The 144,179-nt window shown below is 37.4% G+C and overlaps 4 protein-coding genes and 1 long non-coding RNA gene across 7 annotated transcripts in view; 1 reads left to right on the forward strand and 4 right to left on the reverse strand.

The window, feature by feature from the left end:
* Positions 1-16,558: 16,558 nt before the first annotated feature.
* Positions 16,559-66,960, reverse strand: LOC113063498 (cyclin-dependent kinase 19-like). The gene is made up of 13 exons (XM_026233949.1): positions 66,626-66,960; positions 61,697-61,772; positions 54,931-55,041; positions 54,228-54,368; positions 45,962-46,019; positions 44,767-44,898; positions 44,543-44,686; positions 37,578-37,647; positions 37,283-37,355; positions 36,765-36,862; positions 36,068-36,146; positions 22,493-22,708; positions 16,559-19,440 (listed from the first exon to the last, which is right to left on the reverse strand). Exons 1-13 carry the CDS (start codon positions 66,751-66,753, stop codon positions 19,327-19,329), a joined length of 1,440 nt encoding a protein of 479 aa, XP_026089734.1. The 5' UTR covers positions 66,754-66,960; the 3' UTR covers positions 16,559-19,326.
* A 491-nt stretch (positions 66,961-67,451) lies between these two features.
* On the forward strand, positions 67,452-76,882 carry LOC113063500 (S-adenosylmethionine decarboxylase proenzyme-like). Its single transcript, XM_026233951.1, has 9 exons — positions 67,452-67,783; positions 70,048-70,134; positions 72,366-72,492; positions 72,724-72,826; positions 73,935-73,977; positions 74,214-74,358; positions 74,541-74,633; positions 74,717-74,872; positions 75,020-76,882. The coding sequence occupies exons 1-9, from the start codon at positions 67,674-67,676 to the stop codon at positions 75,158-75,160; spliced, it is 1,005 nt and encodes a 334-aa protein (XP_026089736.1). The 5' UTR covers positions 67,452-67,673; the 3' UTR covers positions 75,161-76,882.
* A 1,933-nt stretch (positions 76,883-78,815) lies between these two features.
* Positions 78,816-87,497, reverse strand: ppil4 (peptidylprolyl isomerase (cyclophilin)-like 4). Its single transcript, XM_026233950.1, has 13 exons — positions 87,386-87,497; positions 86,497-86,564; positions 86,164-86,228; positions 85,953-86,070; positions 85,717-85,859; positions 83,431-83,527; positions 82,382-82,498; positions 81,989-82,113; positions 81,323-81,389; positions 80,847-80,958; positions 80,531-80,627; positions 80,085-80,199; positions 78,816-79,094 (listed from the first exon to the last, which is right to left on the reverse strand). Exons 1-13 carry the CDS (start codon positions 87,453-87,455, stop codon positions 78,885-78,887), a joined length of 1,404 nt encoding a protein of 467 aa, XP_026089735.1. The 5' UTR covers positions 87,456-87,497; the 3' UTR covers positions 78,816-78,884.
* Positions 87,498-89,085: 1,588 nt separating this feature from the next.
* The window catches only part of LOC113063497 (mitogen-activated protein kinase kinase kinase 5-like), a 78,512-nt gene continuing 23,418 nt past the window's right edge, over positions 89,086-144,179 (reverse strand). The window contains exons 2-31 of one of the 3 annotated variants that reach the window (XR_003278695.1): positions 136,830-136,969; positions 128,759-128,782; positions 128,046-128,239; positions 117,119-117,287; positions 111,796-111,902; positions 109,103-109,273; positions 108,776-108,888; positions 106,982-107,141; positions 106,012-106,165; positions 105,627-105,734; positions 104,262-104,314; positions 103,797-103,892; positions 103,399-103,480; positions 103,173-103,306; positions 100,226-100,353; positions 99,972-100,108; positions 99,631-99,736; positions 99,259-99,416; positions 98,896-99,076; positions 98,286-98,303; positions 97,661-97,838; positions 97,360-97,528; positions 97,014-97,199; positions 93,966-94,071; positions 93,634-93,877; positions 92,858-92,970; positions 91,773-91,882; positions 91,603-91,679; positions 90,312-90,431; positions 89,086-89,857 (exon numbers count right to left, since the gene is read on the reverse strand). Coding sequence is in view for 2 of the 3 variants with exons in the window: in XM_026233947.1 (XP_026089732.1) it covers positions 90,371-90,431; positions 91,603-91,679; positions 91,773-91,882; positions 92,858-92,970; positions 93,634-93,877; positions 93,966-94,071; positions 97,014-97,199; positions 97,360-97,528; positions 97,661-97,838; positions 98,286-98,303; positions 98,896-99,076; positions 99,259-99,416; positions 99,631-99,736; positions 99,972-100,108; positions 100,226-100,353; positions 103,173-103,306; positions 103,399-103,480; positions 103,797-103,892; positions 104,262-104,314; positions 105,627-105,734; positions 106,012-106,165; positions 106,982-107,141; positions 108,776-108,888; positions 109,103-109,273; positions 111,796-111,902; positions 117,119-117,287; positions 128,046-128,239; positions 128,759-128,782; positions 136,830-136,969 (3,677 nt within the window). In the remaining variant the exon portion in view is untranslated. Of the gene's footprint in view, positions 89,858-90,138; positions 90,432-91,602; positions 91,680-91,772; positions 91,883-92,857; positions 92,971-93,633; positions 93,878-93,965; positions 94,072-97,013; positions 97,200-97,359; positions 97,529-97,660; positions 97,839-98,285; positions 98,304-98,895; positions 99,077-99,258; positions 99,417-99,630; positions 99,737-99,971; positions 100,109-100,225; positions 100,354-103,172; positions 103,307-103,398; positions 103,481-103,796; positions 103,893-104,261; positions 104,315-105,626; positions 105,735-106,011; positions 106,166-106,981; positions 107,142-108,775; positions 108,889-109,102; positions 109,274-111,795; positions 111,903-117,118; positions 117,288-125,352; positions 125,860-128,045; positions 128,240-128,758; positions 128,783-136,829; positions 136,970-144,179 lie in introns of those variants that run through there. The other 2 variants (XM_026233947.1, XM_026233948.1) reach the window with 2 other exon arrangements.
* LOC113063501 (uncharacterized) lies at positions 95,111-97,004 on the reverse strand. The gene is made up of 2 exons (XR_003278696.1): positions 96,757-97,004; positions 95,111-96,632 (listed from the first exon to the last, which is right to left on the reverse strand). It is a non-coding gene; the product is annotated as an uncharacterized LOC113063501 (long non-coding RNA).

Below are 144,179 nucleotides of genomic sequence, written 5' to 3' on the forward strand. Positions count from 1 at the left end.
TTCAGTAAAAAGAGGGCGGGGTGTATGGGTTTTAAATGTAGAGGTTTTGAAGAATGAGGAGTATGTTTTAAGTATTAAAGAAATTATTGAAAAAGAAAAGAGAATGAAATGTACAGTGAAGATAAAAGGATATGGTGGGAAAATGTTAAATATTTAGTTAAAAAAATTCACAATAAAGTATTGCAGATTAATACAGATATGTAAGAGGAAGAAGGAGAGAGAAATAAGAGAGAAATTGGAAAAGGAATTAAATGAGAATGGGAAAGATATACAAAAAAATTAAATAATTGGAGGGAATACTGAAAGAAATGGAAGAGAAAAAATATGAAGGTGCAAGACTAAGAAGTAAATCTAAATATACTGTGGAGGGAGAAAAATGTACAAAGTTTTTCTTTGATCTAGAAAAAATAAGGGGGGAAGCTGGAATGATTAAAGAAATAAGAGGAAAAAATGGTGTAGTGGTGGAAACATATGAGGAAATATTAAAAGAAGTAAAAGCATATTATGAAAACCTGTTTAGTACTGAGGGGTTGAGGGAAGAAGATAAACTGGAGTTACTAAATCAAATAAAAACAACAATAGGAGAAGTAGACAAAAAAGAGTGTGGTGAAGAGATAAGAGAAGAAGAGAGAAAAAGAGCAATAAGTGAATTAAACAAAAATAAAAGTCCAGGTATAGATGGTTTGGGGAGTGAATTTTATATAGTTTTTAAAGATTTTTTTAACCAGTATTTTAAAAGAAGTATATGAAGACATTTTTAAGAAAGAGGAAATGAATCAGAGAATATGGATGGGATTAATAAATTTGATATATAAAAGAAAAGGAGATAAAGTAGACTTAAAAAATTATAGACCAATTACAATGCTGAATACAGATCTGAAAATTTTAACAAAAGTTTTAGCCAACAGATTGAAAGAGGTAATGCCAACCATAATTGAAACAAATCACAAGTGTATGGAGTTAAAGGGAAAGATATAACAGACACAACTTTAAGTATAATAGATAGAATAAGATATATGAAAGAAAAAAAAGAAAAAAGGATATGTTATTAGTTTGGATTTCGAAAAGGCTTTTGATAGAGTGGAACATGAATATTTATTTGAAATTTTAAGAAGGTACGGGTTTGGGGAAAATTTTGTCAAGTGGATTACAATTTTATATAGCGGAGCAATAACAAGAATACAGTGTAATGGTTTTTTAACTGAATGTTTTAAAATTACTAGGTCAGTAAGACAAGGATGTCCATTATCAGCGCTTTTATATTCTTTAGTTGGGATTAGCTATTAAAATAGATGAAGACATAAGAGGTATAAACATTGAAGGAAGTATTTCAATATTTCAATATGCAGATGATACAACAATAATAGTTAAAGATATAGAGAGTGTTAATAAAGTAATGGAAGTATGTTTTGTAGGGGATCAGGAGGTAAGATAAATGAAGAAAAAAAAATATATATATATGAGATTTGGAGGATTATTTAAGGGATTATTTTCATTTTAAAGAAACAAAAGAAATAAGGATTTTAGGTGTTCTAATGGGAAAAGACGAAAAGAAAGTTAAAGACAAAATGTGGGAAGAAATAGCAGGAGGAATTGAAAGAAGGTTAAATTTTTGGAAATTGAGGACTTTAAGTTTAAAAGGGAAGGTTTTAATTTTAAATGTGTTAATGGTGTCAAAGTTGTGGTATGTTTTATATGTGACTGCTATGCCAGTGTGGGTGGAAAAAAGGTTGAAAAAATGTTTTTTAGATTTTTTATGGAATAGTAAACCTTCAAGGTGTCACAGCCACACCTTCTACACTCCCGGAATCGGACACTTACGCCACACCCACTCGTCCCCAATCACCCGAACTCTGAACTCCTGTGCATCATCACCAGAACCACATATAAAGCCATCAGTCACCATCACTCATCATCTGGTCTTGCACCGATCTCCTCACTTGCCTGAACGCCATTATTAAACCTACCTGAACTCTTGAACCCTCTTCATCCCCGTCAGTCTTCCTGTCCCCATCGTCTTCATCTGAGCACCATCTGGATCACCGTTCACCATAAGGGAAGTTGTGTTGTCACCGTTCTATCCACGTGTCAAGATTCACCTGTGTCTGAAACCTCTGATTCACATTAAACTACCTTATCACTGAATCCTTTGTGTCCTCGTCTGTGTCTGACAGAAGACCAGACCGCATGCAGAGCTCTTCGGACACGGGCGAGGACCGCACCGCAGATCCCTTCACGCAACTGGTTCACGCTGTACGGTCCTCACTGATGCAACAAACTCCCCCTTCTTCACCGGCTGTCAACAACTCAAACACCGCTACAACTCCGGTCACTTCTTCAGTTGCCCCTGCGAGTCCCATGGCCAAACCAGCGACATACAGCGGCACGGCGGAGGATTGCAGCGGGTTCCTGCTACATGGTGTTCCCTCTATATGGAATCCAACTCTCATTTATTCACCTCCGAACGCAGTCGAGTAGCCTTCATCATCAACCTACTCTCAGGTAAGGCCCTCCAATGGGCTGAATCAGAATCAGAATCAGAATCAGAATGAGCTTTATTGCAAGGTATGTTTACACATACGAGGAATTTGTTTTCGTGACAGAAGCTCCGCAGTACAACAGAATGACAGCGACAGAACATAAAACACATAATAAAAGAATAAAAAATACAAATATGTAGACAGTGAATGACAATATACAAATGACAATTGTAGGCAGGTATATTACAAAGTGAAGTTATGTATGTACATATATATTGTGTGCAAGATTTAAGTGTATACTAAGTATGTGTGTTAGATAAATAAAGTGTGTGTGTATATAAATATAAAGTGTAGTGTGTTCGCCATTATTGTCAGCTGTTCATAAGATGGATTGCCTGAGGGAAGAAACTGGTCCTGTGTCTGGTTGTTCTGGTGCTCAGTGCTCTGTAGCGTCGACCAGATGGCAACAGTTCAAAGAGGGAGTGTGCTGGATGTGAGGGGTCCAGAGTGATTTTGACAGCCCTTTTTCTCACTCTGGATAAGTACAGTTCTTGAATAGATGGGAGAGTTGAACCGATGATTCGCTCAGCAGTCCGGACTACTCTCTGTAGTCTTCTGAGGTCAGATTTAGAAGCTGAGCTGAACCAGACAGTTACTGAAGTGCAGAGGATGGATTCAATGATGGTGGAGTAGAACTGTTTCAGCAGCTCCTGTGGCAGGTTTAACTTCCTCAGCTGGCGGAGAAAGTACAACCTCTGCTGGGCCTTTTTTACGATGGAGTCAATGTGAATGTCCCACTTCAGGTCCTGAGAGATGGTTGTTCCCAGGAACCTGAATGACTCCACTGCAGTCACAGGGCTGTTCATGATGGTGAGTGGGGGGTGTGCAGGGGGGTTTCTCCTGAAGTCCACGATCATCTCCACTGTTTTGAGGGTGTTAAGCTCCAGGTTGTTGAGACTGCACCAGACAGCCAGCTCTTTTACCTCCTGTCTGTAAGCAGACTCGTCACCGTCCTGAATGAGGCCGATGAGTGTGGTGTCATCTGCAAACTTCAGGAGCTTGACAGAGGGGTCCTTAGATGTGCAATCGTTGGTGTACAGGGAGAAGAGCAGTGGTGAGAGTACACAGCCCTGGGGAGCTCCGGTGCTGATTGTACGGGTGCTGGATGTGTATTTTCCCAGCCTCACTAGCTGCTGCCTGTCTGTCAGGAAGCTGTTGATCCACTGACAGATGGAGGTGGGCACGGAGAGCTGATTTAGTTTGGGCAGGAGGAGGTTTGGGATGATCGTGTTGAAGGCCGAGCTGAAGTCCACAAACAGGATCCTCACATAAGTCCCCGGTCTGTCTAGGTGTTGCAGAACATAATGCAGTCCAATGTTTACTGCATCGTCCACAGACCTGTTTGCTCTGTAGGCAAACTGAAGAGGATCCAGCAAGGGCCCAGTGATGTCCTTCAGGTGGGCCAGCACCAGTTTTTCAAATGACTTCATGACTACAGACGTTAGAGCCACAGGCCTGTAGTCATTTAGTCCTGTAATTTTGGGTTTCTTAGGGATGGGGATGATGGTGGAACGTTTGAGGCATGAAGGGACTTCGCACAGCTCCAGCGATCTGTTGAAGATCTGTGTGAAGATGGGGGCCAGCTGGTCAGCACAGGATTTCAGACAGGCTGGTGTAACACAATCTGGGCCTGGTGCTTTTTTCCTTTTCTGATTCCGGAAGACCTGGCGCACCGCATCCTCGCTGATCTGAATTGCAGGTGGGGGGGAGAGGGGGGATGCAGGAGGTGAGAATGGTGAGAGTGCTTGATTGGAGAGGTGTTCAGGATGGGTTGCAGGAGCTGTTAATGGTGTCAACGGTAGTTTGGAGAGGCATTCAGGGCTGGTTGCAGGAGTTGTGAAGGGTGTGAATGTTTTTGTGGGGAGGCGTTCAGGGCAGGTGATGGGTGTTCTTTCAAACCTGCAGTAAAACTCGTTCAGATCGTCTGCCAGTCGTTGATTCTCTACGGTGCTGGGGGGTGGTGTCTTGTAATTGGTGATCTTCTTTAGACTTTTCCACACTGATTCGTTGGAAGTGAACTGAGTCCTTATTTTTTCAGAATAATTCCTCTTTGCCACTTTGATCTCCTTTTCCAATGTGTATTTAGCCTATACAAGACATTGTCCCCCTTCACGTAAGCATCTTCTTTGGCCTGACGGAGCTGTCTGAGTTTTGCAGTGAACCACGGTTTGTCATTATTGTAAATTAGTTGAGTCTTTGTAGGAATACACATATCCTCACAGAAACTGATATATGATGTTACGGTCTCTGTGAGTTCATCCAGATCGGTGGCAGCAGCTTCAAAAACACTCCAATCAGTGAGGTCAAAACAAGATTGTAAATCCTGCTCTGCTTCATTAGTCCATCTTTTTACAGTCCTTGATACAGGTTTAGCTGATTTTAGTTTCTGCCTGTAGGACGGTATAAGATGAACCAGAAGGTGATCAGAACGTCCCAAAGCTGCTCGTGGAACAGAGTGAAATGCATCCTTTATTGTGGTGTAACAGTGATCCAATATATTACTGTCTCTTGTGGGACATGTAACATGCTGTCTGTATTTTGGCAGTTCACGGGACAGATTGGCTTTATTAAAGTCCCCGAGAAGGATTAAAACAGAGTCAGGGTGTTGTTGTTCTGTCTCTGTAATCTGATCAGCGAGTTTCTGTAAAGCTGAGCTCACATGCGCTTGAGGATGGATGTAAACACTGACCAGAATGAACGAGTGAAACTCCCGCGGCGAATAGAACGGCTTGCAGTTAATGAAGAGTGTTTCGAGATTTGAGCAGCACGTCTTCTTTAACACAGTTACATCTGTACACCACCGTTCATTGATGTAAAAGCATGTCCCGCCGCCGCGCGATTTCCCAGTGGATTCTGATTCACGATCCGCTCTAAACAGCTGAAATCCCGGCAGATGGAGCGCGCTGTCCGGTATGGTGTCATTCAGCCAGGTTTCTGTGAAACACAGAGCAGCAGAGTGTGTGAAATCCTTATTAGTCCGAGAAAGCAGAAGGAGTTCGTCCGTTTTGTTGGGTAGAGAGCGGAGATTTGCCAGATGGATGCTAGGCAACGGCGTTCGAAATCCGCGCTTCCTGAGTCTGACGAGCGCTCCCGCTCGCTTCCCCCGTCTGCGCGTCCTGAAGCGCTTGATCAGCGCCGCCGCTCCTCCGATAACAACGTTCACTAAAACATCTGAATAATTGAAATCCGGAAAAACATCTTGTGGTGCGTTCTGCCGAATGTTCAGCAGTTCTTCCCTGGTGAAACTGATGGCAGGAATATAACTAAAGACAGGACAAACTAACAAAAACACAAAAACATATGCGGAGCTCGTCACGGAGGCAGCCATCCTGTATCGGCGCCAGCGATACGAATCTCTCTGGGACTCGAACTCACCTGCCCTTGGATCCGTCACTAACTTCTGTTCCCAGTTAAAATCCGTCTTTGGCCATCAAACTTCTGCATTGTCTGTCCATGACCAATTATTTACCATTCACCAACAGAGAGATGAATCTGTGAGTGATTATGCCATACGCTTCCGTACTCTCGCTTACATAAGCGGCTGGAATGAAACTGCCTTAATTACAGCATATCGCCACGGATTGAATGACAAGATACAAAGTTTGATAGTTGTGTACGAAGACTCACTAGGACTAGAGAATCTCATTCAGAAATCCATTTGAGTTGCCCAGAGACTCACTGCCTGTCATCCGCTCACTCCCGCTGTACTTCCTCCGCCCGCTATACCATCTGTCGCTCCTCCAGCACCTGAACCCATGCAAGTGGACTCTCACCATCTGTCCGCATCGGAACGTCAGCGGAGGATCAACGCCGGGCTATGTCTCTATTGTGGGGGAGATGGACACCTCTTACCATCCTGTCCAGTTCGACCTCCACGCCCAGCGGTGAGTACCATTCATATACCTCCTCAAACTGCTCATCTAACTAAGACCTGGGTTACTCTAAAACACCTTTGCTCTTCTGTTTCAGTACAAGCCCTCATCGACTCCGGTTCGGCGGGGAACTTCATCAACCGGCAAACCTTAACTCGTCTCAACGCCAAACATCACAGAAGCCCTGTCGAACTCAAAGTAACCACCATACAGGGAAAGCCGCTGGGCAAGGGTCGTGTCCACTATTTCTCCCCCACAATCATCCTCCACGTGGGACTCCTGCACGAAGAAGACATCACGTTCATGGTGCTGGAGGAATCCACCGCAGACATCATCCTGGGACGCCCCTGGCTTAACCTCCACCAACCTCACATCCATTGGCCCACTGGCGAGATCCTGAAATGGGGAATGTCCTGCCATCATACCTGCATCACTCCTCCAGCTAAAATCCCCAAGGTCAGTCCTCCCTTAAGGAAGTCTTCCCTACCTGTCCAGTCCACATCAGTGGAGAGCCTCGACACGAAGATGGATCATATCATCCCTCCTGAATATCGGGCGTTCCAGGATGTGTTCAGTAAGCGGTTGGCAACGAAGCTACCACCTCATAGGCCATGGGACTGGGCCATTGACCTCCTGCCTGGAGCAACCCTTCCTAAAAGACGAATCTATCCCCTGTCCATCCCGGAGCAGAAGGCCATGGAGGAGTATATACAGGAAGCCCTCGCTCAGGAGTTCATCCGACCATCTACTTCCCCTGCCGCTTCCAGCTTCTTCTTCGTGGCCAAGAAGGACGGAGGCTTGAGGCCGTGCATCGATTATCGCCACCTCAATTCACAAACCGTCAAATTCAGTTATCCTCTTCCCCTGGTCCCAGCGGCGTTGGAACAACTACGCAGATCCAGGATCTTCACGAAACTGGACTTGAGGAGCGCCTACAACCTAATCCGCATCCGGAAGGGGGACGAATGGAAGACCGCTTTCATCACTCCTTCCGGGCACTATGAATACCGGGTCATGCTGTATGGGTTATCCAACAGTCCATCCGTCTTCCAAAACTACATGAATGAAGTCTTCAGAGATTACCTTAACAAGTTCGTAATTGTCTACATCGACGACATCCTCATCTACTCCACATCCAAGCAAGAACATATCCATCATGTCATCCTCGTACTCCGAAAACTCCGGGAACACCACCTTTACCTCAAATCCGAAAAATGTGAGTTCCATACGCCCTCAGTCCAGTTCCTAGGTTACATCATCGACCCATGTGGCGTGAAGATGGACCAGGGGAAGGTGGACGCCATCACACACTGGCCTCAACCCGGCTCCATAAAAGAACTTCAACGCTTCCTGGGCTTTGCCAACTTTTATCGAAGATTCATCAAGGACTACAGTTTACTCAGCTCCCCTCTAACTTCTCTCCTCCGGAACCGGCCCAAGTCTCTGTCCTGGAACCCCAAGGCCACTGAAGCTTTCCACCTGCTCAAACAAGCCTTCAAGACCGCTCCAATCCTCATCCACCCTGATCCCAGCCACCAGTTCATCGTGGAAGTGGACGCCTCATCCACCGGGGTCGGAGCAGTCCTCTCCCAGCGGCAGGGGAATCCACCACGACTCCATCCATGTGCCTTCTTCTCGAAGAAGCTATCCCCGGCGGAGCAGAATTATGACATCGGTAGCCGTGAACTACTGGCCATTAAGCTGGCTCTGGAAGAATGGCGTCACTGGCTGGAGGGAGCCCAGTTCCCTTTCAAGGTGGTAACCGACCACCGGAACCTGGAATACCTCCGTGAAGCCAAAAGACTGAATCATCGCCAAGCTAGATGGGCCTTGTTCTTCACGAGATTCAACTTCAAGGTCACCTATCGCCCTGGCTCCCAGAACAATAGAGCCGACGCCCTCTCCCGTCTTCATCAAGCAGATCCCGAACCCGAATCTCCAGAATCAATCCTCCCTCCAGCCATGATAGTTAGTCCTATCAAGTGGAGTATTGATCATCTGATTGCACAGGAAAACCTTCAACACCCTGCTCCGCCGGGAGGTCCAGAAGGGAAACTCTTCGTCCCCCCTCAACATCGGATTACCCTCCTGGACTTAGCTCACACCTCTCCGGGCTCTGGACACCCAGGCAGGAGGCGGACCCTCTCGCTCCTACAACAGCGTTACTGGTGGCCATCGATGGCTCTGGATACGGTCCGCTACCTCAAAGGATGCTGCGTCTGCGCCATAGCAGACACCCCTTGAAGACTCCCGGAAGGTAAACTTGTGCCTCTGCCCATTCCTGAACGTCCATGGACCCATATCGGCATTGATTTCATGACTGACCTCCCTCTCTCTCAAGGCTACACCTGTGTACTGGTAGTGGTCGACAGGTTTTCAAAATCATGTAAACTCATCCCTCTCAAAGGACTCCCCACTGCGTTCGAAGCGGCAGAGGCACTATTCCACAACGTCTTCCGTCACTTTGGCATCCCAGAAGATATCGTCTCCGACAGAGGCCCCCAATTCATCTCTAGAGTCTGGTCAGCTTTCTTCCGTCTTCTAGGGGTGTCCGTCAGTCTCTCCTCGGGATACCATCCTCAGACCAACGGCCAGACGGAGCGTAAGATTCAGGAGCTGGGGAGGTTCCTGAGGATTTACTGCCACCGTAACCAGGACTGTTGGAGCCAGTACCTACCCTGGGCCGAATACGCTCAGAACTCCCTCCAGCAATCTACCACCGGGCTCACCCCCTTCCAATGTGTCCTTGGATACCAACCTCCGCTCTTCCCATGGTCAGGTGAGCCCTCGCAGGTCCCAGCGGTAGATCACTGGTTCCGACAGAGCGAGAGGGTCTGGGACTCGGCTCACGTGCATCTCCAGCGGGCAGTGCGGAGGCATAAGGAGCAAGCGGACGCTCGTCGAGGACCCACGCCGCAGTACCAACCTGGACAACAAGTCTGGCTCTCAACGAGGGACATCCGCCTCCGACTGCCCTGCCGTAAGCTGAGTCCCCGATACATCGGACAATCACTATTGAACGGCAACTGAACGAAGTGACCTATAGACTCCAACTCCCTGCACAGTACCGTATCTCACCTTCATTCCATGTCTCACTCCTCAAACCCTTCACTGAACCTTTGTCTCCTCCATCCACAGAACCTGGTGATGATGCCGTACCTCCTCCTCCGGCCATCGAAGACGACAACGACATCTTCCGGGTGAGAGCTATCCTCGACGACGGGGTCCTCAACTGGAGTACCTTGTGGACTGGGAAAACTACGGCCCGGAGGAGCGTTGCTGGGTTAATCGTAACGACATCCTGGACCCCAGCCTTCTCACTGACTTTCATCAAGACCATCCAGACCGCCCCGCTCCCCGTGGCCGAGGTAGACCCCGTCGTCGCACAAGATCCCAGCCGTCAGGAGCCGCCCGTAGAGGAGGGGGTACTGTCACAGCCACACCTTCTACACTCCCGGAATCGGACACTTACGCCACACCCACTCGTCCCCAATCACCCGAATTCTGAACTCCTGTGCATCATCACCAGAACCACATATAAAGCCATCAGTCACCATCACTCATCGTCTGGTCTTGCACCGATCTCCTCACTTGCCTGAACACCATTATTAAACCTACCTGAACTCTTGAACCCTCTTCATCCTCGTCAGTCTTCCTGTCCCCATCGTCTTCATCTGAGCACCATCTGGATCACCGTTCACCATAAGGGAAGTTGTGTTGTCACCGTTCTATCCACGTGTCAAGATTCACCTGTGTCTGAAACCTCTGATTCACATTAAACTACCTTATCACTGAATCCTCTGTGTCCTCGTCTGTGTCTGACAACAGCGAATATAACGGGTTGTAATAAAAGACGGCGCCGTCCACAGAGACATTTCTATGTGCACTATTTCATCCGTGAAAACCTTAGTCCCCTGGCTATCATGTCAGAATCTGCAATTCAAAATAAATTTTGCCTGCCACGGCAGCAAATTCAGCAGCTTTTAGATATTGATGTTGGTCCGACTTTGTCAAGACAAACCTGACGGAGCTCAGCCCCGAAATTCAACTGCTGTCGCTCTTCTCTTTCTTTTCTTTCCGCTGTAGCTGTTAGGTCTGTGTATATTTTGGTCATTCGATTTTCTATTTAAAAATAAATAAAGATAAATGAGAAACGGTTTGATTTTCGTTTTTTCGTTATGTTTAAGAAATGGAAAACGCAAATTTAGCTGGATTTTTCTTATTTTTGTTTGTGGGTAAAAAAATAGATTATGCTTTAATATTTGTTTGAATGTGTGGGCTGCGCTGAAACGCCCCTTTCATCCTTTCTGTACTGCACTGACAAGCGGCAACCGCAAGCTCAGTTCATTTTCACCAGGAGAGAAGCGGTAGACAGCAGAGTTTATTAATCCTGCGGATTCTTTGCTAGTGGTGCTTGCAAGCTTTATATATATATATATATATAATTTTTTTTTTTTTTTTTTTTTTTGACCAAACAGAAATTAATTTATTCAATGACATTTGAATTTTACTGTAGGATCTACAATGACATGAAATGTGCAGATTTTTAGCCTACTAATTTTATTCTATGCCTATTTAAGAAAAACCTCACAGCCTAACATGTTTTCATTTGCTATACAAACAACAGCAACTGAAGCTTTATCTTGTAGAGTGTAGTCTGCTGCACTTCTCCGATCGGCGGATCCTGATCCACACCTTCCATCCCGATAACAAGAGGAAAGAGCTTCAGCTCCTTCAGTTTGGGTCGTAAGACACCCTAAACAACACGAAAACCTTACAAAACTCAACAGGATGTGCTTTCTGCCATCTCGGTCTACATTAACTTCTTTCTGAAACGTCAGAAATGAACCAGGCTCATGCATCAGACAAACCATGTCTAGCTGGACATGTCTACTTTTAAAATAAGCCATTTAAATGGAATAATAATAATAATAATAATTTTATATTTAGGCCTATGTAATTCAAATGAAACCAACCAGAGGTGCAGTGTTTCCCGTCTGAACTCATTATCTGTAATGATGTCACACCATCACTATATTCATACGGTCATCTACAGAATTCTTGAATTCAGTTCATAATTATAAGTAGCCTATAGCCTATAATTAAAACATTATTAGTAAACTAATTATGGGGAAAACTTAACTTATTTTAATATAAATTTTATTATAAATGTGGGGTTGGATTTTTCCCATTTTATTTTTTTTATGAATGGCCTAGAATAAAATAAGTAGGCAAAAAATTAGTAGTAGGCCTATATTTTATTCCATGTCGTTGTAGTTCACAGGCTAAAGTAAAATTCAAATGGTGTTTTATGAATAAAGTTGTCAAGTCTGCTTTGTCAATAACATGCAGCAGCCGGAAAAATATAATATTATTTTTTTATTTTATTATTAATTTAATTAATTATTATTATTATTATTATTATTATTATTATTATTATTATTGTTGTTGTTGTTGTTGTTGTTATTATTATTATTATTATTATTTTATCTTGCAAGCACCACAAGCAAAGAATCCGCAGGATTAATAAACTCTGCTGTCTACCGCTTCTCTCCTGGTGAAAATGAACTGAGCTTGCGGTTGCCGCTTGTCAGTGCAGTACAGAAAGGATGAAAGGGGCGTTTCAGCGCTGCCCACACATTAAAACAAATATTAAAGCTTAATCTAATTTTTTACCCACAAACAAAAATATACGAAAAATTCAGCTAAATTTGCGTTTTCCGTTTCTTAAACAAAACGAAAAAAAAAAACAAAAAATCAAACCGTTTCTCATTTATCTTTATTTATTTTTAAATAGAAAATTGAATGACCAAAATATACACAGACCTAACAGCTACAGCGGAAAGAAAAGAAAGAGAAGAGCGACAGCAGTTGAATTTCGGGGCTGAGCTCCGTCGGTTTGTCTTGACAAAGTCGGACCAACATCAATATCTAAAAGCTGCTGAATTTGCTGCCGTGGCAGGCAAAATTTATTTTGAATTGCAGATTCTGACATGATAGCCAGGGGACTAAGGTTTTCACGGATGAAATAGTGCACATAAAAATGTCTCTGTGGACGGCTCCGTCTTTTATTACAACCCGTTATATTCGCTGTAGGCTATCACTGCAATAGTTTGACCAAACTCCCCACCACAATCATTCCCTTTAAATAGATTCCATAATGGTTTGCCAGCTGCTGCTGATGATGATAACAATAGCCTAATAATAATAATAATAAAAAGAAAGAAAGAATGATAATAACAATAATACAAATTAAAAAGTTATGTAGGCTACTAGCTATTTTTTGTTGTTTTTGGGCTACAGAAATTTTTACAAAATTTTACAATAGATAATTTGATTTGATCTTTGAAGTAGCCTATTAGATAGAGATAGCTTCGACATTTGATCACTGTGGTTGGTTACAAAGACGTTACTATTCTGAAAATAATAACGAGATACAAACCTGTAAATATTCAATCGACTTTTCTTAAATTCAAAACAAAATATTAATGCATTCGTAATTTCCATTTCTGAATAGTTGCTATATGGTCACGCAGGTTTGCGCATTAAACCCATGGCCCCGAAAAATATAGCCTATCAACAATTATGTTGTTTCCCCAAACATGACCCCTCTCTGCCAACTTTTTGAACATTTGGTCATTTATTTATTATTATTATTATTAGGCTATTATAATTATTTAGATAATGCATAGGCCTAAGTATAAATGATCAGAAACAAATCGCTTCAACACGTCAAGTTGTTCTTGATTCGGTGTATCAAACGAGTGGATTGAACTCACTCATTAAGACAGTGACTATCTGCCACCTGGTGTCTGTTTTAGATTCATATTAAACGTAGGCTATCACTTCATTGATTCCATCATGTCATATTTATGTCTTCAAAATGTAGGCCTAAGACACTTCATAATATTTGTGTGCACTTGTAGGCTAATTGCTGTGTTAATGCATTAAGATCTCTTCTGTATTGATGGCTCTCATGAAGCTCTGGTTGGATTTTAGTGGTAGGCTAACTGCCCTATGGGCTACAGTCTTATCCTCTAGCTGAATTTATCGATGTGGATTAATGTGACGTTCATACATTTAATAAGGCTGTTGCTGTCAGTATTGTTTTTGGAAATTAGGCTATTCAAATGCAATGGTCTCGTTTCAAAAGCATAGGTCAATATGCTTGCGTCGACTTCACTGTAGCCTATGTGCCCTGCTTCCTTTCCGTGAGATTTGACAGAAAAATTGAAAATATAACGGACTGTTTCAGAGTCCATGTTTCATGTTTGTTAGCCCAGGACATTTTACAAATCCAGACCAAACGATGTTCTACGGCCATGTCCGGAATAAAGACTAGTCTATCAATGTCACACAGTAAGATTTTAACCATATACCTCGCAGTCACAGACCGTATCAACGTCAGTGATACTTATTGTATTTCGCCACAGGGTGTCACTGTGGCCTCAACCCTTTGCCTTCGCTTACTCTGAGCTCGATTGCTATGTCTGAGGTAAACCACGCCCTCCTCATTACCCTACGCAGGAAGAAATGTAGGAAGAAATAAATAAATGTAGAAATACATAAATGTAGAAATACATAAATGTAGAAATAAATTAATGTAAAAATAAATTAATGTATAAATAAATAAATGTATAAATAAATAAAAGAAGAAATAAATGAATATGGGAAAAAATAAAAATATACATAAATAAGGAAATAAATGTATAAATAAGTATTTATTTTTTTTATTTTTTGCTTTTCTATGTATATTTATTTATATATATATTTATTATTTTTTTCTTTTTTACATTTATTTGTATATTTATTTATGTATTTATTTATTTTTTATTTTGGCAGACTTGGCATTCCATAGTTCACGTCATTTAAAATAAATGTAAAATCTCCCTGGTTTGCTAACCTTACGTAGAAATTCTGTTGATTTCTTTTGGGAAAAATGAGAATGAAATCAACATATTTTCTACTTGTTTTTAAGATTCAAAATAAGGAAAAATTTGTATGTAAATGTTAACATTCATTTGGCTAACTTAAATGCAAAGCACCTCAAGTTAGTTTACAAAATAGCCAAATACCACATTTTTCAACCTATATATATATAAATATTATTATTATTATTATTATTTTTTAATCTGCAGCTACTATGAACCAACCAACTCTTCCTAACACCTCTGGTCCAAGACAAGCCCATTATTATTAATTTTACATTAAAAAAAAATATATAAATAAAGACATTTTAATTCTGTTCTCAACTTGTTCTAAAAAAAAAACACACACATGGTTGTTCCTGAAGATTGTATTTTGCTTCCTCAATTAAAGAATTCAGAGACTCTTCTTCAGAATTTAGATGCTGTTTTCACATTTGACAGAGGTGCAAAACAAGGAGCTAACCCAATTGTATGGGCTTGTTCTCCGATGTACCTATTCGTACTACTCTGATCCAGCATTATGTTGATGTGGGAGACGCACAACCTATTCGTCAGCGTTTATAGGGCTCCAGTTAGTAAGAGGAAAGTATTGGAATCAGAGATTCAATATATGATTGAGAATGGAATAGCTGTTCCGTCATGTTCAATTTGGGCTTCACCTTGCTTGTTAGTGAGGAATTCAGAATGAACTTATATATTTTGCACTGATTATTATTAAGCCAGATGCTTTTCCACTTCCTCAAATGATTGTGTGGATCTGGTGGGTACAGCTAATTTTGTGAGCAAGCTCGATCATCTTAAAGGATATTGGCAAGTGCTGTTAACTCCTAGAGCAGTGATCCTCAAATCTGGCTCTCGAGATCCACTTTCCTGCGAAGTTTAGCTCTAACCCTAATCAAACACGCATGAGTTTGCTAATCAGTGTCTTCAGGGTCATTAGAAAATCACAGGCAGGTGTGTTTAACTGGAGTCGGAACTAAACTCTGCAGGAAACTGGATCTCGCGAGCCAGATTTGAGGATCACTGTCCTAGAGCTAGAGAAATAACCTAATTTATTACATCATCTGGATTATACTCATACTCTGTTAAGAGATTTGGTTTACAAAACACCTCTCACCTTCCAAAGATTGATGAATCGAGTGGTGTTTGTGCTGGAGGAGTGTGCAGTGTATTTGGATGATGTTATTGTTTTTAGTGAGACATGGGAACAACATTTAGTTAATCTACAAGCTCTCTTAACTCAGTTGGCTGAGGCATGTCTTATAGTTAACCTGGCCAAGTGTGAGTTTGCCAAGGCTATGGTAAGATATCGGTGAAAAGTGGGTGGCCAAGGCAAAGTACGGCTGGTTCAGGCCAAAGTTTGGCCATTCAGCAGTTTCAGCCTCTATCCACCAAAAGAGAATTTTTCGTGTTTTTTGGGCATGGTAGGTTATTGGGGATGGTAGGTTATTACCAGGTTTTCGGTTTTAATTTTTCAACTTCACTTTCACATTACAATGCAATATGATCAATCAATGCAAACATATTTGCCAATACAGAACATCTTGCAGAAAATCAATCTGGTTACCATAACTTGCACTCAGTGCAAAGACCTTCTCAAGTTCGCTCGAGGTAAGATAGAGAGATACCCATACAAAAAAAAATGTTTCAATGACAAAGAAAATATGTTTTGCTTTCACTTTAAATGAAAGATTTATACCATGATTATGTATTACATTGTTCTCAATTAGTTCTGAAAAAATAGGAAAATTATATTTGTAGGGATTTTTAGATTTATTTAGCACTCAATCCCATTCCATTCTTAAACAGGAAGATAACTTTTTTTATATATAAAGAAATTACAAAAAGCACTACAAAATGATTACAAATGACTCATGCTGCAGTTGAAGCTTTTGAACACGGTTACATCTTGAAAATAAATTAAGTTACAATCAGTCACGAGACTTATGAGAGCCAATGGCATTTCCCAAACATTCTTCAGGTCATTCATGTATGAATGTGTGGCGGGTTTGAGCGCTACATGGGGATGACTATCAGCTTTGGGGCTTTTTTTTTTTTTAGATGTAGAACTAGCGCCTGGTTAGGTGCTTAAATGTAACTAAAATTATGGTAGCTGGTTAAATTGAAAATCCTATCCCCTTCTTTGAATTCTAAAGAAAAAATATCAAATTTGTTGTTAAATCTTCCACTGTAAATGTCACGATCCACATAAACAATATGTTTGTCATTATTTATTTTGTTATTTGCATTCTCAGTTGATTCTGCTCAGAATTTTGGGAAAAATTAATAAAACAGGCGAGAAGTTAAAACACTATTACACTAAATATATGACATCAAATATGATATGCACCAACTTCTACATTGTACAACATTGTTCCTCTTATTATGATGAAATAAACAACATGATATGAAACAAATCATTATTTCAGTCAATGGTGGCTGGTAATACTCCTCAAAAATCCACCCCCTCTGTATCCTATAGTTCAAGATTATAAATATCAGAAATTTTGAACAGCAGTCCCCAAAAGTCTAAGAACAATATTGAAAATGCTTCTTTTTTTATTCTAAAAAAAAAAAAAAGAAAGACAAAAAAAACTTGTCATCATATATTAAATAACTGGCATAACAATTTACATTTAAAAATTAAACAAGAAAAAAAAGTACATTTCTTCTGCTACGCAACATAAAATCTACCCATGTTAAATGGCATGATTGAGAATGTTCTAAAAACAACATGTGTGCCTTTAAGAGAGCCACAAAAAAACTAATCTTTTCATTGGCAACCTAGAAAGTGCAGAATCTTATATATTTATACTTTGTCACAACCAATTTTTTCAATCATAAATCTTTATTCATATAATATCTAGGCTTTAAAAAAAAAAAAAAAAAAAAAAAGGTTCTCAGATTTGGTCTCAAATATTTTGTCCCACCCAGCTGTACACCTCACTTTGATGTGTGAAGAAACTCAGAACAGGGGGTAGAAAAATTGTGAAATAACACTAGCTTTTGATGACTTTTGCCAGAAATACAAAGCACAATACAGAAAAACATGGAATGTTAAGATAGGACAGAAGAGAAACCCATGAGTATGATGGCAGAAACTGACCATTAGCTACATTAGTTCTGCAGACATTTTGGTTAAAATCTTAAAAAAGCTGTCAGTCTCAACAATTCATGCTGGGTGACTGCAATACACTTGCATGTAACATTATCCTTCAGGGTATTTTAAACTGACTCACTTTCATAAAGTTTAAAGCAAGAGACATCGAAAGACTCAAGCTCCAAGATTTCCTTAGAAACCTGTTTGAGCTTCTAAATTCCACCAAGCTGCAACAGAAATGACTCGCAGATGTCTAACACACTGCAAAGTTTAAGTGTTTCAAACACCTGTAATAAACACAGCTGAAGTCTCCAGCTTTGCCTGATGAGATATCCAACTTTATGTCAGAGGAGTGCATCAGTTGTCCTTGTTTGATCCAGTGCTCTGAAAGAACTCTCACTTCCAGTCCACAAACCGAGCTCAAATCACACAAAGAAATAACTGCACTTCAAAACAATAACCAACAATAAACAAATTATAAAAGCCTATAAAACACAAAAAGGAGACAAGAAATAAAAGTCACAGAAGCAGTTCAACTGCTAGCTGCCCTGGATATTCACACACATGCAAGTATATCCACGCACGCGCACACCCAGATTTAGGGATTTTAGTCCTGACCAATATCCTAAAATATGTCCTTTATCAAAAAAGAAAAATAGTAAACCATGTCCTTGTTTTTGATAGCAGATGTTATTTTTATTGGTTGTTATTATAACTAATGCAAAAAAGAGATGAAAAGTGTATTGTGTGAGTGTATACTTTACTACAACAAAAACAAACAAACAAAAAAACTCTTACACAACTAAAGAAGATATGTGTAATAATGCAGTGGTGCATGATAGCTATGAGAGATGCTCTTTGTTCAGTTTTTAAAATATGCACACATATGTTACACAAATCCAGTCTCTGCTCGACTGTCCGTACATGCAGGCAGCTCCCTTTACTGGGAAAGAGGAGGAAAAAGATAAGAGCGGATTTCGGTTCCTATGTATAGTTGCTTATATACCGTAGATGTTTCTATTTGCTCTGCTTCAGGGTTGGCATAAGGTGAATCTCAGAAAGGGTTTAGGTGCAATCAGTGATGTACAATTTTGGATTGTTTTACTGTTACTGCATTAGTCTGCTGTCCCACTAGTCAATTTTCAGTTGTAGGCCCAAAAGGACAGATACAGCATTGCACATATCCATAATTATTCCATGAACTGGAACCTTGTGTCCTATCAATGCAACCTCACAACTCACTGGTCCAAAATCCTTTTCCTCATGACTGTACATCACATCTGTGTCACGTCATGCATCAGTTACTTGTCACTGGAAAACTGGAAGAGGGTGAGATTTGGTAGCTATGATGAAATGAAATATTTTTGGTGTCAGTCAGTGGGAAACAGCTTTATGAGCCATTGTAACAATCCTCATGTCACTTCTATCTGTAGCTATGACCTGAACAGCATTTGGCTGATCATTTTGAGACAGTTTTGGTCTAACAGTTGTCGAAATAAAAATGAGTAAGCTAGAGTAAGATGCTAAACAGACAGCAGACCTTTAGGTATTGTTGATTTTGGAGCTGGTGGATGTTTTAATGTATTGAAAAACTGTTGAGAGTTTGAGGAAAACAACATTTTGATTGATGATTTTGGCTCCTGTTCTTCAGAGGAGCTCTGATTGAAAGAAAGAGATTGTAAAGTTGTGCTTTGGTTGGAGTAGCATTTTCTGAGAATTGTGGGATGGCAGGAGGCTTTGTAAGGTAATAAACTTGGATTCTATGTTTATATTGGGGCAATATTACAGGACCGACCCAGAAATTTATTTGAATGACAACACTGACTTGCCTGGTTTTATGCTTGTGGTTAATATTTATTTTAAGTGCTTATGTATGTTTTTGAGTCTCAGTATCGATGAGACTGATGAGAGTGCTGAGATGAGGACGAGTATCCCATAGTGCTTTGCGACTGGGTGGAGCCTTGAACGTTGCTCTGGTATCCAAGCCGTGAGCTGGAGTGCTGCAATGAAGAAAGGAGAAAAAAGGTGTAATTTTTATTTATTATTATTACAAAATTAAGCATTTTGCACTCAAGCAGTGTACACACAAATCATTAACAAAATATTAATTTATATTCATAGTTAATTCATAGCTGATAAACTGTAGATAATACATTGTCACTGTAATTAACACATTTTTTTATATTTAATTAGCTCATAGTAAAGAAATTGTTATTTGGTAATAAGAAGTGAATAGCTCTCACTTTAAATTAGGTCATTGAAAAAGGGAAAATGTCAGTAATTGTGTTTTAAAAGTGCTTCAACTTTATTGAACAATAACTGCATTCATATTCACTGTCCCTTAAAATGTTTACAAATACATTAAAGGGGGGGTGAAATGCTCGTTTTCACTCAATATCCTGTTAATCTTGAGTACCTATAGAGTAGTACTGCATCCTTCATAACTCCAAAAAGTCTTTAGTTTTATTATATTCATAAGAGAAATATAGTCTGTACCGATTTTTCCAGGAAAAACACGACCGGCTGGAGGCGTGACGTGTGGGCGGAGCTAAAGAATCACGAGCGCCAGTAGGCTTTTGCGTTGAGAGCGTTTGGAAGCTGTGACATTACCGTGAGGAAAAAAACATCATCCAAAACAAACCATGATTTACAGTCAGATTCAGACGTTTATTTATGATCCAGAATCAGATCCAGAGGCTGAAACTGAACGAGAGCAGCAGCAGCAACGACTCGCTCCGAGCGGGGCTCAAACCCGTGTCTCCGGCATGGGAGGCGGACGCACTAACAAGGAGGCAGAGATATTTGAAGCAGTTTTACTCACCGCCTGCGATCATGAACCTTTTTCGTTGGCACTGCATCATCCTTAAGAAATAAACGATACGCAAATCCTTCGTCAAACTGGGCCTTGTTAGTAAAACAAGCATCTTCGAAACGCAGGGAACAAACACAAACACTTGCACAGCTCCGTTGATGCTCTGTAAAAATAAACTCCATCCACTGGTCCCTTAATGCTGTTTTCTTTTGGTAATCTGTGCAGGGTTGTCTTGCCCTGGCAACCAAAAACACACTCCTTTTGTGACATTTCGCGACGCTCTCGCTCTGATCAGTGAAGTCTGTTGTGCTCTCAGTGCTCTGCTATACGGGAGCGCACGCTCTTCCGGCAGAAGTGCCCTAGGACCCATATAAGGAAATTCCGCTCCATCTAACGTCACACAGAGCCATACTCGAAAAAAACTTTCCGAAACTTGTGACAAACCGGAAGGAGTATTTTGGGAACAAAAATACTCCTTCAAACGTACAACTTAATTTTTGAAACTTTGTCCACGTTAAGCATGGGAATCAAACTCTTTAACAGTGTAAAAAACTCAGTATGCATGAAATAGCATTTCACCCCCCCCCTTTAAGGACAAACACACACACACACACACACACACACACACACACACATATATATATATATATATATATATATATATTGGCATTTGTGGCACTTTACATATGAGCTAATTGAACAATAAAACATTTGTTAATTAAAGTGACAATGAATGAAGAACTCAATTGTATAGTCTATTAATGCAACTACAGTTTATAAAGTAATTTGGAATAAGTAGAAGTAATTTATTAGTGCATACTTATAAAACTTAATAATACTTTTAGTAGCACTGCATGGGACTTAATGGGGAAAGTAAAAATGTTGAAACTGTCATGTGTCTTGGTTAGGAGCTTGCGGGTTTGGTGCACAAGGGCTGAGCTTGTCTGAGAGTTTCCAATGAGAATGTTCCATTTGTGTTCGTCCCGCTTCTCAAAAGATGAGGGACAAGCATCTGCATCTCGTGATTCAGGTAACGCTGCTGCCGAGGCACTAGGATTAGGATTGCAGGGTTCACAGCTCGAGCTTGCAGACAATTTTAAGAAGGGTATAAACCTTTTGAAAGCTTCTGTTGCGAGCTCAAGCACTTTCAGTGCCATTTCAGAGATAATTTTTAGGACTATCAGATCCTGCAGATAGTAATGTATTGAGTCGAGCTGCCCCAATAGAATGTGTGCCTCCATTTTTGGATTCTAACACTCGTGGGCATATTCTGGTTTTGCGTTATTGTCTCATTGTTCAGTGATACAGCTCAATGTAATGAGTCACAATGTCTAGGCTCCGCTCGCATTAGTTTGTATTCCTGAGGGATACAGAGCAAAGCGTTTTTATCTTGTGGCCCAGTTCTGCCATTGCCGTGGCACATTTTATCTCAGCTTGCAGTGAACATTTTTCGAAATTCTGAGTTTTCTAGAGTATTATTTTGCAAGCCTTACTTTAATCTTTAAAGCATCGAGTCCATCTGATAAAGACAGGATGCTCATTTGTCCACAATGGCCCATTCCTAAATTCACTAGTCCATAAACAATGGGTACAGTAAAAAAAAAAAGGTCAAAATTTGCATTTCCATACGCAGTTAAACTGCTTATCAGTTATCTTATCACTGGTATTAACTATATATAACAAACCTTTAGGCTCTATTGTGTGTGAACTTGATTTAAACTAAACAACTCGTGAGGTTAACCTAAACACATTGGTCAATGATGAAAGGTATATGTGGGATATGTTTCTTTATATACGTCTGTTTTGTAAAAACTCAGTGACGACATGTAAACCCATGATCAAAAGTTTGGGGAAATTGTTTTTTTTTTTTTTTTTTTTAAAGAAATTAATACTTTTATTAAGCAAGGACACATTGATTCAAAACACATTTATACTTTTAGAAAATATTTAAATTTAAAATAAATTCTTGTTTTGAACTTTCTATTCCTCATAGAATTATCTTTCCACAAAAATATGTAGCACAATGATTTTCAACATTGACTATAAGAAACGTGTTTTGAGCATCAAATCAGTATATAAGAATGATTTCTGAAGGATGGTAAAATGTTAGGTTTGTTTAACATGCCATTTTTTTGTAAATTCAAATAAATCAATCAGTTATCATGAATTAATAAATAAGGTATTTTGAATGAATCCAATGAATATGAACAAGGAATGTCCCCTTGAGGTGCTTCTCTAACCTGGTAGTCTGTTTGAAGAACACTGGTTCCTGAGGTGCGAGGTTTTTTGTTGGGTGGCCCCTGTTCCTGTCCATGCTGTATGGAGGTGCCCGTGTTGGCCCCTGCAGTGCCTGATGTGCCATTTGTCTGCGCTGAGCTCTGCTGTGTTGGAGCCTGTTGTGTCTGCATTTGTGTCTGCGTCTGTGCAGCTGTCTGCTGATGCTGCTGCGTCTGATTCTAAAGACAATAAAAAACAACACTGTGCTTTAAATGCCATCTTTATTTTTTAAGCAATGAAAGCTTAATAGCCACTTCCACGGGCATTACTAATTTCATGATTTTATTATTTTACAATACAGTAAAACTGTTTTAAGACCACATTATACAAGAAGAATACAGTGGCAGAACACACAAAGTATTCAAAGATAACGGTTTTATTGTGCAATATATTGGTGAATATAATGATTTTCACCATACTCAGAATTTGTGCTCTGCATTTAACCCATCCGAAGTGCACACACACAGAGCAGTGAACACACACACACACTGTGAACACACACCCGGAGCAGTGGGCAGCCATTTATGCTGCGGCGCCCGGGGAGCAGTTGGGGGTTCAATGCCTTGCTCAAGGACACCTCAGTCGTGGTATTGAAGGTGGAAAGAGAACTGTACTTGCACTCCCCCCACCCACAATTCCTGCCAGCCCGGGACTCAAACTCACAACCTTTCGATTGGGAGTCCAACTCTCTAACCATTAGGCCACGACTTCGATCATTTGCCAGGTTAGGTGAAACAGAATGCGTTACATTACATGTTGTAATGTCACGTGTCTTTACAGAATGTGTGTGAAGGTTTGAACACACACACACAGATTCCAGAAAATCAATGGCAGTGTGAATGAACCACAATCAAACGATCCTGGGGAAAAATCCCGGGACACATTATCCGTGTATTTTCCAGAATTTCTGTGTGAAAGAGGCTTTAGTTATTGTCCTGTGCCAGCATATATGGAGTGAGAAAGGATTGGTTTAAGTGAATTGTCTCAAGATCGCTTAACTTCAGGATTAACTATACATTGAGAGAGAGAGAGAGAGAGAGAGAGATGATAAAAAGGTATTGTGACTTGCATGTATCTGTGACGTGCTGGGCAGGATCAAGCACACAATGCAGGAGAACAAACTAACAACAACAAACTAAAAAATATTTAGGAGAAACAAAATAATAACAACTGAAACATACAAACAATACCAGACATGGAACGAACTAAAACTGAGGGCTTAAATAGATGATTAACAGAATCAGAACAGGTAAGAACAATATGAGTAACAATGGAAACAAATGAGTGGGAGAGAAAATGGGAACAAATCAGAATTTCAACTAGTAAGAAAGCAATTATTAATATCAACAATTAAATTTGAATGGAAGCCTATGGTGACATTTAACTAGTGAAAATACAATTCCTGATATCAAGAATCAACTGAAAATCGAATTGTTGATATCAAGAATTAACAGTGTTACTAGTGACAATTAAATTGTTGATATCAACAGTTAAATTGTTGATATCAAGAATCGACATCTGTACTAGTAGCCACGTGATTACTGATATAAAAAATAAAGGAGATCATGAATATTAATGAGATTTTCTGACACCCCTGGTTCTAGAGTCAGCATTGGCCAAAGATGGCAGAGGAACCTCCATGTGCAGAAACGACTCCTCCTTTATTTATTTGTTTTGTCGTTGAAACTTGAAAATTATATTATGGCTGGATACATTTTTTAATTTTTTTGTTAATTGTAAAAAAGTTAATCGATGCTGTTTCTTTTTTTTTTTTTTTTTGGCCACCAAGTCCTTTGGATAATTAAAAGGAAAAATGAATAAGGCATTCATTTTGTTTTAAAAATAACTTCATGTCGTTTGTTCAGGGTTTTAATTTTGGTTTTATTACACTTTCTTCTAATAGCCTACATCAAATAAAAAAAAAAACAACCAAAAGGAAAAATATAACAGGTAATAATGCATCATACAAACATTTTACAGGACTTTATTATTATTATTATTATTATTTTTTGGAATATTGTTGGCTACATGAATGAGTCGTGTCCTAATAGGAATAATTTTTATATAACAGTTCTGTGAGATACTGTATATTTAATCAAGTTTGTTTTATAGGGGTAAATGATCTCCAAGCATTTCACATATTTCTATGCACACTAATAATATTAAACTACTGTCTCTACACTACGGTTATACACATGTATTGCATTTATTTTCAATTAAATAAATCCTTATAATCTGGCTCTCTCTAGTGGATAAACTTAATATCACAGCCTTAATCTTCCACTTGAAATTGGCTTATAGTTTAGAATTAGATTTTGGCAGGGGCTATTTGAATAAAATTAATTATATTTACACTAAGTGAAAATAGCATATTTTATTAGCAATAGATTGTATTTACACTATTTAATAATATGAGTATTTTCTTACAGTAATAGTAGTTTTATGCTGTTGGTGCTACTTAGTGCAAGTAGTGACCAATATGTGCACCTCATTATTATAGTAGGCCACATTATAAAACAGTATAGGCTGCAATAATAACATATTGAGTGTACATTATAATCTTATTTAAAAATTAATAAATGGATGCCGCCCCTAAACTATCCCTAACCTTATACAATATCCACATTATTTTTAACTTTTTCGATAATTTCATTATCGAGTTTTATAGAAAATATATGCCTTTCCGATGTGATACAGGACGTGAAAAGGGTGAAGATAGAGCTCGGCAGAAGGCAGAATCGAACCCGGGTCTGTCGCGTCAAAAAAAAAACATCTGCTTTGTGCTCTGTCATCTGCACCACAGAATACAACATAATACTCAGGTCTTTTTATATTATTGTTTAACACTACCAGACATTGGTAGGTGGAGTTAAATAGCCTGTGCCAAAATTTAAACAAAATAATTATTACAAATATTCTACAGAAGCGTTGGACTCTTTACCTTGTCGTCTATCCACCATAAACATTCATAAAGGGTTGCACTTGTCATTTAATTATGCACATATCCAAAAAGGAGTTCATTTATATGCACATATCCAAAAAGGAATTAATTATATTTTAAATTAGAATTTTTACTAGTGAAAATGCAATTTTAACATGTAAGAATTAAGTTACTGATATCAAGAATTATGTGTATTACTAGTTGTAATTTCATTTTTGATATGATAAACTTATTTCTACGACTGATGACGTCATTGTTGTCATTGTCGTTACTAGTGTAAATGTAATTGTTGATATCAAGAATTCAATTATTGATATCAAAAATTAATATGTTTAAATGTTAAATGTTACAGATATCAAAATGCATTTGTTACTAGTTACAATTCTAAATGCACATATCTATGGCAAGCCGAATTAACTTTTATTCATTTGAAGGATATGTATTCTTGATATCAACAATTCAATTTCCACTAGTAACAATGTTAATTCTTGATATCTGTAATTGTATTTTCACTAGTTAAATGTCACCATAGGCTTTCATTCAAATTTAATTGTTGATATCAAGAATTGCTTTCTTACTAGTTGAAATTCTGATTTCACATATCAGAAATACAATTCTTAATAGTAAAGACCTTTATTTTTGATATCAGTAATCACTAGGATATCAGAACGTTTTATTATACCTTTTCATGTGATAACACTGAAGAAATGACACTTTGCTACAATGTAAAGTAGTGAGTGTACAGCTTGTATAACAGTGTAAATTTACTGTCCCCCAAAATAACTCAACACATACACATTAATGTCTAAAGCGCTGGCCACTAAAGTGAGTACATCCCTAAGTGAAAATGTTCAAATTGGGCCCATTAGCGATTTTCTCTCCCTGGTGTCATGTGACTCATTAGTGTTTCAAGGTCTCAGGTGTGAATGGCGAGCAAGTGTGTTAAATTTGTTATTATCACTTTCACTCTCTCATACTGGTCACTGGTAGCTCTGGAAAGATACCCTTTGGATGCCATTTAATTTCAAATTAAATAGCATCAGTGTGCATTGCATACATTAGAAATATATCAATTAGAATAGCAACCAGACTGACGACGTTATATTATTTAAGACTTATTTAAGACACTCTTTTTAGTATATATCGAAAGCAATTTAAAGAGATATGGCTATGTGAAATATGTGGAATCTGTGTACTAGGAATACGTTACCATTCTAGTTCACCCAATAGACAATTGCAGGCGGTATGCTAAATAGAGTGTGGTGCTGATGTGCATGTTTCTAATCTTTTTCTGCTTTTATTTATACAGTTGTTTTTGTATTTATTATGGTTTTCAGCTGTTTGTCATGTTTGACTTATTCAGAACGATTCTTTTAAAAAACATTTTTTTTTCTCACCGTCATTGTGAATTGTACCATGTTTAATCGGGTCTGTGCATTGCTTCCACTTTAAAGTGATACTGGATTACCTGTAAACATTGTGGAAAACTGAAAAAAAAGTCCTTCTTTGTTTGTATGATCCTAAATTACTGCTTATGCCAACCGTTGGACTCTTCACCTTTTTGGCTATATTTTGTTTTACCATTTCATATGACGAAACTGAAGAAATGACTCTTTCCTACATTGTAAATTAGTAAGTATACAGCTTGTATAACAGTGTACATTTATTTACCATTCCTCTTGTCCACCGATGCTTCAAGAACCGGACAACATGTTATATAAAAATAATTCCTATTAGGACACGACTCATTCATGTAGCCAACGATATTCCAAAAAAAAAAATAATAATAAAAAAAAAATTCCTGGAGTTGTATGATGCATTATTATCTGTATTTTTTTATTTTAGTTGTATTTTTTTCTTTTATGTATTAGAAGAAAGTGTAATAAAACCAAAAATAAACACCTGAAAAAGTGATATTAAGTTATTTTTTGAACTAAATTAATGCCTTGTTGACTTTTCCTTTAATTATCCGAAGGACTTGGTGGCCAATAAAAAAAAAACAGCATAAATTTTATTTATTTATTTTTTACAATTAACAAAAATAAAAAAAAAATGAATCCAGCTATAATATATAATTTTCAAGTTTCACTGACAAAGCAAATAAATAAAAGAGGAGCCGTTTCTGCACATGGATGTTCTTCTGCCATCTTTGGCCAATGATGAAAAAGGAGGAGTGTCGAAAGTCTCATTAATATTCATGATCTCATTACCATAGCTATTCTTACTTGTAAATATGGCATTTCTACATATCTGTAAAAGTATTTTTACTAGTTAAAATGTTATTTCAGATATCAGTTATTCTATTTTCACTAGTTGCAAGGACAATTTCAGATATCAACTGCCTTTGTTGATATCAATAATTACTTTTTTACTAGTAAAAATGTGAATTCTTGATATCAACAATTTAGTTGTTACTAGTTGAAATGCTAATTCTTGATATCAAAAATGTAATTGTTACTAGTGAAAATGTATGAAAATGTAGAGTCACACTGAAGGCATCAAGGTCTATTTGAGCAAGAAGGAGAGTGATGGGGTGCTGCGCCAGATGACCTGGCCTCCACAGTCACCGGACCTGAACCCAATCCAGATGGTTTAGGGGTGAGCTGGACCGCAGACAGAAGGCAAAAGGGCCAACAAGTGCTAAGCATCTCTCGGGGAACCTAGAATATGCACTTTTAATGCTCTGATGCAAAGTAATTCTTTGGCACGAATGAACAGTCGCTTCCTTCTAACGAAGTATCACCTGCTACCACACAGGACAGCATCACTATTGAACAGTCCACCACTCGTCTCCCTTTTAAAAGAAAGTCTACTTTTATTCCACCTAAGAATAGGAATTCATCCCTTGATACCTATTGTAGACTTGTGGAATGTGATGTAAAGACTGCTCTTAAGAACAAAAGGCAGTATAAGGTTTACAACAACTTGTCGAAAAAGGAGAGGGATGCTTTACTTGATCTTGGCAAAGATAATACGGTGATAGTGCGTCCTGCAGATAAGGGTGGCGCGATTGTACTTCAAAGTGCTTCGGATTATGAACAAGAGATTCGTAGACAATTGAATGACCATACTTTTTATCAATCTTTACCTGCTGATCCTACCAATAAATTTAAAACCTGCATTGACTCCAAGTTGTTATCCCATTTTGAGAATGGGGAGTTTAGCAAAAATGAATATAATTTCCTTAAGGTAGACTTTCCAATAATACCCATTATATATACTCTGCCTAAGGTTCACAAAGGATTAGACACCCCTTTAAAAGGCCGTCCAATAGTGAGTGGCATTGGTAGTCTTACTGAAAGAACTTTTTTCGTTTTCAGGACGATTTTTATTTACAAATCAAAGGTACTGCAATGGGTAGTAAAATGGCACCAAACTATGCTTGCTTGTATATGGGAATTTTTGAAAATGATTTTATTTTGAATGAGTCAAATTTCTTTTTTCCTAAGATTTTGTTCTACAAACGGTATATTGATGACATTTTTATGATTACCAAGGCTACACCTGCAGAGATGATGTTATTTCTAAATTATCTTAATTCAAGGAATGAGCATGTGAATTTTACTATGGAATATGACTCTGTTAGCATCAGTTTTCTTGATGTTAGAGTATACAAATGTGACGGCAAACTTCATACCGATCTATATCGTAAACCTACGGATCGAAATACCATTTTGAGAGGGGATAGTTTCCATCCTAGACCTTTAGTTAAGAGTTTGCCTATCAGTCAGTTTAAACGTGTGCGTAGAGTGTGCAGCACGGATGAATCTTACACTTACCAATCTAATCAGTTAACTAAAAGATTTCTGAATCGTGGTTACCGTATGGAATGGATAGAAAATGCCAAACAGAAGTTGAATGATACATCTCAAATGCAGTGTTTACAAAACAAAAGTAACAACAAAACGCAGGACTTCAATGCTCCCATTTGCACAACGAAGTACTCATCTTTGGGTGCGGAGTTTCGTAGAATTTTAAAAAAACACTGGCATATTATTTCTAGTGATCCTAGTTTGTCTGGCGTTTTTAAAAACAGTCCTAAATTAGTTTTTAAACGTCAAAATAACCTCCGTGATTGGTTGGTAAAATCTGAATATCCTGCACGCATGAAAGGTATTCCATCTCTTCCTCCAGGTAACTACAGGTGTGGCAATTGTGCTCAGTGCGCTTTCACACACAAATGTAATTCTTTTAGTCATCCACGCACTGGTCGCGACATTCCGATACGAGGCACTATCACATGTGCTTCAACCCATGTTATTTATTTAATTCGCTGCCCGTGTGGTCTTGCCTACGTGGGTAAAACATCCAGACAATTACGTATTCGTATTTGTGAACATCGCAGCAACATTAGGACCGGTGATATGCGCAGTCCCATTGCGTCTCGTTTTAGGCAAATGGGTCATAATGTCAGTGTGTTAAAGTACATCGGTATAGAAAAGGTAACCAAACCATCAAGAGTTGGAGACTATGAGAAGAAATTATTACAGAGAGAATGTTTTTGGATTTATTCTCTAAATACTTTGTCACCATTAGGGTTGAATGAGGATTTTGATATCAAGCCATTTCTATAAATATTTTCATATGTTTGTCTTTTTCAAGTTATTTGATGCTGCATTTTGAGTGTTTGTTATATGATTTTCAAGTTATTTGATGTTGTTTTTTGAGTGTTTGTCATATGATTTGTTTCTGTCACATGATTTGTTTCTGTCACATGACTTCTAAGTGAGGAAGTCTAATTAAGGTGAGCACCTGTTATGTATTTAAAGGTGTTCCTCACTTATTGAGATTGTGCCTGATGAAGACCTGAGGGTCGAAACGTTGCCTTGTAAATAATTAAATACACTTTTGTATGGAGCAGTATTTTTCAGTGTGCAGACTGCATTTTTGTATTTATTGATTGCATATCCAGTTGTCTTGCACCTGGCCCAAATTTGGGTTCATGTGATGTGCACACCACTTCTGTGTGTTCTGATGCAAAGTAAACCACCATTTCTTTAGGATAGTATAACATATATTTCATATTATATAAATAATACTGCACACCTACTAAATGTTTCAAATCTAAAATATTTTGTAATACTGTGTACCTTAGAGAAAATTTAAGCAAAGGCTCATAGGCTTGACATTTATCCAGCTTGCACATAACTTTCATCTGTGAATATTCAATATGTTAAATACCCGAGGTCAGCTGTCAAATATAACACATCAGTGAGGCAAAGCTGACGGATATTTGCGGAAATGTGCTTTGATGCGCTTGCTTGATAACTTGTGGTTAAAGCGCCACTCAGTGGTCAAAAGCTACAAATGCACTTTGCAGCCGAGGCAGCAAAAGCTAATTTTGGTTGGCCAACTACTTTAACATCTATATTTTGCGTTCTGATAACTTTTAAGACCATACAGTGTAGCCTGCATAAAACGCATGTACTCTGTTTGATTATGGGAAGAAAGAAATATACTATAATTACAGAATTTTAAGTTGTTATCTAAAGAATAAATCAAATTCTTGCACCATTCATTTATTTTTTATTAAATGGATTTTTTCTAAAATGATTTTATTGTAGTAAATATTATGTAAAATAAATCTACATTTATGAAATTGTGAATGCTTCATTAACTAACTTTAAATAAAATAGTGTGGTATTATATATAATTCATCTTGAAGACAAAAAAATCTATATCAATCAACCACTAATTAAAAAAAGGCATATTTCTGACCTTAAAATCTAACTGAATCAGTTGCTGTAAAATATCCAAGAGTCCTGTGTAGGCTAGGAATATTTGTAAAAACCTCCTACAATCCCTGTTGACATGCTGAGCTGCAATAGTATGAGACAGTCAAAGCAGTCAAAACATTTTTTTAAATTAAATATAGATTTGAACAAAACAATTACTAGCATAAAATTATTTCGTACAGATTCTTGTGTTTTGTGTATAAATGGGGAAATGTCCCAAATTACACCAAAACCCAACTAAAATGACACAAGGGAATAAAGTATGCAATCTTAAGTAGAATTATTAGTATTATTAGATCAGCTTTTTGTGTGCTTTCAAGTTTTTGTACAAAAACCCTTTTGTAAACCAGGCTTTTTGTGTGGTAGGAACCCAATCGGGTCTGCAGGTCTTTGCATTAATGGATGCAAGCCTCATTCCTTCAAATACACTTACAGCCATCTTGAAATTGTGCTTCTCAGAAAAGCAGCAATTGCATGGTGTGGGCAAAACCACTAAATGTCAAAGTAAATATTGGCTCACTCCAGCATTGCAGACAGGAGATGGTTATTTTATGGTGTGTGTGTGTTTGTTTATTTGCATTTGTTTGCCTTTTGCCTGGATACATTTCATCCTTCAATGCCCAAGTGAACAGCTTAACAACACTGCTATCTGAGCTGTTGCTCTGCTGCTCCCTCTTTCCTACACCTACACTCTGCTTCCTTCTTAGTTCCACTGGAATGAGTAACATTAGAATTATCAGTAGAGACGATAAGAAAACAGTAATTTTAACAGATGCATTTATCAAGTAGTTTGCAGTACTCTTTACAGGGACAATCTCCCTGGAGCACCAAAGTGAATTGCTCAAGGTCACAATGTCCACTGCAGTGTTCAGACCTACAACTTTCCTAAAGTGAGCATTAAAACTACTTACAGTCTTGTTCAAAATAATAGCAGTACAATGTGACTAACCAGAATAATCAAGGTTTTTCATATATTTTTTATTGCTACGTGGCAAACAAGTTACCAGTAGGTTCAGTAGATTCTCAGAAAACAAATGAGACCCAGCATTCATGATATGCACGCTCTTAAGGCTGTGCAATTGGGCAATTAGTTGAATTAGTTGAAAGGGGTGTGTTCAAAAAAATAGCAGTGTGGCATTCAATCACTGAGGTCATCAATTTTGTGAAGAAACAGGTGTGAATCAGGTGGCCCCTATTTAAGGATGAAGCCAACACTTGTTGAACATGCATTTGAAAGCTGAGGAAAATGGGTCGTTCAAGACATTGTTCAGAAGAACAGCGTACTTTGATTAAAAAGTTGATTAGAGAGGGGAAAACCTATAAAGAGGTGCAAAAAATGATAGGCTGTTCAGCTAAAATGATCTCCAATGCCTTAAAATGGAGAGCAAAACCAGAGAGACTTGGAAGAAAACGGAAGACAACCATCAAAATGGATAGAAGAATAACCAGAATGGCAAAGGCTCAGCCAATGATCACCTCCAGGATGATCAAAGACAGTCTGGAGTTACCTGTAAGTACTGTGACAGTTAGAAGACGTCTGTGTGAAGCTAATCTATTTTCAAGAATCCCCCGCAAAGTCCCTCTGTTAAAAAAAAGGCATGTGCAGAAGAGGTTACAATTTGCCAAAGAACACATCAACTGGCCTAAAGAGAAATGGAGGAACATTTTGTGGACTGATGAGAGTAAAATTGTTCTTTTTGGGTCCAAGGGCCACAGGCAGTTTGTGAGACGACCCCCAAACTCTGAATTCAAGCCACAGTACACAGTGAAGACAGTGAAGCATGGAGGTGCAAGCATCATGATATGGGCATGTTTCTCCTACTATGGTGTTGGGCCTATTTATCGCATACCAGGGATCATGGATCAGTTTGCATATGTTAAAATACTTGAAGAGGTCATGTTGCCCTATGCTGAAGAGGACATGCCCTTGAAATGGTTGTTTCAACAAGACAATGACCCAAAACACACTAGTAAACGGGCAAAGTCTTGGTTCCAAACCAACAAAATTAATGTTATGGAGTGGCCAGCCCAATCTCCAGACCTTAATCCAATTGAGAACTTGTGGGGTGATATCAAAAATGCTGTTTCTGAAGCAAAACCAAGAAATGTGAATGAATTGTGGAATGTTGTTAAAGAATCATGGAGTGGAATAACAGCTGAGAGGTGCCACAAGTTGGTTGACTCCATGCCACACAGATGTCAAGCAGTTTTAAAAAACTGTGGTCATACAACTAAATATTAGTTTAGTGATTCACAGGATTGCTAAATCCCAGAAAAAAAAATGTTTGTACAAAATAGTTTTGAGTTTGTACAGTCAAAAGGTAGACACTGCTATTTTTTTGAACACACCCCTTTCAACTAATTGCCCAATTGCACAGCCTTAAGAGCGTGCATATCATGAATGCTGGGTCTTGTTTGTTTTCTGACAATCTACTGAACCTACTGGTAACTTGTTTGCCACGTAGCAATAAAAAATATACTAAAAACCTTGATTATTCTGGTTAGTCACATTGTACTGCTATTATTTTGAAAAAGACTGTATATTTATAACCCACTATATTAATAAACCCATCTGTAAGTCGCTTTGGATAAAAGCGTCTGTTAAATCAATAAATGTAAATGTAAATGTAAATGTAAATGTAAATGTAAATGTATTAACTAATCACCTACAGCAGGCAGCAGACAGAATGCTGTTTTTTTTTTCACATGTGACTCAGATGAGTTCAGTGGTTGGTAGGTATTATTTAGACCATTTTAAAGCGGAATAAATAAGCTTTCCACTCATGTATGATACGTTAGTATAGAACAATATTTGTCCGAGATACAACTACTGTATTTAACAATCTGGGATCTAAATATTGATGAAATCGCCTTCTTAATGCATATTATTAATCAAAATTTTCGTTTTTATATATTTACAGTAGGAAATTTGCTAAATATCTTTATCTATATATTTACTTAATGTCCTAATGATTTTTGGCATAAAACAAAAATCATTAATTTTGAAACATAAAATGTTTTTTTGGCTATTGGTACAAATATACCTCAGCAACTTAAAGGAACACTCCCCTTTTTTTAAATTAGGCAAATTTTCCAACTCCCCTAGAGTTAAACATTTGAGTTTTACAGTTTTAGAATCCGTTTGGCCAATATCCTGGTCTGGCGCTAGCACTGTAGCTCTAGCTTGGTATAGATCATTGAATCTGTTAAGACCAATACCATCTCGCTCAAAAATGAACAAAAAGTTTATATATATATATATATATATTTTTAAACTTGACTCTTCTGTAGTTACATTGTGTACTAATACCGATGGAAAATGAAAATTCTAGGCCAATATGGCTAGGAACTATACTCTCATTCCGCCATGATAACCAAGGAATCAGAACTTTACATTTTTCGTCGGTCTTAGTACACAATGTAACTAAAGTAAGCAAAATTAAACATAAGACAAACTACAATAAAAAAATAAAAAAAAACATCACTGCAAAATCTATTTACGTTTGAAAGCAGAACTGTAGGTGCATTAAAGGCATTAAATTATATTGAAGCCTGCACAGCTCTCTGTCAAACTCTCCCTCAAAACTTGAACTATTGTAAACTTGACATACCGTAATTCTTCAAATTAAAGCCGGGACTTTATTTACCTGAACTGCAGAAGGTAACAGACTTTTATTAGAGGAAGGCCTTTATTTTTAATTCCATCTGTCTGATAAGTTTTAAATAACCCGTTTTAAATTAAAAGCGATAGCGTTCCAGTGGACAGAGATCATAACATTGCACAGAATCAGTTCAGAATCAGTCATCAAAAGAATCAGTTCGGTTCAGACGCTGTGTGAGTCAGTCTGCTTCACGCTGAATCATGCATGCGCAGATTCATCAGCTCCTCGGATCTCGAATCAGACACATCCGCCAGAAACGGTTCTCAGTTCAGAGTACTGATGATCCATAAACCGATGCAACCGGTTCTTGACTCAAGATGGAGAAACGCTCCAGCAGTGGCCGTGTACATTCGTTATCTGGCTCTGCTGCACAGATTTCCCCCCAGCCTTTATTTAAGATCGGCCTTTATTTGTCTGTGTTGACCACGCCCCCAGCCACTATAAGAGGCCGGCGTTTATTTGACTACCGGTTTTTATTTGAGGAATTACGGTATGTCTTGATTGGCTACAATGATCATCGCTTCACGCTCTTCAACAAGCACTTACACATATACACATGGGAGCATCTGAAATCTGTGTCTATCAGAGGATGATTATGAGGACGATATATTAAAAGGTATACGGTACGGTTCACAGGGCTGAACTGAACTCTGATGTCAAGTCTACTTCTCATTTGTTTCTTGTCATTGCTCTGATGCTTAAGGCATAATTGAAAAAACAATGTAGGCAGGATGCTGTGACGAGTGGGGCGGGGCCGAGAGCTGTGGGAACGGATCGAGGCCGGTGGAGTGATTGGAAATGAGCGACACCTGCGCCACTCACGGGTCTTGGGTTCCACGGAGGAGATCCGGAAGGATAAAGGAGGGGTTACGACAGTGAAGGACGAGAGAGGACCAGGCCTGGGTTTTATTTTGTCTTTTGTTTTTTGTTTGTGTGCAGCAGTCATCCGCAAGGGGCTGTCGCGCTGTTTTGTGTTTATTTAACACATTATTTTATTTATCAAAGTTTTATTTAAATGTCCGCCAGTTGCCGCCTCCTTCTTCCCATGACTATGAAGGTTTTTATACATTGTTACAGATACCAACTACAATTTCCAAACAAAAGGATCTGATTTCATTCTTTACAAAATTACGGTGTGAAAAGTCAGTGCTAAAGACCACATCTGAAAAAAAAAACGAATTCTAAATCAGCCATTGTTACCTTCTCCGTTTTCTCCTCTGGTTCATCCTCACTTAGAAACTCTCGTTTGGGGTAGGGAATCTGACATCCTGCAAATACACTAAAAGCACCACACATGCACATAAAGAAAACATTAAAGCAGTTTTTATAGGAACTACAATTGTTTCACATACAATAACAGGTGAACGACTATGGTTCATGTTTTAGCTGCTATAAAAGCTGTCCGAAAGAGGGAAAAGAAGGAAATATTTGAAATATTTGTGGTATGCTACAGAATGAAAAGCAAGCAGACACCTTCTTCTAATTAAAGGGTTTGGCTAAGTTCCAGTGAAGTCAAATATAATTGCAATGTCCAAGAATGACAATGGTACTTTTTTCTCTTAAAAATGATCCAATGAGTCTGGTATAGAACTCTAAATCAAAGCTCAGACTTAAACCCGGCTAAATATGAATTAGATGAACACTGAATGAAAGTCAGACTCCATCAGCCTATGTCTGAGCTTACTGATGATGTTGAATTGGAGCAACTTCCCAAAGCCTTGTCTCAACAGTGAGCTGCCATTTGAGAGGATCAACTCCCTATTAATGCTAAATGTTGAACAAGCACATATGGGTCTGGTGTTTGGGTGTCCACATACTTTTGATTGTTAAGATTTCTCCTCTGAGATTACTCGGCATGAATCTAAATGTGTGTGTGTGTGTGTGGAATGAGTCTTACTCAGATGTAGGTAAGGGGTCCTCCAGGAAATATGGGTCCTGCAGTGACTGCTCAGAAGTGATTCTTTTGGTGGGGTCCATAGTCAGCAATTTCTGGAGCTAGATTAGATTATATTAATTACTGTGGGAAAGAGGTGCAGGAAGCCACGATCAGGCAACGGATGTATGGACACACAGCTGTTCAATAGTGTAACTAACAGATATTAAACAAACAGATTGATGAAATAACTATTTAAAAAAAAAACTTTTTTTATGTAAGAAACACTGCAAAACAGTGCAGGAAAACAACAAGCATATATACCTTCAAGTAATTCAAGAATGACTCTTCTTGGATTTTTGAAATATTTGAAAGAGAAAAGTCTAAAATTTAAATTTCCTACTGCAATACTGAAGCAAATTATTTAAATAAGTAATCATCTTAAAACTAATGTTTTGTGAAGCATATGTGTCTGCACAGTACTGTATGCCTTTAATATAAGTCAAATTGATTGTATATACACGCATGTACAATAGACTTACCAATAGAAACACTTTGCTGTCTGGTTTGACTTTATGTTTCTCCATATATTTGATAAGACTGCTGTTGGCATATCTGTAAAACACATTTAAAAAAAATCATTATAAACACATGCACATTTAAATCTCTACACAAAATATAATACCATGTTCAAACAGTACAGAGCTGTCTTGCTGTTCTTCTGTATACTGAGCTAGACAAAACACATGAAGAAAATATAAACCATGACATAAAATCAACATTCATATTGTTTTTGCTGTTGAGAATACATTTGGTGTTACTCTGGAACAGACTCACGTGGTTCTTCTGAAATCTTTCTGTAGGGTCGGATATTCTGGCATTTTCCGGATATCTTCCCAGTCTTTATCTAGGAATTACACAAAAACATGATATAATAGTGCACAGTGACATTTAACAAGGCTACGAGTCCAAATAAGGACTAATAATAGCACATGGACTCATTCGTCAGGTGTCTCTAACTACTATGTACTTACAATGAAAATTATGCATTTTATTAAAGGGGGGGTGAAATGCTCGTTTTCACTCAATATCCTGTTAATCTTGAGTACCTATAGAGTAGTACTGCATCCTTCATAACTCCAAAAAGTCTTTAGTTTTATTATATTCATAAGAGAAAGATAGTCTGTACCGATTTTTCCAGGAAAAACACGACCGGCTGGAGGCGTGACGTGTGGGCGGAGCTAAAGAATCACGAGCGCCAGTAGGCTTTTGTGTTGAGAGCGTTTGGAAGCTGTGACATTACCGTGAGGAAAAAAACATCATCCAAAACAAACCATGGCTAACAGTCAGATTCAGTCGTTTATTTATGATCCAGAATCAGATCCCGAGGCTGAAACTGAACGAGAGCAGCAGCAGCAACGACTCGCTCCGAGCGGGGCTCAAACCCGGGTCTCCGGCATGGGAGGCAGACGCACTAACAAGGAGGCAGAGATATTTGAAGCAGTTTTACTCACCGCCTGCAGTTCCAACACACGACCGTGACCCTTTTTCGTTGGGACTGCATCATCCTTAAGAAATAAACGATACGCAAATCCGTCGTCAAACTGGGCCTTGTTTGTAAAACAAGCATCTTCGAAATGCAGGGAACAAACACAAACACTTGCACAACTCCGTTGATGCTCTGTAAAAATAAACTCCATCCACTGGTCCCTTAATGCTGTTTTTTCTTTGGTAATCTGTGCAGGGTTGTCTTGCCCTGGCAACCAAAAACACACTTCTTTTGTGACATTTGGCGACGCTCTCGCTCTGATCAGTGAAGTGTGTTGTGCTCTAAGTGCTGTGCTATACGGGAGCGCGCTCTCTTCCGGCAGAAGTGCCTCAGGACCCATATAAGGAAATTCCACTCCATCTAACGTCACACAGAGCCATACTCGAAAAAAACTTTCTGAAACTTGTGACAAACCGGAAGGAGTATTTTGGGAACAGAAATACTCCTTCAAACGTATAACTTAATATTTGAAACTTTGTCCATGTTTAGCATGGGAATCCAACTCTTTAACAGTGTAAAAAACTCAGTATGCATGAAATAGCATTTCACCCCCCCTTTAAATTCTTGGGTGTATTTGTTACATTGTACTTAAAATTAAAGCATCTGGATTAACATTGTTCATGGTGACACTGTTAGCTCTTATTATAGTCTTGCATGTGCATGTATTTATTAATTACAATAATGGGTTTATAATTAAATACTACCCATCAACCGCCCACTAAACCTAACCTTAACTCATGTAGATCCCTTATATAACCCAGAAATTTCTACGTTTCTGTGTAATACTGTATGTACAACTTAGAGCATGTACTATAAAATAAAGTGCAGCCATTGCATCTGTAATTACACTGTTGACCCTACTCTAACCAGTACCCTACCTGGATCCAATGAGAGTATTCTTAATTTTAAATTCAAGTGCGTAATGGTGCGAAAATACACCTTGACCTAACTTACTTCTAAGCATTAATCATACAGAAAAAAAGTTAATAGATTAACATAAAAAGAATAGTGAGTATAAGGCTTGTATCATTCAGAACAAATCAACGGAGAGACGCACATTTATGTATACATATTCATAATTCTGTTCAGCTGAAAATATAGGATTTTGTTTGATATGTTTCCACACTTTTTCATGAAAACTACTCTGTTTGTTATGATACATTTAAAAAACAGAATAGGGGCCACAGTCTGAACACACAAACATATTTCCAAACCCTTTTTTGTTTTCTTTTACATTTAGATTAGATTTAGACATTTTGCAGACGCTTTTATTCAAAGCAACTTAACAAAGGTTTTTTTTTTTTTTTTTCAGACTTGGAAAATACTCAAATCAAATTCTATAGTTTTCCATATGGCGTAGGAGCCTGCCTGCCTCATACATACATACATACATATATATAGTATATATTCAAGAAAAACAAGAAAAAAAAGAAAAAAAAAAACAGGCCAGATAACATAATGGCCAGATTAGTACCAGTGCGAAACCCTCTCTTGTCAGGATTTACAAAAGACAAACAGTGACAAATAAGACATGAAAGGGCAGGGATAGTTTTTTTTTTTTTTTTTTCTTTAAAGTGACAGTAAAAGTGAAGTGACATACAGCTGAGTATGGTGACCTATACTCGGAATTTGTGCTCTGCATTTAACCCGTCCAAAGTGCACACACACCTGGAGCAGTGGGCAGCCATTTATGCTGCGGCACCCAGGAATCAGTAGAGGGTTCAGTGACTTGCTCAAGAGCGAGTCAGTCATGGTATTGAAGGTGGCGAGAGTGCTGTACATCACCCCACCTAAAATTCCTGCTGGTGCGAGACTCAAACTCACAACCTTTGGATTACAAATCCGAATCTCTAACCATTAGGCTACGACTTCCACAATTTAAAATAATAATTCAGTAAATGATTAATGTAATATGATTTACTAATGTTTGTGCTAGTCAGTTTTTCTGGTTTATAAGCCACTATTGATTGCCCTTCCAAAAGCAGGTCTTAAAGGTTTAGTTCACCCAAAAATGAAAATTAGGCCATAAATTACTCGGCCTCAAGTCATCCTTGGTGTATATTACTTTCTTCTTTCAGACAAATCCAGTCGGAGTTATATTCAAAATTGTCTTTGATCTTTCAAGCTGTTTAATGTCACTCAGCGGGTGTTTTCAGTGCTTCAGCCCAAAATAAGTTATTTAAAAAGCGGCCATCCATAAAAAAAAAAAAAAGTGTCTCACACGGCTCTGGGATGTGAAAAAAAAAATGCCTTCTGTAGCGAATAGATGTGTTGTTTGTAAGAAATATATCCATATTTAAATCGTAATAATCACTTTAATCTCACTTGTTGTACAAAGAAGCAGTTCCGGACGGATGCCGTATACAGGTCAGCATTGCGTATGCGCCAACATTTGTTTACAGGATCAAAGTTTCCTTACTTTAGCTAAGGAAAGACAGTCTCCTCTTGGCTTATATAGAAATCCTCTGACATTCTTCTTTACAAATCCTCGTTTTGTACTTTAAATTAGTGACTTTTGTTTTGTTTTGATCTCTCCCCTGTATTACACCCGGAACTGCTTCCGTGTACAACAGTGAGCACAAGCTATATTAAAATTCCATCACGCACCCTAAGGTCACAAAACGCCGGACTTTTCGTCGTTCCTAGGATAGCAATGTCCACTAAAGGAGGTAGAGCTTTCTCACATTTGGCTCCCAAACTCTGGAATAGCCTTCCTGATTACGTTCGGGGTTCAGACACACTCTCTCTGTTTAAATCTGGATTAAAAACACATCTCTTTCGCCAAACATACGAATAATGTATCTTTTAAATTGTGAGTGTAGTTGCATCTGATCAAATGTGTATTTTTATTCATTAGCTTGGGTTAAACTAATTTTACTTTGTTGGATCAGCAGCTATGCTAATGATGTCTCTATTTGTTTCTATGTTTTGCCACGGGATTTACATCCCGTGGTAACTAGGATTTACACAAGCTCCAGTCTGGATCCAGAACACCTGAGAAGAGATGATGCTGACCCTCAGAGGACCTCAGATGATGCTAACCCTGAATCAACAAACAGAACTAACTATTATTGCTACATGTGTGACTGCATCATATAATAACTATTAATTAATAATATTGATAGTTCATCGTCTAGCTGACTACGGCTTGTATTATTATTATTATTTATTTTTTTCTAACATCCTGTCAAACGTGCACAAACTATTAGCTACTACTAAATATAGTAGAAACATAATTTTCTGTAAAGTTGCTTTGTAACGATTTTTATTGTAAAAAGCGCTATACAAATAAACTTGAATTGAATTGAAAATATTGTTATTTTTCTTACAAAAATGCCTCCATTTGCTACAGAAGGGCTTTGTTCAGCCCCTGGAACCATGTGAGACACATTTTATTAAGGATATTTAACTTATTTTGGACTGATGCACTGCAACACCCCCTGAGTGGCATTAAACAGCTTAAAAGATCAAAGACAATGTTTATATATAACTCTGACTGGATTCATCTGAAAGAAGAAAGTCGTATACACCTAAATTCACTTGAGGGTGAATAATTTATGGCCTAATTTTAATTTTGGGGTGAACTAGCAGATTACACACACCTGATTATCATTGGTTCTGCTTGTTTGTGATCTTACGCAAATATGCGCAGTTCTTGTTAGATTGTGTTGATCATTGTGAAAATTATCTGTGGCTGTATTCTTTAATTTGCTCATTGTCAGTAGATCAGCCATAGATCTTTACTCTCCTATTGGTGCATTTATGGGATTGCACTTTTCCAGCACTTTTGGATGGGCAGAAAGCACAGAGTCTATATATACTGCCAGCTACTTTTCTTGTGTTCAACTGCTGCACCATTATTGTGGTATAATCATCCCACACTCAGATAAACCCCCAAAATAATATAATTTATTCAACAAATCAATGACATGTTTTTTAACGACTTCACATTATGTAACGAGTAATGTGATTAAGTTAAAAAAGCGACTCAAAACAATAACAATAATATATAAATATATAAATGTAGGAGCTAAGCACGGCATGGAGCATCACACCAAATGCATTAATGAGCAATAACAGCAATTTTAGGATTATTGTAATTAAAATGGCTAAAAAATTACTTGGCCTATCAAGTTTTACCAATAAGTGGCACTGTTAAAAAAATGAATTTGGTGTACTCTGTGTGACTTTTCAATAACACACACAAAGTTTGGTGTTAATATGCCAAAGCATTCCAGAGATACAGCCTCAAGTGTCATTTTGTCATTGTGCCTCAAATTCGTCGCTGTGGTATGCGAAAACGGTTTTGTCTATCGACACAAAATCCATAACTTTGTGTCAGCATAGTCTGAAGATCATCTGATTCGAATTTGGTGAAAATCGGACCTACGGTTGATGAGGAGTTCGAAAAAGTAGGTTTTCAACATAAATCAAAATGGCTCAATTACTCTGGCATATTTGGTATCTATGTTATCGGCATAAGCCAGGGAATATTTTGAGCCCAGTTTCATTTAAATAGGCTAATGCAATAAAAAGTTATTAGCATTTTTAAAAGTGTAATTATTCATGGTTATTTAATGGTTAATTACTCTTGACCAATAGGTGGCGCTGTTACCAAATTTATGTGGCATGGTCAGTGTGAGGTGACAATGACACATATAAAGTTTGGTGCAAATATGTTGAAGCTTTCTTGAGATACAGCCTCAAATGCATTTTGGCATCCTTCCAGCAAATTTGTTGATGCGCTAAATGAGAACCGTTTCGTATATCGACACGAAATCCATAACTTTTGGTCAGTGGGGTCTGAAGATGATCCACGTCAAATATGGTGAAAATCTAGGTATATCTAACGGTCTAGGAGGAGTTCGGAAAAGTAGATTTTCAACATTATTCAAAATGGTGGACAGGAAGTATTAGATTCTATGTTCTCGGCAGGTCACAAAGAATATAGGGATACCATTGTCATTTCAATAGTCTAATTTATTCAAAAGTTATTAGCATTTTTTTGATATTTCATTATAACACTTGACCACAAGGTGGCGCTGTTTTTGAGTACCTTCAGGGCATGGAGCTGAATATTTTTGTAATTATTTTCGTAATGATACGGTAATGCGTTTAAAAAATACAGCATTTTAAAACATAATTCAAAATGGCCTACGCCTAAAATGGCTGACACGGGAAAATTGGATATCATTCGACTCGACATGACCCACCGAATCTAAAGAGACCAGTTTTGTGATTTTTGGCCAAACCATTCTGAAGTTATAAGCAAAAATATACATTTTTCATATCTCCTGACCACTAGGTGGCACTGCGTCAAAACACTCCAGGTACGCTCAGGTCATGCTTGTTATAAAACACACCAAGTTTGGTCTCAATACATCAAACCGTTGCCGAGATATAGCCTCACATGCATATTTGCGTGTTTTTCATCAAATTTGTTCACGTGTTATTCGAGAATGGTTCGACGAATCAACTTGAATTCCATAACTTTTAGACAGCATTCTCTGAAGATGGTCTGAGCCAATTTTCGTCAAATTCGGACTAACCGTCTAGGACGAGTTCGAAAAAGTAGGTTTTCCGAACAATCGAAAATAGCGAAAATGTTGGGGTTCATTCAACTTGGCATGAGCCAAGGATTCAGAGGAAAAAAGAATTTCAATTTTCTGGCTTATGGTTCAAAAGATATTAGCATAAAAATATTGAAATTTTGGACAAGTGGTGGCACTAGAGAGTTGGAGTTAGGGACTTCAAATTTGCTGTAGTTAATGATGGGAATGTCCTCTATCAGTGTGCCAAATTATACAACTTACCCGCAATCGGTTTTATGGGCTGCCATAGACTTGTGGCGTAAGAAAAAAATGACGCTAATGAATACTATAGGTGCCTTGCACCTTCGGTGCTTGGCCCCTAAATATATGCAGTTAATATATCAAACTTGCAACTCAAATACGTGTGGGAAGTGAACCCAAATAAGGACAGAACAAATCAGGCTTAGAAGAAAGTGAAATTTTTTTAGAATATTTAAACTTAAGGGAAATGCAAGAAGCAAGTCAAGAACAGCACTAAAAGAAAAAGAAATGTAGAACTTTAAATAGTTTTTCTATTCTAAAAGAAAATAAATTTCAGGTCTTCCAGTGATGTAAAAAATGTTTATATTTAATTAAAATAGAATTCAAATGAATTAATGAGAGTAGAATACTGTACTGAATACAGAGTACAGGTGGCCATATGATAAGTTAAGGTTAGTCACCTGCTGGGAAGCCCATGACACTGAATATGCGATCTAACTGGTCGTGATGGAAAGGATTGCTGGTCTTTATGTCCTCTTGACGGCAATGAAAAATTGGTTCTGACGTCAACAGCTCTGCAAAGATACAGCCTATTGCCCAAATATCTAAAAAGTAAAAGAATATTTAGTACAGATAACAAAGAATGCAGACAGACAGCCTGAAATGCACATATCACATAACTTACCAATTGCTTTGGTGTAATGTCTCGCCCCGAGCAGTAGTTCGGGTGCTCGGTACCAGAATGTGACAACCACTGGGTCCAGATCAGCCAAAGGCTTCAGTGGAGAGTTAAACAGTCGGGCAAAACCCATATCAGCTAAGACACACAAAGATATAAACCCATCAATACTCCACTCTGATAACAGTGACTTACTTGTTTTTAGATAATTTCAGCTTAAGGTGATCTATAATTTTTTTTTTTTTTTAATACATTTTTATAAAGTTTTTCATGAACATCGGAAGAGAAGACTTTCTACAAAGTAATGAACAGCCATTGGTATGCATTTTAATCAATATGAAACACTGGTGGGTTTTAGAGGTCATGAAGTGACATGAGATGTGGCATCATAATTGTAAAAATAATTGTATTATTGAAATAGTATTTTAATAATAAATTATTTAATATTTGTGTTATACCATTTGATCAGTGTTGCCACGTCTGTGGTTTTCCTGTTGAATGTTGCCGTGGTTATTTTTAAGTCTGCTCATTGAAGCAAAACTCCCCGTACCCCCAGAACACGATTTCAACAGAGACGGAACCCCCCTGAAAGTACCCCCTCCCCACGGAATGCGATTTTGGAGTGGATTTTATGCAATTTTATAGATATTTTTATCCTTAACCTGATAGTGCTGGTTTTGTTGTGCAGACCTGGAAACCCTGCATCTGACCTATATAAAAGTGTATATTTTGCTATTTTCAAAACTTAATGGAAATTGTTGGCCATGTTTTGTCCCATGTGTCATATAACCCATGAGAAATTAAATAAATAGTTGTGCTGCTTACGTGAAGTGGCTCCAATACTCAAGTGAGTCAAGATAACATTGAAAGCCACAGTGTAACCAAACACAATAACAAATTCCACAGGCTGGTAAAAATAGTGCCCACAGCCCTCACAACCCCTATAGTCCTCACCCAGAATAGTATCTTATGTAAGACAATGGCTTTACATTTGCTCTGACTGACCCTACAGCCACATAAGCTCTCTAAACCTTGGCATTATCACCTAAAAAACAATCGTTTGACCAAAAAATGATTCAGCAGAATTACTCAAAATCTGATTTTCTTCTCTAATAATTTGCAACTTCAATAAAATAGATTTTCCACTGAGGAAATCTTGATAATTATATTGAAATCCACTGTAGTTAGTATGGCATTTTACCAATTTTGACTCTTCCTCGTTCTAGGCCTTCCCCCATGACCAGGATATTGGCAGGTTTCTGAAACACAAAGACCACAAATTATATTGTAATTAAGGTTCAGAGGCATGCGGCACCATTTGCAGCTTTAATAACGTTATAACTAGGGATGCACCGAAATTTCGGCCACCGAAAATTTTCGGCCGAAAATGGCCTTTTCGGTTTTCGGCCGATAGACTTTTATCACCGAAACAACACGGCCGAAATGTTGTGATGACGCAAACAGAAACCGCGACCTGCACGTGCACATGCATAGCGCAGACCACGAGCTCCACGCGACATTCACTTAACACCAGTGAGAACATTCTCTCTCTTCGTATTCCTTTATTCGCAGCACTAAAGCGTCTAGTAACAAAGAGATTAAAATGGACCACGAAGTAAAAACAAAGAAAAGTACAGTCTTATAGAGTCTGTTAGTACACGTCTCTCTGAGATCTTTTCGGATCCTCTGCACTTCATCGCGAATGTGCTTGATCAGCGTTATAAAGACCATTACTTGGATGCGGAAATAAGGCAGCGCGCACAAGAAATTATCCAGGCCGCGCTGGATGCGAAAAAAAAAGCTTGAAAAAGCTCAACTGCTCAACAGCTAGATGGTTATCTGTCTGAAGTCCCCATCCCCAGAAGTGATAACAGTCTTGCCAACTGGAGAAGTAATGCACTTTCTAGTCCTACATAGAAAATTTCAAATGCACTTCACCTAAATGCACTTTGTTTTTATGAGAGAACAGTTCATTTTAAAACCTTTCTGTAGGCCATAGGCCTGTACATTATTATTAAATATACACATGAGTGGGATAAATAATTTGTTTGAATTTTATTTTATACTGTGCATTGTTGCAATGTGCTTAATAAATATTTGCATCATTTGTAATTATGTTTTTTTTATGGTTTTTGTTTTTTTAAATAAGTTATGTGATTGTAATTATCTTTGAAACTTTAATATTAATTTATGCAATTGCAATGTCTTAATTTTAGTAAAGTTAGTACACGGTCATAGCAATAAATGCAATGGTACTAATAATTGGCATAATTTCTTTCGGTGTTTCGGTTTCGGTTTTCTGCCTTGGATTTCTCTTTTTCGGTTTTCGGTTTCGGCCAAGAATTTTCATTTCGGTGCATCCCTAGTTATAACTGAATCAAACAGGCAGTAATCAATCACCATCATCAGTAACAACAGAGACAATCTAGAAGAGCAAACTGTAACAGAGTGAGGGTCGAGGCAAGCGGCAGACAGGGAATAGTGAATAGAGTCCAACAGTATGGTCACAAGGGCAGGCAGCAGAGAATCACACGATGTCAAACAGTCCAGGGTCATACACAAGAGGTCAAACTAACAGGAAGAAACGCTCAGAAAAGTAGCTGGGACAATACAAGACTTAGCAATGGGTAAGAGTCCGGAAGCAGTTTAAATAGGGGAGCTAAGGGGAAACACCTGTGCTTGCAATTAATCCTAGGCACAGGGATTATAGGACGTCATGAAGTCCATGAACATTAGTACTCAGGAGAGGATTCCCTCCAGTGGCAATCGGAGAGAGCCACAGAGGCCTGATTTGTAACAGAGCCCCCTCCCTGAGAGCGGGTCCTGAAGCGAAGAGGTATTCAACACCAAGGTCAACTCTGTAGGGCTGCTCTGCAGAGTTGAGTTCATGAGAATAGAAGAAACAAGGGTTGAGTTTGAGAGGATTACATTGTCTCTCAGCGAGTATGGGACGAGTCCATGGTGAATGCCATGGTAGCAGACAAAGACCAGAGCAGACAATGTCTGTTTCCTTTTATCATGGAGGTGAGAGGGGATGCAATGATGCTGTAGTCACTAATGAACTGTCTGTAGAAATTCGCAAAGCCCAAGAAGCATTGTAGTTCCTTTATGGTCATGGGTTGAGGCCAGTTGAGCACAAACTGTACCATTTTATCATCCATTGCTACCCCATCTGCACTGATTATGTAACCAAGGAAGAATGTTACTGTCTGGTGGAACTCACATTTCTCAGTCTTGAGATTATCAAAGCTGATTATCAAAGAGTCTCTGAAGTACTGCCTGTGCATGTTGCACATAGGAGTCCAGGGTATCCAAATAAATTAAGAAATATTTTATGTAGACAATGATCCATAGGTTAAGCATGTCACGGAACACAGCATTAATGAAGGCCTGGAAGACTGAAGGACTGTTGACCAATCCGAATGGCATAACAAGATATTCACAGTGCCCGGAAGTTGTTGAGAATGCAGTTTTCCATGCTAATTAGGTTGCACTGCGAAGTTCGAGCTTGGTGAAGTATTTAGCTGTGCAAAGTTGTTCTAGAGCTACAGGAACTAGAGGCAGGAGAAGACTGTGGTAATCAATGCATGGTCGGAGGCCTCAATCCTTTTTCTTTATGAAGAAGAAGCCTGCTGAGGCTGGTGAGGTGGATGGTATAATGAACCCTTTAGATGAACCTCTTCTATGTATGTCTTAATTGCTTCAGATTCTGGTTTGTGAGGGAAACCCCCTCTAGATGGGGTTCCTCCTGGAATCATGTTGATGGCACAGTCACTGGATCAGTGTGGAGGCAGTTGTGAGGCTTTTGTCTTACTGAAAGATTTGATAAGGTTGTTATATTCAGGGGGTAACCTCGGAACAGGTGAGTTCACTATAGATTGGACTGCTCATGAATAAGGATGAGATGAAGTGGTAAGTAGACAGTTATGCTGGCAGGAATCAGACCACTGAACAATTTGTCTGGTTGTCCATGAAATCTGAGGATTGTGTCTCTCTAGCAAGGGCAGACCCAGGATGATGGGATTTTGGGGAGATACGATGACGAATGGTTTCAGTATGAAGTATGCCAGTTTAAAGACAATGATCCTCGGTGATGAATTTGACTTGGCCTGAGCCCAAAAGACGTCCATCTAAGGCTGCCACTGCCACAGGTGATTCACATGGAAGAAGAGGAAGATTATGAATATTGGCATACTTTATGTAGATAAAATTTCCTGCAGCCCCTGAATTTATCAGTGCTATGGTATTAGTACATATTTCATTACATTTAAGGGTTACTGGAACTTCTAGGCAATTTGTGGATTTGAGATTGGAACTCACTGCAGGGAAGCCTTGAGAGGTAGGACGAGTAGGGCAGGAAGCTTTCAGATGGCCGGACAAGCCACAGTAGAGGCAAAGATGATGGTGAATACTCCTCTCTCTTTCTTAATCAGTGAGGTGAGTGAAACCAATCTGCATGGGTACGGACTCGGCGGAAAATGTGGTTGTTTGAGGGTTCACAGGAAGGTTGCAAGGGCGGTGCTCGCATCAGATTGTCAATGCTGATGAGGAGATAAATAAACTGTTTAAGGGTTCTCCCCTTGTCACGACAGGCGAGCTCAGACTGCAGTTCAACTGTGAATGGTTCATCCTCCCAAGTAATTGCTCTCCAGGTTCCTCTCCACCTGCTGAATGCTCAAACACCTTGCGGAAATGTTTCAGGAAGCAATCAAATGATGGAAAAGACAGCCGTTTCCCCTCCCAAGCGGTGGTGGCCCAATCCAAAGCTTGTCCAGTCAATAGTGAGCACACAAATGAAATCTTCTGAGGGGTATAATTGAGGTTGTTGATAAAGAAGCATGGAACATTGTAATAGAAAGACCTTACATTTTACTGGTGAGACGTCACATTTCCAGGGAAATGCCAGACGATTCATTTATTTTAAAACACACACCCAAACATTAGGATAATGGCAGAATAAGATGGTGTCTGCAAAAATATGAAGCAGTGCAACTGTTTTCAACATTGATAATAATCAGAAATGTTTCTTGAGCAGCAAATTAGCATATTAGAATGATTTCTGAAGGATCATGTGACACTGAAGACTAGAGTAATGATGCAGAAAATTGTGACACTAAAGACTAGAGTAATGATGCAGAAAATTCAGCTTTGATCACAGGAATAAATTTAATGTTACAACATATTCACTTAAAACATTTTAATACATTTAATTTTGACAAGTACTGTATCTGTTCACGCCTGCATGAACCAAATAGCCATGACACCCATTTTGTTTAGGGAAATATTCTATTTCACAGTGAAGCTGTGGCAGGTGCTGATCTATCTATCGCTCTTCTAAATGAAACAGATGAAATCTTCATGAAAATAAGTAATATTAATTGTATGAAACCTAACAAAAACCTTTTAGAATTCTAATAAAGCACACTATCTTTCAAAGATACTCATAACGACACATGTTTTTTATTTTAACTTTTATTTAGTTTTAGCAGCATCAAACATTATTACAAAAATAATTCCAAACGTCCAAACTGCACAGACTAATTTTTCTGTCTTGCTTTCTCAAGATTACAAAGATTACAAATACTGTATGTTTGGAAACTAATTTAATTCCACTAATATAGACATTACCACAAAATGGAATGAACAGATAGAAAAACACAGATACATCATGCATCTATATGCAGTTGTCGGTGACTGGCTGTTGCATCATTAAGTAATGATGTCTTAAAATGATTCCGAAATGCTTGAGATTCTATAAACCTTAATGAGGGTGTGTGTGCTATGGGAAGATTTCTGTAATTTACACAACCAACACTGCCATCTCAAAATTGCTGTAATCTTACACTGAAATTCACTTTAAGGAATGTGACGTCTTTTTATGATAAAACTAGCCTGGTAATAATACCAGACTCTGCTACTTCGCTTTGCTTCGTAGACAGAGTCTGGAAAGGCATAATTGATAAGCATTTACTTTCTCTTGGGGGGGGGGGGGGCGCTTGTCTGAAGTTTAAAATAATTGGTTACCCGTAAGCCAATCACATAACGTTTGGTTATGACGTGTGTTATTCGCTTGTTCAGCCACCTCAAACTTCCGCTGTAAACACAGGTATGCAAAAACAGATCCCATCTACGGAGAGCCTTCCCACTCCCTATTAAGACCTATTGTACCGAATTTTGGTTGCAGTACCACTAGAGTTCGACTGGGGGCAATCGCCATGAGTGTAAAATGAATGGTAGTCTATGGGGCTAGACGGCTAAATTTGTCCCTTTCACCCAATTGCCGTTGAGAAATCTCAGATCTGATTGTAGGTTTTGCAAGTTCAACTTGGGTTATAGGTCAAAAGTTTGATGAACGAGTACTTATGTCCTTTCGCTTTCTTACAGGTTGAGTTGTTGTTGCCCGTGACATGCTAGCATTCTGCTAATGAATGTGAATGTGTATGACGTCATTGACATTTTAAAAGACTTTTTAAAGCAAATAAGTGACTAAAAAATCTAACACCCAGCAATGTGTAATTTCTTTGTATCTCCTTTCGAATACAACATTCAATTTACTAGACAAAAAATTCTATCTTGAGAAAAATGGATTTTGTGATTCACCATTTTTCAGAATGGTGAATCACATTTGATCAGAAGCATGGTTTGATGCAGACAATAGCCAGTTTTCAATCCAGCTCATTTGCATTTAGAGATGTCAATATTCGTTCATTTCCATGGTCGATCTTCATTTAAATTAACAATCAATTAATAACCTTAATACTGCAAAATGTGTCTGCAGCGGTATTATTATTATGTGCAAAAGCCACTTGGAAATTAAATTAAAGGGGTTTTAGTCTGAATAAAATGCTAGTAGCAGGACTGTAAAATGAATAGATGTGATTATGATCATTTGATAAAATGAAGAGAGCGCGCCATACACTGGAGATCATTTTACTTTGTTGACTGTTTCCCGTCAAGGAGACCGCTGAATGCGCCTCTTTAAATGGTTTCGTGGTGCACGTTGTTGTATTTTAAAACGCAATTGCAATGTTTTCAAATGACACTACAGTATTAAAAATAAAATGATCCCAAACGTCACTGTGGCGCTTGTGGCTGTGCTGCGCAGTAAGTGAACCGCTTTATTCACATCAAACATTTTATGCAAGTATTATGACCAGTACTTTATTTGATCCTGTTCTGCAAAATGATTGATTTAGAATTTTTGCGTTCCGGTAGGCCTATTTTTTATTTTTTTATTTTTCTGGCATTTACAGTGCATTAGATCGTGACAGTTCATGCGTGGCTGGCTTAAGAGGACGAGCGAGCGCGGGTTTGACTTGATGTATTTGGAGGTTATTGCTCATGCCTTGTTCTGCACATATCCAAATATTTCCATATTCTAAATGTATCTGAATGTTAAACTATAATATTTTTAAATTTTTTTTTAATGTAAACTAGACGGAAAAGATCATCCTCTTCACATGAGCAAAAACGTCCTTGGCATAACAGCAGAGTGGACCGGTACACTACGGTCTATTTAAACTGACAAGTGTAACCTTTTATATGTTTTGCTGACTGTACTTTAGTTTAATAATGAACAGACTGCGATATAAGTTTGAAATTAGAATGTACTTTAGATGTTCTGTGTCATTTATACCAAACACAAATGTTTCTGTTTGCTAGTGTTTGCAGCACTACTATTATCTATTTTTTATAAATTATTTTTTAGTATTTTTTAGTTTAATTTATTTTTATTTATACAATTTTAATTATTTTATTTAAATGTATATTTAAGTTTACATTTATGTTTCAACAAACTTGAAAAATTCTGCTTGATAAATACTTTGGATATATTTTTATTTTAATACCGTGCAGTGCACAAAATTAAGATTCGAGAGATGGTTCAAGTCAGTGCTCAATAAATGATGATAAGTTTAGAAATGTTGTGCATCCACTTATTATTAGTGTGACATTTTAGCATGCAAATGAAGGGGAAAACTTCAAGATATCGGCCCTAAAAATCAGCAGCACATATCGGCTGACTCTGACCTCTAAACATTGGCATCAACTATAGAAAAACCCATTTCGGTCGATCTCTAGTGCCTATCCCATACCTTTGAGGAAATATTGAATAAAGTCATTATTATTGTTTTCTTTGTGCACAAAAAAAAATAAAAAATTATAGCTTCATAAAATTAAAGTTGTCACCTGGATTATTTTAACAAAGTCCTTCCTACATTTCTTCCTACATTGCCTTCAATGTGGTAATTTCCTTGCTGTCTATGCAGGGTCATGTTATTGATCGACACACCAGAGATTGAGGTGATTACATCACAGTGACACTTTCCACTGGATTCAATCCATATCAGTCCCAGTCTGTGCGCTGATGCTTTTGACAAATGTTAAAATCAGCTGTACATTGCACACATATTTTAGTTTAGTTAAGATAAGACTGGATAATCCAGTGATGGATTGGGTTTGTAAACACAACTGAGTTACCGGAAAAACACCTGAAAAAATAGAGCCTAATACAGTCAAAATACAACTTTATTTACTTCTTACTTTGACTGTCAAATAGTTCCTTGCCTAAACTATTTGCATACATGGTTGGAACATGTAGTCAATGTTTTAAATAAACCAAAGAGCACCTTTGCTCACAAAATGCAGACATAAAATGTAGAAAGATACTTTTATCAGACTTTTCTGTGTAGTGCATAATATTGCATGCCCATAAATCACCTGTATTGCGAGTTTTCAATTTCAAATGAGCAAATCATTTTACTTTTCTTGAATAAAAATAATCACTGACAAATACTACTGACAACCTCTCTCCCCCAAAACATTTATTAATAATTATTTATACATTTTTGCCTTTTGTTTCATCATTTCATTGCTGAAAAATGGATTTAAATTCTGCCCAGAGACACACTCCACAGAAAAGTAACATTTCGTTTTATGTTTACTGTATGTCTCCATCAAAGAAACAGACTGACTGCTCTCTGGTTGCAGTTGCAGTTGCACACTTGATAATCCACCACAATAACGTAACACGTTACTTTTAAAAGTAATGTTCACACAGAACAAGATGATATTGAAGTGTAGGTACCTTTTTCACAGACTGATGACAACACCGTGCCATAACAGTAAATCTAGCAAATTTCACTTACATAAAAAAGTGCATTTAAGTGATTTAAGTGACAAAAAGTAAGTAAAACTTCTGCTAAGGCAGTGACTTTCTCTATTCTAATTGACATCACTGATTCTCTTTTGGAAAATAAGATATAAGTTATATTCTGAGGACAGTGGAAACAGTCCTTCCAAAATACAAAAGCATTGAATATCCTGCTGTTCCTGTTACATAACATTTATGATTCATGTAGCCAAGGCTTAAGTGAATGTAAACAAACGGGACAAACACACACACACACACACACACACACACACACAAAGCAACAATGGCTTCATATCAGGTTTATGTTTGTACTCACCAGATCTCTGTGCAAGACCCAGTTGGCATGCAGGTAATGGATGCCGTCTAAGATCTGGTAAAGCAGAGACTTCACCATTCCCCTCGGTAGCTGCATGGGTTTCTTGTTGGCCTTTGATGCTCGATGAAATTTTATGATGTGCTACAACATATTAAAGTTGTGTGTTCAAATTAGCTGATATATATTATCATAATAAATCTTTTCCCTCTAGTTGTTTTGCTGCTAAGGTCATGCACGACCAAATTAAGATCAGTAATATTCCATCTCTCCTGATCACTTTGCACATTTTTTCACTGATGAGGCGGCATCAATCAATTTTCACAAACAATATTAATCAATTAGAGGACCCCTGCAGATCCTGTATGTCAAGGTCAATAAGGGCCAGATTTACTAGACAGGGCGAATTAGTGTGAGAACGCAATCACATAAAAGCACAGATGGGAGTGGAAAGTTCTGCATTGATTTACTGACAATGTGTGAAACAGAGCAAACCGTAGTAAATCCTGTTGCACCAAAGAGGGTTTGCACTGGTGAAGCTGTTAATAAATCTTAAAATACTAGATTTCAGAAAATATCAGTCTCTTAAAATACTCTGAAAAAATATTACATTACATGTGCAATGTTTGTTCCGGTTGTGAAATGTGATGCACCTCACCAAAAACAGATTATAAAATGATAATAGCTTGAGTGCATGTGTACTCACCCACAGGTCATGCTCTGCATAGTCAAAGAGGAGCCAGACTTTGCGGTCACTGTGAGAGAGAAATACTTTCTGCAGGGCGATGACATTTGGATGTTTTAACTCTCTCAGCAACTGCAGAAAAACAGAGAGACATATTCTTCTGTTCATTTTCCAATTGTCTTTAATACACATACAAGTAAAGGCATTTAAACGTGAAACTTTCTATCACAAACATTGACCCTGTTTACACCTGGTGTTAACTTCCATCTCGAGCAATCCCGTCACAATTGGATAGCCCTAATAAATACACGAACAAATGATGTTCAGCATCCTGAAAGTGGTCCAAACTGAAGTCAGGATTTATCTCCGTTCTGCATAAATATACTTATGTGGCCAAGTGTAAATGAAACCCGCAAACTCATCCAATCTAATCAATCAAAATGCATGTAGCATGCAATCGAAAAGGCAACATTTGCAGTGTTAACACTAAGGGCACAAACATGCTAGTATTTAGACTTCTTCAGAATCCCTCCCATTTTAACATTTCCTTAATCGTACATTAAATAAAATCCCCATTAATTTGTAAGTAAAGCAAAACCTCTGCCTGAAGCATGTACCTTTGACAGTAGTCTTTTTTGACCTTGTAAATACACCAAGAGGTGACAGTGCTTGACTTGGGGTTGTGCTTATAGGACTTGACTAGTTAACCCATTAAAACACGTCATAAGAAAAATTTTTGTCTAAGGATCTTCTCTCTGCTAGTTCTGGTCTGATCACAGAGAGCATTTGAATGAGATTATAGAAAATAAAGGAGGTTTCACTTCTTACTACTGTATACACAACTGCTCACACTCACAAATCCCTTTGACAAAAATGTAAAAAAAAAAAAAATCATTATGAAATAAAGGGTCTCTCCGGTACAAATTGGCCCCCTTTTATTCATTACTTTATACAACCTCTATTTCCCTAGATAACAACTCTGAGTTTTCTCCTATAGTGTCTGATGAGTTTGGAGAACGTTGAAAATATAATAACAAACAACAACATGCAATTCAATATTTCGGTTAAAAAAGGTCCTAATGAAGAAACCTAAGTCCATATAACAATTCCCAACTGATATTAGCCATCCTCAACACCTTTTACCCCGCTCTGGAACAGCATGAATACTGCTTTTACTTTTCAGCAAAGTCAGAGAGGTCAGATATTCAGATATGTTTGATGGTAACAACACAAGTCCAGGCAGGTAGTCAGACAGTGCGTGACATGTATATCAGCAATACACTTCTCAAAGAATCGCTTTGACTTAAACAATTAAAACTCTTTTCAATGGACAACATGTCTGCAAGCAGCAGAACAATAATGCTCCGTGCCGTGACTCATAATGTGGCCTTCTGAGACCTCTACACCCATGGCATTTCAGGCTCAACAACAATGTTGTTATGCAGGTGTTTTCAATCTCAGGAAAGACCTGCAGCAATTGTGCTGCTACTGAATCAGCTCTATGTTAAGATACTTTGATAATCCTGGCATGCAGAGCTGTAGTAAAGTGCATAAACAAGTTTTCGGTATAGTTCTTGTGTTGGAGGCTCAGACCTGGCACATTGTTTTGGAGTGTAACAATAACAATGAAGGACACAACCAAGTCATATCTCAATACCAGAATATCAAAGACTTGACAGTGGCTTCTTATTTTTTACTTAAGTCAGAAATTAACCACCAATAACATCCCACAGCTTCTAAACACCTAAGCAATGTGGTCACATTTCAATCAGAAAATGTAAGAATGTTATTTCAGACTGTTGCAGCAGAACTGAACTATCAAACTATAATAGGGCTCTGAACCGGCTCAAGGAACGAAAACCAAAACTAAATTTTTTTGACATGATCAGAATCAGAAACAGAAACAGAAACGAAATCATATGTTATAGTTCTGAACAGTATCGAAATTTTGAAATGGCCATTATGGAGAAATTGTTAACGTAAACGGGCTAATGTTAGATCTCTATTCTTTCCTTTTCTTTTTGAGTAAAGAAAATGCTGTATTTTATTATTATTATCATTATTATTATTATTAGGCAATTTATAGGCAAAGTATAAGATATTGTTATTAACTGGCACTTCTTCCATCCGAACCAGTTTCGGAAAGGTAATAATGTCAGAGGAACACAGGAACAGAAATGTTAAAATATTGATTCTACTCGGAGTGAACAGATTGAACTTTTTTTTTTTTTTTGTAAGCCCTGCATGTAACTAATAATCATAATTAAAAATAATAAACATGTTGCAAGAAAAATGCTAATAAATACTTGAGATTGAATTCAAATGTAAATTACAGAGATCAAAAATGTGTGCTTTATAGGCACAAAAAGGGAGAACTAATGCACGGGTATAATGTTAAGAAGAAGAAAAGCCTGTAGCTTTAAGATTTGCCCTTAAGGGACAGATGGTTAAGCAAAGGAAATGTTGACATTTAATGAAAAAAAAAAGTGTATATATATATATATATTTACAGCAGTGCAAAAGAACGTGGGTTTGATTCCCAGGAACAAACATACTGTAAAAAAAATAAATAAATGTATATCACTTTGGATAAAAAGCATCAGTTAAATGTAGTGCATTAATATTTAAAATCTTGTCATGCGAAGAAGTGACATTGCAGTCACCATTAAAAGTATAAACTTTGAAGAAAATGAACAAATCTTTATTCTAGAACATATGATATATGTTCGACATCTTCAAATGTTCAGGTAATCAAAAGCTCTTGCAAACAGAGAATCCATCATACAGATGATGTTTTGCTGTGTTTGTCTTTGGTCTGTAAAACTGCCGTGGCTCTTCAACAGGAAGCCGCTGAACCTGTTTCGTGATCAGTCTGTTCAAATATGGTCACACCTTAAAAGGCTTGTGATCACAATTCAGTCTTTCCAGAACAAACTGATTCGGACCAAGAGAAAGACAACAGTAGTGCTGACGTACATCGCATTTCAGAGAGCAGCTCAGAGGAGAAAATATCAAGCCCTGTACATGAATTCACCGAGCACCGAATCCCATCCTTTAATCCACAAGTCTCTTTGCAAATTAAGCTGCATTACATTATGACAAATCCACAATTAAATGAATGCCTTTTACTCTTGATTAGGTCTTCTGTTTAGCAATAGTAGTGTTTATCCTGCGTCCTCATGTTTACAACAAAACTGTTACATAATCTCCACTCAGTTTCCTCAATGTATCATTATGCCCATAAAGAAAAAAAAAAGCAGCATCAACTATGACTTAAGACCCAGAAAATTAGCATAATACCAGAAAAAAAAATTCTATATTTTAAATTTGAGAAAATCGAGCAAAAGTTTCCATTTATCAAAAGTTCTTTATCGAGCGTTTGAGTGTTTTAGATCACATCTGTGTTGGGATCGGTCTTGCTCCGTCTGCATCAATGAATGTTTCACTCGTTTTGCACATTTAATAACTAATATATTATTCTTAGGCTTGGTTTCAGAGACGGATCTTAGACTTAACCAGGATTAGGCCATAGTTTAATTAGGACAGTTAAGTAATTTGTATTAACATGCTTAAAAAACAAAACAAAGGCACTGATATATTTTAACATCAGTGAGTGCAAATTTCTTTCAGTTGAAACAGCTTAGAATTACCTTTTAGTCTGGGACTAGGCTTAAGACTTGTCTGTGAAACCAGGGGTTAGAGTTTTGTGATTTAATCACAATAAAGACACACTTCTTGATTGATGCATCTGAATCAACAGGATCTCGGTGTCTCCCTGCCAAACTCATTATTGTTCCCGTGAGAGCGGGTGCAGACATTTCTGTATTTAATGTGTCGGATTCAAGTCTCATCCGCTTCTAGCTATTTTTAGCTGAACAAAAAAGCTTGTTTTGCTGCTTTGCAAACTGGTGTGTTTTAACATGTTATTTTAATGTATTATATTAATTATGAACACACTGGTTTGTAGTGCACATAGTTTGACCATTTACTGCTCTTTGTTATTATTCCTGTTCTTCCACTACAGCGGATAATGAAGTCTCGCACATTCACAGAAAATGGCTTACTTCCGCATTGAAAAACAAGGTGGATATAATATGACAACAACTGATGCCCTGGATGACCTAATGCAGATTATGTAAAATATTTGGGAATGTATTCATACCACGTACCTGGATACTCAGAGAACATATTTCATACACACTCAAGAAGTCAGTTCTTCATTAAAGTCAACACAATTCAATACTCTGAAAGTTTCCCTTTTTTACTTACATTAACTATACTTTTCATTAAACATTCCAGCTTCCAGTATCTCATTAGATTATCATCTGAACATTGCCCACATATTTATCAATTTATTGTACTAACTTGATACACACCCTCAGTAATTTCAGACGCATCTTCAGTGATTTGACTTGGGAACCGGCTCTGTCTCAACATGATGAGTGATTCTTTAACGTCTTCATTTTTCATTTTTAAATGCTTTTATGTGTTCTACTCTTCTTTCTACAGGCCAACGAGGATTCAGAAAGAAAACGCACAGGGTTTGTTATAGCAACAACAACTTTCACTTGTATCTCGTAACAGATAAATGACAGATAAACTGCAAGCTCTCGTTTGTGTTGTTAATGTGCTTTTTTGTGAATATTTTGCTTTGTATATGCAGTTCAACAGCATTATGTTTAAGGATAAACTTTATTACTTAACTGAGCCCATGCATTTTAAACACTAGGTGTTCTTGCTCCATCCAAGCAGGAAACGCACGTCCTTGAATGAGTGCTATACCATATTTACTTCAACCGCTTAGGTGATGTCATCATGACCCATTTCAGGGGCAGCTAAAATTACTATTTAAAATCAGTCAGAGCACATAATTCTTCTTCATATTAACAAGTTAAGCTTCATTAATGCATAGGCTCCTCACTACCGATCCCCCCACATGTAGTTTTAATGCGCCCCCAAACCCTAACCCCATGTTGAGTTCCACAAGTCTCTGTACTGGGACCGAAGGTATTTTTCCAGTTACACCAGACTAGTTGCTTCTGTTGTCACTTCACTACACTGCTCATACTACACTCCTGTATCTAGCTCTGTGATCATAGTATCAGACATCTCAAACAAGCCCTAGGCAATGAATGTTTGCATGTTTGTCGTAGATCAGATTCATTGCATTCCACTGCGAACCAAGTTCAGGATTTTACTGCATCAAGTTAATTCTTACAAACCAACAGAACGGTTGAGTCACCAGCCACATTCACAAAACACCTCTTCGAAGAACTCACTGTTACAAGTCTTTAACAAGCATTTCAGTCATTTTTGGTACGAAGACATAGGCAAAGAAGATAATAAATTGTAACAAGTTTTGAAGAAATGACAGAAAGTTTAGTTTAACACAAAGTTAACACACAAAACTATGAAAGTTTATCATGAATTCAGTCATGCCGGCTTCACACTTTCAGATAGAAAGAAAATATGTTCAGGAAAAACATGACAACACAGTTTTAATTTTGTGTCAGTCATATGATAATAAATGCACTTTTGTCGTGTGATTGTGGGAGAGTAAAGCTGATTTGTGTGACCCAAGGAACGTCTTTAAAGGCTGCTGCAGAAATTAGAAAAACAACGTTTTCCATTTTTATGCTTACAGCTGTGGTCAGGATTTTTGGCACCCTTAGTAAATATGAACAAAGAAGCCTGTGAAAATAAATCTGCTTTGTTAATCCTTTTGATCTTTTATTTAAATAAATAAATAAATAAAAATCACAGAAATCTAACCTTTCATTGAATTAAAACAACTGAAAATAGTGGGAAATCTCATTATTATTAATATATATATTAATTATATAATTTATATATATTGTCTGTTACACACCGGCCACAATTAATGGCACACTTTTATTCAATACTTTTTGTAAGGCAAAAGGTAATTTTCATGTTCGTGTTCCCCCTGGTGTGATAAACATTGTAAATATGAATGGGAATACACTTCAGATATATTTGAATATAATTGATTATAATTTCTAGGGGTATCAAAAATTGATAATAACATTTACTTAATAATGTGACCCCCCTCCCCACACACACATTCATTTCTCTTAATTGTTGAAAGGTTAGATTTATTTCATTTTTATGAAAGATCAAAAAGGAAGGATAAACAGTACAGATTTATTATCACAGGCTTCTTTGTTCATTTTTACCAATGTGCCAAAAATTCTGACACCAGATTGTATCTGCATCAGTTTAAAGGGAAACTCAACTACTATCTGCCAAAGTCAACTTAATCGAACTCTACTTCATCCCTACATTGCTTTCCACCACACAGAGAGCAAATCAGCTTTAACAGCCAGGGGTCAAATCTGGATTTCTGAAGTGGGGGAGTCCAAAGATCATGAGTTTAATCAAGTGCCCTTGACAAAACTAAATACGACCCTCTTAACCTTAAAGGAAGATTCAAAGCTATTTTTGCAAGTACCAAGTAAAAGTGTAAGGCTTTAGTTGATCTCAGTTACACACAGAGCGGTGGGTAAAGTATTCTATCATTCTAATGTCGAGATAACACACACACACACACACACACACACATATATATATATATATAGTAGCCATATAAGAATTATATTTTTGAAACAGTGTTAAAGTTGCATTAATTCATTGCAGTTATAGAACACAGAGCTGCAAACTTGCTGGATTCCTCTGTTAATAAATTACTGTATACATATTTTTAGTTAAAAAAAATTTTTTCAAAAGATAAAATTAGTTAAAAATAATGTGTTGCTTTTCAGTAACTCACAGCGATTTCCCTGCAGGCAGACATGGAAATACCAGTGCCTTCTATCTGTTTCAGTGCATACTCCTTCTCATCCTTCCTGTAGAAACACAAACACAACATTACTGAAGGGAGGAAAAACATCCACGCACAGACAGTTAATACACATTTACTATATTAAATAACCCATAACTCTATTAACATGAGAAACTCTAATAAACAACTATCTATTGTATTTCAGTATATTATATTTAAGACATAAGAACATATTAATTATTTATTTTTTAAATGATAAGGTAATGAAAGTATTTACCATTAACAATAATTAATTTACACAATCATGTTCTTTCATTTTTGCTAATATCAAAAATTTATTTTGCAAGCAATAATATTTAATTACAATAAATGACGGTGGCGTGACATTGATATTACAGAATTAAATAATAACCAAGCTATGCGAAATTTACAAACAATGTGATGTGAAAAGTTATTTACTTACTGCAGTAAAACAAACACAAATAAAATATAATCACAACTAATCTCAATACACTGTTCACAGTCAGCAAGTCAAAGAAAATGTATTAATTTAGAAAATACACATGCATACATTTTGCCTTTCAAAATGTCAAACTAATCGATATAAACACTTTTAAATAGGCTTTATCAGAGTTGATGATTCTACCAAAATACTGACCTGTGAACCAATTTCTATCTTGTAATACTGATGTCTGAAGCAATATTTGTTCATATTTCTCCTCTACTCGTGGCTATTTATTTATTGCTAATCAGGCAACTAGAATTAACTAAATATTAAATATCCATTTTCTCCAAACTAACAATGATTTTAAACCAATTGACAAAAAGATCATTTCAGTAGATGTACAAAGCCCACCTCAAGTTGACACAGGTGTAGTTCATTAATGAAAGATAAGTCTCACACTGTAAAGAATAAGTGTAATTTAACTGTAAAATATGTAAAAGCATTAGGAAAAAACTGTAAATATGTTAACAGTAACTGTAAAAGGTCTAACCACACATTTCATGTAATTTTACAGTAAAATGCTGTGAATCTTCATGTTAATCTTAATGAGGTGCTTGTTACCTCATTTAACTAATTCTTTAATCAGTTTAAATAAAGAACTGCTCTCTGAGCTGTTTGTCACTTTAATTAGACTGAATAAGCTCTTTTGCACCACAATCATTTTATCTGCACTGTTTTACATTTTTTTTTTAGTTGTATATTATTTTTAATCTGTATTTATCTGTATTTTCATGCTCTACTTTGTGTTATCTGTGTGTATCTGCTGTACATGTGGAAGAATTGACAATAAAGCAGACTTTGACTTAATTGTACAGTTTTTAGAAAAAAAAATCAATGTATAATTTAGTTTACAGTCAAAAACGGTAACACTTTAGAATAAGGTTCCATTAGTTAATGTATTAATTAACATGAACAAACAATGAATAATACATTTATTACTGTATTTATTCATCTTTGTTAATGTTAGTTAATGAAAATACAGTAATTCATTGTTAGTTAATGGTAATTCACAGTGCATTAACTAATGATAACAAGCACAACGTTTGATTTAAATAATGCATTAGTAAATGTTGAAATTAACATGAACTAAGACTTATAAATGCTGTAGAAGGATTGTTCTTGCTTAGTTCATGTTAACGAAAGTAGTTAACTAACATTAACTAATGGAACCTTATTCTAAAGTGTTACCTCAAAAACTGTAATCTGATATTCCCAGAATTCCCTGCATGACACTCCACATTTGAAATTATTTTTTGTTTAAATAGGCAAAGCTACTTGTGATAAACTTTGATTCTTCATCTGGCTTTCTCTTTCACCACCTGCATTATTATGATGAGTTCAGTATGTTATAGGAACAAAACAGAGTTTAACAGCATTGTGCGTTGTTCAACTTACTGCTTTACATTGAATTGTTCTTGTTTGTTAATTACAGTTTTTGGCCGTAAATGTGTTTACAGTTTTTCTGTATTTGTTTATAAAATTATTCTGGCAACCACAGAATGTTTCAATTTGGCATAATTTCCAAAACAATATCTATACATTTAAAAATAAGCACAATGAAACATTTAAAATGCAAAGCGTTCTTGAGTTAACGTTCTAAAAAATAAACAACATGGAATTATTCAGATGCAGTGGTTCTGGATTGTTTCTAAATTATAATAAAACTTTATTATAATATCACCAGTGGTTGTCTGCCCATCTGGTGGTCAGTTAAACAAATGGTGTTGTGTCAGACTTTATTCTGGCTTTACACGGTTTACCCATCTTTATACATCCTTCTGATAGAAATATGCATTTAGCAACCTATCATCAAACATCTTTCTAGAAAACAAACCAACAAAAAAGTTCCAAGCGATAAAAGCTTTAAAAAGAAGTTAAAGCAACATGTTAAAGTGTTTGTTACCAAATAAAATGCATTACGTTAATAATTAGAAGCATACTTTTATTTCTTTAAGCACAAGATTGTATCAATATAATATAAACTGAAGGTGTGGGGGTCACATTTACTCTTGTTTTGAGACTTTTCACAGATTAATTAACAAACAATCAGTAATTTGAGTTGAGGGCAACATATTTCCTCAAGCAGATCTCACAACGGTTTCACACTGTTCCCCTCGCTGACGAACTGAAAACTGCTTGCTTTGTGACGTTAGCGTGAATTGTGATTCTAAAATCACAGCACTACTGACAACAGAATAATAGACAGTTCTCCAAAAACACCGTTATATAAAATGTTCACCATTAAATAAATGCTGATGCAACACTGTCCAATCAAGCGCAGCTCATTACCTACAGCTGGTGTAAGCTTCACTCCTGCAGCACTAACCACTGGCCCAATCAAGCCTAATAACTAAATCTGTTATACTCTCCTGTATCATCTCATTATTTTCCTCCTGCAGTTCAGATATTGCCATTTAGACAACTTACACATGACCAATTGGAGCAATATGCACACACACAAAAAAAAAAACCTGACAATGTGCAATGAGCGGCACTGATCATCCGAACAAATAGATAAAACACACGTACATCACCAGCATATCTTTCATCTGAGTGAGCCGTTTCCAAACCGCATAATATAATGTCAAAGTTCCTCTAGAGCGGTTAAACCCAAAAAAGTAAAGAGATAGACCTGCTGATGTTTAAGTGTTTCTGTAATGTTGAAGAGGCTACGTGAATGAGGTCTATAGTGGATGTTTCTCGGCTCAATGCACAATAACGGAGCTTAAGTCAGTGCAGTGAAATGCAACTCATTACACGTTCACTGCATGAAAACGCAGTGAGAACCTCTTTTAAATGTATGCCATAATTCAATATTAAACACTGGTCTTAACTCACAAATACAGACTGGAATGTACACATATCTAGCTTAAAACAAACAAACAAACAAACAAAGGGCAGTCATGGTGTCAAATAAGTGTCATACAGAAAACCCCGGCCTCAGAAACGCTCCTTTTAACCATTTCCTGGACAGCTAACAAGCAATGAAGATAAACTGATTTATTAACTTTACATTAAATCATTTAGCAGACGCTTTTATCTAAAGCGACTTTGATACAAATGAGGACAATTGAAGCAATCAAAAAACAACAAAAGAGCAATGATATATAAGTGCTATAACAAGTCTCGGTTATTATATTAAGATTCTTCCATGAGTGGTTATACATGCTTTTGAAATAAAAAATGCAACTAGAAAAAAAAAAAAAAAAAAAAAAAAAACAACTTTGAGAGATACACCAAAAACTGACCTTCTTCAACTTACTGAAACAATCTGCAGATTAAACAGCAGCTCTGGTGTCCCACAGAATCAAAAGACATGCAGTGTAGACGTGCATACATATGAGTGCATAGTCTTGAATGTATAAGATGAACTACTAGTCGAGGGAAGTCAACTTAAACTTCCTGTTGTGAACCAGCATTCAATGTAAGCAAAGGGGCAGATACTGTGATCATGTTCTTGGTTGATGGAGATTTGAAATACTGCTGCATTCACTTCAACATTAAAGACAATTGTCATCAAGTTGTTTAAAACCTGTATAAGCTTCTTTCTTCTACTCAACACGAAAGAAGAAAACTCTGAAGAATGTGAGTAACTAAACAGCTGATAGTTTTTGCTGATTCCTCTGTACTTTCCTTACTACTGGAAATCAATGTTGACCATTAACTGTCCAGTTATGCACACTGAACAAAACATTTTCTTTTGTTCATATTACTTCTGAGTGAGTGATGTGTAGCTGAGTATGGTGGTGACCCACACCCATCCAAGTGCACACACACACACACACACACGAGACTCAAACCTGTGACCTTTGGGTAACAAACGTGACACTGACCATTAGGCCACGACTGTCCTGCCCTGCCCCTGATGTGATTTCTGTAATAGGATTGATTCAATATTCTATTACATAACAATTCTGTGATAGTCTATGAACATTAAGCTGTGCACCACGAAATCATTTCCCATGAGGCTTGCAGATGAAGGAGAGTAACTGAAGCATGCAATCACCTCACAGTTACTACAGTATTTATGTCAGCGTGACAGCATTTTCATGATCAGAGATTATTGGGTCTGTGGAACCTGCTCATAAATGCATAAATGAACACATGAACTCCTGTACAACTGAATATATGAAGACGCACACTGCTTGACAACATAAGCATATGAACTCCTCTACAAGTGAGCATGCTGTGTAGACTCCAGCACACATGAACACATGAACAGGTAAACACGTGAACAGGTAAACACGCATCACGCTGGTTTGGGGGTGGACCGTTTGAAGTGCGTCCATGAAAACAAAAACAATAACACAGAGCTGAGATAACGCCACGATTCAACTGATGCATCTGAACATCCAGCACACACACGCACACATTAGAGTGAGTGAAACGCGTCCATCAAACGCGTGTCTTACCCGTCTTTACGCTTCGCTTTATAAACATGCCCGTATGTGCCGCGACCCACTTTACAACCTTCATATTCAAACAGATCTTCCACTCTCTCCCTCTCGGCGGCGAGCTTCGTTTTGAAGTCGTGGTCCATTTTAACCCATAAATATTTCTTAATTTACAATAAAATAAAATATTAATTATTACATGCATTAATTAAATGATCCGATCGTTTTATTACCCCACCATTTCCTTGTTTGGGATTTTGGTCGGCTCCGCTTAATGGTCACGTGTTCGATGACGTATTTTATTGTGGCAGATTGCCTTATGGGACATGTAGTGTGCTTCGATCAACCCAACGGTTTGAATTAACGACGATAGAACGTTTGTGAACTACAACGCGCAAATCGGGACGTTCGACGTCGTTCTTTCGTCGTTCCACTCCCTTTCAAATTGTTGTGACAGTTGGAATATACATTGGCATTAGCTGTTATTTAAATAGAAGTACAATAATAACTTGTGTCCTCAAAACGTTTAAAGTACTATAACACAGTGAATTAAAGGTGTAAAATACCCGAGCAAACCATATTTTTTCTTCAACAGACTAGTAAATAAACTGGCACCAGTTCCCTGTGCACTGACGCAGCGTTATAGCAAACACAAATGTTTATTCGTCTAACCGAGCACAACAAGCTGATCTACTGCAGTGTGAACTCATACCTTTACGCAACCGCCAATTTTTATTGACAACAGTTACAGCCAATCGTTGCTTGACATGAGGGCGGCGTCTTAGCCGTGATTGGCAACGACGAGGATGACGTCAGCGGGTATGTTATAAAAGCTCCGCGCAGGCTGCCATTCTGCGCTTACACAGTATGGCCGGCGATATTAGCTAACATTTGCCCACGGTATTCTCTGTAAAAGGGAAGACGGTTAAAAAACCAAGGCAACTACATCTGGACTGCTCAAGGACTTTAACTAAGCTAATAAATTATAACAACCAACAAATAACACATTTAACTGAAATTCCACCCGACGGTTTAATTTCTGTTGTTGGAGTCTGTTTGTCTCGCGATGGAAGAGAGCAGTGCACACTTCTTCGAGGGGACCGAGAAGCTCCTGGAGGTGTGGTTCTCCCGAGAAGACGAAGGCAAAGGGACCGGGGATCTGCGCACTATCCCCAGGTGGGTGACTCCGATCGACCCGCAGCTGGGACTGGATTAAAACGAGGCAGATTTAGTAATTCACGACAATCAGTCGCTTTAATCGTGCTGTACACCTGTCCGAACCGTGGCGTGGCGTTAGTAATGTCCTCCTGGTAGTTCTGAGGGGACGAGTCTGACACCCGAGGCGTGAGCAGCACTTCTGGCCTTTTTGACACCATCCCCCTTTACTCTCATTCATTTGAGCTGTCAGGACACGAGCTCAAGCTCGATCTCTAGAGGCTTTATTTATTGCTTGCTTAAACTATTCCGAGTCGTTATGAACAACGTTAACAACTCTTAATATCGCTCTGCAATTATCACTCGTCATTCGAGTCGTGGCTCTGTGTTTCGCCTTATTTGGACGAGCGCTGATTGTGTCTGAATCCGTTATTGGTGAGCTGTGAGTGCTGATGGATTGATTAGCCGGCGGCTACAGCTAGCTGATACGGCGCCACTGCAACCAACCACACATTTATCCATCAGTGCTGGAGTGCGTCTGTCCACATCAACGCATTCCGGACGAAAACATTCGCAATTGCTGTTGAGCGCACTGCAAGCGCGCTCTATTTTTGGTTAGTGTCATGGCGGTTGATCTGCACTGCAGGCTCCATGTGAAAGTCACGAGGCTGCGTCACACGTCGTAAGTTCCGCCCTTGGTCGTTAGCTCCGGTCGCTCATTGGTGGGTATTAAATGTGCGCACTGCGCGGACAGAGCTGGTTAGATGACAACAGCAGAAACTACTGCGCATGCGCACATCAATAATAGCGTAGTTTTTCTCACACTGTGCCTCAATAATTACTATTTTTGCTTTAGGGGTAGGTGTAGACGTTTGTTAAACACAATCTAAGAGGTAGAAAATCCGATTTATTATTGATATGAAACTTCTTAAAATAATAAACACTCACTAATATTTGTGCATTATCATAACTGCTTGTTAGATATCTTATTAATGTAATAATTGATTGCTAGCAACTTCTTCAGTTTTATATAATAAAATATTATTAGACAAATAGCATCATGGTGATTCCACTGCAGTTTCCAAAACAAGACATTAACGTCCCCCCCCCCCCCCCCATAAAATGTTATGGATCTTGTACTTTATTTTTATAAGGTACAATATTGTGTAGTGTATTAATAATCTGAAGTTAGTTAAAGTCATCTTCCAGCTCCTATAGAAGATAACCTTACATTACAGTTCTGATGTATCTATAGTGTCCTGCGGGAACTGAAAGCTGATCTCTGTGGTTCCTCTGAATGAATGATGAGGGCTATTAGTTTACTCCAGGAAAGCGCTAACACTAGTAGAAAGAGAGTCGTTTCCAAATCCGTCCCTTACAGCATGAGCAAGCACTTTATCATATCAGCTAGCATTCTGTGTCCTTGATACACACAATCTAATCATAGTTTCACAGTTTGAGTGAAAAAAACAAACAAAATATTTTGCTCACCTTTATTTCGAGACGTTGCTCAGTGTTTCTCTTGTTCGTCAGATCGGGTTCATCTGGCTCTAAACTACTTTAAATCATTTGTTCAAGCGCTTCACACTGGATCTCACAGCTCTGTGTTTTCAGCACTTTACCAACTAATACTAGCACTTACCTTTTCTATTCTTAAAAAAAAAGATCAAAACAGCCATGTGTTCTGCACTAGACTTACTGAGACGTGTATTATACTGTTGTATTTCTCTCCTTGGTGTGATTGTTTCTATTGTACACATTTGTAAGTTGCTCTGGATAAAAGCGTCTGCTAAATGACTAAATGTAATGATTAAATGTTGAGTGGTGTGTGACTGAGACGAGTGGATAAATGCTCCGCTGCGCCGATTGTTCATATAACGAACATTAAACCTTATCGTTTTAATCGCCCAGCATTTGTTGTAATAGGGAGAATCATGTAAAATCTGATCATTATTGCAAAGTAAACCCTGGTTTTATTTATGGTCTTGAATGCCATCTCCTTGCAATAAACTGGATCCAAATGTGAAATCTGAGCTCTACGACACGAGTTCAACACAGCCGATGATCTCAGAGACGCAACATGAAATCCATCCAATCAGAGTTTTTTAATATAATTAATCAGTTATTCATGCTTTCCAGAAAATGTGACCGATTCTAAATTTTTTGGAAAAAAAATTTGTGTTTAGTTGTTTTTCACATATAAAAAGTTCCCTATTCAGAGTCGTGTTAAAAATGTTTCCTAATAACAAAGGGATCTAATCAATTCTCTCTCTGTGCGTTTTCAGATTTGAGTGGGACAAACTCCTGGAGAATGTGCATTGTTTGATTATAAGTGTGACAAAGACTGACAAGCAGGAAGCTTATATACTCAGGTGAGCTGTTGACCCGTGTGTGCATCTGTCCTCCGAGCCAGTAATCAAACCAGCAACAACACAGCCCACGCTGATTTACAGATCCGCTGTGAATATTGTGCTTTTCAGAAGTTAGATAAGTTGCAAGTATTGTTTGATGTTGTTTTACAGGTCTAAAAGCTCAAATGACCTAGTGGGCTTAAAGCCTGTGTACTGTTTGCACACTGACCTTACACTCACAACTGATCAGCACACAGTAGCATTACAGCTCAGAGATGCTCGAAAGATGATCCGATTAATATGAACTTTCACAGTCGTGGGGGTTAATGATTCAGTGCTGAGTAAACCTAAGAGTAAAGGGGGAATTCAGAGCTATTCTGGGCTGTCTGGAGAGAAAAAAGCTGGATGGATTTGTACTTTCTTAAATGTTGTTGAAATGGCTTTAAAGTTCCTGAGAGTAAAAGGTCAAACAAGGAAGAATACCTAATAATTAGCACCATTTTATTCACTATTATAGTAGGGCTGCAACTAACGATTATTTTGATAATCGATTAATCTGTCGATTATTTTTACGATTAATCGATTAATCGGTTTATGTACTTATATTTTAGTTTTTTCCATTTTTTCCCCAAGTAAATTATTAATAAAGGGTCTTTATCATTCAGCATAGATCTTGAAGAGATTTTAACCATTTTGCATTGTCATATCCTCATCAAAAATATACCTGGAGTTGTTTTATTATGTTAGTAATCCTTTGTCGAACTCTTCTGCAATCAAAACACTGACCCATACTCTAGCAAAATTCACAAGGAGATTTCAAATATTGTTTTCACCATGGCAGTCCTTAGAGCTCCTAAAGTAGTTTAACATCCCAAACAAAGCTTAAGGAATCTTTGAGAACATATTTTCAAGAAGTATAAGGATAAAACAGAATAAAATTGCAGTGCATTGTATTTTATTATTTACTGGGAAAAAGCTTTATAGCTTATGCTGTGAAATTGTAAACAATCCTTTTGAAAAAAAAGTGCCAATGGCATGAAACCTGAATGGAACTCCCAATTTAAAGTAAAATCCATCAGAAGGTTGTCCAGAAAAAAAAATTGGGACACACACAAAAAAACCTGCTGTGTGAAAAAGAGCAGTGAATACTTAGAAAAGAAGTGCATTTTAAAGATACTCAAACATTTACCTCTCTCATTCAGTCATAATTAGGCTGCAAGTCTGAATTATGAACTGGTAAACGACAAACTGATCACATAACATGTTTGTAAAGCTTTAAATGTTAACTGTTAAAAAGCAATGTTATCAGCTTTTACGACTAAACATTTGCAAACAACCTTGTACTGGAGAATCTGCACAAATAAAATTCTTAGGGGCCGTTCACATATCGCACCTAAAAACGCGTGGAAAACGCTAGTCGCGCCGCTTTCTCCTTCTTTCCAAAGCGCTCGGGCAGAAGCGCCCCTGAGGCGTCTGCCTTTGCTAAGCAACCATGACGTGCTCTCTCCATGACGTGCCCTCTCCATGAAGACCCGGAAATTTCAGCAAAGGATAAATGGATGCGGTGTGGACGCGCCTGGAAAAACGGGCGCATCGCACCGCGTGCGTGTCGCGACCGCGTCGCTTCCATTATGAGAGTGCATACTGCGCGCCTACATAGGAAATACGAACTTGAGCACGGAAAAGACACGATATGTGAACGGCCCCTTAAACAGTTCAGTAGTGCAGAGTTTACAGGTTACTCTTCATTTTGAAGGCTCAAAGTAAAGTACTCCCACTTCCCGCTGAATGCTGCAGAGACGCTGTTCGGGAAGCACGTGACATAAAACGAGGCCAGCTATTGGCTATTCGCTACTTCACCTGCTGTACTGGCTGAGTAAAACCTCCGGTGGCTCATTACTGCCACACTTTGGTCACCGCAGATTTGAAATATGCACCGCTTATGGCAAATAAAATTTATTTAGCGACGAATCGATTACTAAATTAGTTGACAACTATTTTAATAATCGATTTTAATCGATTAAATCGATTCGTTGTTTCAGCTCTATATTATAGCCACCAGAGACACTTCTGAATGTCAAAAATGCAACGGTTTTGAGCCCATTCATTGAAATTAAGTTCAAGTGAACGTGTTCCTAAATCATCTTAACTCTATAAGCATTTTTCTTACTGGAAACTGAGCAATGGTTTAAAGTGTTAACCACTGACTCCTACATGATTCTCTCTCTCTCTCTCTCTCTCTCTCTCTCTAGTGAGAGTAGCATGTTTGTCTCCAAGAGACGTTTCATTTTGAAGACATGCGGAACCACCCTCTTACTGCAGGCACTGGTGCCACTGCTGGAGCTGGCTCGTGAGTACTGCGGCTTTGATGCCATCGAGGTACGACACACACACACACACACTCAGGTGCATGGTCAGGGAAGGATTTATGATACATCATCTGAAGCCGCTGTAGATATAAAAACATTAAAAGCTCTGTCTACAACACATCAGTTTTAGGAGTACACATTAGTGTTTACACATGATGTCATAGATTAATCATTGGCTGTATTCCGCACAAAGTATCGTTATGAAAATGTCACGTGATCTTCTCATTCTGTTTCCTTTCAGAATTTCTTTTATTCTCGTAAAAATTTTATGAAGCCCACCCATCAAGAGTTCCCTCACCGCAACTTCCAGGAGGAAGTCGAGTTCCTCAGCCAGATTTTTCCAAGTACGGTTTCACACCATTACATTTTTTTACAAAAATTATGCATACGTTATGAATTAAATGTTAATAAATTAGTATTGTCTGCAGGGGCTGATTTAGTGATTTGAGGACCCCAGGCACAGTTTAGGAATCGGGCCCTATATGTTTGCACACATTTATGTAGATCATCCTCGAGGTTCCTTCTGTGTTGTGATGCTTGCTGCTGCACAATGATGCCCCACAGTTGGTCCAATGCTTCTACATTTTTCATCTGCGTGTTATAATGGCTTTTTAATACTGAAGACCACCAAATGGCAATTGATGTACAGTTGAGACTTGAAACATTTTTTTTAAGAAAAGATACGAGTGGGAAGTATAAATTATGATATTAACTTAAAACGGGGTTATGTGGGTGGATTTTCGCGTTGGTCTGAACAAAAACTGCAGACGGGATTATTGAAAATGCACATTGATTCTCTGCCAGCAGGAGGCGCTTCTGGAACATCAGAAATACAGCGGTTTCCCCGGCAACGGCTGTAAACAAAGCAGCGCTGCTCATAAACGCTACTTTATCAGATAAAATTAAAATGCCACCTAAACTTTTCTGAAGACAGTCGGTACCCTTCAGAGAGTGCTTCATATAAAAACTTAAATTACTGAGAATGAGAAAAACATATAGCCTGTACTGAGAAGAAAAGTCCAGTAAGGAGTTACCAGAGTAAGCCTGTGTGCCAAAGACTGTCTAATTCTAAACTTCAAAATACAACTTTTTTTTTTTTTTTTTTTTGATTTTTAAATACAAATTTAAATGAAAAAAAATAATGAAATGGAATTTATACATTTACCCACCTAAGGATTACATCAGCCAGATAAGTCACCACCTACTCTGGTCCTTTAGCTTCAGATGCATGATATTTTAATTTGCTACAAGCAGGATACACGAGAAGTGTTCAACTCGAACACGCAGACAGCTGTGGTGATAAACACTGTTAAAACCAACCATTCTCAGGTCATCTCGTATATGAAAAGCATTTTAGAGGGTTTTTGGGGGCCCAAGGCGGTCGCCTGACTTTGCATAATAGGTAAGTCTGCGTCTGATTTTAAAGTTAGATGTATTTTTGTTTTTGTGCAGATGGAGCAGCCTACTGTATGGGACGTCTGAACTCAGACTGCTGGTGAGCTTCCTACAATCTACATCTGACCGCACAGTAATGATCATTAGTAAATGTTTTTTTCACTGTCAGGAAGGCCACATTTTAGCATTGATAAGTGTGGTTTGTTTTATGAAATCGTCTCATAAATGATTAAATACTGCTGTTCCAATCAAACAGTTTGATTAATTTGTTGTTTGGGGGAAAAAGCCTGATTTAGATGCCATCTCCATGTTGTTGTTCTCCGTTCTGTCCTGAAGGTATCTGTTCACGCTGGAGCTGCCAGAGTTTTGGGAGAACAAGCAGGCGGACCAGACCCTAGAAGTTCTGATGAGTGACCTCGACCCGGCGGTGATGGACCAGTTCTTCATGAAAGACGGTGTTTCTGCTAATGATGTCACTCGTGTACGAATCCTGCTCAAAACTTCTGCTCTAGAGTCTCGTTTGTGTGCTTATATTTCTGAAATGACCACTGACTGCCAGCTTAAACTACTACTAACATTTCAGAAAGCACTGACTGTGTCATTGTTGAAGCAGTAGTGTTTTTTGTGAGCGTGTCTTCAGTGTTGTCGGTGTTGTCTTCACAGATGAGTGGAATTTGTGACCTGGTTCCAGGTTCAGTGATCGACGCCACACTGTTCAACCCTTGTGGATACTCCATGAATGGAATGAAAACGGATGTGAGGAGACATTTAATGCTGGTTGTTTCTTAGTGAGAAAGTCTTTCTGTTCTGCAGCATGACTGAGATTGGTGTCTTTCTAGGGAACTTACTGGACGATTCACATCACCCCCGAACCGGAGTTCTCCTATGTCAGCTTTGAAACCAACCTCTCCCAGACGTCTTATGACGAGCTAATCCGCAAAGTCGTGAATGTCTTCAAACCAGGGAAATTTGTGACCACGCTTTTCGTCAATCAGGTACATTGTTACACAACTAATCAACAACTAATCCGTTTCTTCGTTGCTCTGATTGGCAGCTTCAACACTTGACTTACCCGTCAATGGCTTCCAGTGTAAACCTTGTGATGTGGAGGATTCACACTCTTCTCATTTAATTCCCAACAGAGCTCCAAATGCCGCAGCGTTTTCACTTCGGCTCAGAGGCTGGAGGGTTACCGTCTGCTGGACCGTCAGCTGGCCAGCTTCAACGACTACAACTTCGTCTTCACCAGTTACGGCAAGAGCCGCCAGCAGAAGCAGAGCTGAACCTCCCAAATGAAGAAGCGTAGAAAGAAACCCTGCCGCTGCTGGCGTGGTCTCGTAGCGGAGAGACGGCGTCTGTGTGTGGTGTCTTCTGGCTGCCGATCTTCCCTGAGTTTATCATTTATGCATACTTGTACCTGTGACGTAGATATCGTGCATGAAAGCTCCTCTCGTGTCTCTGTAGATATTCTAGCCCATTCTTGCTGTGATCTTGAAGTGCATGTAGAGCTCTTGAACATGGTCACACCATCCCAGAACATGCAACGCTCCCTTCCCTTCCTGCAGGTGTCCCCTCGCATCCCCCACAGACAGGGTTTCCGACCTCACTAGACGAGGACCCTGACGTGCTCAGATCTCGTCTTTTACTGATACTCACCTGCGTTTTATAGAAGGTTTGCGAGAAAGTAGTTTCAGTTTATATTTAATTTCCTTTGATTTGATTTAAATACACGTTATGATGATTATTTAAAATTGAATTGCAACTCATTTTTTAAGTATGCGTTCATCTCAGCGGTGTACAGCTGTCTAAATTACTGTGACTGAAGATATCCTGAAGACAAACTTAAAGTATTCCCGCTCCATCTTTTCTTTAACCCTGCAGACAGCGGTCTTTATTCGGCGTGCTAGAGAAGCCAATGTGAACGTGAAGTTGAGTAACTTGAAGCCTGCTCTGCTTTTAGAAACTCTTTTGGAAAACGCATCTCTTTGAATAAACTGATCCATTCTGTTTGAAGAGACTAAAAATACTCGTTCTGATTTTCTTCCTCCGCTTCGCAAGTACCAGAGAAGTGAATGTTTCACAAGATGAGTTACTTCACTGTTGCCTTACGTCTCAACTACATATAGTCTGCAATATATAGCCATTATGGTGAAAGTCAACTGTTGTCTTCCTTTCCTCAAATAAAATGGCCTTTAACATGAATGTGAACATTAGTTAGTTGAAAGGTGTTCAATAAAAGAATAAATGAATGTTTCTGAATAATGTAGTAAGAGTAGAAGAAGCCATGAAGTGTGTGTGTGGGAGAAAGAGGGAATGGTGTTTCCGTCCATCGTTTCGGTCATTGTGAAGGACCCTGGGGCTGTCCAGCGCAGAGCCTGCTCAATGCACGCCTTTGAATTGAAACAGTTGGACAGACACTTTGCTTTCGTGTGCCGATCGCACAGCAAAGCAGTTTTCTTGTTCTAAACCAAACGAGTTCTCTCTCTGACTCTACAGTAAGCACACAATAGGCGCGCACTGATCTGAGCTCGTCAGGGCTGACCCGGATCATTCCACACCTGACTAAAGTGCAGTTTTAATGATTTTTTTTTTTTTTTACATTAGATTTGTACACCTCTCCAGATCATGCCCTCTTTGTGTTTTTTTTTTTCCACATGTGCTATTGCACGCAGCAGGATGACCGTGCAGTCTTTCTGCTTCAGCCATTTGTAAAGTCCAGGTTTCATTTCTGTTCGTACGATGTAACCAGCTTTGCTCATTGGTCCTGAGTGTGATGAGCAGTGGGTGTGGTCTTTAATCCCGCCCCCCACCACCCTCATGCTGGTGTAGTTGTGAGGAGGAGGATGTTTTTGTTACGTCTTGATCTGTTTGTGAAATCTTTTCTTCTAGAAGGTCATGCCCAAAACGGCAGGTCTCCCTACAGAATGCCTATTAATGAATGTCTCTGTAAATGCGGCTCAAGGTCAAGGGTCAGCTGGATGTTTACAATTGTAGTTATATATATATATATATATATATATATATATATATATATATATATATATATATATATAAAAAATTAAATTTGATTTAACAGACCGTATAGGTGTCAGATGTGGACCACTGCTTGTCCATCATCACATATCACACCTAGTCCTTTTTTTTTAGGTGAAAGGGTGTTAGTTTCAAACCTTTTTCTGGTCTTTATTTGTGGGATTTATACATTATAAACGAGTAGAGGGGGGAGACATTGATGTTGCGGACCAACTATATATATATATAAATTTTATTTTTATCTTTTTCTGACCCTGTTCTAACCTGAGGAGTGACCTATTCCGATAATTTGGACCTTTTTTCCTCTTTCTACTAGTTCTTCACAGCCTGTGTGGGTTTGGAAGAACACTATAGAAAATGTTCTGTCGTGGGATTTTCACAGGAAGTTAAGGGCAAACTTTGCTGTTCCAATTCACTTGCTATTTCCTTGGTTGTTCAAGATGTGCTAAATATATCTGTACTAAGAGCTTGATCCTTTCAATAAAGATAACTATAAGCTGAGTACTTTCTCATTTTATTGATTACATTTTTGTTAATTGCCTAGAATACGCTGCTGTATATCAATATGATATTTGTGACCCTGTAGCACAAAACCAGTCTCTGGGGATATTTGTAGCAGTAGCCAAAAATACATTGAGTCAAAATTATCGATTTTTCTTTTATGCCAAAAATCATTAGGATATTAAATAAAGATCATGTTCCATGAAGATATTTTGTAAATTTCCTACCATAAATGTCTTTAAACGTACTTTTTGTTTTGTTATATGCTTAGCTATTAATTTGGACAACTCTAAAGGTGCGTTTCTCAATATTAAGCTCCAGGGTCACATTTGGCTGGGTTAAGCAAATTTAAAATGTACTTTTTTTTTTTGTTTTGTTTTTTTTTTATTACTCACTTTACACAAGTTTTTTTTTTAACCCACTGGCAGAGATTTGTTCAGTTCAATTGTAAAATTTACACCTTCAGAGCATAACAATGATCTTAGATTTAAGGGACACGCTTTCTTTAAATGATAAAGTAGTTTTGGCCATATGACCCTGTAATTGTAGTTTTCTTGTAAGATGGTTGAATGTTGTGCTCACTTTTATTAAATAATCTGATATCCATTTATTATTCTATAATTGGATTGTATAATTAACACTTTAAAAACAAAGGAAATTTGAGTCCGATAAGGAAGAAAGGAAAGAGCAGAAGTGCAAAGGTGATGCATGAAGTTGAACCTGGAGTTAAAAAAGGAGAAAAGAAGTGAAATACAGCTTTACAAGGTTTGACCATATTACATTTTAAATGTTCCTCTTATTAGTTTTGTTAGCCTATTAGTTGTGTGCGTTTCAGTCACGTTTTTAATTAGTTCACTTCCATCAAAATGCTGTGAATTGAGATGAAAATATTACAGCTGAAGATAAATAAAATGAAAGAAACATCTGAGTTAATTACAAATTTAATAAAAAGTGGCCCCCTTTACAAGAACTCACCCAAATTAACATTTTTGAGCTAAACCTTCACCGCAGTTTGTACAGAGCCAGACAGCTCACCACTGAAGTTCAGTTATAAATGCTGAAATATTTCTGTCGAAACCTCTTAACTGACAAGAAATGAGTTCACTTGTAACGACTGGTCATGCAATTAAGCTCTACTCTTGCACCGATTTTATTCCATTTTCACCTCCTAACCTGTTAAATACAGTGCCAGAGTAAGGCTCTCAAAACCACAAGCGAACACAGGATTTTGCACAGAAATTAAAAGCCCCAGAGCACACTTCATAAACACAAAGGGCTGATGTCGACCCTGTCAATCCATATTTATGCATCAACAACTTTACAAACCTTTTAGAACATCACAAACATTGCCTACATTTGCAAACTAACTGCAAGATTTTACTTTACATGTAAAAAATGAATTGGTGTTTTTTTTTAACTGAAATCAGTAAGTTTTAGGAAACCTGCTCTGTTGACACACAGTGACAGTGATGGTTAATACTTTGATCTCTTAGGGCTACGACTGCGGCTGCGATCTCGTCTGTAGCGTTTGTGATCGCTGTCTCTCTCTTTGCCTCGGTCTCTCTGTTTCTCCTTTTCTCTTCCCTTGTCCCAGCCCCTCTCGCGCTCCTTGTATCTCTCTCGGTCTCTTGAACGTGAACGCTGTCTGCCTTTATCCTTTTCTCTCCGACTCTCATCACGATCCTATAAAAGCAGGAGAAAAACAAACAAGTAAGGGGAGGGATCCAAAGCACATCAACTTGTCACTGGGGTTCCTCAGGGTTCAGTTCTTGGACCGCTCCTCTTCTCCATATACACACCATCACCGAGACTCATCATACAGGCGCATGGCTTCTTCTACCATTGCTATGCTTATGACACACAGCTCTATCTTTCATTTCAACCAGATGATCTCAGGCTGCATGGCAAACATATCGGCATGGATGAAACAATATCACCTACAGCTCAACCTGGCAAAGACTGAGCTTCTTGTCTTCCCTGCCTCTCCAACCCTACACTATGATTTCTCCATCGAGCTAGGTTCTTCTACAAGTACCCCATCAGAAAGATCAGACCCTTTCTAACGGAGCATGCTGCACAACTTCTTGTCCAGGCCCTTGTCATTTCTAGGCTGGACTACTGCAATGCTTTTCTGTTGGACTTCCATCAAGCACAATCAAACCTCTACAAATGATTCAGGAAGCAGTGGCACGACTGGTATTCAATGAACCCAAAAGAGCCCATGTTACACCTCTCTTTATGTCCTTGCACTGGCTACCAGTTACGGGTCGCATTAAGTTCAAGACATTGATGCTGCATATAGGACAGCCACAGACTCAGCACTTTCTCTTTGTCTATTCATTTTTCTAGCATGTATTTATTTGAACAATGTCTAAAACGTGGTATTATAAGCATTTCCTGTGTCTGTTTGCCTCTTTAAGAAGAATTGCTTTATGTATCCCCCAATTGTGTCTTCAAAGTGATTAAATGTAAATGTACAAAAGTACATTTTTTGGTTCTTGAATCACCATTAGAGTATGCCATTAGATCCTATTCATTTTCTTTAACTCTCTGGTGGGCAGATGTGGACCAGAGGGAGTCACAGGTCCCATCATTTGCCACTACTTGATGTCCAAAAGTAAAATCTGGCTCCTGAAGCAAAACCAGTCATTATTCAAATCCACAGCATTGTACCTTTGACTTTTTGTCCTTGGGCCTCTCGTCTGAATGTCGTTTCCGGTCACTTTTCTCTCTGTCGTCCCTCCTTCTCTCATCCTCATCTTCATCTAAGAGAAGCTCGTAACGGGAGCTTCAGAAGACAGTCAAGAAATACTGACTTGTGAGAAGACTGAACTTTTTTTGAGTGCATGTTGTTATTCCAGAGGAAAACTATTTGTGATGCATTTCATCAAAATTAAGTACATAGCATGTTGCATTTTTAACAAAAAATAAAGCAACACATTAATGGGTAACGGTTACAACAACCACAGCAAACAACGAAATACTAAACCTGTGATTTAAGCCAAACCATCTCTGCAAAGTATCACATATACTTTTTGGAGACTTCTTTAAATTAGGTGCGTGCAGATCCTACAAAGTGACACATAATCGTCCAAGTATGATTTAACTGTAAAGGATACTCCTGCTTGGCTTTGACATTGTCTTTCAAAGCCAGCTTGGATTTGTTGTCCAGGTCTTTCTCGTAGGCCTTAAAATCTTCCTTAGTGTACTTCCCACCTAAAAAAAGAAGCATACTGCCAATAAAACCACTCTTTGTCCAGTTTATCAACTACTGCATACATTACCTTTAGTTGCATTAAAACTTTGTATTTAATTTTGATTCACTATCGCTGACATTTACATGCAGATAAACAACAAAGACAGAGCGGTGGAGTATAATTCTGCAGAAATGTATTATATTTTCATTAATTCACAGGAAATACTTTTATATAATACCTTTGCCTTTCCATTTGATCTTGGACACTGACTGGCTGAAGTCCACATGAATGCGACGGTCATCTATCAGGACATTGTCCATTTTGAAGAATGCTTTTTCACAATCCTCCACCTCAACAAAAAATACATTCTTTATTTCAAAATGACTGACCACTAGAAGATGAACTAGACATTGCACACTTCTAGTATTTATAATCAAGAACTTATTAACATTTGAAGGGATGCGTGGACCTGATGAAGCATCATTACACACAGCCCTTAACACTTGTATTCTGATCAGGATCCATCAAGGATATTTATCTATGGACTACAACTGCTCAAAACTTAGAAATATCTATATTTAGTATTAAAAAAGTGTCCATGTGGATTTGGATGTATAACTTCTGCGTAACCGTTCTGGTCTACTTTTCAAAACATGGCTCAGTAACTTTGCACTTTTCTCCAAAGATGGCAGATACACAGAAGACTTTACAAACCTTTTCAAACTCAATGAATGCATAGCACAAAGATTCTCCTGTTTTCCAGTCTCTGATGATCTCACAACTGCAAATGAACATGAACATGTCAGATCAAAGTCATATACACACACACACACACACACACACACACTAGTATTAAGGCACAAGCTATGGTCAGAATTATACATAAATAAAACCTACTGCTAAAACTATACCAGTGTATACCATGTATTGCAGGATTAACCTCTCTATCTACAAATAAAATAAACAAATACATAAAAAAAAAAAAAAAAAGTATATATGTCACACTTGAGTTTGGGGTCCAGTTCTCACTCTTAACTAAGATTTTGCCTCAGTAAACGACTAATCTGATGCTTATTAAAAGTTAGGTAATTGTTAAATTTAGATATTAGATCAGATTAAGGCATCTAAAATATGCTCGTGCAGATTAAGGCATTAATATGTGCTTTATAAGTACTAATAATCAGCTAATATGCTAGTAATATGCAGGCTAAGAAGCAATTAGTTAATAGTGAGAACTGGTCCCTAAACTAAAGTGCTACCATGTATATTACCGTATTTTTATTTATTATTTACAGAAATGATTGTGAAATTGAGTCTGTGCATATGTGAAAGGGGAAAAGTCCACACGTAACACAGCGGGAACATCTTCTATTATCTCACCATTTAATGGGTCCGAAGCGTGAGAAGATGATCTCTAGATCTTCATCGGTGGTCACTGGGTTCAGTTTACACACAAACAGCACGTCCTCTGGAGGTTTAATATCTGCATCTGGAAGATCACCCACCTTTCAACAAGAAACAGGCGTTCACATCAGGAAAGAGATGTCTGTCTCACTCACTGCAGACATACTCCGTCTTTATTCACCGCTGAAGACACATTTTCAGTCTGGTTTTGAAGTGGGAACCCTTACAATTGTCTGTTTTATCTGTGTGTGTGTGTGTGTGATTTTAATTCTTAACATCTGTGAAGCACTTGGGGAAACAGAGTTGAATTTAAATGCCCTATATAAATAAATCAAAGTTGAAGTTATGTTTGCACGTGATGAAATTTACCATCTCCAGTAAAATGGCTTGTGTCTTCGCTTCCTTGTCCTTTATCAGTTCATCCAGCTCCTCAGCATCTCTCGCCCCTTCATCGTTTATCACCTCATCTGCTCCAATACGACCACTCTGAAATATGCACAAGCATGGACTATTCACTTTAGAAAGAGGAACACAGCACTTTAACATTTACATCTAATCATTTAGCAGACACTTTTATCCAGAGCGACTTACAGATGAGAGCAATAGAAGCAGTCAGACCGACAAGAGAACAACAACAGTGTGCAAGTGCCATGACAAGTCTCAGTTACTCTAGCACAGAACACAGAGCCAGGTTTGTGTTTTTAAGAATATGATAGACAGGAAAAGAGAAGGTAAGTGCTAGTGTTAGTCGGTTAAGTGCTGGCGAAAAAGAGGAGTCTTAAGATGTTTTCTGAAAATGAGTAAAGACTCAGCTGTACGAATTGAACTTTTTTGAATGAATTAAAAAACAAAAACAAAATTTCTTAACATTTTTTTTCTTCTAAATATTAAGCCACTCAAGGCTATGTTACACTGATTTAGCGATGTTTAAAGGATCCTAAAGTGAATGCATAACGTGATACGTTTACTAAAACTGATGTTAAACGTTATACACACATTAATGGATTTTCCTAGGAACTGAACTGATGTCCTTGGTAATGCTTTCTGATAACAACACTAATAAAAGATCACGCACACACAACCCTCCGCTTTTAGGGTCACTCAAACCTAAGCTAAACACATTTTAATTATTTATAAATGAAGATCAACAAGACAGACAGACAATCAAGTAAACCATGACTATGTTACAGTCACCATTCACATCATTCACTGTAGCCATCACACAGTGCTGAATCAAATCAAGTGAAGAGATTGCGAATTAAAATTTCATTTAATCAGGAAATCATTGGCTATCCCCAGCCCAACAAATCAACCTACCAATGGCTTATAGTTAATCCTGCAAGTATTGCACATATCATCTCTAAGCTGCTGTAGTAATGTAGTACAGGACTGGGGTTATGCCCTGAATAAAGACTCACATCCAGCTGCTCTTTAGTGGGTTCAGGCGATCGGTCTGGGATCGGGAGGCCCGAGGGATCATCAAACGGGTCGTCCAGAATCACCGTGTGGTTAATCCTGCAAACACAGCACTGATCTTTAGGATATAGCCCTTATGAAACTCATCTATGAATGTGAACCAACCCCAAACCTCACAACTGAGAGCTGATATAAGGACTCTTCACTGCGGTCAGTCTGTGCATTAGAGGAGGCGATGTTTGGTTAGTGATGATAAATCTTTGAGAGTCACTAAATCATTCATTTGTTTAAAACACTGATTCGTTCTGGAAAGACACCACTGTGAGTCGTTTGAAGGCATGCAACTGTTCATTCTGATGTGGCTTTGTTTGGTGCAAAAACAGAGAAAACGGCAAAACTGTGTTTATAATGTACCTGCTTCAATATTAATGCATAATTTCTATTAACTGCACGCTTAAAAGTGATATTAATATATGTTATATAAGTAATATATATATGTTATTAACTCAAACACTATTACATTAACTCAAGTTTAAAGCAGAAATCATGTACAAATTGTATTTGTAATTTTATTCTGTTCAAGACAACCTCAGACAGAAGGAGACCGGCTCGCTGACATGAAAATCAATTAAGCAGCTTTGGTTTGGTTTTTGTGTCATGGAAATGGATTAGACCAAAATAATTGAAAAAAGTTTATGAATTATTTCATAGGTATTTGATCAGTTCATCTTGTGGATATCTAGTAAGTTCCTTCTGCTAAATGACTCTAACAAAACTATCATTTCCTCGCTCCACCAGCCCATAACCGGGATACTGATCAAATTCAGTCTTGAAAGACACACACAGGACACACAATCTTGAAGAAGGACATCTCAGTCGCGAGGAGTGAGGAACCTTTTGAAGGACAACCCTACATTTGTGTTGTGTTTTACGTTCTTCCTCATTTTTTCATTCATTAATCATTTTAATTATACCATTTAGTCATATAACCATTTACAATACCCATTTTAACCATTTATATACTAATTTCATTGATTAATTAATTGAGTAGTTATTTATATTATTTGATATATTATTGTTTTGTTTTCATATTTTTTCATTGTTGTTTAGTCTTATGACTGCATGTTTGTCTTCATGAATAAGAGATAAGAGTGAATGTGAAAGGAAAGTCAAGGTTTATTGGATGATGCTGTCAAGCAGTTTGGTATACCTCCAATTTATTGGATTTGTGTTCGTCAGAAGTCGTCTTGAGCATTGAAACATACACAACTAAGATTATTCAATAAACTCTGCTCCCATAGGCAGTTCTGGGTAGTTTTTGGGTTCCAGACAAGATTTCCTATTAACAGGTTTTGGCTATGAGACAAATTTGCTGACTAGTGGTTCTGTTACCAGACAGAAGGGATATTTTCTGATATTATATATATATATATCTCAGTAAAGACGCTCCTGTAATATCTGCAGCATGTGCGTTCAGATCAGGGTTGCCAGGTTTTCACAACAAATCCTGCCCAGTTGCTTCTTAAAACTAGTCCAAAAGTAGCCCAATCGCATTTCCGGGAGGTTCCCCGATAATAATTGCTTCCCGGTGTTAAAATAGAAATTTTTTTGGAAGCTTTGCCCTGATAAAATTAGCATTTTAAGGGCTTAATATCACGTTATGGGTATTGGGGTTGCTTCAAACCGCGGACATGAAAAACAACCGCAGACTTGGCAACACTGGTTCAGGTGGAGCGGCAGTAACTGCACAGAGCCGTAGTCTACCGACAACTAACACAAAATCACTTTCAAAATCGACAAAGAATCGCCTGCGATTTTAACATCGATTTTGTGTAGATTGTCAGTGAATTACGGCTCGGTGTAGTAAATGCCAACCAGTGTTGCCAAGTCTGTGATTGTTTTTCATATCCGCGGGTCATAGCTATATATATATATATATATATGCCTTGAGCACAGCTGATGATGCTTCAAACTGATGTTTGAGTTAATTTTTTTTTTTTTACATCCTTCCCTCACATCCTAAGCTAAATGGAGCTAAATGTGAGGAAAGGAGGCAAGAAAAGGCAACAAAAGACACACAAATAAAAAATGAGAAGAACCCAAAGATCTGAAGCCAGTAACCTGGCATTTTCCAACAGGAAAACATTAACTTTCTCTACTTGGAAGCAAAAACATAACTTGCTCTGATCAGCTGTACACTGCGCTTAAATATCGAATCTGCGTACCAGTTATCATATCATATAATAAATGGTTTGGGTCAGTCTTTAACTCTCTAAAAACTGTCCTACCTGATGTCCTGGTAAGGGATGAAGTTGTTGTCGACGAAGGTCTCATTGATTTTAGAAAGCACGTCCAAACCCTCCGTGACTTCTCCAAACACTGTGTGAACACCATCCAGATAATCCAGATTCTCTGCTGTGGTGATCAGAAACTGGGAACAAAATGAAAAAGAAAAAAAGAAGTAAAGCACTCATACTGTCAAGTCATACTTGACACTTGTTTATAAGATGTGTTCAGAGTTCACCTGAGATCCATGCTGGTCACTGCCGTTGTTCACCATAGACACTGTCCCTTTCTTTCTATGCTTGATCCTAGGCATCTTCTCCCGTTCAAAATAGTTTGCCTGATCGCCATACAGTTTACTACAAACACAATCACCATCAGCACACAATACATACATGTGCTTTCAGTTAGCACAGATATTTTAAATGAATGAATGAATGAGTAATTCCCACCCGAACACAGACTCTCCTCCTCGTCCCGTGCCGGTGGGGTCACCCGTCTGAACAATGAAATCTTTCTGCAGTAGAGGATGCAACAGATCTTAATATGGAAACCTCACTGGCAGCCATGATGCACAGCCTCAATTTGCAGCCATATGTGCAATAACTTTGCATTAAATTTACCATGAGCTTTCAGAATAATTGAAATGAGAGCATTTTGTGAATTACCTAATGATGGTTTTAAAGGAAATATTTCACAAATATATTTGAAAACACACATATGTATAACGACATCTGTATTGCTTACAGAATCAAAGAGATACATATACATAAATAGCATATTACCTGAACATTGTGAATCAGACAGTAGTTGTAATATTTGATTTTGCACAGTTTCAGGAAGTTCAGAGATGCTGTAAATTAGAAAGACACGTATGATTATCATTCAGTACCATGCTTCATGTAAAACTGAGCACCCGTACCCAGCAGTGAGGTCCAGACCTCGGTATTGTTCCAATAACAAAAGTTGTAAAATAATTACCTTATATTAATTCTGCTTTAAGTAGAAGATGTAAGAAGCTCAACCAAATATTACCTATTTGACTGCTGTTTTACGATAGAAAGATTAAACGACCAACAGAAATATTCAGTGATGTAAACTAATAAACTGATGTCTAATTTCAATATTTATAATTATGTTCATGATTTAGGCTAATTAACTATTTAGTAATTGTCAGTGTGAGGATACACGAGTCTGTTTTCATCATATTAGGATTACTAAAGTGGGTCACATATTGTGAATCAATGTAATAAACTCATTTATCCTGGTAGCCTTCAGTAAAATCACTTGTCTTAAATGATTCGACATAACTAAACCTTCCTTTGTACAAAAATGTTGACTAATTTAAGAGGAAATAACTGTTTATGCTACTATAGCCCACGGACTTGTTTTTAAACCTATATTGTTATCCCATTTATGAGCCTTAAAATATCTTAAAGTTGGTTTCTACTCTTAAAATACAATGAACCACTAAGTAACATAACGGCGAAAACAATCACATTATCGTTATACAGCACAATTATCAGGATTTTACCAAATATACAAAGTTCCTACGGAGATGTCTTATATTGATCACATGTAACTTTAGCGGTGTTGACGGTCTCAAATGATCATGCGTGTAACAAAACAGGTTTGTTTAAACTCTTCGTGTGTCATTAATGTCACTATTACTACCTTTCGGTCTCTCTTCTGTGTATAAATCGATCACGATGTCTCCTAACGTTGTTTCCAGCAACACCGCCATGTCTCGCCTGCGTCATCAACATGCGCCGGCCAGCGCAAAGAGTCGCACACATGACGTCACAGCTTGCCTTAAGGGGCCTGTTTTTACTGTCTATGGTTTTGGTGCCTTAATGCTTTTTTAAGGGTGAAATGGTTATTAGACACTTTGTAGCAATGCAAAACAGCACCTTAGGGAACACTTGAGCTATTAGGACGACACATTTAATGATGGGTTTACCATTAATCATTAATCATCATGAGGGAATTGGAGGGTGTTGAGGCATTTTACTTGATTACTTTACTGAAGTATTATTTTGGGGGATTTGCACATTACATTCTACATCTTACAATTTTATTTAATCTTAAAAAGTAAATTCTATTTTATCTTATTCACAATAAACGTGGTTAACAGAAGTTTAAACGTGCATGCTTGATGTGAGATCCAATGATCATTGTTTTCATGCACCAAGCACATATTTCTACTTCTATTTCTACAGTTGTGACTTTCATCAGGTCAATGTCTGGCTTCAAAAGTTTACTATCAAATCTGAGGAATCATATTCAGGTAGTAGCAAAGTGACGTTCAATAAAATTTTTTTGAATGGACAACACACAAAAGTGGCTTTCAGAATGTGTTTTAATTCTGTGAGTCTGGAATATTGGCCTCTGCATTACATCTTGCTATTCAAAGGAATAGTTCACCTAAAAATGCAAGATTTCTCATCATCTCATCAATTACTCACCCCCATCTCATCCCAGATGTTTATGACTTTCTTTCTTCAGATGAACACAGGAAAATATTTTTAGTCTGGATAAGACACGGGGACATGATCACTTGAGAAACCACATGAAGTGAACACGACGGTCAAGTTTTAATACTGGTATTTCATTTTTTTATCCTTTCACTTAAGAATACACTGATTCATTGACTGCGGTTGTATGAGTTACTGTCTGTCATATTCATTTTTGGACATCCCATTCAATTGCATTAAACTAAGGGATTATTTTTTGTCCCCTAAACTCTTAAGTTTGTGTTCATTTGATAAATAAAAATAATTTATATTTTGGATGGCATGAGGGTGGATAGTTTTTTTCCTTTGAATCCCTTTCCCTGTATTTGTGTGTGTGTGTGTGTGTGTGTGTCACTGAGCTGCATTTTAAATGTTGTTGCACTAGTATGCGTATGTGTTTGACCTGTGCATTTTTTTAGTTAGAAAATAACAAATAAAAAAAGTACTTCTGCTTTTTCGATACTTGAGTACAATTTAAAGTTACATTTTTTCTTTTACTTTTGCTCAAGTTTGTTTTTGGCCAGATACTTGTACTTTTAATTGAGAAAAATTCCCACTAAGTATCTTTAATTTCACTTGAGTAAAAGTTTTGAGTACGTTTTACACCTGAAAAGCTGAAAAGCTTCAATTGCAACGAGATTGTATGGGGTCTTATGTTGTTTGAACACCAGAGTTCTTCAAACTGTCTGTTGTTCCACTAAAGAAGGAAAAGGGGGGCGAGACAGTCATGAGATGGCCATGAATGCCTCACAAACAACAGGTTCATATGTGGCAACCAGAAACATATTAACGTACCTTTACACAACAAGTGTAAATGTAATAACCCCAATGTTACATTAGCTGGAATTATAGAAGGAAACATTTCTTCAAAGTTTTTATTTACTTCAAAAGTGAAATTTTAACGTGCACAAAAGAGTCAGAATGAAAAGACGGATCATGCAAACATTTATCACAGATATCCAACTTATCGTTACATGATTGTCACATTATATAGCCCTGTATATGCATATATAAATACATAAACTATGTTTATTTTTCTCCAATGACCTAGCTCTGACTGTAAAAATACTCACTGCAATTAAATGTCGAGATTAAGTCATTACATGTGTATATATGTTGTTTTATCATTTAACTAGAAACTTGCAGTGCCATCAATTTCAACAACAATCATAGCTTTCCAAAATAAAAAGGTCTTGGAGGTTTGTGCAGAATAAATAAACATAAGCACAAAATTTACCGTATATATATATTTTCTCTGCGATTCTAGATAGTGAAACATTGTGCACTTTACATATTATCTCAGGAATATACCTCTGAGGGAGTTTATATACAACTTCAGAGGCGGTTTCTTCATTTATCATCCCAAATATGTGGGAACACAGTGCAGTTTGATGGGTTATTGTGTTTCTTCATAGCTGTAATTCAGAATATAAGCAAATATAACTAGCTGATTAAAATATATATATCGTAAATTACTTGAAAATAATATACCGTATAAATAAAAAGATACATATAAGATATAAAGTCTATAAAACACGCACACACAGACACATATGTGTTTGGTTCCAGTGTCGGTTCTGGAAGGAGAAGGGATTTGGGCTGGACAAGGTTCTCAGGCAGTCGAGACATGTTTCTGTAAACACATATAAAGATCCCGTAACGTATTAAATGTGTGCATCTTCAACAATTAACATACAGTTACTTGTATAACTGCAGATAAAAAAACACAGTAGTGCTATCAAACAATTAAATCGCATCCAAAATAGAGGTGTTTGTTTACATAATATATGTGTGTGTGTACTGTGTATATTTATAATGTATAAATACACACACATGTATATATTAAAGAAAAATATGTTTTGTTTATATATAAAATATTGATTATATACAAATAGAAATATATATTTTTAAATATAAGCATGTTTGTGTATTTCTATACATAGTATATGTGTGTGAACTATTATGTAAACAAACACTTTTATGTTGAATGCGATTAATCGCGATTAATGATTTGACAGCACTAATAAAGTGAAAACACATGAACATGTGATATGTATTATCATCACAGAGACTTGAACTGATCCCACTAGATATTTGGTTAAGACTCAAACGTGAGCAGGCTCTGGATGGCACATGGCTCTGGTCTTCAGCCTGGCTTCTCTCTGTGCTCAGTGATAGCGCTCCAGAGTTTACACAGGACTCCACCTCTGGAAACACAACACCAGGAAAAACACAATCAATGCTTAATGTGCATAACAGACAACCTTTATAAGCCTAAAGCTAAAGCAGCTTCAAACGTACTAGGAAACTGCACTTAATACGTCTTTGGTAGCACTTTATTTTACAGTCCTGTTCCTCATGTACATACTATGTACTTATTATAGTAATTACAATAACTATGTAATAACTAGGTACTAACTGTGAACCTACCCCTAAACCTAACCCTGCCCCATGTAGTTACCTTGTGTTACCAGAACTTTCTTAGATAAATACACTGTAAGTACACTATAAGTACATGTAAGTACACGTACTGTAAAATAAAGTGCAACCAGTTCTTTTTATAATGACCATATATTCTAAATTATTTATTAGGGGAATATTTACTAACTTTATTGTAAAATACATACACATATACATATATTTTTTGCATCTAAAAAGATGTTCATGTACACAGAAGTGGAATCCAATCCAGTCTTATTTATCTTATATCTTATTTGTCTGGGTTCAGTCAGATTTACTCAGTAGAAAGTATTCATGTGCAACAAGCCCAAACACAATGTCTTTTTTTCTTCCTAAATAATGAATGATTATAATAATAATGCGTTTATAAAACAAATGTAATGCTGCATTAGATAAGCATATACCTATTCTAATATATAAGGTAACATTTTTATATTGTTTCATGAAGTTCAGCAGACACCAAACTGCAAAAATAATGCAGAAAATACACACTACTATATGAATAGTTGTCATTTAGATTTCAAATAAATGCTGTCAGAACTTTCATCAAACAATCCTGAAATTCACAATTCATTAAGCAACACAACCAATTGTGTCGCACAGAAATGATTCTTGAGCAGCGAATCAGCTTATTAGAATGATTTCTGAAGGATCACGTGACACTGGAGGCTTTGCCATCATAAGAATAAATTACATTTCTAAACATATTAAAATAGAAAACTGTTATTGTAAATTGTTACATTCCACAATATAACTTTTTTTTTTTTTATCAAATAAATCCATCATAGTTATGCATCGTTATTTATTTATATATATATAAAAACACGTTCCTATATACGTTCTGGGCTGTTTTGGGGGAGTAAAAAAAAACAAACAAAAAAAAGAAAATATTAGAGATTATCATAAATGTTCACGCACCGTAATCTCAAAGTCTTTAAATCGTCACGTGTGACATAATGAAGGATGTCATCAAGACTGTAATCTTCAGCTACAATCTGTGATTTGGACAGAAAATATTCCATTATTTGTTCATACATACAGGACAACTTGAATTTACAGTGTTTGGCGACCAAATAGAATAAAATGACCTTCTCGATGGAATCTGCATCTGCCCCGTGTTCTTTAAGCCATTCCAGAAGTTCCTGGTCTCCTTCTCGATCTGATGAACTGCTGATGCTCACCAGGTGTCCCGAAACATCTGCCATAAACACAATAATGAGACACAGGGCTGGACTGTGGTGTAGAGTTTGAGGTGATACTGAAAATATTTCCTTGCATAATGAATTAATAGACTGCAAAATTCAAAATACAGGAATGAAAGCAATAAGATTTTAGTTCTTAGATTTTTAGTGAATGTATAGATGTCTGCTTGCTTATGATCACTCAGACCACCGCATCACAGCTGTGACAGAGACTAATGATCTTCTGAAGAACTGACAAGCCACCCTCCTACATCTGATTCAAACACTGTTCTCTGCAAATGCAAGGTGACATCCCTAATATATATAACTGTTGTCCATGATGATCATGTACAATGTTTTTTCTTATTAACTTGTCAAATCAAATGAGTTAAGACAGTGGAGACAGGCAGTCTATGTTCTCTTTTTCATGATAGCTGCTCATGTGTAAATGTATATGTATATGTATATTTCTACAGCTAAGTCCCAGTTTTACAAGTAGTAACAAGTTTTTAAGGCTTTACAAGTAATTTCTATTCAAGATTTTTCGTATCTTCAATTTTAGATGCAGTCTAGAGCTCTGAATAGTGTGTGTGTGGGTGTGTGTGTGTGTGAGAGTCTATGTGTGTGTGTTCTTGTTTTTGTGTCATATCAGGACACATCTCTGTATAATGACATGGGTATGACACAGGTATTACAAGGAGAGGGTGACTTATGAGGACATAACCCATGTCCCCATTTTTCAAAACACTTATAAATCATACAGAATGAGTTTTTTTGAGAAAGTAAAAATGCACAAAGTTTCCTGTGAGGGTTAGGGTTAGGTGTAGGGTTGGTGAAGGGAGATAGAATATACAGTTTCTACAGTATAAAACCTATGGGATGAACACACTTTACACAAAAACAAACGTGTGTGAGTGTATGTGTGCAAATTAGAGTGTGTGTGTGAGTGTGTGTGTGTGTGTAGTGTGTGTGCGCGTGCACATTAGACTGACCTGCGGCCGTGGATCGACGCTTCAGTAGCTTGATCTCCTGTTTTCTCTCCTCCAGCACTTGCTGTAAGATAAACTGATACTCTCTCTCCTTCTCTATTAATTCATCCAACAACCTACAGCAAACAAACAAACAAACAAACAAACACAGTCATGCAGATGTTTACAACTTTAGATCATGACAGAAACTGTCCAGAGTAGTTAAATATATGACTTTCAATATAATAAAAGTGAATGGGGATTGAAACGGTCAAAAAACACTTTAATAGCACCACAGAAAGGCTCTTCCTACTTGATTCTTCTTTACTATTGTTATGTTTAGGAAAAAAGTACAACTGCCAATTCCAATAATATGAATACTCATATCTGGTTAGAAACACTTACCAGGTTTAATTTACATGAATTAATTTTTTATTTATTTAATTAAATTAAATTGTATTTTTCCAGTTGCCAAGTCCAAATGTGACAGGCACTGTGGTTACAAGTAATGTTTTGTCATAGAAGTGTGACACAATGGTTGACATGTACCAATTAAGCAGGAAAATACTGTATGAAACAAGTTTTTTACAGTGTTTTTATGCTTTTAAATTTTTGAGATTTGACAGGCCCATTAACCATTCACTTTAATTACATGCAAAAAGCCCAAATTAACCCCAACACCATGACTTATACGGTGACTGGCGTTCATTATTTGTTACTCATCATCAGAGTCGGTCACTATCAATTGAACTCAATACTTTAAATCAGAGCTGCAGATACAGCGAAACAAATCCACTTACCTATTGGTTTCTAGCTTCATGCGACCCAGCTGCATGCTAATGGACCGCTGAGCGCTCTGAGACTCATGGGAAACTGTTGAACTGAGCGTGCTCACTCCAGATGTGGCCACAGTGTCGTCATGATGAGCGATAGGTGGCGCTATATCCTTCAGCGCCGCGCTCCCCTGAGGAACTGTGTCCTCATCAATGTCCTCTTGCTCAGCGGTGTCGCTCTCAGACGCCAGAGTGAAGTGTGGCCGCAACTCTGAGAGTGAACAAACACATCAGATGAACTGCTCCTGGAGCAGACATGAGACTGGATTGTTTTAAAAAGAAACTCTGTTGCTGTTTACCAGGAACTAATATGATGATGGCAGTCTGAACAGCCTTTCGAATGATGTTATCCAGGGCAAACATCCAGTGCGGCTTTATGTTGTGGTTATGAAGAACTTTATTTACCTGGAGAAATGCAAAATGTTGGGCCATAACTATTACATTTTATATATATATATATATATATATATATATATATATATATATATATATATATATATATATATATATATATATATATATATAAAATGAACTTCAGGAATTTTATTGAAATGTTACCATAAGTTTGAACTTCAGGAAAAGAGTTATCAAGTTAACATGAAATTGCACTGGTTATTTTTGGAAAAATAATTCCATAATGTGATCATTTCAGGTGAAGCAAGAAGTAAAATTAAGTGTTTATCAAACATTTATCGCTGCTCTTTTAATAGTAATCTGTGTGTTAGGAAGGTTTATGCACGAAACCCCATGCTGATTTTTTTGTGTTTTTTTTTTGCCCACCAAATTTTTGTAACGTTCACACTGCAAGCCTTAGTACTCAGTTCCGGTTTTTGCTCAGATATTATAATTTTTTTTGTATATAGCTGTTCACATTGTTGTTTTAAATGTGGCCAATATTAGATTTCCAGTGTGAACAGATCATGATTTTGAACTGAGTGAAGTGAAAAAGAACAAAACGAACAGGGTTGCCACGTTTTCACAACAAAATCTACCCAATTGCTTCTCAAAACTAATCCAAAACTATAGACACAGTTGGTGCACTCTTAGTGTTTCGAAACACCTGCAACAAGGCAAGCAACAGCTCAGTGGAGACCCAAGCCAGCAGTGCTGCTCCAGAGAGGAGTTATGATGGTGCCGTCCGCTGCCTGTCGTGCTTACACGTCTGTTTGTTGGTTTTAATGGGTTTTATGTTAGCCATTTTACAAAATGTTTCATCACTTTTAACCTACGATCCTCAAACACTGCTTGGCATTAAAGACATCACTGTAGAGCTATTCCATGATGTTAAGCATGGGGAACAGTCAACAAGATACTGATTACTGGGGATTTGCTGGATCAACCGCCAAGGAGTCGGCACATCTGCGCCGAGGTGAAGTTTGTAGTAGTCACCTCCGTTCCCTATCCCGGGCTTGAGAGTGGACCATTGAGTCCCGAGGGATTAGGATGTCACTGATTAACGCCAGGTCAGTGTCAAACAAAATGGTTATCATCAATGACTTTAATTCATGCAAACTGGGCTCGCTCCAGGGGACCTGAACCCATTTTCTGAACTGGTACCATCTGATTGCAAATTCTTAAACTCTCCTCGCTCTGGGAGTCGAGGTGATGGACGGGCTTCTGTTTTTAAAGAGAATTATTGTCGTCGGATGTTAGCGATGGATGTCTGTTCCAGTTTTGGAACTGGATAATCCAATAGGGATCTCAGTCATTTATCGTCCACCTAAACCACATTAGGTCTTTATTAACAAGTTTTCAGTCTATTTAGGGTAAATCATCCCCAATTTTTATAGACTTTTAATCCTAGGGGATTTTAACACACAAACTTGTGTTGCTCAGATAATCTCTTAGCCAGAGAATTTTTTGAGTCTTATTGACTCTTTTGATTTGGCACAGCTTACTACTCATACACAAGGTCATACCCTTGATTTAGTGCTTTCTCGTGGTTTGTCAGTATGTGATTTTGCAAAAGATTTGCTATTACGTTCAGAGACCCCACAAATGTTACCATAACTCCACCTAATAATGGTGTCTGTTGGTCGTGTAGGATCACACCAACTATTTGTACTGAGTTTTCAGCTGTTTTTAAGGAGGTAACCCAATCAACCGACTTGGTTTGTGATTGGAGTGGTGCAGATGATCTTAATTATTTTAAAACTATCTCTGCTAATATTTTAAACTCTGGCTCCTAAAAAAGCCAAGCAACACATACAATGAGGATACTCGTGCTCTTAGACAGGGCTGTAGAAGGGCCAAAAGAAAGTGGGAAAAAGATTAGCTTCAAGTCTGATACAATTTCAGAAAGTGTTTTAAAAACAGCTAAGTTTAAGTACTTTTCAGATTTTAATTGAAAAGAACTTTCACAAATCAAAAGCTATTTTTCCACCATTAATCCTTCAGTTGATCTCTTCCCTACAGAGTCTGTTGTGTGACAAATTCCTTAATTTTATTTTTTACTATCTGCTCACAACCCTGTAAGGTCTTAGGTCTTCCAACCACAGACTATTAAATGTTCTTCTGGCTGAATTGAAATCAAGAGGTGACCGAGCCTTTGCTGTTGCTGCTCTGAAACTCACGAACAGCCAACGGTTTCTATTAGAAGTGCCTCTACACTGAATTAGTTAACAGGCCAACCCAATACCTATCTTTTTTATCTAGCTTTTAATTGTGTGGTGTTAGCTCTGCTCTGTTCTGTCATTTATGATGTTCTGACTGTTTTGATTTTTGATTGATTGTACAGCACCTTGGCCAACAATCGTTGTTTTTATTGGTGCTATATAAATATTGTTGAGTTGAGTCTATAATCACGTAAGTGGGGTCGCTTCAACCCACGCAGTAGCCCAATTCTGAAGTATAACTTGCGAACACACTGTCATACGAAGTAAACATGGAGGACATAAAGTAAGCGATTATTCATTTATTTAAAGTGTGATCTGACGCAGAAGCCAGCAAAATTATGTGCAGGAAATCTGAAAAATAAAGAGAAGGATTTGTCAGAAGAGAGCCGAGTTTAGAAATGTTATGATATGAGCCCTCATGTTTTGCTTGTATATAGAGTTGTCACCGTAATACTGTTGTACTTTCACTGACTACCTTTCGCATCTCTTGATAACTCTGGGTGTGTAAAATCTTTGAAGTGACTCCCATGAGCGCAGAATCGTAACAAATGTTGATCAAATCCGAGTTGAAGAGATCAGATTCATGTGGTTTGTGCTGTTCACACTGTCATGATAAAAACAGATCTGTCACATGTCATCAAAACGTTTGGGCCACATCTGCCTGCAGGGTGAACGTAGCCTTAGTGACCGCACCTTTAGGAAATTATTAAATGGCTTTGGCCAGACGCTCACCGCATCCTGGAAGCCGAAGAGCGCCACCTGGAGTTGGCTGATTGCTGTGCTGTCAAAGTCAAGTTCTAGTTTGAGCTGAGAGAGGGTCCTAGCAATTATGTTTCTGTCCACCATCCTCACGAAATCTCCCAGACTTGCAACCAGTTTGGAGATATGCTGATGCTTCAGTTTGGTCTCCTCAGACCCCTGTAAGACAGTAAAGGGTCACTGCGTCTCATTGCTTTTGAAAAAAAGGTTACAATTAAAATGTTTTTACAAATTGATTATGACATTTAAATTCATAAAGTGTCAAGCTTCCATTAGACTGAGTCCCTGACTCGTGTGTTGATGCAGTTTTTGGGTTCACCTGTGTGAGCGCTTCCAGCAGGTGAACCACTATTTTCTCTCTGTCCTCGGTAAGGATTCGGTGTAAAGTTGCTCTCCTTTCACTGTCTTTCCTCAGCATGAAGAAACCAGAGTCCTTCTCTTCTGGGGAAGGTGGTGCACTGTGGTCTTCAAAGTTCTCCACAGGAATACTGCAACAATGTGTGGAAGAATATATTTACAGATTTAATACATAACAGGGGTATATTATAACAGGGGTATATTATATTATAGGTTATATTACATATAACAGGGTATGGTGAATCTTTATACTCTCTGCTGACCTCAGGAAGAGGGAGCGGTGACCTTTGACCTCTCTCTCGCTGTAGCACTTGGTGCTAGGCTTGAAGCTGAAGGGGTTTGTGCAGAGCTCATTGTCAGGCGAGACAGATCCGTATTCGCTGCTGCTGCTGGTGTCCTCAACCACAACGGGAACAGGAAGAGATATGCTACGCAAATACTCTACGAGACAAAACCAGGATAATTTCCTATCATAAATAATTTATACATTACACACTCTCCTGAAGCTTAGTTATCCTGAGCGGAGAAAAGCTCAAAGCTATATTCTCTTTGAAACTACTAATGCAAACGTTCATTTGACCTTGCATCTTTGTCGACCATATCTTTGTGGATCAGTAGCTAAATAAAACTGACTTTATATAATATTCATGTAATAATTTAATAATTTGTTGTTTTGGGTTGACATTTTATTTCTATATTTATTATATAATAATAGTAATAATTTATTATATAATTAATTAATTAACATGCATAATGTTCAAAATGTATAAAAGGAGAATAAAACAGAGTAAAATGACAAAGTACATGACAAATTTTAGGAATAATAAAAAAAAAAAAAAAAGTAAAAATTAGCGCTTGCTTATATGTTTTGAAACAAATAAGACTCACCGGATCCTGGTGTAAGAGCTGTAAAAAACACAAAAAAGTTTTTAATTAAACAATATACATTAAATAGGCATTACAAAACTGAAATATAAAATGTATTAAATATTCAATAGATACATTAATAATACAGCAATATTGGTAACAGGCTTCAAAGTAACAAAACTAAAGTTATATTAGTATCCCAAGTTAACCAGCCACTCGATCTAGCCTAGACAGATATCAGTAGATTCCCCACAAATAAAAGGCACTTTGATCTCAATCATTTCGGTAATTAATTTATTAAGAAATATTTACTTGTTCTCCCATTATGTTGTCCAAATGTTTTTGGGTGTCACTTTTTGGATGTAACAATTTGAAGTAGTGTAACATTTACTAAAGGGAGAAAGTTAAGTTAGAAAAATGTATTAAATTATCTGAAAATTCAAATTCAGTAGTTTGTCAAAATCTGTCACTACTTTATTAGTCTTTGAAAACAGTCAAGAGAGTTAAGTCCAGCATAAAACAATAAGAAATAAAAGCAGTTGAAAGTTTAACATAGATTCCTGTTTATTCCCCAATTCATGGAAAGTACCATCTGGAATCATTGCTTGGTTCATATAAGACACAAACACACCTGTGAAACTGTTGTTCTTTGATCGTTTTTTGCGTGATGTAACAGTGAGGAATTCATGGGTGAGCAGATGATTGGCCGTGGCTCGGCCGTCTGGATCAGGCTCGAAACAGCGCAGGATAAATGCTTTGGCTTCAGTGGACATAGAGTCAGGAATCTCCGGGTGGATTTTAAACATCCCAACCTGGACAACACACACCAGCCGTAAAATGCACAATTTCCTTTTTTTTACTACTAAATATCAACTATTATTCAAATGATCTTTATGTCTAACAAAGCACACATTCATTATTTTGGTGCAAAAATATTTGTGGTAAATTTTCTGTATATTCAGAACCAAGGATTGCTTCTAGACACGTCACTGACCTTGAACATCGCCGCCTGCGGTTCCCCGAGCTCGTAGAAGGGAGGTTTCCCAGTAGCCATCTCTATAATGGTGCAGCCCAGAGACCAGATGTCCGCTGGCTTGCCGTACCCACGCGGCCCTTTATCTATGATTTCGGGGGCCATGTACTGTAACGTACCTGACATACACAAACAACATGGAACTAATAAACAACAGCTAATAATAGTAACTGCTGACTGTGTGTAAGATACTAAGGATATTATTTAAAAGTCAATAAAGCAAATGTGCAACATGTAATAGCCGTGTCCTTCAGTGTTATAGAAGCAGCATCAAGTTGCTACTGACAAAATGTAATTAAATATAAATGACAAAACAAATAAGACACTCAGTACCAGTAAAGGTTTCGGTGCAGGGGTTGATCCCGGCCAGACGTTTAGATGTTCCAAAATCAGAGATTTTCAAAACTCCACTGTAGGTGTTTATCAAAACATTATCCCCCTGCAGGTCATTGAAAGTAGTACTTGCATCAATCATTTCTTTGCACTTTCAGAATCTCAAAGAAATGTGAATGAGATGAAAACTTTGCAGCAATATAAAGGCCTAATAATGTGTATATGCCTGTAGATCATGTGTACAGCGTCTCGGGATGAAGAAAACGGCAACTATGCATTTATCATAATGTCAAATGACTGTTTGCATGTTTAACCTCCTTTTAGAATGAAGGGGTTATTACCTTAATGTCTCTGTGAACTATCTGGTTGTCATGCAGGTATTTAAGGCCCTCCAATATCTGTTTGGTGTAGAAACCGATAGTTGGTTCATTGTTTTTGAGAGGACCCCACTTTGACCTGAGCAATGCTGACAGACTGCCTGTTATTCAAAAGAATAATAATAATAATTTTTTTTGCATTTTGAATAATACTGAAGAATGCTGAGATGCCTACAGATGTGGACGTACACTATAAAGGTCTAACATGTGTGTCTCACCTCCAGGCACCTGCTCCATGAAGATCTTGATGAAGCCGTTCTCGCTGATGGAGCCGAGGTACTGCACGATGTTCTTGTGCTTCAGGTGTTTATGCAGGGCGATTTCTTCATGCAGAGGCTGTGAATATCTATCAACACAGAGCCCTTACCACGTGCTGTTAGATAAACCTATGCTGCAATTGTATGCATTTTTCATGTTTCTGTTTACTTAATCACATCCTTCTAAGAACACATGAATATTGCGTATTCATTTATATTATTTATGAACTGCATATACCCTCAGATTAAATGAATGATGCTCTACCGACTGAGCTTTTCTGGCTTTTTTACAGATAACAGCATAATAGCAAACAGATTAAATCCCAGCCAGCATACACATACACATGCTCCAACACTAGAAATGATGCCTGACAACAGTAACAAGTAATCAGACTTTTTTTTTTACAATGGATGTTTGTCATAATGAAGATAGGTGTGCATTAGTATATAATGATACCGGTTATACTCAGAACTAGCGTGATTTTCGACTTCAACCCTGTCATTCTCTGCCCAATAATTTTGTGCTTCTCTGCCATTTCTTGTGAAATTCCCTATTATGTCATTCTCATTTTAACATCAATATCAAACAGCGCATTGCTGTTGCCTCTCTGTGCATCTTCCAGAAATCAGAGCTTGGCAAGAGTAATATCAACTAAAATAATACATCATGCTTAAAGATTTATGCGTGTTCAGACGATTACGAAACGTTTGTTGTAAAAGCTCTCTACTTGTATGATCAATTTATTTTTAGAAATTAATTTTATACATTAGAACACTGAATACGGCAAATAGTCGAAGCACAAATATTTTTCCATACTCTGTTCTCATTTTTTCCATACTTTTCTAGACCTGAAAATGAATTAAATAGGGAAATAGCTACTATGCGCAGGAACTGGTGAGCCAAAGGAAATCATGTTGATTTACATAAACCTCTAATATTATGATATGTGGTAAGTGTGTAAAGTAAATGAGTGTAGATTTTATAAATTAAATAAGCGCAAATGAAATAGCGTTGCACTTACCTTTTTCCATGCATTTCCTGGAAATTACTTAAATCGATTTTCATATTTCTAAACTGCATAGGAACCCTTACTGTTTTAATTAGAAGATATTTAAATATTTATGGATCATTAAAGGTCCCCAAAATGGGACTCGAACTCCGGTTTGAAACTTTGTTTATACAAGGGTATCCACTTCGACTTTTAGAAGATATTTATATAAATGTTATAATCATAATTATTATTATTTTTTTTTGTTAAACATCGCATATTTGTTCAGTGATAAGTATGAAAAAAAAAAGTCTCTAAAACCATAACGGTTTTAGCAACTATAACTGTACGAAGTTCTTGTTCAAGCTCCGCCTACTTCCTGTTTTATCCGAATACAGATACAGATACGAATAATTTTGTTACAGACACAAATACAGATACAAATACTGGCTTCACTGCACACCCCTAGTGCATATACTTTATTAATTCAATATGGAATACTTTTTTTTTTTTTTTAATATAGGACTATGCTGAATTCGATTAAACTTTATTTGTCAGTTTTGTTATAATTTTAACTTTGAAATGTTTTAAATCAACCTAGCGTCCAACCGCACAACACTGGTATAAAAATTATGAAATTGTGGCAAGTCTACATTCAGGTTTACCAGGCTGTGTAATGAGAAAAGTAACTTTTGTTATAGTATTCAATGGAGGTAAAAAATACGGAAGTTCTAAGCGGCCATGCATTATAATTTTTTTTTCCTTTTTGTTTTCTCGTTATAACGACTTAATTTTCTCGTTATCTCGACATAATGAAGTTCATTTTCTCGTTATAACGACATGACAGTTTTACTGTTGCTATAGTAACGAACTCAACTTTGACAGGCATCTGATGGACAACCATGCAGGCGCTCCTACTGTAGCCTATATTTCGCCTAGGTAATAACGTCTACAATACTGTACATAAATAAAGGCTGATCAATCACTGTTGATTTTTCCAGAGACAGTACAACGAACGTTTTGTTTTTGTAATTAACATGTTTAAATGGCAACACCGCGAAATTAGAGCTGCTTGGATTAAACTCACTTTTCATTTTCCCTTTATTTGAAATAAAATTATATATAATTTGTAATTTGTAGTAGTCATTATATGATGTGGCAGATATCATGTGTGTTACAAGCTTCTGTTTGAAAAGAGCTTTCATGTGTACGTGTGTATGTGTGTGTAGAAAAAAACGATTACAACATTATAGAACAAAACTGAATTAAATAAGCCTATGGATTTTACATATATAATCACATTTCTCATCAATATGGTTAACAATAAAGATTAGTAATAAGGAAAAGAAGCACATCAGCCTACATCATTAAATCCCGTCCTACTGTAGATAAACAGAATACAGTGATGTCAACCTTGGTTTTGATAAGCAGTTATTTTATGACACAGAACACGTTGGTGAAACCTTAATACACAAAATATTCATATTGATTCAAGCATTTAACATTTATGAATTAATTAAATGTCAGTAATGAAGACTGCACAAATTATAGCGATCACGAGGAAGGTCCGTGTACAGTAAAGTGTATAGTATACAACACCCCATCAGTTATATTCAGGTCTATAGTGCCACGGGCTGGCGCAGTTTTGTAACTTCTTAGAGAAAACTAGTTCGTTATGACGAGAAAACGAACTTCGTTATGTCGAGAAAACGAGAAAATGAAGTCGTTATAACGAGAAAACGAGAAGAAAAAATATTATAATGCATGGCCGCTTAGAACTTCCTTACAAAATGACAAAAAAACAAAAAACAAAACAAAAAAACAATCACTGCAATGAAAGAAATTCCTATCCAAAAGAATTAGATTTGAAAGTGCTATTAAACTTCTTTTGAGAATAAAAAGAGAGAAGTGTGGCTCACCTACTGTCCCGTTCAGGAATCTCTTTGATGGCTAAGCGCACCTGGTTACTGAGGTCACGACCAGCATAGACTACCCCGAACGTGCCCTTACCCAGAACCACCCTCTCTCCATGCTCATCGCATTCATAATCATACTGCAGGCACACAAGAACACACAGATCACTCACGGTCTTACCTCCCTATTGTTCAGTACTATACATAATGTATATAACAATCAGTATTTTACCTCTAAAGCCTCCGATTCACACTCAGGCTCTTCTGAGCCTCTCCAGGCCTCCTCAGTGAGAGAGTTTACCAGATCACAGAACCTACACAACACACAGACCATCATCATCAGACATGTAACACATACACTGACATTAACATCAAGTCAAATTAAATAAATGCTGGTGCACATGCTTTAAATATACAAATATGCATATTGCGATTAACTTTTAGACCTTCTTAGTATAGTATGCCCTGCACACAGTATGAAAGAGATGTTTGATGATGTTGTTATTTTTTGTAACTGTCTGACATCTGTTTTTCTTTCGATTTCTGTGCTTAAATTGTCCCTGGCACTGTAAGGAAGAATGAATGAAATGTCGGGGGGGAAAGGCATTAGCAAAAACACACACAACATACCTTTTGCTGTGCATCTCTGTGCAGAAATAGATTTGGAAGTCTTCAGAGTTGTTCACCACATACAGGAAACAGCTGCGCTCATCAAATTTGGAGATGCTGAATGCAAAAAGAAAGAAAGAAGGTTAAAAATGCTATATCCTATGTGATAATTTATATTATATACCAAGGCAAGTTCGGTCCTAGAGAGTTCTGCAGAGTTCAGCTTCAACCCTAATCCAACACACCTGAACCATCAATGTCTCCAGGATTCCTAAGGCTACAGGCAGGTGAGGGTATTTTTCAGGGTTGGAGATGAACTATACTTATATATATATATATATATATATATATATATATATATATATATATATATATATATATACACACACATTATACTGTACATATCAATGTTATCTTCTACCTTAACTTCTTCTAAAAAATAAAGTGTGTTACTGCTTAAAGGTTATTATACAAGTCAGCATTTACCTCACACCTCGTACTGATGCTGCACTGAAATTCCACTCGTGGATCCCTACACTCTACAACAGAGAGAGGGAGAGAGAGAGAGAGAGAGAGAGAGAGAGAGAGGGAGAAGGAGAGAGAGAGAGAGAGAGAGAGAAAGGGGGAGAGATTGTTTTCATCCAGATATGCAAAATTCAGCAGGACTGATAGCATAGAAAACATCATAACATTTGCATTTGTCTGTAAGATAACACTATATTTAATTGTTGAATATGGCTGATATTCAGGGTGCGTCTAAAATCTTAGGCAGCTGACTTGCTTCTTCACTGCCCTGTCAGGAAATGACTTTGAAAGCCTCTTAAAAACTTATTTCGGACAGGTTTCTGAGGCAGCATAATGTTCTAATGATGCACAAGAAAATATAAAGAAAGCTGGTGATACAAAGCAAATATTTCATTAGTACAATGCTAATCTCTCTCTAGAAATAAAATTAAAACTAAAAAAGTCATTTATATGCATCACAATCACTGGATTCAGAAAAATATCATTGCATTCTTACCTCTTCTTTAATCACTATTAACTAAGAGTTCTCCCGCAATAAACTCCTAAATTGTTGGTGGTTAATAATTAGAGAGCTAGTTGTTAAGTTTAGGTATTGGGTTAAGGGATCTAGAACATGGTCATGCAGAACAAGCCATTAATGTGCGCATAAGAAGTACTAACAAACAGCCAAAATGCTAGTAATATGCATGCTAATAAGCAACTAGTTATTAGTGAGAACTGGAACTTAAAATAAAGGGTTTCTGCTGAATTTATACTTAACAATGCAAAGTAACTTTGGGACAATGTTATAAGTTTACAGTTATAATTGTAACAAGAGTATGGTACTCTGTTTTAAGTTTACGGTTCAAATTCAGATGTAAACCTGGGACTGAAATGTTTTAGGTTTACAGTTCTATGTACATCTATGTGTAGGCATTATTAGATTAGCCAAAAATGTTTATTAAATGAGCACAAGAGCCGAGAGGGGTCTAAAACAGACGTATCTGCCCAAACTTTTCTGTACCGGCCCGTAATTTAGAAGCCCCAGTTGAATGTATTTTGTTGGTTATAAAAACAGTATATATTAATAATTAGTATACTAAAAGGGTTAGATACAGAGTATCTGCCAAGTTTTAAGACCTCACATAAAATGAATAGATTATGTCCATACTGAAGAAACGTATATAATCTCAAAATAAATCCTGTAGAGTTTGGATCAGTTTCATGGTTTTACTTAGAAATATGCAGCACTCAATACGGTAATGATCAGATTTGTATGGATTTAGAGAATTAAAAAGGAACATCTGCATTTAAGAATGAATGGATAAATAGTAAGTTATTTATTACTCTGTGGTCAGGGGTCACGTGCCAGATGGATAGCGTATTCTCTTCCACATCATTGTTGATTGAGAGGTAAGATGGCTGGTACACTTTAGTGGGCTCCAGTATCAATACCTGCAACAAAAACACAGTAGTCAATGATTTACATGCCATTAATGCCCAATAATCTTAAAGTATCGTCTACAACTCAATACTCTTACTAGCACAAAAAAACACAAATGCCAATGTTTGAGTGACTATGTTTAAATACACATTAGAAAAAAAGTGCATTGCAAGGTTTTATGCATGCAAACAGAGGGCATTTCAATGTGAATGCCACTTTCGTGTCTTAAATGGCTTTCTCACAGAACCTGTTGTAATGTGGCAATGTAGTGTAACAGAGGGTTCATACAGGAAAACGGACAGATGTCACATCCTTTTTGGTAGCTTCCACCATGAAGTCCATCCAGAAGTCCACAAGCTCTTGTTTGGGGGCCTGTGGATCAGTGGTTGGTTTTGTAAAGTGCTTATAGATGAGGATGGTCTCAACCAGCGACCGTAAATACCTGAAACACGCATAAAACACAAATACTTTAATGAATGAACAATAGGCTACTCTAAAATATTACAAGTGTGACAAGCTTTTAACAGACAACTAAATTCTTACGTTTTCTGAAGCGCTTGCCTCTTCAAAATTCATTACTATAATGCTTGTTGGAAGTTTGCTTACCAGTAAAAGTCAAAGAAATCCACCCCAAAGATGGTATATTGTAGATATGGCTTAGAATTTGTCCTATAATTCTCCTATTCAATGTTACGTTTACTTGCATACCTGCCCATTTAATCATTTGCCAGAAAAAATAAATTAATAATTGTTTAAAGAAAAGTCTCTACCACAAGCTGCATTAATAAAATGTAGAACTTGGGATGCCGCGCACACTTTCTTGAGCAATTAATGATCTTTCCATTACATTTCCATGATGATTCTTCTAGTTTTTTGTTATTACTGGATAATTTTAAATCATTTTATAAAGATTGCAATCACAAGAAGCAATTCTTTTAGAGATGAGCGACTAGGAAAATCTATAGGCAGGGTACTATGTGACTCACAGTGCACTAGGCAAGAGATGATATTCACCATATTTAGTTTATTTCCTTGACTTTTTTCATTACTTACTGGAAATCACAATTAAAAAATTCCCAAAACACTGTTTTTGTTCAAACTCAAAGTATGAGCAATAGAAACAATGATAGTAATGTCTTAGCAAACACTAATAATTAATAGCGTTTTTTTTTTTTTACTATTATAAATAATTTATTATTAATATACACAAATTATTTTAAACAAATGATGCATGTGAAATGTGAATGTGTGCACATACCAAACAGGAGCTTTAATTTTGAAGAGTTTCTCGGAGGCCTGGATGACTCGGGTGCTGTCGCAGGCCAGAATACTAGCCCCAAGAAAGAAACCCACATCCCAGTAACTCTGCAATCTATCCAAACTGCCCTTCTTCCCCAGGAGACTGCTCAACTTCACACCTACAAGAGACACAGACACAGAGATTAAGTGCATATATTATATTAGGTGGCATGTTAATATATGGAAGACTTAATAAGAATTAATATTGATATGTATGATATGTTGGTTACTCTCTCACTGTCTAGTATAATATATATATATGAAATGGAATGCCCACTTTTCACCTTCCGAACACTGAATAATCTTAAAACAATGTCGGTGTTGCTGAATATTTTATTTCACTTGTTTTAAATGCATCACATTACTGAAATAAAACAGGTAGTAAAAGTATTTAATGTTAAGGAAAGTACTTTCTGACACTAGAAAATAAATGTTGATCTTGCACAAATTATACACTCACCTAAAGGATTATTAGGAACACCATACTAATACTGTGTTTGACCCCCTTTCGCCTTCAGAACTGCCTTAATTCTACGTGTTATTGATTCAACAAGGTGCTGAAAGCATTCTTTAGAGATAGGATAGCATCTTGCAGTTGATGGAGATTTGTGGGATGCACATCCAGGGCATGAAGCTCCCGTTCCAGCACATCCCAAAGATGCTCTATTGGGTTGAGATCTGGTGACTGTGGGGGCCATTTTAGTACAGTGAACTCATTGTCATGTTCAAGAAACCAATTTGAAATGATTCGAGCTTTGTGACATGGTGCATTATCCTGCTGGAAGTAGCCATCAGAGGAAGGGTACATGGTGGTCATAAAGGGATGGACATGGTCAGAAACAATGCTCAGGTAGGCCGTGGCACAGTGGTAACAAGGCATGATGGATCCATGTTCTCATTCTGTTTACGCCAAATTCTGACTCTACCATCTGAATGTCTCAACAGAAATCATCAGAGACTCATCAGACTATGCAACATTTTTCCAGTGTTCAACTGTCCAATTTTGGTGAGCTCGTGCAAATTGTAGACTCTTTTTCCTATTTGTAGTGGAGATGAGTGGTGCCCGGTGGGGTTTTCTGCTGTTGTAGCCCATCCGCCTCAAGGTTGTGTGTGTTGTGGCTTTACAACTGCTTTGCTGCACACCTCGGTTGTAATGAGTGGTTATTTCAGTCAAAGTTGCTCTTCTATCAGCTTGAATCAGTCGGCCCATTCTCCTCTGACCTCTAGCATCAACAAGGCATTTTCGCCCACAGGACTGCTGCATACTGGATGTTTTTCCCTTTTCACACCATTCTTTGTAAACCCTAGAAATAGTTGTGTGTGAAAATCCCAGTAACTGAGCAGATTGTGAAATACTCAGACCGGCCCGTCTGGGATCAACAACCATGCCATTCTCAGAATAGCTTAAATCACCTTTCTTTCCCATTCTGAAATTCAGTTTGGAGTTCAAGAGTTTGTCTTGACCAGGACCACACGCCTAAATGCATTGAAGCAACTGCCATGTGATTGGTTGATTAGATAATTGCATTAATGAGAAATTGAACAGGTGTTCCTAATAGTCCTTTAGGTTAATGTGTATAATGTCACATTTCAATTAAAAAACTATCATGTCACTTTTCTTTTGACATCAGACAGTAAAAAAAAAAAGTTGTTTAAATAAATAAATAAATAACGGTTGGCCCACCACTATTATAGGAGTGGTTGAATGGATGAGGCTCAACCCAATATTATCCAAACTGTCAATCAAACGCACCTACTTTACGCAGCTCAAAGGAGGAGTCAAACTGATGTCCTTCAGCCATTAGCAACACTGCATAGTTTATACCAGAGTGCAGCGTGGGCTCTGATTCAAAACCTTTTCTAAACCTGTAGATGGAGAGAGAGACAGCACAATGCCACTGCACCGGTTACAATGGCAACTGTATTTGTGAATCTCGCAAAAGCTGTCAAAAATGTCAAATTGCAAAAAAATTTAATGGTCCTACAGATAAACTTAATGTATTGCTTACGCAATATAATTTGGATTTTTGAGTGAAATTTGACCTGAGCGTTTTCGTGAGATTCACCCTCAAGTCCTCACCAGTGTATGCCTTGATCCCTGCTATCCGTGTCAGTGAAATGAGAGTCCAGGAACATATCCTTATAGATTCGGCCTACCAGGCAATAAATATCAGACGCCACCTGCTCGTCTGAGTTCACCAATGGCAACATAATGTCCAGAGCCTTCTGTCTGTCTCCTGGTAGGTTTCTCCTGCAGAGAAGGACCAGAAAGAGACTGTGAAAATCAGAAATATACAAAAAAAAGTATTCTTGAAAAACATATGTATAAAAACATAGGTGTATGCAAGTTTAATAGTTTTATATGCACAGTCAAACAACTAAATGCAAGTATTTTATAGGTTACTTTCATTAAAATAACATTTACATTACATTTATTCATTTAGCAGACGCTTTTATCCAAAGCGACTTACAGATGAAGACAGTGGAAGCAATCAAAAACAACAAAAAGAGCAATGATATATAAGTGCTATAACAAGTCTCAGTTAGGTTAACACAGTACACGTAGCATGGGATTTTAACTAATATAATAAATAAAAAGAAAACAGATAGAATAAAAAAAAATAAAAGAATAGAGCAAGCTAGTTAGAGGTCTTTACACATACACATATACATATACAATTGCATAATAAATGAAAAGAAAATAGAATACAAAAAGATTAGAAAGGTAGTTAGATTTTTTTAAAGAATATAATTAGAATAGTGAGTGTTAAAGTTACAGGTTCAAATAAAGATGGAAGAGATGTGTTTTAAGTCGATTCTTGAAGATGGCTAAGGACTCAGCTGCTCGGATTGAGTTGGGGAGTTCATTCCACCAGAAGGGAACATTTCATTTAAAAGTCCGTAAAAGTGACTATGTTTCTTTGGGATGGCACAATCAAGCGACGTTCACTTGCAGAATGCAAGCTTCTAGAGGGGATATAAGTCTGAAGTAACGAATTTAGGTAAATGGGAGCAGAGCCAGTGGTAGTTTTGTAGACAAACATCAATGCCTTGAATTTTATGCGAGCAGCTATTGGAAGCCCGTGCAAATTGATAAACAGAGGTGTGACGTGTATTCTTTTTGGCTCATTAAAAATTAATCTTGCTGCCGCGTTCTGAATTAATTGTAAAGGTTTGATAGAATTGGCTGGAAGACCTGCCAAGAGGGCATTGCAATAGTCCAGCCTGGACAGAACAAGAGCTTGAACAAGGAGTTGTGCAGCATGTTCCGAAAGAAAGGGCTTGATCTTTTTGATGTTGAATAAACCAAATCTGCAGGATCGGACAGTTTTAGAAATGTGGTCTGAGAAAGTCAGCTGATCATCAATCATAACTCCAAGGCTTCTAGCTGTTTTTGAAGGAGTTATGGTTGATGTGCATAACTTGATGGTGAAATTGTGATGGAACGATGGGTTTGCTGGAATCACAAGCAGTTCTGTCTTGGCAAGGTTGAGTTGAAGGTGATGGTCTATCATCTAGGAAGAAATGTCAGTTAGACAAGCTGAGATGCGAATAGCTACCGTTGGATCATCAGGATGGAATGAGAGGTAGAGTTGAGTGTCATTAGCATAGCAGTGGTATGAAAAGCCATGTTTCTGAATGACAGAACCTAATGATGCCATGTAGACAGAGAAAAGAAGTGGTCCAAGAACTGAGCCCTGAGGCACCCCAGTAGTTAGATGCTGAGACTTGGACACCTCACCTCTCCAAGATACTTTGAAGGACCTCTCTGATAGGTAAGACTCAAACCATTGAAGTGTTGTTCCTGAGATGCTTTTCGCCAGTAGCGTTGATAGGAGGATCTGGTGGTTAATCGTGTCAAAAGCAGCGGACAGATCAAGCAGGATAAGTACTGAAGATTTGGATTCTGCTCTTGCCAGTCTTAGAGCTTCAACAACTGAGAGCAAGGCCGTCTCAGTTGAATGTCCACTTCTGAAGCCAGATTGGTTGCTGTCAAGGAGATTGTTGAATCTAACAATCTAAATTTTAACAATCTAATTTTAATCTAAATGACAATAATAAATTAATAATATGTAAAAATTGATAGCCTGAATGCACTGTAAGTCGCTTTGGATAAAAGCGTCTGCTAAATGCATAAAATTAAATTAAATTAAATTAAATTAAATTAAATTAAAAACATGTAAACACTGTGACCCAGTGCTGTTTGTTGGATTAGCCGATACAGCAGAACTGACTGAACCAATGATTGAGTTTGGCACAGGACTGTTTACATCACATTTCTTATCAATAGATTTTAAGATTCAAATCACACCAGATTTAGCTCATATAGTATTCCTAGAGTAATGTACTAGCAGGACTTCTAAGTAGTTCAGTTTGCATTAAAATCTCTTTGTTACATGTCTGTATACACTATTGTTGAAAAGTTTGGGGATTAAAAAAAATAATAATAATTTTAATAATAATTTTATTCAGCAAGGACACACTCAATTGATCAGAAGTGACAGACAGACAGTTGTTCCTTTGAATGATTTCCGAAGGATCATGTGAGACACTGAAGAATGGAATACATTTTACAATATATTCCATAGAAATCAGCTATTTTAAACTGTTAAAATATTTCACAATATTACTGGTCTTACTGTAATTTAAATCAAATAACTGTACTCTTGGGAGCATAAAGGCCAAAAAAAAATTTTTAATCAACTTTTCATCATAGTTAAACATCAGACATTCTGAATATTATTTAAGACACAGTAAGCTGTTCAGTGTCACCTGTTGAGGGCAAAGGCGTAGTGGAACTTTATGTGAGGATGAGCCACTGGGTCAAAGGTCGGCAGCTTTTCCAGGGTTTCAACTAACTTCACAATGGATTCATAATCCTACAAACAGATAACCACAAAACAAAAAAATAAACCATTTACAGGAAATGTATATTTATTATACAATATTATAAAATGTGAGGATTCCTGTATGATTCCCACTTCTAAGCACAAGCCTGCTGTATTATATTATGATCATATTTACAACAAACATTTTTTTTTTTAATGATTATAAAGGAAAATCTTTATGAATGATTCTGCCATTAAAGTACATTCAGTTGTTGTTGTTGTTTTAATACTTTATTTCTACAGTATTTCTGCATTCTAATCCTTTGGTAAATAATAATAACAAAAGTAACAATGTTCAAACACAATGCTTCTTGAATGTAAAATGTATTTGCTTCATTCTTTATTCATATAAAAGCACTAAAATATTAATGACAGCCTCTTTAAATGAGAGCTAGAGTTTGAACTGACTGAACATTATATCAATTACCATAAAAACACTTTCACTTTCAGCTTTCTTTCACTTTGAAGCTTTGAAATAAAGTTCAGTGTACTACATTACTCTAAAATTATCACAACGCAGTCCATAAGATCATTCATTAAAAGTAATGAATGATAATTTAATGTAAGTAATTGAAAACAATAATGTCTGATTCATAAATGAATAGTCCTTTGTATCCATTTATGTTAGCAAATTAGACTGAACAATTTGTGAGTCAGTCTTTTGTTTGTGGCCAATTATTAAAATCTAAGTTATGACAATCTGAAATAAAAGAACCAATGAAGTTGATCCTAGAATGATTGATTTTTTTTTTTTTAAACAAACTGAATCGCCCAAATAAGTCAAACTTCCAAATACTAAAACAATATGATTTTGACATTACAATTTTTTCATCAACACCTACTGAGTTCTGTAACATGACCCAACAATGATGAACAATGCTGAGGCTTTGAGAAAAGGTGGAAATTGGTGATGAAATTAAATTATGAGTGTTTTACTGCCAAGGTGTGTGTCAGTGTTACAGCAGAGCATTTATGACTTCCTGTTCTCCTCTTATTCATTTTTAATTTTACACAACTTTGACATCCAAAACCAACAGTCCTTTTATTTTTCTCTATTTTTTTCTAGGCTAGCTGATTTATACCGATGTCGTCTTTACAAAATTGTCTGCCACCATTCAGTAGCAGCTCCATCAAACTTAAAGTGAAGGTGGCTAGTAGTATAAAGCAGAGTCAAGCTTAGGGACACACCAAGCTTTTACAGCACAGTCAAACTCAAGCTCTACACCTCACCTTGGTGTCTCCAGGGGAAATCTATAGGTAGCTAGAGGAGCTTATTCTTTCCTTGGGAACTATTTTTCTTGGTTGTTACAAAGTGCAAATGCCAAAACTAACATTATTTGCCATTTATAATATTTAATGGGCTACTTTAATCAGAGTAAATCATGCTAACATTTTTGGAAATGGAACTTAGCTATCATGCTCATGGACTAATAAGAAATTCCAGGTTCAATACAGGTTAAGCGTATTCCATAGCATGTTGTGCAATTTGGATGGGTTAAATGCAGAGCATGAATTCAGATTATGGGTCACCATACTTGGCTGTATGTCACTTCACTGATGTATTACTGATGCAATTCCTGAGGGTGGAGTATACTCCAAGTAAACAGTGTTTTATTGACATATCTTTGCACATGTTATGCATCATTTACAAGGTGAACCATCTTTACATGGTCATGACAGGTGTTGAAAAATAACATGTACATTCGTACAAAGTAAATAACTTTAGCACACTAGTCTAATGTTAACACGTTGTGGCAGAGAGAGAGCTGCTGGAGAGAGACCCTGCTGGTAAAGGAATGCTTAATGAGAACTAGCAGGTGTTATCACTTTTGCAATGAGGTGAGAGAGCAAAACAAAACACTACTGCAGGGAGATGGGAGATCCAGACAGAAGAACATGCTGGCCATGTGTGTACATGGACCTGCCTACCAGTAGTTCACCACACTTGAAAGCCCTTGTCCTGGATTTTGTATATGCTTCAGTTATTGTTAAGAAAGCACATGTTTACCAGCTGCTCTGCAACCCAGACATTTTCTCCCCTCATCTATCCACCTTTTTCCAAGCGAGTCTACTGTGCTTTTTTAGTATGGGTGCCACTTACGGTTTATGGAACTTTCACCCAAAGGCCTGAATCAAATCATATTCAAATAATAAGGTGGCGCTGCCAATAAACCTTATCAGTCCGGGAACTGTATTCAGTCATGCTCTATTTTTTTACATCAGGAAAATCAAATAACACTTAGCATTTTAATGTGACCTTGGTATCATGAAAATATTTGAAAAAAATCTCTTTTTAGTCCACTAGCTTTGTTCTGTTCCTTCTGATTATTTTATTTTTTCGTAGTATTTTGATGTATTACTATGAAAAAGACAACAGACACTGTGCAGTTGTGGTCTGTTCTCCTGCTTTAATCTCCAAATTCTCATTCTAGGGCATAATTGTCTCACCCTTTTTACTTCTAATCCATATCAGAAGCATTTATTGGAATATTTCTAAAAGACAGGAAACCAGCTCAAAGTATTTTGACTTTAGAAATTTAAGTTTGCTTTTGATGTTTGGCGGTTGAGGAGTGAAGAGAATAAAGTCGTTCTTAGTGATTTCATGAGAGCTACACATTCCAAAAAAGTTGGGACAGGTAGCAATAAGAGACCAGAAAAGTTATGTACATAAGGAACAGCTGGAGGACCAATTTGCAACTTTTTAGGTCAATTGGGAACATGATTGGGTATAAAAAGAGCCTCTCACAGTGACAGTGTCTCTCAGAAGTCAAGATGGCCAGAGGATCACCAATTCCCCCAATGCTGCGGTGAAAAATAGTGGAGCAATATCAGAAAGGAGTTTCTCAGAGACAAATTGCAAAGAGTTTGAAGTTATCATCATCTACAGTGCATAATATCATCCAAAGATTCAGAGAATCTGGAACAATCTCTGTGTGTAAGGGTCAATGCCTGAAAACCAGACTGGATGTAACTGACACATTCTTCACAGGCTGTTATAGGCACAGACATTATACGTGATTGTTAGTTGTGCTCAGTAGCGTACCGTGGGGTTTCACTCAGGGTCTTCAGTAAGCAACTGTAAACAGTCTGTAAACATCTGTAACAGCTATTCTCATATTATGCCACACAGACTCTCAACGACAATGACAGCTGATCAACAATTTCAACAGTATAATCTTTGAAATGGTGCACAAAACCAGTGTTAGGCAATTCAGGTTAAGTTGTTTATCCTTCAGTTGTTCCTCTTTTGTTTGCAAAAGTATGCCTTGAAAAAGGCAGATCGGCAACAAGATCTGGTGTAGAGGCACCGGTGACAGCGGCTTGGATATTGCCAACTAAATGATGGACTGTGTTGCCAAATTGGGCTACTTTAACAAAGTTGCCGCGGATTGTTTTTCATGTCTGCTGGTTGAAGCACCCTCAGTGATGTGATATTTAGCCCTGGAATGTGAATTTTACCAGGAGATCCCCGTCAAAAATGTGTATTTTACTCCTGGAACGAGATTTTCAAGGGGGGACAACTCGAAATGCGATTGGGTGTTTTTTTGTCGAGAAAACCTGGCAATCCTGGCTGGGGGAAGCACTGGACACGTAGCTGGTCCCAGAGGGTCGTGCTGTCATGGAACATCAAAATTTTAAGTTGGAAAAACGCCATCACACTGAAATCCAGTCGGCAGCAACTTCCAGTTCAAACAGACTTTAAAGTAAATATGTCAGAAAAATGCACTCTTTCAAGGATGTGGCCAAAGCAAGGACATAATCTAAGTGTTTAAAACATGCAAAGTATAGTTGCCAACTGTTCCTGTATTAAATTCCATATTAATCTCTCTCTCTCTCTCTCTCTCTCTCTCTCTCTCTCTCTCTATATATATATATATATATATAAATAAAACACACAAGCTAAATAACTGTACAAATATTTTAATTGTCCCTTATACTGTGCTGCTTATACTTTATTATAAGTATAATTATTAGGGCCGGGACTCGATTAAAAAAATTAATCTAATTAATTAGAGGCTTTGTAATTAATTAATCTAAATTAATCGCATTTTAATCGCATATAAATATTTGAACTGAGAACAGTGAGAAGTAATTTTTTTCACATGGATTTATAGTATACCATTGAATAATGACTGAATACATAAGCTTATGCAACAAAATATTGTTTATTTTTGTTCAACCAAGTCTAGCAGACCAGTGCAATTTTTGCCATGAAGTGTAGCAATAGCATATTTAGAAACAATTTAGAAACAGTACATTTCAGAAATTCAGGAAGCTTATAGGTGCTTGAACCTTCTGTAAAGTATTTTTAAGTAAAACACAATACTGTCAATTACATTCAGAACATTGGAAACACTGACTATTAGAAAACATCTCTCTGTTGCTTCAGAGGCCATAACATACTAAGTCCAACTCTCAATAACCTTGGCCAAAACAATAAAGAGTTCAACATAAACTGCCAGTTGCACCAACAAAATACATAGTTCACGTCCACGCTAGCTGCTATATGTTTTGCGTTGAGATGATACTTGAGGCTTGTCCATAGACAGTAAAAGTCTCGTCGATGTGCTGCGGTGATATGCGAACGCTAGTTGGTGCTTCAGTATAATCGGTCCCGCCGAAACGCATCCAGTGAGAAACGTTCCGCGGTGCAAAAATAAGTTATTAAAAATGCGGGAATTTTTTTTTTCTGTAATTAATTAATCTTAGTTAACGCGTTATTTTTTGTGTAATTAATTAATCTCAATTAACGCGTTAAAGTCCCAGCCCTAATAATTATAATTATATAATTATGAAAATATTAAATATTTTTGGGCAGTTTATAATGTAATACATTTCTCATAATGTAATAATTGTTATATTTAAATAACAGCAGTTGTAAGTTGTTGATCACAGCACAATGTTTTGCCCTATAGACTTCCATTGTAAGAGCATTACTGAACACGCGATTTTGTTTAGTTATGCAAATTGAGAAAAATGTAAGATGGATGTAAGAAAGAGCATTCAGGTGAAGGCAGAAAACAGAATTGCAAAATTTTTTTGAATCTGAAACATCCTGTTAAAGTGTGACCTCAGTAACATTCTCCCTTTACTTGTTTCACCACCAAAAGAAAACCTTTACAGCTAAACAGAATTGGGATGAATAATATTACAAATATTTGGCAGTCACTGTGAATAACAACAAAAAGTTTATGTAAAGCAGTCACCTGGATATCTCTGTATGAAAGAAGGAGGTTGATGACGACATCAGCTGAAAGACACTCAACGTTATCAAACCGCCGCTGGATCCGCCTGAGTTCAGCCGCCAGTTCTACTCCGTTGTAAAGCTCACGTGCTTTACGAATCTCATTCAGAACTATCTCATGGAAGTACTGGCTAAAAAAAGCATACAAAAGAGACAAAGAAAAGTTACTGAACTATGGAAGAATGGAAATACAAATAGCAGAAAAGCACATTTCACAGAAGTTATTATCATACACTAAAAACATATTTAAAACTAAAATAAATTTAGAAACATTATTTCATCATGAAAATTCATTAGTTTGGGCAGCTAACCACTAATACAGTATATGCTGTAAATACAATATCTGAGCCCACAAAGCATGATGGACAATCAGTAAATCCAATATATGATGACCCTAAATTTCAGTATAATTTGGGGAATGTTTTCCCTCAAATTAGCACAACTGCAAATGTGATACTGATTTAATAACAGTTTAATAACAGTTAATAGTTAATACTGCAAGTTACATTTAAGAAACAATATTTTCAGTAATGGGACTGATGAATTCTGAACAAATCTTTACGAGCATACACATACACTGGCTATTCAAAATCTTGCCATGACACAGTACCACTCACATATTTTTTTATTAAGTTAAATTAAATTTTTTTTGTAATACAGCTCACACCTTTTCTTTCCATTTGCACTATTTTTTTCCAAACACCAAATATGAATAGATGACTGCATGGTAGGGATGTCAACAATTAATCGATGACAGATTAATTGTCGATAAGAGATGCAATCGATTAAGGCTGTTGATGGTCGGTTAACCAATTTAATGTTGGGCTGCGTGCAGCTCATGCGCAAAACACGTGCGAGCGGCTGTGAGTGACGGTTGTAGGCCACTCGCAGGTGCAGGTGAAGTCCAAAATGCTACTCGGAAAATCTAAATAACCACACCCGTTGTAATTGCCATCGTTAATGCAATATTGCTTTGGCAACTGTTATAGACTCTGTATTGACTGCAACAATCAAGCTTGCATACATTTCTCACCGGGAGAATTTACACACAGTCGCTGATAATACCTGTTTCCTCCCATGAATCCCATCTACCAGGAGAAGAGCTTACAGTTTTTCAGCAGTATGTTTGTCCGCTGTCTGAGCATCAGTGGATGGCTTTTCAGTCTCATGAAAACATCTACAGAGATTTTCTGAACTTCAAACGCCAGCATGAGAAGAACTTTGTTTCCTCTGGTGATCCAGAAAAGTGCACTGCTAAATGGGATATTCTTCAGAAGCCCCAACGGTAAGACGTTTGGATTATAACTCCTGAAACATGTGGCGAGAGTTCGGAGGAAGTTCCCGGCGATACAACCATATCCTGAAGATTTAACATCGGCTCTAATAGTTGACTGGATCCTCGTACAGCTGCGCTATCTGCGGGACACTGTACTGCCGTCTCTGTGGACACGAGCGACTTACGGCCAGCGGGACAGAAAAGTGAGCAGGAACAAACTTGCATATTTGTGGCAGCATTAAAGATCTAAAGCGATCCAAATCATCTTAAACAACAGTGAATACCCTGACCCTCCTTTCTGTCCGAGTGACATTACAGTTATTCAAATTTATTATGATGATAAATGCTTAAATCAGGAGCCTAACGAGTCTTCCTCTCCCACCATGGTATGTGAACGTGCCACCACCGAAGCCAGCTATTTTTCCTGAAACAACACATTTTACATATAAAGAGGTAGAAACTGTGTTGAATAACCTCCTAAATAACAAAGCAAGTGGTAAAGACGGCAAGACAGGAGTCTTTTAAAACAATGCAATCGTGTCAGATTTTGACAACAGATTTTAATGTATGTTTGGAAAATAAGAGAGCACCAGATTCATGGAAAGGTTCAATAATTCATCGTATTCCAAAAAAAGACAACATCCCTGATGATCCATCGACATCGGGAGATATTTCCCTCCTTCCTACCATCTACAAGGCATACTGTCCAGAGTTCTTCCTTGGCTGACGGAGGCTGATATCTTATTCACCAAGCAGAAGGCATACATCAAAAGGGAAGGTGAACATGTATTTAGCCATAAAACAGGGATAGATGACTTTAAGCATGAGTCCTGCAGACTGTACTCAGTCTTCCTAGACTTTAAAAATGCATTTGGAACTGTATCTCATGAAGTCATGATCAGATCCCTGGAGGAAAAACAGCTGCCTTGGCTGTTCATTGATATAGTGAAAATGTACATAGAGGCTCATTTATCGAAGTAATCTGTGGAGAACGGCTCACTCGCCCAACACCACTTCAGATTTCTTCACTTCAGGTATTAAAACTGGATGCCCTTGGAGTGCAGTTAACTTCATAATTGCCATCAACCAGTGGTTAAAGTGGATGTGTCAGTGTGCCCCACCTGGTGTGATGTCCCCGATCCCAGTACAGGGCTATGCAGACGATGTCCAGATTGCCTCCAGAGAAGAGAGCATAATTAAAAACAGGCTAGCCAGAAAAGATTATTTTCTGAAATGGTCAGGCCTGGAGATTAAGGACTCAAAATTTTCTGTTTTGTATGAGAGGAGGAGTGGAGGGAACAGGTGGTACCGCTCGAAATCTGATAGATGTCCAGTGTTTACAGTAGCACCAAAACCTATTCGTGTATATTCTCTTAATAAGACATACACTTACCTTGGCCATAAAATTAATATTGCAGGAGAATGGAAAGTAAGCAAGTAAACATCATCTTGTCAGAGTTCACATGCAGGTTGGACCTGGTTGATAAATGCTCACTGCCACTGACCATGAAGCTGGAGGCTGTTAGACAGGTGGCACTATCTAAAGTACAACATCTGTTCTCCAACGTTTATATCCAGCAGAAGTCCTTAGCCAAATGAATAACAAAACAGTGAGCTTACTGCGAAAGAGGTTTGGACTGAATACACACAGCACTTGTGACATTATTTTTCATCCGAAAAACGTGATATGGGTTTATAGCAGCATGCAGATTTCCCACCTTCTGAACATGCTGAACAAATGATGACAGAGACGTTAGGGAGTTGGCTCGATCCTCTCTGTTCCTGGACCTCAGGAGACGCAGGGTGCCATTAGCCATGGACTTACAGCCCCACTTCCTTGGCTTCAAAAGAAAACCCAGCGGTAAACTGGACACTCACTCTGCTGGTTTTGGTGTCTGGTCAGACTGGCCAGATCTGAATGAGCTCTGTGTAAGAAATGGAGTATCTCTGGAATGGGCTCGGTCTGACTCTGTGACGGTGAGGGTCTCAGAGGATATCCTCACTTACCCCCTAATCTATGTCAGAGCACCAGCTGCGTTCTGGGGATCTAGCCCCCTGCAAACATCTACAGGTGCCCGGCAAACTCTCATGGATTTACATCAGTATCACCAAAAACTAAACCAGACTGGACTGAACCTTCACTGAAAACCCTAATAAGTTGACTGAACTAAATTTATTGAGTAAACTCATTGCCTCAAATTAATTGAGTAATGGAGTCTCCCAAAACTTACATATTTAAGTTTATTTAACTTGACGGTTTTGTAGAATACCTAAATCCCTCAGAGGTTTAAATGTTGATACATGATTCATTTGAAGTCACCATTGTGGTGGTAAGTGTTTGGTTTAGTTGGGATCTTGGTCCAGTTACTTCTTGTGTTAATTTGTCTCTTGCTGCTATATTGGTGTATTTTAAAACGCTGTTTTTGTGTTGAAAAAAGACAAATTTAAATGAGCTCAGGTGTTATTTGATGTTTTTTGTTGATGAGAAAGTCATCACATAATACGTATTTGAGATCATAAAATAAGTTTTGTTTGATATTTTTAACAGGCACCAGGAGTAAAATACTTATTTTAAAGATGGCCGAAATGAATGTGTTTGAAATAATTTGAGTAAAAGAATCAATCAAGTACTCACACACACAGACTTCTAGATGTAGCATATGATGTAGCATCACAATAATGGTGACAAACAAAAGAGCTCCATAGCACAAACTCCTCCTTATTTTCCAGCCTTTTTTGTTCTGATTGTCACCATTGATGTGATGCATATCCAAAATCTTGATGTCTGTTTGTGACAACATGATTGGTTTTCTAAAAGTAAGTACATTGTTTTATCTACAAAGTTTATAACCATAAAAGTATATCCATAGTTGCAGCAATACATTTTATTTTACTATAATTAGTCACCATTACAAGCAAGATATGTGTATGTTAGATCTCAACTCTCTTTGCCACAGTAACAGTGTTTTACAACACACAAGTTACAGCAGCAAGAGACAAGCTTACACCAACAAAGAGCTGATAACACCTGAGCTCTTTTAAACTTCATCTTTCTTCGCCACAAAAACAGTGTTTTAAAACCCACTGTTATAGCAGCAAGAGACAAGCGAACACAAGAAGTATCTGGACCAAGATCCCAACTAAACCAAACATTTTCCACCACAATGGTGACTTCAAATGAATCAAGTATGCACATTTAAACCTCTGTTAATTCTCAATAAGAGCTTCTCTAGATGTCTGACAGAAATAAAAACACAGAACCTTGTAAGGAGGATATGTGAACTTCTATATCGGATGTACAGAAGACATAAAAAACATTAAAAAAAAAAGACATCATAAAAACATTCTCTGCTCAGTGGATGTCTTTTCAATGTCTGCAAAGACATAAAAATACTTTTTTTTTTTTTTTTTTTTACCGTGCAGTATAGGGTTTACTGTATTTTCATAAATATTGTGACAGTTTGTCAAAAGGTCAAAGTTTAAATATGCTGTTATTTGTTTTACTTCAGTGTGCTGTCAAAAATAAGAACATCATTTTCAGTTAAATTTACATGTTGAGTTAACTTAAATATATAAGTACACTTGAAATTAGTACCAAGTTAAGTGAACATAATTGTTTAAGTACATTAAATAAGCATCAAGTTTGGTGAACTGAGTGATTTAAGTACAAAATAAGTTTTGGGAGACTCCATTACTCAATTAAATTGAGGCAACGAGTTTACTCAATCAATTTAGTTCAGTCAACTTATTAGGGTTTTCAGTGTATAGTCTACAAAACCTACTAAATATAGTCTACTTAAGTTTATGCATTTTTAAGGTAAATTAGTTAAATTAACTCATATTTTTAAGTGACAGGGCCAAAATGCAAAATTTTAAGTAATGTTTAGTCAACATTACTTGATTTTTTAAGTCAAGGCAACATTAGGGTTTACAGTGTTCAGGGAAAACTTGCTTGTCTTCCCCCGGCTGATCACTCTGTTTCTCACTCATTTCTCAAGAATACTGCACTCAGCTCAGGTTCCTTACTGTCTGCATCACACTACAGAACAGATTACAGAAACACTGCCACATATTCTGTCAACGGCTGTCATGCTTACAAGGGAAAGTACACAGCACGACACGGCAGAACAGTGGACTTGATAGTGAAAGAAATATCAAACTATTTACCATCTTTAGTAAGAATATTCACACATTCTTGTGTAAATTCATCCATGTTTCAGTATCTGAACAGTAACTCTGAAATCTTTTCTCATATGTCTGCTAACACACCAGATGTCATTGTGATTAATGAGGAGTGTAAAGAGGCGTTTGTTTTGGAGGTTACATGCACCTTTGATTCTAGTATGGAGGAAGCTTTCATGACTAAAATCATTAAATATCAATCACTCCTAAATACCATTACAGAAATAGGTTATCGAGTCCGATTACTTATTTTTAGATTTGGTAGCTTAGGACACACACACAGGTTGGTTGTAAGAGGGGTTCAACAGCTTGGGATGCCCAAAACGAGGGCTAAACGCTTGGCAAAGTATTGTACACTGTCTGCTATTATAGGCAGCTGTTATATATGGAGGAGACGCTGTTATTTATACCCATAAGAACTGAGTGTTATGCTTAATATTGTAAATACCTGCTATATGTCACTGGTCCATGATCTTGTACATGTGTTTAACTGTATCTATAATATTAATGTCCTTGTAAGTTACTTCTTTTAAGTGGACTTAAATAAATTGTTAAAATGTGTGCGGCTTTTGCACATCCTGTCATGCCGGTGACTGCGTGCCTGCAATAGATAAATTTTTTAGCATTATGGTTAACGATTAATTGATCGTTAATTTAAATGACAATTGATTATGGAAATAACCAATATTTTACATCCCTACTGCATGGTGATTAGATTCACTGACCGGTGTCCTGAACTTGAGAACACGAGTACAGAAAGACACTCCCCATGTCCAATATGATAATGTGGTGCTTCTCATCTAGTGCGCAAGTGGGATTGTCAATTCTAAATGGTTGTTAGATTATCCTACAGTATTAGACACTGTACACGTGCCAATCGCTTTGCGATCACATGACCTTTGGCTTGCACACCAGGGAACTGCAGATAAATGTATCAGGGCATGATATTGAAACAACTTACTGATGAAATTACTTAAGGTAATTTTAAGATAATAAGGTTTCTTAAACCATATCATGTGTCTTTCTATTTATGGCAGGGATACACCTCACCTAATAGTGTCACTGACATGACTTGACCAACTAATACTGACATTTACAGTATGAAAAGACCAACGAAACATTGTCAATGTTCTCTCAGCCACACATCTTACGTCACGACCGCACAGAAGAAGTTTACAGGTTTCATAGATGATGGTGGCACATCAACAGGCAGTGGCTTCTCTCTCTCCCGTCAAGAGTGGTGTTTTCATGTTTTTTGTCTTGTGAGTCGCAGTGTTTTTGTACGTCTTCATCGCTTCTACGTGTCTTTAAGCGCAAATACATTTGTGAGTTTCTGCTCAATGACGGACCACGCAGACAAAGAATGTGTTCCCAAAAATACACCAACACATTAAATTTCCAACACAAGTAAAAACATTTTGGATTTTGTTTACACCACCCAGAAAGGAGCTTACAAAGCCCTCCCCCTCCCCCACCTCGGTGCCTTAGACCACATCACTGTCATACTAATGCCTGCATATAGTTCACAGACAGATACAAGTGTGGCTGGTAGGGTCGTCAGAGGCTCTTCAAGATGGTTTTCACACCACTGACTGAAATGTGTGTAAGCAGGCTGCAACATACAATAACACCACAGACTCAGAGACTGTCACTGCCTACATCAACAAGTGTATTGATAATGTCACATAGACCATCACTGTCCGAGCCAACCAGAAGCCGTGGATGACAGGGGAGGTCTACCGACTCCTGAAGACACGGAACGCTGCCTTCAGAGCTGGAGATGAGGTGGGCCTGAGAACAGCCAGGGCCAATCTATACTGAGTCATCGGAGAGGCTAAGAGACAGTACTCCAGGAGTATAGCCCATCGATTCAGCAACAGCAGAGACACTCTGAGCCTGTGGAAGGTGATACAGACCATCACGGACTACAAGCCCCTAACACAGACCTGTGACAGCACCATCTCCCTACTGAACGAGCTGAACACCTTCTTCGTTTTGAGGAACAGAATAGCACCACTGCACAGAAGACTCCACCTCCTCCCGGCGACCAGTTGATGATGCTGTCCCCTGACAGCATGAGGAGATCTCACAGCAGGACCAATGCATGCAAAGCTACGGGTCCTAACAACATTCCTGGGCATGTACTGAGAGACACATCATGTGCACCTTCTGCAGAGGCACCATTAAAAGCATCCTGACTAGTTGCATCACTGTCTGGTATGGCGCCTGCAACGTGTCCTGCCGGAAGACTCTTCAATGGATAGTCAGAGCAGCTGAGAAGATCGTTGGTGTCTCTCTCTCCTCCCTCCAGGACATTTACGGAACCCGTCTCACCCGTAAAGCCCTCTGCATCGGAGGTGATTCCACTCACGCGTCACACCGCTTCTTCAGTCTGTTGTCATCAGGTCATGACCAGCAGATTGAAGGACAGCTTCATTCATCAGACTGTCAGAAGGCTAAACTCCCACCTGATCTTGCCCCCCTCCCCTCTTTTTCCCCATGTACCACTGAACTCTAAACCTCAGGCCCCCCCCCTCCCAGGCCCCACTAACACACTGGGACCTGCACCAGACACTTTGTACAGCATTGGTCGGCTCACTACCTCATTCAGCAGTTAACTGACCTCATTCAACTACCTCTTTTATCAGTTTAAATAAACTGCTCTCTGAGATTTTTGACACTTTAATCAGACTGAATAAGCTCTTTTAAACTACAATCATTATATATGCACTGTTTACTTCACTGGTTTGCACTCTGCCTCCAGCTCCACCGCAGATCTCCGGATCTCCACCTCCACCTCGGTCGCCAGAGCCCTCAGCTCCACACTGGCCCCCCACATCCTCGGCAACCCCCTGGCTCGTTAGCTCTCTGACTTCGCCTCGTGCTCCTCCTCCACCATCCGCTGCTGTTGGTCGGCGCCCATGGAGTTGGCAGCCATCCCTCCTCCATGGCTCCTCCCTCCGTGGGCCGCTGTTAGGAGACCAGCTGGACTCCTCCTGCTGTACTCCTCCTGCTCCAAGACCCTCCTGTCTCCTTCCTGGTCTCCATCATCCTCCTACTGGAATTCCGTCCTCATCCAAAGCCTCCTCCCATGTTTTCACCTATGCCATCCTCTGTTGTTACAGTGTGAGGACGCACCTTCTGGGACGGGACGATATGTCACACTTTTGTACCGTTTTTGCCCCTGTTGTCCTTCCTGTGTCTCCTTATTTGGTTATGTTCCTGTCCTTGTTTAGTTTAATTAGTAATCCATTGAAAAAAAAAAAAAAAAATATATATATATATATATATATATATATATATATATATATATATATATACAGTCAGGTCCATAAATATTGGGACATCGACACAATTCTAATCTTTTTGGCTCTATACACCACCACAATGGATTTGAAATGAAACGAACAAGATGTGCTTTAACTGCAGACATTCAGCTTTAATTTGAGGGTATTTACATCTAAATCAGGTGAACGGTGTAGGAATTACAACAGTTTGTATATGTACATCCCACTTTTTAAGGGACCAAAAGTAATGGGACAGATTAACAATCATAAATCAAACTTTCATTTTTTAATACTTGGTTGCAAATCCTTTGCAGTCAATTACAGCCTGAAGTCTGGAGATCAATTAGACATCAGCGTACGCTGGGTTTCATCCCTGGTGATGCTCTGCCAGGCCTCTACTGCAACTGTCTTCAGTTCCTGCTTGATCTTGGGGCATTTTCCCTTCAGTTTTGTCTTCAGCAAGTGAAATGCATGCTCAATCGGATTTAGGTCAGGTGATTGACTTGGCCATTGCATAACATTCCACTTCTTTCCCTTAAAAATCTCTTTGGTTGCTTTCCAAACACCAAACTACCCGGAAGACCATGGAAAACAACTGTGGTGGATGATCGAAGAACTCTTTCCCTGGTGAAGAAACCCTTCACAACAGTTGGCCAGATCAAGAAATCTCTCCAAGAGGTGGTGTATGTGTGTGTCAAAGTCAACAATCAAGAGAAGACTTCACCATGTGAATACAGAGGGTTCACCACAAGATGTAAACCACTGGTGAGTCTCTAAAACAGGAAGGCCAGATTAGAGTTTGCCAAACAACATCTAAATAAGCCTTCACAGTTCTGGAACAACATCCTATGGACAGATGAGACAAAGATCAACTTGTACCAGAGTGATGGAAAGAGAAGAGCATGGAGAAGGAAAGGAACTGCTCATGATCCAAAGCATACCACCTCATCAGTGAAGCATGGTGGTGGTAGTGTCATGGCGTGGGCATGTATGGCTGTCAATGGAACTGGTTATCTTGTATTTATTGATGATGTGGCTGCTGACAAAAGCATTAGGATGAATTCTGAAGTGTTTCGGGCAATATTATCTGCTCATATTCAGCCAAATGCTTCAGAAATCATTGGTCAGCGCTTCACAGTGCAGATGGACAATGACCCGAAGCATACTGCGAAAGCAACCAAAGAGATTTTTAAGGGAAAGAAGTGGAATGTTATGCAATGGCCAAGTCAATCACCTGACCTAAATCCGATTGAGCATGCATTTCACTTGCTGAAGACAAAACTGAAGGGAAAATGCCCCAAGAACAAGCAGGAACTGAAGACAGTTGCAGTAGAAGCCTGGCAGAGCATCACCAGGGATGAAACCGAGCGTACGCTGATGTCTAATTGATCTCCAGACTTCAGGCTGTAATTGACTGCAAAGGATTTGCAACCAAGTATTAAAAAATGAAAGTTTGATTTATGATTGTTAATCTGTCCCATTACTTTTGGTCCCTTAAAAAGTGGGATGTACATATACAAACTGTTGTAATTCCTACACCGTTCACCTGATTTACATGTAAATACCCTCAAATTAAAGCTGAAAGTCTGCAGTTAAAGCACATCTTGTTCGTTTCATTTCAAATCCATTGTGGTGGTGTATAGAGCCAAAAAGATTAGAATTGTGTCGATGTCCCAATATTTATGGACCTGACTGTATATATATATATATATACATACATATATATATATATATATATATATATATAGAAATATATATAGAAATATATATATATATATATAAATATTTTGTATTGAATTTCTTGGTAACAGCACTGTAAAAATATTCTCAGGTAAGCTAAAAATTGCATAATTTAGTTACATCAAGGGTCAAACCAAATATAAATGGCATATTAAAGGTAAAAGTTACACCCTTTTTTTGTACGTGTACACGCTGTACGGGTCTTGTATAAAAATTGCTCTGGTGGCCGAAATGTCCACCCCACAGAGAAAAGATTTGCCAAGCAAGAAAAAAAAAAAAATGATATGCTCATGATATACAGTATTCAGACATAAAGATTGCAACTGTATTACTGCCCTAAATGACTTTCAAACTGTAAGATGAAAATGAGAAGCGAGGAGATAAAGGAGCTTGTGAGTTCCCACCAGGTGTTGGTCTTGCAGCTGGTGAGCATTTGAGTGAGTCTTTCCAGCAGTGGTATACAGATGGGCCCCAGCAGGGCCTCAAAGCTGGGCTGCATCAGTTCACTCAAACCCTTCATCAGACTGCTCTCACAGCAATACACCTTATTCTGAGGTGTCACCATGTATGGAGTGAATGTGTAGTTAGCGGCACATGTCTGGAAAAAGAGCAAATAGGAGGAAAACATAGAAACAGAGAAATACTACTAATGCCCACAGTGAAAATGGACACTGATGAATAAATCAGCAGTAAGCAGGTATGTCATGCCCCCAAAATGGCTAAAATATATTTTCCTGGTTGTGGACAGCAGGAGAAAAAAAATATTTATACATTTTATTTAATTTCATTTGACAGTTTCTAGATTTCTGCACCTCCTGTACAGTATATTTCAATATAAGTACATTTAAAATATCAGAAATATTCTAAGGTTCACTCAAACCACTTTGGGAAATCACTGCCTGAAACTTTTTTTTTTGGTACCCAATTATACAATTCTACAATAAAACTTTTTGCATAAATCCCTTACACCAAAATCAATAATGTCTGTCAAATAGCTTATCTCCTACCACATGATATAACCAAACTTAAAAATGAAAGTTTTCAGGTTTGCAATGTCATCTTTCTGTTTGAGATATTAAGATGAAGGAAGGGAGTAAGTGAAGATTAAGACACTTACCATATTCTTCTGACATACCACCTCCTGCATGAGAGAAAGACCAGGCACAAATAAATTCAGGTGGTATAAATGACCAGTTCTTTTTTTATTACTGAAATATAATCACAAACAGATCTGAAGATTCTAAATAACCATGTGTGTGTATGTGTGTGTGTGTGTGTGTGTGTGTGTGTGTGTGAGTGAGAGAGAGAGATAGAGAGAGAAAGAGACAGCGAGAACATGTTCAGAACAATATACTGGTTTTACTAGTTCTGTAGTATTTTCTGTTTCTGTTGAGTATGCATGGTGTAATTTGCTAAATTTGGCCATCCATTTCCAGACAACTACATCAGAAGTGAGAAAGATAACTTGGAATACCTTTTTCTTGCCAGATTAGGTTACTGAACTGTTAAAAGCAATGTGCCACTTTTGATTTAAAAATACATTATTCTATTCCAGTTTATTTCGCAGAAAAAATAAATAAATAAATAAGTTAGCCCCTGCTTGGTTGACATCCTGGCGTTTTCAAATGAATGCTCATTCTGCATTTCTGTTTGTAGCTGCTTTTTATTTAAGATGAACTGGACGGACTGAATTAAACATGCACTGTAATAACATCACCCTATTACAACAATGTTTATTTTATTTTACCTTTATTTTTCCAGGAAGGTCCCATTGAGATCAAAATAAATATTTTCTTCCAGGGAGTCCTGGCCAAGATGGCCGTATTAAAGTTTCACATAATTACAAAACATAAAAAATTCTAAACAGACAAGGTAAATACAAAAAAATAAATCAAATGTCACCAAATTAATTAAAACAGCCACACACTTCAATCATTTTACATCACAATATATTTTTTAAACACATTCAAAGAAGGAATTCTTTCTAGTTGAGAAATAATTTGAAATTCATTCCACAGCCAAGAAGCAGAGTAAGAGAAAGCCCAATCTTGGTTTTAATCTTTTTACTAAGTAATCAATATGAACATCAAATGCCAACTTCTCATCTATCCGTATTCCCAGATATTTGTAGGTTGTTACTCTCTCTATATGCACGTCATCAACAGTAAGAATAGACGGGGCAGCGATCATGGAACGACTACGTGAAAAAACAATGTAGTTAATGTTATTCTCATTTAAAATGTGAATTTAAAGTGTTCCTGTAGCTCAATTGGCTATCAAGCGCAAGGTTGGGGGTTCGATTCCCCGGGAACACATAATAGGTAAAAAATTGATAGCCTGAATGCACTCTAAGTCGCTTTGGATAAAAGCGTCTGCTAAATTCTCAGAAATTTGGTTCTCTCTTCATCAGCTTTCCCCTACTCTGCTCCTTGACTTCCAAGATGGCGCCAGTGTACCTGTCGGCATGCCGTCTCTCACAGTCTGATGCACCTGCTCGTCTCGCATCGGTGCTGTTCTTATTTTCCATTGTGGCACACTGGTGTCATGTAGACTCAGTGTTGACCTATGATCGCCAAGTTTTGCTCAACATCAAAAACTGTATGGGATTTCGTCCATTTTGTCCTGCTCTGCATTCTCGCTTTCAATCCTCGCTCGTCAGTCTGCTCAGCCTCTCCGCGATCACGGATTCGCCACAGAGGAATAAACTGTTCAAATCTTCGCCAACTAGATTTTGTTAAAATGAATCAGCCCTCATTACCTGAATCTCATCTGAATATGGCTCTAGTAAATGCTAGGTCTGTGTGCAACAAAACTTTTATTTTAAACGACTTTTCTACCAGTCATGATTTGGAAATAAACATTTAAAATATATCAGTTTGTGTGTAATGAATGAATATAATATACAAGTTTCACTTTTTGAATGGAATTAGTGAAATAAATCTACTTTTTGATGATATTCTAATTACCAGCACCTGTGTATCTTATAATATGCAGTTGACTCCCCACTCACCTGGCATAATTCAATTTAGTAATGTAAAGTAATAATAGAGGTGTATGAGTATCTCCATGTTAATGATGCCTGTATACAATTAACTGTGTTAATAAAAACCTACAGTTGGATGTTTAAGCTATGTACTGAAAATAATGTGAGTTGTATTAATAGTTTGTGTCCATCCAATAAATGTGTGAGCACCCTTTTGTTCACAACAATGAGTGTTTCTCCTACTAGCCCAATACACATTTTAATTAGAATGCTTGTAAATATATAAAATACAATAAATGTGTGCGCAACACACCATGATGCAGTTGATTGATCTTCATCCACATCCTATCAACTAGTTAGATTTTAGGGCACTCAATCAGTTCCTGGCTCTTATTCAGTCCAAATGTTTTTGGACTTGGCTACACTTATCGGCATGGATGCATAACGTTTGTTTATAATGGCTGTCACCTCACACCAAAGCCATTTGTTTTGTTTTGTTTTGTTTTGCTTTTTAAGTTTTCCTTTCTCATACACATCTACATAATGGACATTCTTGGATCAATATCACCAGTTTTGTGTTGTTGGTTGCTCTTGCTGTTATATGCTTTATGTAGAATAAAACAGCTTTTTCTGTAAGACTGATATGTGTAGAGCTACAAAATTTGACTTGTATCATTTCTCCTCAACCATTTACAAAAGCATAGGAAGCATCTGGGATGAGATTAGTGTATTTGTACTTTTGGAATGTTGTTTCTGATCCAGGAAAATGTCCTCCTTGGCCAAACCATGGTAACCTGATGCAGTGATCAGTCAAAGGTTTGGACACACTTAACACAACTTATATTTTTCATTATATTAGTAACCTTTTGATATAAAAGGCATTTAATGGTTTACATTTAGTTTTGTCGACAAATATAAATAATGTCTACACATGACTTTGCAAAACTATATCTTACTTATATTTTTTAAATTAAAAAAACTTGTTAAAAAATGCTGATTGTAAGGGAACACATCAGCAGGTGTTGAGCATAAATTTGAATAGAATGCAGCTCAAGAAGAGAATCTGAAGAATCTATACTGGATTTTAACCATTTTGGTGATCATTAAGACTGGGCGATAAACTATCATATTGAGATTGTGATTGAATTTATGTGGACAAAGATGATAAGCTCTGCATTCAAACAGCCTATCACACATCAGGAATAAAAATGACAACAACCATTCAGTGCATATGGCTAGTAAGTCTGCATGTTCTTCATGTCTTTGTGTGAATGACAAAAGGTACACTGTAAAAAATTTTGCCGTTAAATAACAGTAATTTTCTGGCAGCAGGGGTGCCAGTAAAGTACTGTTAATTTACAGCTCTTAACCATTAATTTACCACTCTTATTTTTTAACAGTATTTTACCGTAAATTCTACCATGGAAATTAACTCCACTCCCACTGCTTCAAACAGTTCGAGTTTTTAAACTAGCATTCCTACGATGTTAGTACTATGAACTTATTTCATTTGAGTCCACTGAGAAGGAATATTTCTTAAACTTAATGTGCAGTAATAAAGTAACTAAATACATGACTTTTACTCAAATCACTGCAGCTCATTGTCAGCTACAGCACACATGTATGTGCTGAAGTACTTAACACAGAGATCATCACTATATCAGCGACTCCACATTTACTGCCTTTATATAAAGCAGCAGAAAATCAGAATTTGTGGCTCATCATTGACTGAAGCAAAGGCTCTACTCTCCAGCACAATGGTGAACAACAAAACTACATTAAACTAAACAATCTCTCTTGTGCAAACACACATTAATACAGTCAAGTTCAGTATTTACTCTCATTATCAGTGTATGACTTTGCCTAATTTTTTTTCTATGGATGTTCACAAATATTTTAGTTAAATTAACTTATTTTTCATTTGGTAAATCTGACGTTTACATTTTACAGTATATTACTGTTTTTCCTTGACTTGACGGCAAAAAACTGTAGAAAAACACTTTTTTTTGCTGGCAACCATTAATTTACGGCAAGAAACAGTAGAAAAACAGTTATTTACTGGCAGCAGGGGTGCCAGTAAATAACTGTTTTTCTACAGTTTGTTTCCTGTAAATTAATTACAGTTTATTACTGTTAAATTATGTTTCATTCTGTTTTTTCTTCATCTTAAATCTTTAACCCTTTAAACCCCACAAGAAAATCCTCAGTTTTAAATGAACACTTATAATGTGTGCACACTACAGAGTGTTAGAGTAACACTGAATCAGTGAAGTTAATGAGATAATTCTGTGATTAAATGATGATTGAGCATTAATGATAAACATGACCTGCAGAATCACTGAAGGAAAGAGAAACACAAGAACTACAAATGACTTCAGCCACAGCCTTAGATGAAATCAACTGAATAAAAGAATACATCAAATCTCTCAAGATCTGATTAAACAACTACTAAAACAGCTTCACCAGATTCACATTACTAACCAGACTTACTTTATTTCTGTCAGATGTCTACAGAAGAACTTATGGAGAGTTAAATAGGTTTAGGTGTTTTTTTCACTACCATGATGGAGATAAGTGTTTACTTTAGTTGGGCTCTTGAACGTGACTTTTCAACAACTAAGGTTTTTTTTTTTTTTTTTTTTCATGCTGTAACAATGCGCCTTTGGAACCTGTTATAGCAAAACAAAAGTACACAGAAGAAAAAAAATCTGACATTGTTGTTTATAGATTGACAAGAACAAATACTATTATTTCTGATCTAATCCTGTATCTCTTCTCTTATTGAATATTGATACTACAGCATGAGAAGGAACACTGCTGAGCCGTAAGTTATGAAAGACTGTTAAGAAAATGTCACTCATAATAAATAACAAAAAAAACCTTTGCTGAAATTTAGACAGAAATATCAAGAATCAGCGTATGAATCACAACAATGGTGACAATCCACAAAATAAATGAACAGATCAGTTCTGAACATCACAACACATGCTACTAAAACTTAAAACAAATGCAAAATTATAAGCACATAAGAATTCAAGAAAATAAGTGAACAATTCAGGGGCATAATTTATTCATGCCGCAATGCATGCTGTGAATCATGGATGAGTTTTATCCTGTGCTGGTACCCAGCATGCATTGCATCATGAACCTTTTGATTGTCACCATTGTTGAGATTCATATGCTGATTGTTGATTTCTCTCTTTGAGTGTTGTGGGGACTGCTGCCCGAAATACTTTTTAACTAAAACTAGTCGTTAGATCCATAAATACTGGTTATCACACTACTTTTCAATCTTACTAAATTGAAGTGTCATTCACTCAAATATTTCAACACCAAATTAATATTTGATTATTGTAGCAACACTTTAAGTCAGTCTAGTAGATCATGCCTGTTAGAAACAGCCATAATCACTTGACTATCAAAATTAATACTGCTGTAACAGATGCATCATAAAGATACAAATAAAGCAATAAAACAAAATTTAAAGTGTAAAAGTCAATGGTCAGGAGCCCAACTAAAGCAAACACTGATCTCCACAATGGTGATGCTAAACGAAACAGTAACATTATCATCTAAATCTCTTTAATTCTCAATAAGATCTTTTGATCTCTGTTCTCTGATCTGATAGAAATAAAGTCAGTCTGGTTAGTAATGTGTGAAGTTGGTGAAGCTGTTTGTTGATCGTTTAAATCTTCAGTTGATTTCATCTAAGGCTGTGGCTGAAGTCAGTTGTATTTCATGTGTTTGTCTTGTTATGTTTTTTTTTTCTTCAGTGATTCTACTCATTAACAGCAGCTGTTGATCAGTATCTGAATTCACTCATTAGTGTTCATTCTCTCTGTCAGGTGGACTATATTAGTAAACTCATGTAGGGAATAGTGAATGAGGGTGTAGGGTGTGATTTGAAACACAGCCGCTGAGTGTCGAATTTGAACGTTGTTATTTTACGATATATAGCAGCAGGCTACTTCTCAAAAACGATGAATATTACCCAGAATGCACTGTTTAAATGAAAAACAGTATTTTACTGTCGAAATTTGGCCGTTTTTTTACAGCGATTTTTAACAGTGTAGTTTTGTCTATAACACAAACCCAGACACATGTGACATTCACAAAGTTTTTAACATCTGTGCCCCAATAGATGAGGAGATGATCACATGAACTTTAACTCCAGACCTGCTCTGAGAGACACTTTACCAGCTTTTCATAAACTATGATCATTCACACAGAGCCAAAAGTTTGGATTAACTTGAAATTATGATACATGAAATATATCACCACTGTGTACTACAATGTACTTCTCACTGTGATAATGATAATAATAATAATACGTTTTGTAGTAAATTATTATATTTTAATTTAATTACATTTTAAAAGATTGATCAAATTGTTAAAACTTTATTAACTCATTTCATTAGACACCATACTTGATGATAAATTAGTTTTTAATCACAAAACTCTTAACAATTCTTATGAGAATTAAGAAAAAATAGAAAACAGAATTGGGGTGTGGGGGGATTTCAGGGCTCCCTAAATTAAAAAGTTTCTCATTCTGTGGAGTTAAAGGGTGTATTCACACCAGGAAAGTCAGCTAGTTCACTTGCTTTGGTCCGGACCCATGTGCGTCAGACTGGGGGTAAAACCAGTACTAATTACCAGGGCCCAAAAAAAAGAGAGGGCCCTTGAAAAGTCTGGAATATATTTTATTTTACCTGGATATTTACATTTCCTAATTAAATGTCATAATGAATGTCAGATGAAACATACATTTTGTGTATTGGCTGAATAACTCATGATCCCACCCCCCTTGCTAATGTGCCAAATGGTTTAGTCCATCTGCACGCAGTTTATGTTAATTGAGCATCTGGTGGAGCGCTGTAGAAATGTATTTCTCAAAGAAACCCAAATCAAGCCACCAAAAAGAAAGGAAAGACAGCAGACGGAAAGAAAATAAAATGAGGGGAAACAATTGGTTACTGACTTCTTTTCAAAGAAAGGTGCGGACACAAACTAGAACATGAAATTTATAGTGCTAAACTGCTTGAATATCCCTGCGAATCCGCGATCGTTAGTGCTAAAAACAATCTATTGAAAGAGCAAAACATACACTTTCAGATGGAAATTCGATTATACATGTAATATCAGGTAAAGGCTAAATAAATAAACTTTAATTTTAAATTAATAGGCTATAATATCTAAAATTAGCAATAGTAGGCTAATCAGTGTCATAGGAAACTTGTTAGCTCATCGGTAGCTACAAGTGAAACTCGAACAATTAGAATATTGTGCAAAAGTTCATTTATTTCAGTAATTCTAATATATAATATAGTTAATATATTAATATATTGGTATAATGGTATAACTAATATATTATATAGACTCATTACATGCAAAGTGAGATATTTCAAGCCAATATTTGTTTTAATGTTGATGATTATTTATGGCTTACAAGACATGCCCATCATGGGATCTTGTGCAATGCCCCTGTCCGGAGCAAATACAATGTAGATATTTTTTGTTTGTTTGGTGCGGTTCCTGTCACACTGCCTTTTTTGCAAGTGAACCAGAAATTGTAAGCAAAACCATACGTGTGTTAAGGTCATCTGGTCATTGGACAGAAATTCTCAAGCAGGTAAAAGGCATCATGGCATCATGGCAGTAGCACTGCGCAGTAGACGGATTAGGTATAAAGAAAGTGAAAGTGAACCTTTCAAAAAACAGCGAGCATAGGAAAGCGATTGCAGGCTTTCGCCAGTGTCAGCTAACTGTGCGATCAGCCATAAACACCTCTTCAGCTGGGTCTTAGTTCAGTTGTTTGGTGCGCACCAGAGTGCGATTGCTGTATTCTCACCTGCCAAAAAGATCTGCACCATAAAGGGAAACGAACCAGAGTTTGTTTCAATCAAACCAAACAAGACAGGTGCGAATACACCCTAATTGTGAACAAAACAAGTTCTGTTTACATTCATTCTCAAGGTCTTTGTGGAAAGCTAAATGAAATGTGAAAGCATATCCTTCCCCTTCAAAGGTATAGTGCTAAATTATGATATAGTACCACTTGAAAAAAATTGTATTGTGATAATATTTTTGCCATATTTTGGTCTCTAAGCTTCAGAAAGGAAGATCATGAAGATGCAAAAAAAAATGTTTATTTTAATTTTGACTAATCTGACTCTGGAGACTCTGAGACAAAAGACTTCCTGACCTGAAGGGAGTGCAGCGAGTCGGAGTTGTGATCACAGTAAAGAATGATGTTGTTGGCCATGCTGAAACTCTCTCTCACACCCAAGTGATAGAAGAGAGATGGCTGTCGGAATGCATCCGTCATTTCAACCACTGCAATATCTGTGAACAGAGAGAGGTAGTGTTTAATTATTATTTTTTAAACCATTTTCCCCAGACCAGACCACGGACAGTTTGTTGAATGTTTGTGTGTGGGGGTTATTTTCAATCGGGCCTGTCCCTATAGTTGAGTTCAACACCCTAAACACCACATTTAAATATCAGCAGGAAGTCAGTTCCTGTTTGCATGCATCTGTGCCAGAGCTGATGTTTCAGTTAACCCAAAGGAAACAGACATGACGAGAAAATGATAAAAGCAGCATACATTAAATTCAATTCAAGTTTATTTGTATAGCGCTTTTTACAATACAAATCATTACAAAGCAACTTTACAGAAAATTATGTTTCTACAATATTTAGTAGTAGCTTATAAGTGGTGACTGTCAGTTTGTGCACGTTTGACAGGATTTTTCAAAAAAATTAATACAAGATGCAGTCAGCCAGACGATGAACATTATTAACAGCAGTTATTGTATGATGCAGTCACACTTGAAGCAATATTTGTTAGTTCTGTTTGTTGATTCAGGGTTAGCATCATCTCTTCTCAGGTGTTCTTGATCATGACTGGAGCTGATGTAAATCCCATGGCAAAATGTAGAAACAAATAGAGACATCCTTAGCATAGCTGCTGATCCAACAAAGTAAAATTAATTAGTTTAACCCAAGCTAAAGAATAAGAATGTGCATTTGATCCGATGCAACTTCAGTCACAATTTAAGAGATACATTATTTGAATGCTTGGCGAAAGAGATGTGTTTTTAATCTAGATTTAAACAGAGAGAGTGTGTCTGAACCCCGAACATCATCAGGAAGGCTATTCCAGAGTTTGGGAGCCAAATGTGAAAAAGCTCTACCTCCTTTAGTGGACATTGCTATCCTAGGATCTACCAAAAGTCCAGCGTTTTGTGACCTTGGGGAGCGTGATGGATTGTAGCGTGGTAGAAGGCTAGTTAAGTACGCAGGAGCTAAACCATTAAGGTCCTTAGATTACATTCCTCAACAAAAGTACATGTAAAGTATATTTTCATCCTGAGTTTTTGTGTCTTCTCGTTCAAATAAATCGGTAACTCTTTATTTTAGGTTGTCTTAACTAGTTTCTTATTAACATGCATATTACTGGAATATTAGCTATTTATTAGTACTTATTACGCATGTATTAATGCCTTATTCTACATAACCTTATACCACATCCCTAATCCTACCCAATACCTAAACTTAACAACCACCTTACTAATACTTTTTTTTTTCTTTTTTTTTTTTTTTTGAGGGGAAAGGTCATTATCAATAAATCTTACCAGTGAAATGTTGGATCTTGGATTTTGGATTTGGTGGAACTTCTTCATCAGCCATGCTTTATAGTTAGATCACAAATATAAGTGAAAATCGATTTACATATACAAGGATATGAAGGTTATGAAGACAATTTGGGTCTACTGCGAAAACAAAATTATCTTTAAAAGGTATCTTAACAGCTGCTAAACAGTAAAGGTATCATGTATCCTGGTTATGGCTTATACTAGCTAAACTTGAGGATACATACATATTTAAATATTAATATCCTGTCTTTATCCTTCTTATCAACTGTGCACAAATTCGCTGGATTCAAATGTCACATCATCTTATAAAGGTGCACACAAAAACTGAATTCAGTGGCCTCCATGTTTAGTAGCTAGATATCCACAAGCAGAACTGTATATTGTGTAATTGTGTAATATGTATGTGAAAAATTCTCTAAAAAAAAAAAAAAACACTATAAAATATGCCAACTGTAAAATATGTCCATAACAAAGCAAGTGGTCAATTTGTCAGAGTTGTACCACTGGAAGTAGTGGTTGACCGATATGGGTTTTTCAGTGGCTAAAGCAAATACTGACATTTAGAAAGCAGAGGTCTAAGGGTGATGCAATGCCAATCAATATATTACAACTCGTTACAAATGAATGCAAAATTATTATACAAAGTATTTACTAAAATACTTAAATATTACTTCTATATTACAGTCCACTGACAAAGTTGGCAAAAGATTTAAAAAATGAACAAAGTGGACTGGCAGACACTTCTGTTAATCGATATGGTGGTCAGAGGTGGACAGAGTACACAGCTTCATTACTTGAGTAAAAGTACAGATACCCCTTGCTAAATTTTACTCAAGTACAAGTAAAAGTACTACAGTCAGTTGTCTGCTTAAGTATAAGTACTGAAATACAAGAGTACAAGAGCACATTTTCTAAATATTGCATTACTACTGCCACAGTGCTTACATTTATGTACAGAAACTTTCTACATGGAGTTAGGAAAAATGTTAATGTTAATACCTTGGAGAATGTAAAAGGAATTGAAAATAAAAAGTTCATCTTTTTACCATGTTGCCTTATTTAACATTTCTCACTTGCCCACAAGGCAATAGCACAATGGCAATACTGAGAGAGAGTCTGCTAGAGTTTTAATGGATTTTTTGCACCCACATTTGAACCTGACTGTGTTAAACACAACGCATACTCAAGAACATCAAAGCAAATGCTCAGCTTACATTAATGTGTAATATCAGAAAATACAGCTAACAATTGTGTGTACATGTGAGTTTCTCTGTTTTTTCATCAATCAAATCAATAAACCTAAACCAGCAAAGAAGGCAATATAGCAGCATAGAAGAGAAAATAATAATGATTCAAGAAAATCAGCTAATCAGCTGTGTTTAGGTCAGCGTACAAAGAAGGAAAAATAAAATTCAGCTCATTTGAGTGAAAGTATTAAGCCCCTCTCTCACATTGACATACAGGCAAGGCAGGAGAAAACACTTTCAGCTGAATAACACCATTCTCACACACACAATCTATGGTTCCTATCATACACCCGGCACAATGCGATGCAAGGCGCAGCTCAAGTGTGTTTGCTAGTTTTAGTCTGGTGTTCTGTCATACGCTGTCAGATTTTCCTACCTTCCACTAAAACAGTGGGTAGTACAATTCGACAACGAAAAATGCTACTGTAAAGTTATGATTTACACCTACCACAACCCTAAACCTACCCTTACAGTACTGCAAATACAGTAATTATGTGTTATATTCACGGTTGTAGCTAGAAGGGATACAGCTCACTGCGCATAAAAATGGACTGTGGAAAAGATTTACTTCAAAACTTCAGCTTGGGAGGGAAGACGATTAGATCATCGATATACATTTCTATTCCACTTATGTTTCCCACATCACTACAGCCTTTATTAAATGAATATTATGTTATCACAAATTGTTAAATTGAAGACCCTTTGTTGAATAAATGCTTTGAAATGGGAATGTTTAAGCATCGATTGCGGGCGATGACCACCCTCACCTGAGACAGGCAGCAGAGATCTCTTACTTTATGAAGTTTTCATATTGATTAACCTTTTTTTTTATCAGTGCAAATTATTTGCCCTTCTCATCTTCTGCGTCTTCATAAAGATATGGAAATGATGTTCACTAACCTTTCACATGGTTCATGCTTAACTCACATGCCATAATTAACATCACAACACAATCATGCATATCTCGCATTCGCCCTTTATTAAAGCAGCAATTAACTTGTATTTTAATCAAATAAAAAAGGTACTCATCTTTCATATTCTTTGAAATAATTTTTTCTTGCAGTTAAAATAAATAAACAGTTCACTTTTGATCAGTTAAATGTACATTTTCACCGATAAAATCAAGTTATGAGCGCTGTACGGAACACCATTATAAGCCTGTAGGGAAAACCGTTAGCCCCTATCATCTTCCATACATTGGCGGAGGTGGTCCTTTTCACCACTTTTCTCAAAAACTATTGGTCCTAAAGACATCAATCAAAGTGTATACTGTATATTAGGTATTCCCCCGGAGAATGAGCACACAAGCATGCTTGTCTGTCTTTCAACAATGGAGGAGTGGTCGCTGGCATGTGTAGTTTTACATGTGGATTATAATTTTCGGGAACCAAACACAAACGCAACTCTTCCTCTTCTCCGTCGGAGTGTAACCAGACCATGCCCCCTTTTTGTGTATTCCTGTGGGCGGAGGTTAGTCGATTCTAGTGATGTCATTACTGCAGGAAGTAAAGGGATGTAGTCCAAACTGATTGTTCGATGTAGGCGAATTCTGTTAAATAAAATATTTAGCTTGGCATTGAACTTTGAGCTTTAGGATTTTACAGATATTATTTATACTCTAACAACAACAACATTACACACTAATTGAAGTTTGAAACATGGGATCACGAAGAACGGGACCTTTAAATATTGTTGTTTAGCATGAGAAAAAGGACGCAATAATGATGTGCACATGCGCAGTTAACCCGGGTAGGAAAATCTGACGGGTAGGATAAAATGTCAGGACACCGGCGCTGTTCGCATTTTCCCATCCAGCGCCACGTCGTTTAATTAGCAAATGCATTTGCACCCATTTTTGCACCCATGGGCATGCTGGTCTAAAAAAGACGTGTGTTCAGACATATTGCTGGCGCAATGCTATTTTAAGGAGCTGAAAATATACTGCGCCATAGACCAACTATTAAGTGTAAAGTCAAGTCAAGTGTAAAGTTATTTAAAGAGCGCGTTGGTAGAAAATGCACCTCTGGGCAGGTCTACAGTGTGTATTGACTTTGCTTATTACACAGAGGTATGCACATCACACAAACATGCCAAATATTAAAAACAAAAGGATTACAGTGTAAAATAATATTATTGTGAAGGTATTATATTATAATGATGGATAGTCATTGCGTGTATTAGAATTAGGCTAACTTTTTGCAATTCAAACTATTACTAACACATATAATACAGACACATATACATTAACTGACTCATCGCGCTAAGCTATTTGAAACCATGAACTGCTACTTCATCCCACGCCAGCTTCATCTCGGGAAGCTTTGGTGGATTCCTGCTTGTCCCATAGATGATCTTCTCACACGCTTTATCTTCACGTACAAGCAGATCGGTTTCTTCGCTTAAGAAGCATTCAGCTTTTCCGCCAACATATTCCGCCATGTAAATAGCTATCCGCCATGGTGTGAGCGCATCTTGCTTTTAAAGGGAATGGGATATGAACGTTACGCCCATGACTTATTAAGAGAATAGGGACAACCCATTCCAAAAACGCGCCCCAGCGTGATTTTGGACACACCCTGAGTGCACCTGCGTCATGTGCTTTACACTTTGCGTTTAGATCATTAAAATAGGGCCCTCTGTGTGTGTGTGTGTGTGTGTGTGTGTGTGTGTGTGTGTGTATGTGTGTGTGTGTGTGTGTGTGTGTGTGTGTGTGGGTACTGTACTTCAATTTAATCAAATGTCATGAAGTCTTTGGCGGAAAGTCCCAATCATTGGCGCATGCACAATCTAATCACGTTTGAGAGGGAAACAACAAATTGTGGGTTTCTGAGATTTTTTTGTTGTTTTTTTAGAAGAAGTAATGGGTACTTACGGTAATGGATAGAAATGTAGTGGAGTAAAGACTACAATATTTGCCTCTCAAATGTACTTGAGTAAAGTCATGAGTACTCCCATAAAATGATACTCGAGTAAATTACAGATCCCTCAAAATTTTATTTAAGTACTGTACTTAAGTAAATGTACTACTCCGTTACGGTCAAGCTCTGATGGTGGTTATGCATCTCATAATTTGTAACTGCAGTTGTATATGATCAAATGTGCATTCTTATTCTTTAGCTTGGGTTAAACTAATTAATTTTACTTTGTTGGAACAGCAGCTACGCTAATGATGTCTCTATTTGTTTCTCTGGTTTGCCATGTGATGTAACTAGGATTTACACAACCTCCAGTCTGGATCCAGAACATCTGAAAAGAGATGAAACAACATACAAAACTAACAAATATTGCTACTGTACTTACTATGCAATCACATTATAATTGCTGTTAATAGTGTTCATTGTTTGGTTGACTATGTCTTGTATACATTTTTCTGAAACTTCTTGTCATTTGCACATGAACTGATCACCACTTATAAGCTACTACTAAATATTGTAGAAAATTAATTTTCTGTAGTTTCTTGGCAATGATTTGTATTGTAAAAAGCGCTATACAAATAAACTTGAATTGAATTTAAAAGTTATCAGACAATGATAATCATCTCAAGATGGAGTGGATATCAGTAGATCATCTATTATTCTTAAGTTACCAAATTTTTCAGTGCTGCATTTCAATAATAAAGTGATGTGTACAACAGAGCTTATAGTCAACTAATGTAAACCTAATGATTCACGTTCAAAAGGGTTGCTTTATGCAAATGAGTTGAATACAATATCTAAAATAACATACAGGTTGTGTAAAAGTGACGCAACTGCATTTAATTATATGCAGCCACTTGTATAACAGAAACAACTAACAGGATTTTGTCAGGTCACTGGTTGTATATTTGTACAGTTTTGTCTTCATCTATATTTTGTTTCCAATTTTAAGAAAAAAAAAAAAATCAATCTACTCACCCACCTTATTCCAAACCTGTATAACTTTCTTCCATGCCACACAAAATAGGTATAACAGCATTAGTTCATCATCCATTTGCAATTTATGGAAAACGGGTGCAATGAAAGTGAAAGGTTTTAGAGGTTGCGTTTTCCCTAACAATTTGCAAAACTGAATATCACCATTTATGTTCCACGGAAAAAGAAAGTCATACAGGTCTGGAACCTACTAACATGACGATGATACTTTCCAGCTATGAATACATGATTCTAGCAGTCTAATTCATAAATTAGACTGCTAATTAATTCTGTATCACATTTCACACATGAAAATGTAGTTTAGTATTCTCCTACAAAGGTCTGTTACAGTTCTGTGCATGTACAGCTACTGCAATTACATTACTTTATTAAATAATGCAAAGTGCACAAATCACATCATTGGGAGATTTCATGTGAGGTAGGGTTGAGCTAGTATTGATAACTAGTCATTCAACAAATGACTTGTTGATTAGTGAATTCAATATTTTACTGGCAATCTCACAATGGGATTCACAACTTTAGCACATATATTGTACGGCATATTTTGTGCTGTTGTGTATTGGACCCTGTGGCGAGGGGGGCGTGGTTTAGCGGAATCTGCAACGGGAGAGAGACGGGGGGAGCAGAGCGAGGCGTAAGTAGGTCAAGTGCAAATAACGAACACGTGTGTTTGATTGCAGTAATTGGCGTGGAGAGACCAGATATAAGCCGAGTCACCGCAGAGAGAGAGAGAGAGAGA

The sequence above is a fragment of the Carassius auratus genome, chromosome 45 (assembly GCF_003368295.1).
Source record: "Carassius auratus strain Wakin chromosome 45, ASM336829v1, whole genome shotgun sequence".
Taxonomy (NCBI): Eukaryota; Metazoa; Chordata; class Actinopteri; order Cypriniformes; family Cyprinidae; genus Carassius; species Carassius auratus.

Excerpts from the sequence above, each read along its gene's own strand:
- LOC113063498 (XM_026233949.1), bottom strand. The coding sequence starts at position 66,753 with ATGGACCACGACTTCAAAACGAAGCTCGCCGCCGAGAGGGAGAGAGTG. Across the intron at positions 55,042-61,696 it reads CTGCCTGCAGGGAAATCGCT|TTGCTGAGAGAGTTAAAACA; the intron begins GTGAGTTACTGA and ends GTTTTTCTGCAG. Across the intron at positions 37,356-37,577 it reads AAAGATTTCAGAAGAACCAC|ATATGCCAACAGCAGTCTTA; the intron begins GTGAGTCTGTTC and ends TGTGTTTTACAG.
- LOC113063500 (XM_026233951.1), top strand. The coding sequence starts at position 67,674 with ATGGAAGAGAGCAGTGCACACTTCTTCGAGGGGACCGAGAAGCTCCTG. Across the intron at positions 70,135-72,365 it reads CAGGAAGCTTATATACTCAG|TGAGAGTAGCATGTTTGTCT; the intron begins GTGAGCTGTTGA and ends CTCTCTCTCTAG. Across the intron at positions 74,359-74,540 it reads CTGCTAATGATGTCACTCGT|ATGAGTGGAATTTGTGACCT; the intron begins GTACGAATCCTG and ends TTGTCTTCACAG.
- ppil4 (XM_026233950.1), bottom strand. The coding sequence starts at position 87,455 with ATGGCGGTGTTGCTGGAAACAACGTTAGGAGACATCGTGATCGATTTA. Across the intron at positions 83,528-85,716 it reads ATCCCTTACCAGGACATCAG|GATTAACCACACGGTGATTC; the intron begins GTAGGACAGTTT and ends CTGTGTTTGCAG. Across the intron at positions 80,200-80,530 it reads AATGTCAAAGCCAAGCAGGA|CTCCCGTTACGAGCTTCTCT; the intron begins GTATCCTTTACA and ends TGTCTTCTGAAG.